Source organism: Nesoenas mayeri (assembly GCF_963082525.1).
Source record: "Nesoenas mayeri genome assembly, chromosome: Z".
In the NCBI taxonomy this organism is placed as follows: Eukaryota; Metazoa; Chordata; class Aves; order Columbiformes; family Columbidae; genus Nesoenas; species Nesoenas mayeri.
The window spans coordinates 55,495,505-55,639,683 of record NC_137542.1 but is presented as its reverse complement, the minus strand read 5'-3'; the positions used below and the strand labels follow the sequence as shown (position 1 = coordinate 55,639,683).

At 39.6% G+C, this 144,179-nt stretch overlaps 3 protein-coding genes across 4 annotated transcripts; 2 read left to right on the top strand and 1 right to left on the bottom strand.

Annotated features, from left to right (window-relative positions):
* Window positions 1-27,131: 27,131 nt before the first annotated feature.
* OXCT1 (3-oxoacid CoA-transferase 1) lies at window positions 27,132-108,242 on the bottom strand. Its single transcript, XM_080361961.1, has 17 exons — window positions 108,158-108,242; window positions 105,151-105,259; window positions 101,480-101,570; window positions 89,658-89,793; window positions 87,367-87,516; window positions 85,553-85,659; window positions 80,517-80,577; window positions 63,772-63,879; window positions 59,956-60,067; window positions 59,372-59,466; window positions 58,673-58,721; window positions 55,373-55,445; window positions 54,522-54,597; window positions 41,759-41,848; window positions 36,661-36,741; window positions 34,486-34,587; window positions 27,132-27,746 (listed from the first exon to the last, which is right to left on the bottom strand). The coding sequence occupies exons 1-17, from the start codon at window positions 108,239-108,241 to the stop codon at window positions 27,711-27,713; spliced, it is 1,560 nt and encodes a 519-aa protein (XP_080218087.1). The 5' UTR covers window position 108,242; the 3' UTR covers window positions 27,132-27,710.
* A 15,402-nt stretch (window positions 108,243-123,644) lies between these two features.
* On the top strand, window positions 123,645-127,297 carry RIMOC1 (RAB7A interacting MON1-CCZ1 complex subunit 1; the record flags this gene model as incomplete). Of its 2 annotated transcripts, XM_080362248.1 has the most annotated exons (6): window positions 123,645-123,768; window positions 124,279-124,379; window positions 124,785-124,931; window positions 125,323-125,454; window positions 125,649-125,763; window positions 127,002-127,297. In XM_080362248.1, the coding sequence occupies 6 exons, from the start codon at window positions 123,645-123,647 to the stop codon at window positions 127,283-127,285; spliced, it is 903 nt and encodes a 300-aa protein (XP_080218374.1). In that variant the 3' UTR covers window positions 127,286-127,297. The 2 variants fall into 2 exon arrangements, with proteins under 2 accessions (XP_080218374.1, XP_080218375.1); XM_080362249.1 differs by lacking the exon at window positions 125,323-125,454.
* Window positions 127,298-127,575: 278 nt separating this feature from the next.
* FBXO4 (F-box protein 4) lies at window positions 127,576-134,911 on the top strand (the record flags this gene model as incomplete). The annotated part of the gene is made up of 7 exons (XM_080362247.1): window positions 127,576-127,761; window positions 127,879-128,114; window positions 129,790-130,010; window positions 130,999-131,074; window positions 131,545-131,723; window positions 132,612-132,787; window positions 133,834-134,911. 7 exons carry the CDS (start codon window positions 127,576-127,578, stop codon window positions 133,921-133,923), a joined length of 1,164 nt encoding a protein of 387 aa, XP_080218373.1. The 3' UTR covers window positions 133,924-134,911.
* Window positions 134,912-144,179: the final 9,268 nt, after the last annotated feature.

The following is a 144,179-nucleotide window of genomic DNA, read 5'->3' as shown; positions in this document are numbered from 1 at the left end:
GTCACCAGTTTAAATCCCGTGACTTTTTCTCACCTGCCACACTGATTCAGCAATACTCTGTGTCCCTGTCGAACCCTGGAAAGACCTTATGGACCCCAAGGGCCAGCTCAGATCTGCATAGCAAGGGTTTCCATGAAGCAACCTCACTGCAAAAGGTTTGAGCCCACAGGACGTGCCCAAGCAACCAGTTATGGACTCTCTCAGAGCAAAACTCTGTAAGGACCACTTTGCAAGGGATAATGAAATACTCCTGAGGATGGAGAAGAAGTAAATGTGACCACAGACAGTAGTGTGGTCAGAGCTACCATCCAGCAGGCTATAAACTTACCTCATCCAATGACTAACATCAAATGATATTACAAAATATAGAAAATGAATTGCTAACATAACCTGATTTTTAGATGTAATGACATAAAATGAAAGCCATTTGTCTGCAGTATGAATGAATGGAGACTAGACCAGGAACACACTGAGATGGGTAAGAGTGGCTGGCCAGTCCCTGCTGGGGCATGAATCACCCTGGAACAGTTAGCCTTGGAAACCATTGGCCAGTAATGGTGGGATTTTCTTCTTGAAATACAGTATGGACATACTAAACACCAGAGAGAAAAATCAATAATGCCAACAGGTATATTTGGCACCACAGCAAAATGTACAAACTGCCACTAACAGTATCAGGCTGAAAGCAAGAAGAAAGTTTTCAGCCACAAAGGCTCCAGAGCAGTGTTGCAGCCTGGACAATGGGCAAGATGACATGCTGAAATTGGGCCTGGTAGACATGTGAATGGAAAAATATGAAGTGAGGAACAATAGTGGGAGATTAGCCTTGATAGCTCAGGAAGGCTTAGCTCCTATTTGCATATCAGCAGTAAGAAAAAGTTGTCTGAAATTAGCAGTTTTTCGTGGAGCTGATGCCAGGTAGCATCAATGAACAGTGCTTTCATCATTGCCATCTCTGTAAGAAGTTCATTCCCATCTTCACACATTACCTGGCCTCAGTGTCATGGCTTTTTATGTAACACTGAAACTCAAAAAGGTTCAAATCTAAAAAAATATTTCAAAAGTAAAATGCTCTTCTGAGACTACATTTTTCCCTCTGAAAACATATTGCAGAATAACCCATGCCTGATTGAAATACCACAGACAACGTTTGGATACTACAATGCTGGGAGTTGTGTAGAAACCTGTATAAAATCTGTACAGTTCTGACTAGATATGTGTACACGGAAGGGAGAAGTAATGTTAACACTGCATTACAGCCTCTGCCATGGCACACTGCGATTGCCTTATGTGGTGCCTTCTGAAGTTTATTCTCTGTTGTAAATCTTAATGTGATGAAGGAAATAACAAGTTCTGCTCAGATCATTTGGGAAAAGGTTGTTAGATGCCATTAATACTGTATAAGAATGAATTACAAGCCCAGCGTTTCTTGTATAAACCAGTCAAACTCTGTAGACTCTAGGGCTTTTTGAAATATTTTTGCAGCCATATCATTACGAGAGCACATTGGCCTCTCAAACCACCTTCCTCGTAACTTGCTTTGGCCCAGAACTGAGTACTATGCAGTTTTTTGTCAAGTGGATGTTTGCAAAGAATCAGGGTGTTCAAAGATACCAACAAAATCCAGGTATTTATAGTGAGTGAGAAAAATACTGTTCAGCCACTGTTTCTAGGACTTCTAAGCATAAGCTGCAGACAGCATGTGCCTTCATGCATGACTTGTGTATAGGAGACTAAACAGCCATGGACAGTAGGTGATTTTGAAAAATGAACTACTGACATTGGGCTTCATGCACTGCCTGGGTAATCTAGCAAAGCCTTCATTTTATGCTAGTGACTCCAAAGTCTTTGAGTGATGGCACTGATCTTGCTCTTCACAGTGTAACTGCTACATGTTCTGAGAGGGAGAGGGAATTACATTTTAAGGGTTACAAGCACGCACGTCTTAGCTCCTGTATAATGAAAGACTATCCCTAAAGGACAAGAAAATTATTCTTCTTGCAAGGTGTGAATGTGCAAGATTCCTGTAGACTGGGAAGACTGACAAAAACATTCCTAACAATTCAGACTCCTTCAATTTTGTTTACGGACAATGACAAAGCTTTCCAGAAAAACCCCACCTGGCAAAGCAAGTTCTACTAGTTTAGGACACAAAAGCCCCCCACACATGTGGAAGCTACTGCATACCCCTACAGAAGATGCTGACATTACAGAACCACATGCTTCTTTTTCAGACAGGTGGTAAATTGTGCAATGGGTGGCTTTCCACAGCCCTTAGTCACAATTTCTGTGCAGGCTCTACTTGCAAAGAGTCCTTAAACAATGTGCCAGGCTCCTGTATCTAGCATTAGAGTTGGTCCCATGCACAATTATAGTTACAGATAATTGTTAGCCATGGTTATGAACAATTTATTGACCTATTAGATTTCTTTATTAAGGTATCCAAGATTAATTCATTAGCTTGACCATGGTAAAGAGCTTACAATTAAAACTGTAATGTGAAGTAAGGTTAATTATTTGCAAACTGTGTTTTCCAAACATAAAATTCTTCCTTACTGAAAGATAAAAACATCAGTAAGAAATAGTGTTCTATAAAAAAAGACAACTACTGACATTGAAACACCACATACACTTGTATGCACATACGTAGACACGTCTGTACAGCTCCAGGCTTTGGAACAGCGTAATTGCCAAAAGACCATTTTCCTCAGACTTATCTCCTTGCTGAGCCAGTCAGTCTCACTTTGTCTCTGACCTTACTGGCATTTCCAAAACGAGTCTCCTCAACAGATGAGCTAGTTTGGCCTTTCATCTTCTGTTAACCAAAACTGATCACTGGAGTTCAATACTCCTGCTCTACCCTGGTCACATAGAAGAGAAAAGAGCTTGGCAGTGAGGAGCTGAAGAGCTATTGACTAACTGGCAGTGTAGATATTGAACCAATGCTTTCACAATCTTTTTGCTACCAGTCAAGTTTTTTTGCTCCATTCTACCATGTCAAAAAAAATAAGGGAGTGTTAAAGGGCTAAGTGGGGTTGCGTGCTGATGATGCCACATGGGGAAGCTTCACAGCTTTTTTGTGCACATAGGAGGAGTCTTCTGAACAGACCTGGCAAAGCATATGCAACAGCAGGACGAGTAGTAAGAAAATTGACTTATTGCCTGAGTTATGTTCTCTCATAGTCCTAGAAGTTGTAGGTGCTTTACCCTAGGCCAGATTTGTCTCTCAGTCTGTGGTGGTTTACGTGTGAAATTTTCAGAAGAGAAACTCAAACAGCACACACAGAAGGATATAAAAAGAAAGAACATGCTTTTTCAGGACAGGCCACACTCTCAGATAATGTCATATCACATTATCACAGAAAATCTCAGTTCTCAAGACTCAATAGAGTCACAGTGTGCACACCATGCTCTCAAAAATACCAGGTTTTTTTTGTCAAAACTGCCAGATTTGCCAGAAGATATCCAAAACTTGTTGTTTGTTTGTTTGTTTGTTTTCTGTCCATGAGAACTGATCAACAGTGCTGCAAACAGCAAGTCCTATGACTTACTGTGGGAGTAGGTTCAACCCCAAAATCATGTCTCAGGCAAAGACAACACACTGCTAATGGTCAGTGAGACACTAAATGGTTAAACAAGCGGTTTTTTGCCAACATTTCCCACTCTATGAATGTTATATTTTGAGCTATCATATGCCCAGTTGATAAAAGCTGTCATTTTTAAAGACAAACTTACTCTTAGCAAAAAACCACCTTAATTTAAATAGAACTTTGTGATTTCATGTATCAACACTGGGAAAAAAAGTGCACAGCAAGGAGATACAGGAGGGTACTTTTAGTCATGGTAATATGCTTTTTGTAAAAACTCACCCAGGACTAAAAACCTTGCGAAGTGGTGTCTCTTACTTTCCAGAGCTATTTGCAAAGTGATGGACAGTAGTACTCGGTACCTAAAGGAATGCCAAGCTGGGGAAACTGTCATATTCACAAGGTGCCACACATTGAGTGTCAAGTGCAGCAGTACCTTGGAAATCCACCCATCTTCCAGGACATGGTGTGGGGCACAGAACATCCTCTCTGCAACAAACTCAAAGTCTATGTTAATAAACCAAGATCCACTCACAGGAAAAGAACATGAGAGATCAAGGACAGCAGGCATACCACTGGTTCTCCAATAACTGCAAATTGATGTGTTATTGTAAAAACCTAAAAAAAGAGTAATAATAATAAATCCTAGATGGACTCATGAAGCAGACCAGGATCATGCTACCAGAGTGAAAATGAGAAGCCTTCAATCGTCCGTTCTGTCTAGCCTCAGTTTTGATGACGGGTTTAAGCAGATCAGGAAAGAGAACATGCACTGACACTCCTTTGAAGTGAACACCCCAGGAGCAATGGTACATGTTGCCACCACCCTGGTTTGCCAGCCACCAGTGCCAGGGAGGCCAAGGACTTGTGTCCTTTCCAGCACCCTAGAGACCTGAAACATGGGGCAATGATAGCACAAGCAAAGTGTTAGCAGAGGAATCCAGCGTCCCTTCAAAATCCCTTTGGATTTATTTTTATGCCCCCAAGGTCTCACAGCACAAACCCTATCCCTTTTCTCCAAGGATTCCTCCCTTCATCTTTTCTGCTCCTCACGTGGGGTCATGAAGCTCCATCTTAAAACAAGACCAAGTCTCCCATTTCCCTGACTGAACAAGCTCTTCAGAACTTGCCACTTCAGATACCCAGAAATCGTCTTATAATTTATGATATAAATTTATTCATGACCAATACGTAGCCATTTGATCCTGAGCTAACACTGTCCTTCACCTCAACGGGTTCTTTCCTCTCCTCAGTGTTTACCACCCGACATATTTATTAAGAGATATTACATCCCCTCTAACCTTTGTTTGACCTGGCTAAATGAGCTAAGCTCATCAGAGGAAATCTTATAATTATTTTCAAATACAATTACCAGTTCTGCTAACAAGAGAGAAGAGAAACTACAAAGTCACGGGAACTTCAGTAGTAACAAACAAAACATAACGATACCAGCTTGAGAGGTTTTAGCTGAAGACAATCATTAATTTCCCAGATATATGTTTCCCCATGAGACACAGCAATGAACAAGTCTTCTACTAAAGATAGGCGTAATTTGCTTTATACTCCACACTACTAAACCCACCCAGCATCCAGCCAGATGGAACAGTTCTTTGCACATCTTCTGTTCTTTGTCAGCGTGGGTCTCAGGAGGTCCCTCCACCTGGGGGACAGGTGGTAAGTGTGTTCACTGGGGTGGGAGGTAGAAGACTGGCTGTGCTGAAGAGCAATCATTTGACAAGGTTATTACTGAATTTGTTTTCTTCTGACATAGACTATCAGACCATTTCCAATCAAGCCTTTTTTCAACCTTTTTTTAAGAAAAAAAAAAAAAATCCTTTCTCTTCTTTAACCAAGTTGTGATTTTAAGATTTTTGTTTTTCCTTTGACATGTCAGAGATTGAATGGCAGTAAATGAACTGGAAAATTTGTCCCCAAGTTGGGGAAGAGCCCTGCCATTAAACCAAGAGCGCTCAGTATGCTAAACACTCAATATCTGACAAGAAACAGAAAGGAAAATGTCTCTATTTTTAATGACAGGTTTCTCCAAGAAGTCAGTGGCTGAATGAACATGAAGCCACAATGAGGACACAGCACTGCTCGCCCATGCCTGGGAAGAGAGGCCCTGGAAAGGCATCCTCAAGGCACTTGTGTCAGAATCAGAAAACCACAGAATGGTCAGGATTGGAAGGGACCTCTGGAGATCATCTACTCTAGGGCTACCAAACTAATTTTCACCGCGGGCCACATCAGCCTCGTGGTTGCCTTCAAAGGGCGGAATGTAATTTTAGAACTGTATAAATGTAACTACTCCTACATTTATACAGTCCTAAAGCTACATTCCGCCCTTTGAAGGCAACCACGAGGCTGATGTGACCCCCAGTGAAAATTATTTTGACACCCATGACCTAGTCCAACTCACCTGCAGGTTCACCCAGAGCAGATCACACAGGCTAAAGCAGGTACACTTAGAGTAGATTGCACAGGAATATGTTCAGGTGGGGTTTGAATGTCTCCAGAGAAGGAGACTCCACAATCTCTCTGGGCAGCCTGTTCCAGTGCTCTCTGGCACTCTCAAAGTAAAGAAGTTTCTCCTTGTCTGAATTAGAGCCCTGCAGGGGTGAGGGACATTTCACTAATACAAACCTACTCCAGTAAGAATGATTAATCAGCTACTGAACACTTTACCCTCTCTGGCTCATTGTGCTTGAATCCTGATGACTCCTACACTCTTCAGGTATCCAGGAACTGTTTTGTATGTAGATAGATATATGCATTTGTATAAAAGATGCTTCAGTAAATGCTAGAGGAAGCTGCTTTCATGTGCACAGAGGAATAAAAAATGGTTTTGCCCTGCAGTCTGATAAAACTTGTGAAAACTGTAGGATATGCTTTCTCTTCCTCCTCTGTGGTATTTTTCCCAAACCATTACATTCTTCTCTAAGAGTAAAAACATGCTTATAGTATGCTGTAGCTGTTTGGTAGCAAACCACATGGTTTACATCCTGAATGTGGCCTTATGGGTATTTGGTCCTGCCCTGGTGCACCCCAGGGGAGTTAGAAGAGCAGACACATTTCGCAGCACCTGGCAGAAGCTGGAGGTGAGCAAAAGGCAACAGGTGACAGCTGGTATGTCTTCAGGAGGTGCTGATGTACCTGAATAACATGAGCACCTAAGGCATCTCCACAGAGCTGTCTCATTTATTACCTGTCCCACTGCCTGCCCAGGCTGCACACCACCCAGACAGGGAGACAGTGACAAGAAAATAAAGCCTTATGCACCCATGGACACCATCTGCACTCATCTGTATTGCAAGTGCTTTTCCCATGGATCAGGATAATTGAAGCCTAGTCATTCCTAGCTTTTCAGAAAGCTAGTTTGCAAAATATTATGTTAACACAGTTCCTTTGTTTTATAGTAGCCAGTAGCTGATCTGCAGAAGAGATGCAGAGGGACTAAGGAAGAGATGCTCTTCCAGTGGGTCTGTTGGATACATCGTTGGTGCCAGCCACAGCTGGGGACACAGTTTTGCTCTGAATACGTGATGGAGAGTTTTACTGCATGGCATTGAGCAGCATTCAAGGCAAGCTATGGGGATGCAGCATCCGTTGTCCTGGCATCAACTGATTCTTTTGTTACAACTTCAAAAGACTCGGAAATTAAAACAACCTCATTGTTACTTTGTTACATGGCTGAAGTAGGTAGGGACAGCCTTAATTAGGGTAGATAATGCCACAAGAATAAAATCCTGACATAACATAATGTCTCTTGGTGGTACATAAATGTCAAGACATTCATGGAAGACAAGTGTTGCAGCCAAACAAATACCTGTATTTTCATTATACCAAGTGATGGATGAAGATGCAAATGTCACCATATGTCTGAAGGGTGCTGTGCAGATGAGTGGAGGTGGCTGGCTTGCAGCACACTGCCCAAGCTGCTGCTCACCCTGCTGCTAGGGAGGGACCACTCAGCTCATTCTGTGCCAGAGCTGCCTAGGAGGCCATGCCCGGACCAGGCTTTGGTCATGGATGTTGTGGGGTATATTCCTGCACCTCTTCCCTTGCTGGATTAATCCTGGCTCCACCTCATGTGGTATCTGCCTTGCCCACAAAGCATGTATGCATAAGCAAGAGAAAAACACAGCCTCTTGGAAGAGGAGATGGGGAGAGAGGGGCAGTGAGGACCCTTTTCCATAAGCCATTCACACAGGGAGGATTTGGGCTCCAAGACACATAGATGGTGCAAGTAATTAATAGTAACAGCATATAATCTGGACACAGGACTTCAGTTTGAAGATAATATGACTTTAAATAAAATTAGCCCTTATGTTCCATTCGAATCATACACTAATTTCAGAGACATTTTCAGAAGTATCCAATATTACAGGCAGCAAAGGTAATACATAAAAATGCAAATGGCGGGTGAACAATGAGCTAAGAAATGAAGAACAGAAATAGTTTTCTAACAGTGGGTATCTCCATACTTTCTTCTGCCCCATTTTTACTGTTGGCTTTGAACTATATTCTGCATTTCAGGATTTTGGAACACGGCCTCTGATTTCACTGGCACATATAGCTCCAACCACTGGACACTGCATGACCCCCACGTCCTCACCATGGTCCCATGCAGTCTCCCAGCACCTTCACACAATGGAAGCAGCCCAGAGTCTGCTGGATACAGCACAAGAACACAAACACGCATGAAAGTGTTCACATGTACCATTTTCTGTTTGGCTGAGGTTGATTGTCCTCCCCTTCCCGCCTGCTAAACAAGACCCCAATAGGAGTACAAAGGGCCAATCAAGATCTTGCAATTTTATACAGCTGCTGAATCACTGAGGAAATATCCTGGAGAAGGAAAAAAGGTATCTACCTTTTCTTCAGCCACAAAGGGATTCACTTGAGAGGTGCTACAATAGAGGAATACCCTCCTGATGATACCAAGACAAATTTTGAGATGTAGCTTAAAGAAAACAGACTACAACCCCATATTATTCAAAGCAAATTCCTGTGAAAAGCAGAATTTTCATGAGCAGCCAGCTTAGGCAATAAATGGATGATTGAAAACATCAGCTGATGGTTTACTTATAAGAAATGACAGATTAGACCAGAAAACACTGCAATTTAGATATGTTAAAACAGACTCTAGAACAAATAAATCAAACCTTTTCTTTCTACAAATTAGTGACATTCATTCCTTCAGCAAAAGATTTTTCCATCATTGCCCCACACTGCAGGGAAACTGCAATATATAAATCTGTCTTCAAAGTAGGTGATTTAAAAGCAGTATTAAAGCAAGACGGAGCCAAATAGTTAAATTTCTTTTCTCTAAAGGACCGGAGGCCAATCTTCCTCACTGCCAACATTTTAGTGTTTAATGCATTTATATTCTAAAGATTTTTCTTCTTTTTAAATTAGATAAACCTTTAGATAGAGTAGTTTGATTTTTGAAGCTAATGCTGCTCCAGTAGTCACGCCATTTTTGTCCCTCTCCCCTGTCTCTGTAGGTGTCCTGCAGCAAACTCACTCCTGCAGCACCTGCACACAAACTTGCCTGTGAGCTGTGGGTGCAAGAGAGAAAAGTGATTAATGAAATGGTCTCAATCCAGCCTGTGTACCAAGGCACCCATCCAGCCAGATGGGAATACAGGTTCAGTTTCGCAGACTTCTGAGATCCCGAGTTTATCTGCAAACAAGTCTGTGCCACCCACAGCAGAAATGGGTTTCTCAAGCTGAACATAGCCCATCAAAGAGAAGGCCAGGTCACATTTTGGGGACACAGCCATCACTCCCTCAGGAGCACAGGAGGTTGTGGGAAACCAGTAAAGTACCTACAGAGTGAGCAGAGCCTGAAAGGAGCACTAGGAAACAAAGGGATTTTGGTGGGGTTTGGGTTGTGGTTCTGTTTGTTTGTTTGTTTGCTTGCTTTTAAAACCCCTCTTATTTCTACTGTGTCTCACTTTGAGGTTTTCATTCAATTTTCAGAGTTTGTTGTGCAAGATCTGGGCTTCAAAGCCTTTTGGTGTCCTTGGCAGTCATGGCAAGGGAAAGGTGCTGTGGTTGTCCTCGGAGCTGCTGCTGGCTGGAGGCCCACCACAGCCAGAGGGAAAGGGAGACCGATCCACAGATCATTTTGTTTTCACTCAAAAGCAATATGAAGGAGCTTAAGAAATAGGAAGAATATCAAAGGTTCTAAAAGAGTATCAGTTGTAACATCACAGACTGGGTGAGGTGGGAGGCACTTCTAGTGATCATCTTGTCCAACTCCCCTCCTCAAGCAGGTCTCCCAGAACAGGTGGCTCAGAGCAGCATCCGGTGAGGTTTTGAACCTCTCTAGGGATGGAGACTGCACACTATCTCTGGGGTGCCAAAGGCATTAGGCATGACCTGATATGCATGATATCACTGTGGCAAGTATTTCAGTTTCAGCTTTTATAACATGTGGCAACATAAAAAACAGCTGCTCTCTATGCTCATGCTTAGCACTGCTATAAAAGTCAGTTTCCACCAACTTTATATGAGTCCAGTAAAATTTATTTCCCACTAAATTAAGGCAAGAATCATAGAATCATTCTGTTGGAAAAGATATTTGGGATCATCAAGTCCAACCATGACAGACATGGATGAAAAAACACAAAGAATATGAAGTGTCTGCTGCTGTGTGCAATCCATAATTCTTTTTGCATCAAAATACTTCCAGCAGCAGCTGACCCATCTCTGCCAGGACCTGGGAGCAGCAGGGCAGGCTGCCCTTTGCATATGCATGCCCAAGCATGTCACTGTGACCAACTGAGATCCGACAAGCAGGTTTATTAGAACAAGCAGACCACACACACCACGTCTTTCCCTCAGGCTTGCCTTTTCCAAATATTAATGCCTCTGTTATTCAGTGAATTAGCTTACAATGAGACTTGAACACCAGCAAACACTCTACATGGTACCAACCAGGGAGGACTAGCTGTCCGCCACCGCACAGTGCCTTTCCACTCTGACGACAAGCAGGGACACTTCAGCCCTGTCCCATCCCATTACACCTGCTGGCAATGTGCTGGCCTGCCCAGTAAATCTGCCCTGCAGTGGACCAAAGCCTTCCCTGCAGCACCAGCCACCCCTGGGGCCATACGGAGCAGCCCCAGGGGGAACTGCTGCTGAGATTTTGTGGTTTATTGTAGAACCATTCCCCCCAACACTGGGAAAAGTCTTTAATGCTATTCCCAGCAGGTGCCTGTTGCTGTGCCACATCCCCACCAGTTCAGCCCAGCCCTTGGGAGCATCTACATGGACAGAGTGGTCTGGGACTTTTGCAGCCTGTACGTCAGTGTAGAGCCTAGGTATGACCCTGGCAAGAAGCTAACACCTGGTAAAGGCAAGACCTTCAGTCCATGAGTTTAGAACAGTCTTTGCTTCCCTTTTCTTTGGCTTTTTCACCTGCAGGGGAAGGGATAGTTGGAGGAAACACAGCAGAGGCCAACTCATCCATCTTCCTACTGCTCTACCCAGGGTCATTCCAGCCACATCAGCACTACTGCACCTGATCAGTATCATCACTACCCTTATATTATCTAATGCAGCTGGTCTGCTTAGAATCCCCTTTGGTGTTAATTTAATTCACTAATAATGCTGTCTAAACCTCTCAAGCTTGCCCATAGGCACTTCTAAGTGAATACCAGGGCAGAGCACAACCCTCTCAGTGTTTCACTGCTCACCCACACATCTTTGCTCACACCTAATAGATGTGCAGGAGTGTGTGACTCCTGATTTAGAGAATTAAACTTGATGAGTTTTAGGTTTAGGTTGAAAGCAGGATCTTTCTTCTGCCTGACATGGAGGACAGCTGCCTCCTGTGAGGCCTGTGTGTTAAACATCAGTTTCCCTGATGCAGCTTCTGCTCTGCTGTTTTCACTTGCAGAACAGCCCCTTCCAGGGACTGAGGTGCAGAAGATGCTGGGGAGCAGTGACATTTGGGCCAGTTTACCTCCCTCTTCACAGGTGCAGGCAGAGCACCTCCACCAGATCCCAGCATGCTTCAAACTCCAGCTTGTGCCTTAACTTTTGCTGTGGTTTTATTTGTCCCCTGGTCTTTCACAGATCTTTTAATTCAGTATTTTTACAAGGTTTGGGAAAAGCAAAGAAACAAAAGGCACAGAAAGGACTAATACCCTTGCCTTCAAATCTGGACAACGCAGTACCTAAGCCTCAAGTAATTCATGGACTTGTCCTGACTCCTGGTTCCCTGAGAAGCTCTATGGCATCCCTTTGGACTTGTTAAAATAACAGGAGCATCTGCCCAGTCCCTCCTGCTCTAACACATCCAGCAATTACAGACTGGCATCCAGACCTGGGTTTGAGTTCCTGCAGGATCCAAAAATCATGGTTTCAGCTTTCACATTTGCAAAAGCAGTGCCACAATATTCTCTCACTGTGTAATAACTGACCTTGTGGATGGGGTAACCCATATTTCTGTGAAGATTTTTTTTTTCTTGCTGCATGCAGAAATTAAACAACAGAGCCTAATCTTGCTTCTCCTAGAAACATTTCTGAATACACGAATGTAGTGAAAGAAAAATAAGTCTTCTGACTACTGACTTTTAAAAGCCAAAAAAACAAGTACCAGGAACTACGAGTTACTGCAGAGGGAAATGAAGAGGCAGGCTTTAAAGAAGAGGAACTGAAAATGCAACACCTGGTCTTGTTCTTAATTGTGTAGTGCAGGGCTGGAGTAAATAAAAGGAAATTTGTCTTGGAACACATGGCAGTGAAGAGAGGCAGGTGAGTTCATCAGGGTCATATGCTGGGCCTGAGTCTCCCTTAGCAAATATTCAGTAGGAAGCAGCCAGTTACCTTCACCAGGTGTCTGAGAGGTTGTACCCATGGGGGCAGGATTAGTGCCCAGCTCATAGAATCCTAGAGTCAGAGAATGTCCTGAGTTGGAAGGGACCCACAAGGATCATCAAATCCAACTCCTGTCCCTGCACAGGACAACCCCACAGTTCACACCATGTGTCTGAGGGTGTTGTCCAGTCTCTTCCTGAACACTGTCAGGCTTGGGGCCGTGACACCTCCCTGGGGAGCCTGTTCCAGTGCTCCACCACCCTCTGGGGGAAGAACCTTTTCCTAATGTCCAACGTAAACCTCCCCTGGCACATCTTCCTGTCATTCTCTCCAGTTCTGTCGTTGGTCACTAAAGAGAAGAGATCAGCACCTGCTCCTCCTCCTCCCCTTGTGAGGAAGCTGTAGACACTATGAGGTCTCCCCTCAGTCTCCTCCTGGCTGAACAAACCCAGTGACTTTAGCCGCTCCTCATACGGCTTCTCCTCCAAACCCTTCACCAATTTTGTAGCCCTCTTCTGGACACTCTCCAGTACCTTACCTGTGGGGTGTTTCCTGGTGTACATCACCAGGATGAGAGCAGATGCCTGGTGTGGTTAGGAAAACCCTGAAAAAGGTGAACAGTGAAGTGATGACATTTGCAATGACCCCCGTTGGTCACAGCTGTGAAGATCACAAGGACCACCAAGGGACTGGCCAAACTCTGCCAGCTGTGGAGACACCTGTGCCTGGAACCCGCAGCTGCCCCTGTGGCAGCCACACAGGAGGGAGATGTTCTGGACTGCCGTGACATGATCAGCTTAAACCTTTGTGGTGTCTGCAAAAGAGATTGCATCTCCTTAAACAACACTTGTGTACAAACTGTCCTGCTTTAGGTGACATACCAGGCACCGTCTATGTTTAGGGAGGCTCTGGGCAGGTTACGGCATGTTTCTAGCCATGGAAATTTTGTGTATGTGGTAAGTGGCACTATTTTAACAAAAATCAGTTTAAAAAAACAACTTAATTTACAGCAAAACCCAAGCAGGGGTGCCCTGATGCAGCTGAATTTATTCAGCTGAAACTGACTCCTTACCAAACCAAGCAAGAGGTGTTACAGATTTGATGCAAAAGTTATGGAAGAAACTGGAGTTCAGGCAATGAGATGTTGTCAACTCCTTTGGGTGTTCAAAAACTACCCATGGTGTTTAAACCTGACTTCAGAGTGCTCACGTGGGACCTCAAACCTTGGGACACATCACTTTAGAAAATTATATCCTGACATGGATGCACATTTGCAGAGGGTGCAGGCAAATCATCGGCATCTCGGGAAGGTGAGGGGCAGAGGGGAACCCAGGCAGTTTGTCTGCCTGACTGCCCCAGCACACCACCCAGCGTAGGCTGTCTGTCTAGAAACACCCCTCGCACAAAACTAAGCTGTGCTTTTCAGTGTCAAAACTTCAACTACTGAACCATTACTCTAAAAAAGCCAAAAGGCTGAAGTTTTGTCAATATGGAAAAGAAAAATTTTAAAAGGATTTCTTCCCCTACCCTTTGGGAGTTGATCAGAATCTCCCCAGCACCGAGCAAGGAAAACTGCGGCATCTTTTTCTCAAGTGCCAGCAACTATTTGCCACCTGCCTTTGCACTCCAGTTTGCCCGTGGAGGAAGCATGCAGGAGGACACCAGGAATTTGGCTGGGGAGAAGCTTTTCAAAGAATACCTAGACATTGCTTATTTTACTTTGCAAATACACAGAAAATAAATGTTTCAGTCACACTGAGAAGGAACTTTTTTGTTATTTTTTTATTCTTAAGTGGCTTTTCATGCTGAAGTGTTTTATTTTGTATTGCATCTTATTAAAAATGGAAAATCTATTACATTGAAACAAAAAGTTCTAAATGGTTGATTTGAAATTACCTGCTTTTTATCTCATTTTGTAAAAGTAACTTTGATGCTTTGGGCTTTCCTTTCAAATTTCTATGAAAACAAACAGCAACATTTTGGAGATTTCCCAGGAAAAGGAATATTGAATTTCAACCAGATCTTGTTAAAAATCTCAATTGTTATATTCACAGGCATATAAATAGCATTTTTGTATGTATCTTTACAAACAATGATTTTTATTCAATTTTTCCCGGAATTAACAAAGATTTGTAAGATAGAGGAAGGGGCTGGGGAAGAGTCTAATTTGTTGCTTCTTAATAGTACAGATGTAAAACGTTATCTACTTCCCTATTTACAGCTAATAGCAAGATAACATTCCCGAGAGAGAAATCATAGGCTCTTTAAAGTGCTTGTTAGCTCAAACACACAGCACCCCACAGCATTCAGCAAATAACAAAGGCTTTCAAAGGCATTGTTAAGTTTATTGTTAGAGACTGAAGATGATGTGAATGGACACAGGACTATAATATAATTTCATGAAAGGCCACTGAGAGAAAAAAATTGAAACTGGCACCTTTGTGGCACGACCACAGAAGCAAACAGGGGTGCAGCCCTGAGGAGGGTGATGGAGGAAGGTCCTGGACCAGCTACTCTGAAGCCGGCGGGAGAGTACTGAACTGCTCCAGTGACCGTCACTAAAAGGGAATAACTGGTCTGAAATGTCATTCGTTTGCCTTCAGTACTTGTTCCCAGGCTTTCACCAGGGCTGTATTTTCCCTGAAGAGCATCTCTTTGTTGCTGAAGCATGTGCTGGAGATGCACAAGACCCAGGGCACAGGACAGACGAGCTCCAGGCACAGCTGAGGGGAGTCAGTGCCTGAAACCAGGCAAAGCAGCTTCGGCGGGGCTGAAAGCTTTTGGCTTTGATATAATGGAAAAAAAGATTTTCTTTTTTTTTTCCATTTCCTGCTGAGAGCCGTCTCAATTTGCCAGGATACAGCACTTCTCTCCTGTGTTATCTTGCTGTAGAGCAGAACCACAGACCCCTTCTCTGCAAGAAACCCTCCTTGCTGATAATTCAGGAGCATGATCCTCTGTTTCATGCAGCACTTCCCTCTGGTACTGCAATACTCTACACAGTATGATATGCCCCAAGAAATAGGCATGAAATGCCCTCATCTTGTACCAGGGTTACTTTGTGAGCAGCCTGCAAAGTTGTCTTAAACAATCCTGCGCTGTAAGTCCCTTTTGCCATGAACAGCAGAGAAATGAGCCTGTTGTATGGACATGGGTGAAGGCTGCACTGTCCCTCGTGACTGCCTTTCTTGGAGTGGGTTTATTGTCATCAAAAGAATGGTTGTGTTGGAGAAAACTGTTATTGTGCTAGACTTACCACCCCTGAGAGAGTCACTGTATAATTTATTACAAAAAGACTGTTTAGTAGGGGAAGTATACAGAGGGTCAAACCTACTTTACACTCATTAAGAGTTGAAGTGGAGGTTAAGTGAGAAGATGAACTTTTAATGATCCTGTTGGTTGGAAAAAAAACCCATCAACTTTTCTGGTAGCAGAAAACTGCGACCAGTGGCCAAAATTTTACTTTAAAGCAAGTTTCACAAGACATGCGCATGGGCAATGAACAAACTTCTCCTGGTCTTGGGATTATGTGAACCACTCCTCCAAAATTTCACCTGAATTTTAAAATGAGCTCATTCGGCTGGATATCCTTTGTTTTCTATTGTAGTGAGATCCTCTAGGCACTATTCCAGAGCCTGATTAAGAGCCGAAGTCCTAACTGAGCATACACAGAGCATCCTTACCCCAAGACCTTTCCCCCCAGCAGGTCCCTGCCTGCAGGCTCAGCTGCCCCAAGGGCTCACATCAGTACCCCCAGCCCTGCGTCACACAGATTCCCCATTTTGTAACAAGAAATAATTACTTTCACCTGCCCCAAAATTATCTGGGAGATGCAATCCATATCTCCACTAATGAAACCAGGTCTTGCCCGGGCAGAACCTCACATCCTCTCTCAGCTCTAGCATTTTACAAAATACTGATTGGCGAACTTTATGCTCTTTGGTTACCTGAGAATGTCTGAGACCCTGGAAGCTAAACATTTGCCTGCAGCCTCACCGTTCCCTCATTTTAATTGTCTGCAAGTGCAAATCACAGGATTCCCAGGCTCTATGGCTGATAATATGATCACAGAATAGAATCATAGACTCATAGAATAGTTTGGGTTGAAAAGGACCTTGTCCTATCACAACAAACCCTGCTAAAATGTCTGCCCCATCTTTCCTATAGGCTCCTTTAAGTACTGAAAGGTGGCAATAAGGTCTATCCAGAGACTTCTCCAGGCTGAACAACCCCAGCTCTCTCAGCCTGTCCTCACAGCAGAGCTGTTCCAGCCCTCTGATCATTTTTGTGGCTCCTCAGGCCCCTCTCCAACAGGTCCGTGTCTTTCCTGTGCTGAGGGCTCCAGAGCTGCACGCAGGGCTCCAGGTGGGGTCTCACCAGAGCAGAGCAGAGGGGCAGAATCACCTCCCTTGGCCTGCTGGCCACACTGCTTTTGATGCAGCCCAAGATACCATTGGCCTTCTGGGCTGCCAGAGCACATTGCCAGCTCGAGTCCAACGTTTCATCCACCAGGACCCCCAAGTCCTTCTCAGCAGGGCTGCTCTCAATCCCTTCATCCCCAGCCTGTACTGATATGAGGGGTTACCCCGACTCAGGTACAGGACCTTGCACTTGGCCTAGTTGAACCTGAGTTTTGCATCAGCTCACTTCTCAAGCTTGTCCAGGTTCCTCTGGATGACATCTCATCCCTCAGGTGTGTCAACTGCACCACTCAGCTTGGTGCCATCTGCAAACTTGCTGAGGGTGCACTCGATCCCAATGTCTATGTCACTGATAAAGATATTAAACACAACTGGTTCCCTTTTCCAGGACTGGTAGCAAGACAGTGACCTGGCCAAAGAGATTTTAGATTTCCCTTAAACAACAGCATTTCTAGCCTCATTCCACTTAGTATCATTCTAACATGTTTGACCACCATCCTCTCCCCCTTTATCTTACACTTATACAGATGCAGCCCTGCTGAGGATGCTGAGACTATCCTGTTAGTACCTGTGGATGGTAACTTTCCCCACACAGGGCAAATGGTGAAAAACAAATATTGTACATGTACATGGCTGAGAGGGAAGAAAAACTGCAGGGGAACAGTGTGGGAGAGCTAACTCTGCTCGTGCTTTCTGGAGATGGCTCTCAGATGCAGAGATTTTTTTGTTTACTGGGATTAGCAAATACCTCTGCAATCTTACTTTGAACCACTTGAACAGAAATAAGAGCCCTCTGCTTTGAATAACATCTCTGCCACAGCTCCATTTCATGGTTAAGACCTCCACTGGTTTGCAATACCTTAAAAAACAGTAATGGCAATAAAACCAGCAAAAAGGTGCTGGAGGGAGTGGGTGGGCTCCCTCCCACCAAGAGCCTCACAGCCGGGGCAGTGACAAAACCTCGTCCCCGTGTCCACCACTGAATCACACTCTGGACAGGAATTAATGCTCATTCTACACTGCCAGTTTAATTCACCTAAGAGGACATAGCAGCTTTCCTTCTCTGCAGTCCTGGGCTCTCATGGCAGAAACCAGCTAAGAACTGACCTTTTCTTCTGTCATTTCATGACGTTTAGATATTACCCCTCTGTGAGCAAGGATGTGCCAAGTGCACCATTTCCAGCAATTTTTGCAGTCCCCCCCAACACTCACCAGGGGAATCGCACAGTGGCACCAACTCCTCTTCCTGCTGTAACACCAGTAACCAGCACATTCACCAGCAGAGAAGATGGTGCTGGTTTATTCAGGAAACCAAGCTATAACTTTTGCATTTTCCTCCTTAATGGTTCAATGTAACTAGTGAGACTCAGATATATTAATTTTCACTATTGAGAGCTTCACCTGCAACTAAGTGTGGTGGAATTAGAATTTGTTTACTCTTATCTGGCCCCCAGTAATTATGCAGATGAATGCCTGCTGCTGCATTTGATTTGCTCAAGCCCTCTGAAACTGTGAAGCACCCTGAAAATGTCTGAAGTTTTGACTGCCAAATGGCAAGAAAGTCATGGGAAAGCCCCCCTCCTCCACCTGCACTCTTTCTTTACTAGATTTTTACCAAAATCTCAAATTAAATATAGCTGTTAGATTATATTATTTTTGGATTATTTATGGATTTTAGTGCAAACCCATTCCAATACTTGAAAGCCACAGGCTTAAAACACTTACTGTGACTCAATAGCGAGAGACCTCGCCTAGGAGCAGTAATACTGGGATTCTCAGGCTATAATCTCACTATATTAATATATCTTTAGTATTTAATGCTTAACTAACTAAAACTGTGCTGGGCAGCCTCCATCTCCTTAATATGTCTGCCCTATCTATGCATAGGAGTGTCTCATACAAAGAACTGGTCTGCCTTTGAGGCAAAACCATCAACTAGTGCCAAAATGTGTCATGTTAGAAAAACAGTTCTGTGTATGAAAGCCTTCAGAAGTGCCCCATCCAAGCCAGGATTCAGCACTCAGCATCTCAGGGAAAAGACACAAAATCTCAGCAAAACAGACTGAAGCGCTGCCCCTTTTCACACAGATCTGCACAGAGTTAATCAGATTTTGTGGTGGGATTAACAGCACAGGCTAAGTGTTGCACAAGCAGTGGCATTGCATAGCACCTCCCAACCTCGCCATCCGCTGTCACTTGCTCTGTCATGAGGAGGGCTGTCACTTCTCTCCTGCACAGGCTGCAGACAAACACAGTGGCCGCAGGCAGGTCCTGCCTGCCCACACTCTGCTGGAGCCAGAAAAGCCCTTTCAGGTCAGGATGTCTGTCATCTGTGTTCCTCCAGCCTTCGCCTCTAAACCCCACGCTCCTGGAGGTCCCCAGGCAAATGCTTAAATTTATTTAGATTTGAAGACATGTTTAAACTAAACATGAGTATCCCATCTGAGTCAGTAGCCAGGCGCAGTGACCTCCGGGGCTGGGCTGGCTGCGCCAGGACCCGTGGTGCCATGATGCGACACGTGGGGCTGCCTGCCCGTCTGCTGCACCCAGATTACATTCACTGTTCCCTGGTCCCTCTACCCGTTTCAGCTCCACCATGGAAATAATCTGCCAGGCAATTAAAATCCACGCAGAAACAAGCTCTCAGGTTGATACATTCCCAGAGTGATTGTTTTGCAAAGGGTCAAACTGCTGGTTACGTAGAGGCATACAACGGTGGTGATTTGGATAATTAATTACTAGCCCTGACCTCTCCCACTTTTGAAGTGAAACTGTCAGTAGTACTCACCATTTCTCAGTTTCTCTATGACAATATAGATTACCTGTAGGGTTTCGTTCTTGTTAACATAGGGAGATTTTTTTTCAGATCAGATGGGTTTTGCAACTCCACAGCCAAACTGGTCTGTCACGTTTTCTTTGTAACTATTGACCCACTGTCATACTTTCCTGCATGACTGAGGGCAAGTACTTTGGAAAATATAAATGGAGTTTTGCAAGGCTGTGGTTTATTTTATATTGATCTGCAGCCTCTTCTCTTCACTGCAGCAGTTAACATGTCCTAAAAATGCTGAATTGCTCTTAATGAGAACACAGATATGCTGTTGCTGACTAATTTCACCATCCTTCAGTTTTATAGCTAGTAGATTTATGCAGCTGGCTTATTTTGTCTGTGGGTTTTTTTGTTGGTGGTTTGTTGTTTGTTTATCCCTGGTTCTGCCGCACGGGAGAGAGAAATCTTTTTGTGTCATTTCAGTCCCAGATCTCAGGCCTGCCTTTTGCTCCAAACAAGTCCTGAGCCATTCTCAGCCAAGGCAGACGGATGTGGTGGTACAGCCCTGTCCCTCGCTGCTGTAAGTACAGCCCATACAATGAGCATTAAGGATCAGAGGAGAGCTGTGTCCAAGCCTGACGTCTTCCTCCTCCCCCTGGCAGGAATTGCAGCCAGGAGTATGGCCAGGGCTCGGGCTAAGCCACCCGCTGGCTGTTCACAGAATCATAGAACTTTTAGGTTGGAAAAGACCTTTTAGATAAAGTCCCACCATAAATCTAACACTGCCAAGTCCCACTAAACCAAGTCCCTAAGCGCCACATCTACATGTCTTTTGAATACGTCCAGGGATGGTGACTCAACCACTTCTCTGGGCAGCCTGTTCCAGTGCTTGACAACCCTCTCAGTGAATAAGTTTTTTTCTAATATTCAATCTAAACCTCCCCTGATGCAACTTGAGGCTATTTCCTCTCATACTTTTGTTTGTTACTTGCAAAAAGAGACTGACACCCACCTTGCTACAACCTCCTTTGCTAAGATGCATCCACTTCACAGGAGAGCATTATTTTCATTTTTCAAACAGAAGCATCCATGTAATCTACAAGTGGAAATGAAATGAAAACCAGGGGGAACATACCATGCATTTTTTTTTTTCACGGCAGGAGGTGCATGAGTAGCAGTGCATTAGAAACAGGCCGGCAACCCAGACATACTGAGGCTCAGTGGTAGCTCTGTAACACCGTTCCCCAGCAGCCTCTCTGCCCACACCATCCATCGCTGCCACGTTTTGGCTGAGAGCAACCAGAGGGACCAGTGCCCCTGCAAACACCCAGCCAAGCACAGCGCACACCAGGTCTGCTCTCTGGTCTCCGCTCCCTGCTGCCATGGCTCAGCGGACACATGGACATGAGCTTCTGCCTTCTTGCCTTCACCCAAGAATGAGCAGACAGACTACTGAAATTTGAGCAGTCTTCCTTGGGCAAGGGGAGCTACTCCTTTAGGATTAGAAGGGTGCCAGCAGGAGGAAAGCACAGGCGATGGGTTTTATTGGAGCAAATACAAGGTGGAACTAGACAGAAATGACTGACAAGCCAAAGTGCCTGATTGTATCTTTGAAGTATGTATTTCTAAGGATATTTATTGGACAACATGTCTGCTCTAGCCGTGCACAGCTCACTTTATTCTTGGACAGTTCTGGCAGAAAGTGTTAATTGCTTATACAGCCAGATTTTCCAGTGGGGAGGAGGAAGCACTATTTTGCAGGATATGGGCATCAAATCCAACTTATAGTCTTTAATCATAGAATCATAGAATGATTTTGGTTGGAAAGGACCTTAAAGATCATCTAGTCTAACCCTGCACTATGGGCAGGGACATCTTCAACTAGATCAGGTAGCTCAATGCCCCATCCAACCTGGCCTTTCTCACTGCCTGAAGAGACGAGACTTAATTTACCCTAGAATTAATATACACTTTCTGTGGGTGGTGCCAATGTTCTGTGCCTTGCCTTTATTGGGGGCGGGGAGGCAGGTAACACATAGGTTTGTTTTCCACATTGTTTTTGCTCAGTTTATGCAAACTAATTCTCTTCTTGGCTGAAGTTTTTGTGGTTCTTCTAAGACGTTTTCCTTTCATTTAAAAAAGTCTTCATGTCCCTTTTCTACTTAGGTATGATGTACTTTTCAGCTGACAGAATAAAAGGTAACATTTAGGAATTTATCTGATAAATAAAATTGAGAGAGGTGCCTACGAGAGGATTTGATTAATTTAGGCAATCTAATCTTTAAAGGTGAAATCTCCCTCTGTACTGTGCTGAGGCAACAGTTCTGTAGGTGCCTCCCTGTTCTCTTCTGAGCTTTACCAGAAACATCTGGCTTAATACATGTGGGTGCCCGCACACAGAGGAGCCAGAAAGGAGGGGACGTGAGTTGCTTACACAATTTTAAGTCTGTGCTAATAAATCAAAACCCGTTCTCCAAAGCATAATTCAGGCCTTGCCATCACTAGGTGAATGACTTGCGTGCTAGATGACCATTCTCCTGCTCCTTTTTGTCTGTTCACAGCCCATTAGCCCTGGCAATCCTTTCTGCAAAGCAAGCCGTTTCCCCTCAAAGCAACAGTACTACCCAGCTCACCCCGCAGTGTGACGGGTCTGGTGCTTTCCTGGGACTGGTGAGATGTGGTTTTGATTTTCTTGAGCAGAGTTAGGAACCGAACCATCACACTATTCTTGCTGAGCTAATACAGGGAAACAAGCATCACAGCCTTTTTTCTTTTTTCAAAGAAGCTGTAGCAATGCCACTCCTGTATTGAAAAAATGCACAACCCTACATACTTGAGGAGACCCTTCAGCAGATGGGCAGAGGGCACCAGCTTGTGAATCTCATATAGGCACAGGTTTGTGAACAAATGTGATTAGCTTTGCACTGAGGGCAGCACTTCTCACCCTGTGCAACAGCAGCAGTGGCAATGCCCAAAAGCTTTGCAGCAGCTGCAGTCTAAGCATCCGTCACTGCTTCACAGAAACTGAACAGTCTTTTCTCTGGATTGAATGCTCAGAGGACAGCTTCAAATAGAAATTCCAGTCATAAGTGCTACTGCTCCCACAAATAAGTAAAGTTCTTGTTTTTGCAGCCATTACAGTAATAAATACAATAGATATAAGTACCATGGGAGGCAGATGGAGAACTCTTTGGCAGGAATTTCTTCCATACTCTCACTTTTTCTAAATATGTACATGTATGTGAACAAGGCACAGCAAGTTCCTGCAACACAAATGCAATAGCTTCTTTTACCTTTGCTCAAGATGTGGCGTTATGTAAATACATTAAGGAAAGTAATTCCTTCCCACCTACAAGATGTCCCCTGAAGATGTTGCATTAAAAACTGCCACAGACACTGTGGTGTAGGTATTGTCAGAGCTAAGACCATGGTTTGTAGTGGCAGATGGATCCAGGTAGAAGGGGGCTCAGAGTAATGCAGCACATCAAAGAAATGATAGTATATAGTAAAATAGGCAAAAGAAGATACACAAGATACTGCTCAAGATACTTCTGTAACCATCTGGTTTCTTTTAACTCTTGTGAGAGGTAAACTTTACCTTCTACATTCATATGAGTGAACTTTAGAGCTGCAAGACTGGCATATTATCTCCATGGTTTTGGCACTTACCTTATACTCCGCCCCTCCACAGGAGTGACAGGCTATTGGATTTTGACCATGCATATGAATTACTGAAAAGTTCCGTTTCAGAGCAAATCATCAAGGTTTTCTTCTAAGCCTAAACATTTTTCTTCACATTTATCAACCTGCTTTCCTATCATACTGATGACAAAATGATACTGTGGCATATTTACTTATGACCTCATGACATGTAGGGAAGGATGACCCAGCTATCCACAGAAAAGTACTTTCATAACTTTGCAATCATCTACATTATCATTCACAAGGTGGTTAATGGAATTTGTCTTCATGTGTCATCTAGTACTATTTTCAGAGTGCAGCCAACACACTAACATAAATGATTAACATCTCAAATGCTATCATTTCTACAGCAGTTTTAAATAAAAGGTAAAAAACCACTTATCTAAGGACTACATATGTAGTCAATTATTTGACTGATTGAAAGAGAATTCATCATGAAAATGAATGTGATAATTATGTTTGAGATTGACCCAACCAAGACATCAGTGAGAAGAGAGAACATGGAGAATCCAGCTGTTAACTGAGTTTTAAGCTTCATTATTTCTGTTTATCAAATCCCTTTGCCTTCACAAAGACCTTGAGATTTCTGCACGTGCTGAAGTGTGACATGTTGGTATGAACATGAACAAATCTTGTACTGCTCCTAATGTCAGAACTCTATGAAAAATGGTAATAGATGAATCTTAGGATTTTTGATCTTGATTTTATTGATTGTTCTGCAAATACACAGAAAGACTTTGAAGTTTAGTTTGCAAAGCTTACAGTACAAATACATTTTCTATAGCATTTCATTATTTTGCTTTTTCAGGGATAAAATTCAATGAAATTTAAAGTGAAATAAGTCCAATGTGATAATACAGTAGAATCACAATCTTCTTCAGGACAAAGATTATCAACTGTCCTTTTCTTGTGAAGTGCTGTCGAGCACTGATCTCAGTGATGTCCCAATAAACCATCAACTATGGAAGAGGAACGAGAAGCTCTCATCCCTGTAACACTGATCACCACAACTATTGCTCAGAGTGTATCTTACCTATGAACCACACTTGCATCCACAAAGAGGGAAATATGTCGGAGTGCTTTAACTTCTAATCCTACTTTACAAATGAATTAAAAAAGTGGAGTCACAGCTTGCTGCAATTAGCTTGTGCGGATACACGACGTTTTCATAACAATACCAACATTCTACCACAATATATTATCCCCAAGATATAAAAAATTCAAGTGTGACACACAGGTATTTACACCGCTGTTGTATGCGGAGAGAGCCTGTTCTCCTTTATCCCCAGTTTTCAGCACCATATTGACTTCTGCTCTCTTACATTAACACTGATACAAATAAGTGAAGACACAGAACTCAAATATCCAGCATGTCTGACAGTCCTCAAGTACGCTTCCACACTCTTGATCACTTGTGATCTTCAAGCTAAAGAGAAAAAATAACCCATTGCAGAGACCTTGGCTGGTTATTCCCCACAACTTTTCCTTTTCCAGGAACAGGAGAAAAGGCAGAGAGCACAGATGACAGTTTTCAAGGCAGTAAATGGAGGACTGGAGATGCTGAAACTCAGGAGTTCTTGGCTCCTAATTCGTCACTTCAGAAACCAAGGTGCTGAATGTTACTTCAGATGTTATCAGGTCATTAGTCTTTTTACAGCCATCTATTAACGACAACAATTGGTTCTGTGCGTATGTCAGCAAAGCATAGTTCTATGGCAGAAGCAACATACACCTGATGCTGCCCTCAGACTACTTTATATATGTCAATAAATGTTCCCCGTAATTAACTAATCAATCCTACTACTAATGTAGCATGGGTAATTGCAACAGATCAACATTTCATTTATAGATTTCTTCAAGATTTCTCCAGCTATTTATTTTTTTTTTCCTCCGGATGATTCAATAGTAACTCTCTACCCCTGTACAATAGCTTTTAGAGTCCTTAAAAACAGAGTACATTCTGGGTACTCTGTATGAGAGCTTTGAGTGATGATGAACAAGATGCCTTCAGGGATCACACCATCCCCTTAGAGAAGTTCTTCACCCATCCTTGGTCCTGAAGGCAAAGACCGGCAACTTTTGCTATGTACAAGCAGAAAAAGGGTCAGAATTGCCACCAAAGTGTCTTTATGGATTGGGAAAGATGCCTCTATCCAAAACCAAACCTGTTTCATACTGAGCTAAAATGGAGTCACTTTTTTATTATACAGAGCCTTTTAATCTGCAAAACCTCTGTGAGCAGAACTTCAGTCCACCTGCACAGCAATAAAAATTGACAAACTTATCTAAAAAAGTTACTTGTTTGGAATGACTGAATAACATAGGGAATACACCTAAACAGAGAAAACAGGTGAAAATTAAGCTAGGTAAAAACTAACTTGTGCTAATCCTGGGTTAAGATCTTTTGGAGCCCTTCAATCAATGCAGTTTCACATCTTGCATGCAAATTACCTGTCAACTAAATCACTTGTATATGTTTAATCACTAAATTAGCATTAGTCTTTGTACTTGGGCTCAGCATCAGGTCTTGCCTACACATATCAGTTGTGCAGTGGTCTACCACCCATTAGCACCCGTACAGTTTAGTATTATGGGAGTACTTTTGTACTAGCCGAAAGGTGCTTACAAAGGCATTTTGTGTATTCCTTTGTGGGAATAAAGGCTAATTTATTCTGGTATTGACAAGAGATTATCAAATAATTATTTAGAGCAAGTGCAGCTAAAATAAAATAATCTCTCTAATTAAAGCAGTTTTACTGCTATAAAACCCAAAACCCATGTGTGGGAATGAGAAGCATTTTTTTTTTTTTAGAAAGGAAAAATGCAATGCAAAGACTAGTACAGGAATGAAATATTTCAGGATTTTCCTGTCTGGTTCCCCAGAAATTTGCTACATTCCTTCCACAACACATACTGACTATGGTGAATACCTCACCCATTTAGTATTGGAACGCCCTTCTATACCATATCCCCACACTGCTTATCATGTGTATGATACGCATATATACATATTTATTTGTGCATCTACAGTTTACATATTTTTGAGTCACTTAATCTACTCTAGTTCTCATGTCAAATATTATGCCAGGAATTATTTTAAGTGTTTTACATGTTCCTATTTATATGAATGACAGAAACCACTACACTTGGAGAGAACACTCTATTTTAATGTGGATTTCCAGTCAATTCATGCTTTGTATAATAAAGATGTGATGATTTGAGATGTGAGATCCAATGCTGCATATTACCTATTTGCAAAAATAACAGTCAATTTGTAATTAATATCTGGGAAAGGAAGATCTTTATCAAATAGAATCAGTATGAGAGAATTACTTTTCATTTTGATTCTTTCATGGTGTTCATTCTGGTTATAATGAGTTTGGGTTCCAAACTCGTTACTTTTTGCCAATGCCTTGATCAGCAAGTGGTGCAAACTTACAGTTTTTACCCTAAATAACTGTATCCCCTTCAGAAGAATCTTCCAAGTGCCCACAACATTCTATTCCCATGCTTCTCTATGTAATGCTGGAAGGACAGACCTTACTCCAGAAACAATCTTTATTTGCCTTTGAATGGGGGCTGGAGAGCAGGATTATATCTGGAGAGTAAGAGTGGTTCATGTGGGCAGCTGTGCAGCTATCAGTTTTCTGCATGGGGAAACAGAGACTTCTTAACATTCCCCCTTCATACTAGCCCCATCCTAGTTTGTATGATTCAAATAGAAGTGGTCAGAGTTGGACTTTGGGACATGTAGGCTTCTCATTACCAACAGACATACATTGTGGAAACAGATACATTCAGGGCTAAGGGCACAGTTATTTTCACTGGTATGAACAGTTTTGTCACAGAGTCATTAAAAGGTTCAGAAAAGGGAAGTCTATATTCCTAATGTCTCTCTAAAGCTGCATACATTTGCTATAGACCACTCATAAAAGAAAGCCCTCACCTTTACAGGAGAATGACATGCTAAGTGCTGTTGTTCCAGAGCAATGGAGTGATTCGTAAGGTTAATGACATCAGGAAAAGCAGAGGCCATCATACATTTTGCATGGTCATCTTCTGAATCTGTGTGAAATATGTAGTATTTGGCAGAGAGACTACAAGGCATTTTTTTGACAACGTTCATTAACATTTTAGTATAACGTTATGCAAAACTTCGGGAATAAATTCAGCTTTCCATTAAAATTGGTAATGTTATGAAAGTAAAATACAATTTAGGCTGATAGTCACAGTCTGAGTTTAACTATCTGGAAACAACTCACAAAGCCCTTAAAAAAAAAATTAAAAAAAGAGAGAGAGAGAGAGAAGTAAAATTGCAAAACAGTCATCAATTTCTCTTCACTGAGCTTCCACTTGGAAAGGAGCCTTCTGGCGTTAAGCTGAGTCTGTATTTCACATTTAAATCTGCCTCATTGGTGTCAGTTTTGGCGAAACCTAGCAAAAAGGAGGGAAAAAACACAACTGTTGGCATACAGATATACCAATACAACCCACCATTCACTTCCAGCTCTATCAACTATGCGCCACTGAAGACTAGAGACACTGTATTTATTTAAACTGATATTTTTATAGTATTTCAGAGATAAACACTCCCACAACTAAATTTTCTGATGCAGGAACACAAGTTACGTGTGGTGCTAGTATTCAGCCTCTAAACTTGATTTATTTTGAGTTGGGTTATTGATTTAAGAATGCAAGCAGATTGAACTTGGACAGCTGAAACTGTGTTTTGCCCCTGATAACTGCATGGTTTTCTCAGATGTCTTCTGATGCCATAAGAAGGGAAAGCCTAACTCAGGTGAAGCAGCTCCTCAATTAAGCAGTGTATAGGATAATGCATAAACAAATCTCAAAAATAGGCCATCCTTAATTAATGCACTGGTCCAGAAATGGTCATATCTGGTGTACAGTGGGTCTGCGCCTGCCATGAACAGAAATAGGAGAGAGAGCTGCAGGCGGGCAGCAGCTTCAGCCATCACCTTCTAATCCACCTGCACTGACACATCAATACATGGAATGATGTAGAGGCAACAAAACAGATTATATTCAATACATGATCAAATCACCACTGCAGTATTAAAACAAGCATGCCAAGGAATCTTAAATTTATGATTTCCCTTCTTCGCTCAATTAGCCAAGTTCATTCTGCTTTTCTTCCCCACCCACCAGGAGATATGATGCTGCCTGTGAATGCTGGGTCTGTTCAGAAGTAGTCAACTGAGTATTGGAACATGCGTATTAGCAGGGGATATACAAATAAATGGATAGGTACATCACACACATACTGCACCTATGGGATATGTAAACATTTGATTTGACAATTTGTTTGATGATGATGATGATGTAATTCAATAATTCTAATTTAACTTTTTTTTTTTTGCCATCTTCCATTCACATTCTTTTCATTTGTTTGATGATTATATAGTTCAATACTTCTAATTTTAACATGCCTTTTTTTAATTGCTTTTTTCCATTCACATTAATTTTTGTGTGAGGACACTTAGGTATTCTATTGTTTTAACTCCATATCCTTGTAAAAATCAATTAGTGATATTTTAAAGTATCCAGAAGACCAAAAATACACAAAAGTAAGCCTGAACAGGAAAGTAGATGAGAAAATAAGGTTTAAATGGGAACAATACGGAGAAGATGTCGAAGAGTAGCAATGGTTAATATTTGGTTGAAGCCTGACTGCAGCAAATATCCTGAGGAAAAGTGCTCCACAGAAGATCCAAGCTTCTTTCAATATCTCCTGTTCCCAGCCCTACTTAAATAATAGCCCCAGGATGAAGATCAAAAATAACTCATGTGATCTTACTTGTTCAGGAGGAAAAACAGTTCTACAAATAATCTGTCTCCTTGTTGATTAACATGTCCCACCACATACTGCATTTCTTCTACCTCCTTATCCCATTTTTTTTCATTTCACAGTACTGAACAAGCTAACTCATGAAAGAACGATACATAGGGCTTTCCAAGCACTAAAGCCTCTTTCTTACAGGGCTGCATTCTCTGTACCAGTTAGATTTCTACATTATCCTTCCTCCAGCCCCTATATACCTGATCATTTATAAACTTATAAGAATAGCCACCGAGGAAAGCTTAGTTCATGAAGAATGTGTTTACTGTATCGAATGTTAATGAAATGTTTTCAGTGGATGGAAACTGTTCATTGATTTTTCAAAGTTTTGTGTGAACTATGATAGTAAATAGATGTAATAGGTACTTGTGTGGAGGAGCTACAGGAAAAACTCCCTGAGTGCACCAGCATTCCTGGACTAGTTCCAGAAATGTTTCAACATTTCTGACTCCAAGTGCCTATGTGCCTCACTTAATTTGGGACTATTTCTGCTTCACTCAGGGGTGGTTCCATTGAAGTAAAGGCAAAAACTGGAGGACAAAGATAGCACCATTAAAATCTATATTCTGTCAAATAACGACAGAAGGCAATTACTGGAGGAGATTATTGTTTTTCTGCTGCCATAGGTTTTGGTGCCATCAAAACCTCAAGCGTTTTACATTTGAATGAGCATATTACGTTAAATGTAATGTCTGCACATTTGATGCTAACAGCTGTCATTTGTGTGCACCACTATCTGTTTCAGAAAGGGTCTGATTCCCATGAGTGCTGAAGTGCCACAACACCTGCTGAAGACAACAGAGGTGGCCAGAGCCCAGCAACACTGAGAACTGGACCCAAATACAACTGTTTGCTCTAAATAAAATGTGATTAACTAAGCAGAAAAATGTCAATGTAACAAAAGTGACAGTTTGTGCTTGGAAAACAAGGAGTAATCAAGTTTGAAATGCAGAAAGCCCCCTGAGTCCACTGCATTAAACCCCAGCAGAGCCAGCAAATTCAGTATCACCCCGTGCTAACAGCACAGCATTTGATAAGGGTCAACTGTGCTTAATGAAGATTATTTTGCAGAACACAGCCACAGACTCACTACTTTCTTACAGTACCTCCTGAGCAACACATTCTCAGTATTATTTCACTCACAGAAAGAACAGCATCTCTTGGAAGCTTCAAAATACTTTGCTAGTGCTGAACAAGCTAGTGTTGAACAACTGCTGCTGGGAGCAGTTTGCCTGGGCAGCCTTGCACACAGCCTCCAAACTTGTAGGACACACAACCTGCGGGACTCCCTGCAATTCAAGCTTGTTCACTCTCTGATTTCCAACTCCAAAATACCCTTTTCACCTACATAAACAGCTCTGTGCTTATTTCATTATGTTTTTTTATAGCAAGCAGTTCTTTCAAGGCCTGATTCTGAAGGATGCTGAGTTCTAATAACTGCCAATGACCTTATCAGGTGTGTAAAAGCAAGTTGCTGTTCAGAAATGTAAAAACGGGCTCTCAAAAATAAATGAACAGTGTGAGCATATTTGTTAAAAATAAAAGTTGCTTATTCATTATTAACTCCTAATTATTTGAAATTGTGGATAAAAACAAGTCACAATTCCAAGATGAGCTTTTGTACAAAACTCTGTTCCTAACGTGAATTTTGTAGTGGGTGTGATTGATCAGGAAAAAATACAAGACTCATTTAAAAACTGACTTAATCCTGCAACAGCCTGTCTCCCCAAAGGAAGAAGTACTTCCAGAAAATAAAGCCATATCCTCTATTATTCTGTACTTGCTGTCTTGAATGTGGACAGTCAATTTATTTTTAAATATACATTAGTCAGTTGCTATTTAACTACCTAATGTTTCTATGGCAGATGCTCTTCCTAAACTCCATGTTATCTTTTAAGATCATTTTGTAAAGCTGAGCTTTTAAATTAAAAACAAACAAACAAAAAACCCAACCAACCAACCAAAGAGGAGTGAGGCAGAATTTTCACCCGGACAGACTTATCCTGATTATTTTTATAATGAAATATATCTCCAAAAGTATGGTTCTCAGTCTGTTCTCTCATGGCCTCATCAATGGCATAAGGCAGTACAAGCCCAAACAGATTACCTGACAAGGTGATCTATATACTAGGCAGCAACAAATTTGATTTAAGCATGCAAGATAAGCCAACATTTTCTCTTCAGAGCATAGTAAAATTGAGGGTGAATTGTTTACTTTTTTATATGACTTTAGTCTATAATGAAGACTGTTGACACTAAATTACATTTTCTTTGACATGTTGTTGTTGCAGATGTTCTTTAGGAGATGTTTTTCCAAATAAGTAAGCAGGCAGTAAAAATGGTACTGTATAGTCAAGCATGTCTCAAAGAAAGCCATAGAGGGCATAAAACTCTTGTTTCCAAAAAGAGTAGCCTGCAGGGGGATAGTTATATTACAAAGGTACAGCCACCCATTAGGATCTCACTTATAATGAATGTAGAGAGACGTTTGTTTTACTTCAGATCCTTCACTGGATCCACTCAAAAAAACCCACTAGATAGAGTCAACTCCTCATTTTCGAACCATTAATTCTGTTTCAAACTAGCAAAACATGTGATCCAAAAAAACCCGCTTTTACTGTAGCAATACAATATCACTAAAGTTTCTGTCACCGATATAAACAAGATGTCTCATTACGTGAACATAAATAATCACAAGCACAACTATTACTCTTGCAAGGAAGCCTCAGGCAGACTCTTGAAATGTGGAAAAAAAGATCAAGGATGCTGCTTTCTGCCTGTTACCATGCTCAAATCTGTATTTTCTGAGCTCCAAAACTCAGTGAAGGAGCTGTAGGTGTTTGCTGTTTAGGAAAATCAGGCCAACAAGGGTCCGATATTACACAACGGTGACTGCATTTTGCTGTCACACATGTTAGCGGAAGTTTTGCTAAGGATTTCAGTGAGAGCAAGACTGGGTCACTGTGGCCTGGAAACTTTCTTTAGAAGGGGAAAAAAATAAAATGAAAGGAAGAGATAGTGCTCTACCATGCCACAGCTTTAATAAATAAGTCATAGTAGTCCATGCTTTCCATCTGCAATGCTATAGAGATTTCAGGCACCTTTGGAAATGCCGATCAATACGTAACACTGACTCACACACACACCTTGGCCAGAGGTGAGTGCAGAACATGCTTTGCAAGCTTCTACACAAGGTTCCTGCTTTCAAGGTAAGCATATGAAAGTGCATAAATCAAGCAGCATCTACATTTTTCATGTTCACAGCTCATGTTTTCATGCCTGACCACAGCCACCATACAAAGCAGGCTGCCCTGGAGTTCGTCTTCAGGAGAACGAGGAGATGGTGGCTATGAAGAGTCCCTTCCTGATCCCAGGGACCTAGACCTCTCATCAATTGCTAACTCCAGGCTTTCCTGAAGATTCAAAATTTATACTCGTCATAGCATTTACAGGAAAGCACTAAAGGGCAGTGGGTGGTGCTAATCTTTTATTTGGTCCTAATGGTTTGGTCCTATCATAGGCACCATGTTGCTGCAAAGTTCAATATCATAGCCCACCATTGTAAGTTTATCACCTCTTTCTCTCAATTCTTTGTTGCACCTGCTTTTGTTGCCTTGAACATAGGCTGCTGGACTTTACTTTGGGTAACACACACTCAATTAAATACACATATATCAGTCAAATGAACCAAAAAGAAGACAACTCCTTCCAAACAAGCAGGATTGGAACATGTAGTCATCGGTGTCTTCTAACAATGAAGTCCTTTCCTGCAGTTTCAGTCTGTTTAAATGCTCGCTAAATATGGCTTCTTCAAATTCATCAAGAAGTTAATCCCCAAATTAGATATAATAGAACAATTTTTTGTGACTGACTACAATAGATACAAAAATACAAGGTCATTTTTATGTTCTAGTTTTGGATGCTAGCTATTTGACAGGCTGATCAGCCAAAGAAAAATAAGTCCTGACATTACTGAAGTTTTAAAAAATTGATCATTTTTTCCTAAATCACAGTGAGAAGCTGAATGAATAATTTCTTTTGCACACTGAATTGCTGAATATGGAAGGTTGCTTCCAATGTAAATTAAAAAATAATAATGACTTCCATAAAATGTTACATGGAAAATTAATAATGGAGCAAAGTCACTTTGTAGCAGTTTCCTGCACTCTGCAGTTGCAGGTCACTCATCTTTAACCAAACAATTTTTCTCAGATAAACAAATGTATTTTCAGAACTGAACAGCTCTTTATTTAAAATATTTAAAACTCCATAACAAAAACATATAGTATCATATTTAGTTACCAGAAATGCTCCCTTTGGACACAGGAAATGAATGAATTTTCACAGGCTCATTGCTAAAGTAAGTTTTACTTACTGTCAATGGTACACTAGAAGCCTTAATAACAAACTCTTTCACATACTAACTGCTCTGCAGTCTTTCACTTACGTTCCCTAGAACTACCACAAAACTCTGTGAAGGGGAAGAGTATTACACTTCATTAACAAATATTCCCTAACTACTTCTACAGCAAAAACTGTATACTGTCATACTTGCTGTCCTTGCCAAAGGAGGGGTGAGTCTGAAAAACCTCACAACATGGAAGAAAAAAATTCATTAGCATGCATGTAGGAGAAGACCGTCAAGAAACTATTGTTTGTTATCAACTACACATATGCAATCAGTTACAATCTAGTGTACTACAGCTTTCCATTAATAAGCCAGTTTTGTGTTAGCATTGAGTGAGATTTAAGGACAAATGTGAAGGTCAAAAGGCAGTGGCTTTCTGGATTAACAGAGAGTACAAGTTCATTTGTACAAGGCAGTGGAAGAGAAAAAACAAATATATCAACAACAGAGCATTTAATTGATTGTCACTAGTAATACATGAGTGGACATGTGTAGTCATCCCTGCTGAAAAGATTCACAACCCCACCTAAAGAGAGCACGAAAACTTGGCAACAGAGAGTTAGGTAAACTAGTTTATACAGTGGAAAAATAAATATTCATCCATCTCTCAGATATGAATCAGCTCCCCTCTTCAAAGCATCATAAAAGTTCCCTTTCCACATTGTCCTTTTAGTGATTTCTCCATCTCTTCTGTTTTTTCTAGCTTTTAATGCTTCCAATATAATCATACTAGATTAGCCCTAAATTGTCTTCTTATTTTCGTTGTAAATCCCACAGGCAATCTACTGAGCCCTCACCTATAAGGAGGAAACTTACTGCATCTGTAAGTCTTCATATGATGAATACTGGTGGAGAATATTTGTTCTGGCACCAGACTAACTATATTCAGTTGTAACATTACTTACTGTGAAGTCACAGCCAGTGCATTTCTTGATATCATCCACTGTCAGTCCTTCCCAGATTTCCACAAGGGTCAACCCTTTCTTCTTGTCCACATCAAACACAGCCTGTCAGGTTCAAATTGCAGACAATTAAGTTTTTATTATCAAAGCAGAAAATTACGATGTAAGCAGCAATATTGTACAAAATGGTGTACTGAAGTAGGTAGTGTTCCTTCAGTAAGAAAAAATACCATTATCAATTGGTTTCACTTTCCACTTTTTGACTGACCAAAACAGATTTCCGCTACATTCATTTGTACCTGAAAGAATCTAAAATACGAGATGTGTTAGTTTCGTGGGGAAAATGTGCAACCGTTCTTCATTGGATGAAACAAGTACCATACCCCAATCTAGTAAAAACTGTGAGGTCCAAAGGAAAGGACTGAGACGTTCCTTGCTGTAAGACAATGCTCAGCAAGAGATCACAAAGAAAAAAAGAAAAAGACAAGATCTACTCCATTCTTCTATTTTGTTTTTAGGCCAGTAGAGAGGTGCAAAGATTATAACCTTCAGATTATAACCTTCTCCAACAGCTACTGCACACCTAGTACAAATTTTAGTGTTTTCAGAAGCTAGCAATGAAAGACAAGATTTCTTGTATTTTTAATAGAAAGCCTGGGAGAAAATGGCTAAAGAAGCAAAGGCTGTTCTTCCTGATGTCTTCATAAAATATGCTTTGTACTTTCAAGGCTCACACACACATCAAATAAAAACACCTGTAAAACAATGCCCACTTGAACGGTGCCTGCCAGAGGGACATACCCAGGTTGCAAACTAGTAGCCAGGGAAACCATAAGGTCTATAGTAATTTTACTTAAAAAAAAGTCAATAGCTAAAGAAATGGTGAAGACTGAACTTGAAATGGAAGTGAAGTATTAAACTCATCACAGAAGTGTACTAAAGTTCAGCAGTCCTCTGGGCACATGACACTGATTCAGGGGACTGAAAAATGATGGCTCCTCTAAGTCTTAAAAGAGAAGCTGGGCATAAGAAACATACATATTAGGAAGCTAGTGTGTAAACAGAATTTGCAACACTAAGTACTGTTGTACATTTGTGACATGTGCTAACAAAGCAACTAGATCTGACAAGAGGTGACTTTTCAAAAAATTTCTGTATCTTGTTTATTTTCTATTATAGTACAGGGAAAGAAGCATAACAGCCATTTTTAAAGAAGCTGTGGCTATGCCACTTTTGTATTGAAAAACGCACAATCCTATAATACATACATGGCACCAACCTAATATCAGTCCTTGTTCAGTCTCATTTTTTTGTACCTTACATTTGTATATGGACAGTTAGTAGCAGACTGGGAAAACTTCCATATTTTCATTTATTTTCCCTTACTTTGTAGAGAAAAAAAAAACAAACACAACTTTAAATTACAGTAGCAACACACCACCTAGAGATAACAGATTCTACATCAGCACCTTTGATGCATTCTACTTAGTATGATAGATGGCTCACAGAGGACTACTCTAAGCCCTTAAAAATGTAAACACTGATAATAAAAGGAGCGTGATTATAGCAAAAAACTTGAGTCACTAGTCCTTTCCTGAAAAGATTAACTAATGTAGTTTGAGCAGCAGCAACATCAGATGCTCACATGTCCTTGCACTGGACAGTACATTGCTTTACAAGTGGAATCAAGTAAGGAAAAAAGAATTAAAGCCCTACTACAGATATGGGTTACGTTTCTCTGAATGAGTCTAGCATACACCAAGAAAGACACTGATTCTCTGCTACACGATTGTTGCTCTACTGGAAAAAAAATGAGCTGTGAATAAAGCTGGTTTTGAGGATCTGCATCTCACATAGCAAATTTTCGGGAATGCTTTGGGAAAAACAAAGAGACACATACATTGCATACCTTTCATGTGTGGCATCTTTGTTCTGAAGGTGTCTAAGAGTATGGTCCAGTATGCTAGATGTCAATGGTAAAAGCTTTAAAAGGAAAAATAGGAATGCCAAGACCTCTGGAACTGAACTTCAAGGGAATCTTTGCCCTTTATTGGTAAGAGATACTAAATATATTCTTCATTTTTACTAAGCTTTACTACTTTTGCTGAGTGTCCATTCTTAGGGATAGAGGAGGAAAGCATTGACAAAAAAAAAAAAAAAAGAAGAAAAGTACTTTACCTTTTCTGTAATTATGCGGTTCACACATTGTTTCCCAGTAAGTGGTAAATTGCACTTTTCCAAGATTTTATGCGCGTTGCCCTGTGTTTAACAATATACAGACAAACATTAATTTTAAAAAACAACACAACTTAATAGGAGTTTAAATATATACATGAAAAAGAAAAATCACAGCTGTAGCCATTCAGTGCTATTGAAATGTTCACTGCACTCAGAACACTCGTTCAATTCACTTCTATGGCGGATTACATCTCTGGCATTTTGGGACAGTTATTACTTAAATCCCATATATAGGGACATAACTAATAAGAATCTCACTGTACCAATGAGTGGGCTCCTGAGTTTAGAAGTTCTGCATACTTCTGCTTAAGAAGTTGCTTTTCCTCTGCAACGTGAGGATAACAAATACATGGGACCTCACTGATGACATATAAAGGACAAAAATTGGGGAAAGACACTGTGGGGATGACATTTCTCTGTTTTATACTTTATTGCAAACACTATATGCAGAATCAACCATATTCACAGGCATTTCAAATCCCTAGGGCTGAAGTGCATAGTCATGCTCTCAAAATGGTAAATTCAGTTTCTTTACCTACAATGGGATTCCCATCCCCTCCATTTCTCCAGGAAAGCCCAAAAGCAGACTAAGATAAGTGCAATATGCTCATTTTCAAGTGCTACATAGAAGTCCCATTATCTCTGTTTTAAATAGAATGAATTACCAAGCAAATAAAGTAGAAAACAATTTTTATATATGAAATAGAATTTACTTTAAGGCACTTCCTTTCCTGGGGCCTCAAAAGGCAGCAACTCTAAATCCTGGCAAAAATATTACCTAATGAGAAGACAGAGCTTCTGACATGAGGTTGGGCAGGTAAGGTTTGGGTGGTGAGGTTTTTTTGGGGTATTTTCCTCCTCCTTTTTTTTTTTTTTTTCCTTCTTCCTTTGTTTTAAAAGGAGTTCACAAATGTCTTTAGATACTCCTAAATGAAATGTAGGCTGCAAGCGCACTGAATGAATATAAAAGAGATGGATCACTACATTTTAATCAGTATTTGTAGGCGTTTTACAGAAGTAGTATTAAATGCACATTTCTCCCATTATCATGCTTTTATTTTTTCATCTAATTATCAATTTTCAGTTACGCATTTCAAAACTCTCAGAGTATTACATCTCTCATTTAACCATATGAACATAATGTTTTTTAAACTTACAATCATCAGTTTGCCTTACTGCTTACTATAAGCTCACGAACCATTTCTCAGCCATTTTGACTCCTGAGTGATAGCAAAATGAGCAATCCAAGTGCTTTTAAATTAATCTTCTTATATGAAGAACTATTTCTTCATTCTCATTCTAATTCTAATTACACTGGCAAAATCCACATCTGGTACCAAGGCAACCATTATGATGACACTAACTCACTCTTAATGAAAATAATTACTTGAATGGTGTTACTTCCAATTGGTCTACTTATCTCGTCCATCTCAAGGACCTTCTTGTGCACTTTGCCTAAAAGCCAAGATTAATCTTTGCTGTTTGTAATATCTTCGGAAACATATTAGGTTTACTTCTCAGCCATATGAAATGAAGTATCTCTTCCTGTTACTCAACTGAGACTGAAATGAATGGCCTTGCAGAGGTGACAGCTTGACCCTGAAAACTGATACATTCCAGCTTCTTAACACTTGAGCTGAAGATCATTGTACTACCAGTTAGCATTAAAGATGACTTTTGGAAGACATCCATCACAACACTACCAGAATGGGAATCCCAATGGAACTGCATGAATTTTTACCATCTGAGTTTATATGAGATTTGTTCAGATAAGGGAAAAGACTGTTGTGTAGATACATAAAACCTTAAGGTGTTTCAAACTGCTTTAAGTCAAAAAAGCTGCTGTTGAAGAACAGAACTGTCTTTAATCTTGTGCAACACATTGAAATAAAAACTATTGGTGGTGAAAGGAGTTTTCAGTTCAGTGCTGCAGGTTCAGTCACATCCAAATCAAGTGCTTAAAATTAGTTTCCATTCTATTTTTCTGAACGGTGCAGACAAGTCATTTCACAACATGGACCAACTACCAGCCATTAACTTACTACGTTTTACAAAACAACTCAATGATGCCATGGGGGTAGGAACTTGACTGTTTTTTCTCTTAGGCAGTATTTAGCAGATTAGGCGCAGATGCACAGTGACTGTATAGAGATTAAATAACAACCTAATATGGTTATAAACAAAAAAAGCAATTTAGCAAAAATACATTAAGAAATACCATAATGAATTAGACTTAGGGTCCATTAACCAAGTGTCTCACAGTGGTTTAAGCATACGGAGCAAAAATTGAGCCACCCTTCCAGAAATATGCCCTCCTGGTTCCTGACATGCTGTGATGTACAGATTTCCTGAGCTAAAGACTCCTTCTGGGCAATGCTATTTAATTATAAGATCATAGAAACATTTTGGTTGGAAAACACCTTTAAGATCATCAAGTCCAACCGTTAACCTAGCAGTTGAATGTATTTGCCTCCCTGAACTGGCAGAATTCACATTAACCCCTAAATCGGTTCACAAACCTACAAAGCTAAAAGTATACCTGATATCTCTTATGTTCTACATACTTTCCAGCAGACATCTTGCTTCTGCCTACATAATCCAATAAAATTGTTGACGGGAACAGTGACTCCTTCCATTTCTTCTAGATGAGACTCACAGAAAATATCTGCTATTAGACTCCAAGCTCTTACACTACTTCAAAAGGCAGGTCTTCTCATGGCTTCTGCCTTGTTCAGTACCATGTACTCCTCATAGCACTATGAGCATGCCTACTAAGTGGCAGAAATTAGCTGCTCAAGAAGTGAAGAGCAGGCTCCTATGCCATTTTTAGCTCCCACTTGTTCCATATCTTCCAGAACTTGTTTCTGGTGTTCTTTCATTCGTTTCAGTACATACCGCATATTCCCTGCCCGGGCAGAAGAAGCACAGTCCTCTGCATATGCATGTGGCACTCCCAGCCAGCTCTGAGCACAACATACACATTCGTTACTCTCCATATGTCTCCTTGTTGTATTTGTTTTCGCACAGGAGGAAGAGTGTCATTAATGAACTTAACCTCACAAAACGGTGTAGTCCATCTCATACAGACTTAATTCTCTGAGCTCCTGCATCATCCTGCTGATCATCTTCAACTTCATTAGCTGCCTATGAAAAATGTTTCTTCCCATCTTAGAAATGCTAGCTGCTAATTTCATGTCACTATCCCTATGTCTTTTATAAGGTAGCGACTAGCCATTCTGCATCCTTTTTCTACATGCCTTTATTGTTTTCTGTCTTTCTATGCTACCTTTCCTCAATAGTGCTTCCTAATCTGAAGAGTCCTCTGCAAAACTCATTTCATGTCCTATCAGCTTTCATCTGTACCTTTTGTCTTTCATTACATGTAAAAATTTATGTAATTACAAAATGTAAAAAATTTGGATCAGAGAGTATGTAGTTTTATTTATAATATACTGCATATTGGAGTTTAAAAAGAGGAAATTTTGAGTATTTATTTGACTGTTGAAAGAGATACTAGCTTCATCCAAATAATTAAGTGTACATTTTATTTTGCCTGTATTGCAAGAACTCAGACTATCACTATGTATAAAAACTGCAACATGTACTGAAAGGAGAATACACTTTTAAACTCCCATAAAACTTATTTCAATGTTTATCGAGCCATTACTATTATACAAAAGACTTGAAAATAATTAAGAGATCCTTCACAAGATCAGAAATCAGATAAAACCGACTGCATTAACTACCTATTGCAGCAACTCTTGAACATGTTCACTGAAGGTACCATGCTTTCCACTGTATTTCCATCCATCAAATCTATTGATATACGGGGAGACTTTGGTGTCTAAGAATAGATTTCTTATTGAACAGTGAACCTGTCCCCAGTAACTAGAAATTTAGCATTAATATTTATTCAGATCACATTAATACCTGAAGTATGTATCTGAGCAAATGGATAACTACATATTCAGTTTTTGGGAGGCTGTAATAGGGATGTGAGTATATTGATGAATTTGCTTTGCACTTTTGTCTACTTATTTACAAATTTGCACACTCAAACTACCGGATGAGACTCAGTCCTGCTGCTGCAAATGTGCCTTTTGAGATCACAGCTTAGGATAAACTGTAAAACTATTATAGTTTTCAACAGTTTTTTTTAAACTGAAAATTCATTCTTCAAATCACATTTTAAAGCCACACGAATGTTAATATATTTAACTTTCATATTTTCATATTTACTATAGCTTACCATGCAAATCCCTTATGCTTCTCTTTATGCATTCTGACTGGGACATGATCTTGAAAAATACATAACTAATTCTTATTGTAGACATACAAGGAATTTGGAATAACAGAAACACAGATATTAAACAAAAGGTTAATTTTTAAATATTCGGTATAGTTCCCTGAAAAGAGGTTTTTATCCTTCAGTCCATTTTTCTCATGGTTTGGACAGTGCCATTTCAGAAGTTTAAAATGACAAGTTTCCTATGACCTTCTGTAGGAGAAGGTTTATGTCTATAAAATTCCCCCCACAAAGAAGTCTCTAGATTAACCTCTATCAAATAATGATGCAAGCCAGCCTGCATCTCATCATACCAGAAAGATCTATTCTATTAAGCTGTCAGTACCAATTTGACTGACAACTTCAAAGGTAAATATCTTTCCATCATAACAAGTATTTAACCACGGGGACCTCATTTTTCATATTATTCTGAGGTGAAGAGTAAAACCTCCGGGGTACCATCTACCATACCTCAGGCAATTGCCGCTTCCATTAAATTTTCATGAAGTAAATAAAATATGTTTGCAGCTTTTAAACATCAAGTTAATATTTCATTTTTTCCACAGTGCATGATTCACTTACAAGAGGAAGGAATGATACTAGCCTTGCCCCCTGTTGCATCTCCATAATAACTAAAAGCAAGCTGTCAAAGTAGTAGAATGAATGTAAAATCTGTTGTTTATTTTTTTCTTCTTCCTTTTTTTTCGGTATGGCACAAAACACCTTTTAGAAAGAAGAAACAAGGGGCCTTACCTTGGCTGAGTGCTCCATGGTGACAACCACTTTGGTCTGCGCACTGGACACCAGGTCCATGGCACCCCCCATTCCTTTCACCATCTTGCCCTAAAATTAAATTTATTAGAAATGTAATATTTTTACTGTTTAAAAAAACCCCATATATATATATATATCTATACCTATCTATCTATATCTATATCTGCAATGATAAGACAAGATATTCACACTTTTCTCAACCTTTGCTGCATAGAGAGCCCACCTATTTAATCACCACTGTATTCAAACACTAATAGAGCTTCCCCAGAGCAAAACCAGCTGTTTTATTCTAGGCCCTATATGATGCCAATAGAAGAAGAATGATGAGTAGAATACGGATCCACTGTCATGGCTGGTGCCCTGGGCTGTAACTTACATCTGAGTGCTACCATGTTGGAAGCCCCAACATCCAGGAGCTATAAATTTAATTCCAATGGTTCTGATATTAGAAAACCAAAGTGTCCATTCTCCTGTTGACAGAAATGCCATTAGTTCCTCAAAAGAAACCTTTGCTTATGAAATTTAGCAACAAGAACATCTGAGCATTCTGCACCTGCCAGTTTAGAAAGCTATGACTTGTATCACTGTATCAACATAAACTGATCTTTTTGTTCTCTTCCAGATGTTTGTGGATGTCATTTTAGAACACGAGCAAGTAAATGAATGTGGATCAGCATTCCCTTCTGTTTGTCCCTCAAACCAAGCAATGCTCTCTGCCTCTGTGGCTTGTTCTTTTAGAGTGTCAGAATTTCACCTGTGACGACAACAGCTACATTACAGCTTGATGTCCTCTACTTTTACTACCATAATGCTACCCCTGTCTGCTTCCCTCACCTTAAACTTAACACATCTGATCTCAGAAGGTAAGAGGTCCAAACTTGGCAAACTTCTGCTAGGAAATGACCATAAGTACAAAGTCCTATAGGTACGAGCAGAGCAGTCATTTTTGGACAACAAGCACTAGACCCCAAAAAACAAATGCATAACAACCTCATATGCCGCTCCAGAGTCGCCGAGGAGGGCAGAAAGGGGAGTGGAACATCAAGGCATCTGCATGATGGGAGAAGTTAGTAAGAAGCACAAGCCAAGGAATTTTACAGATTAAAATAAATTAATTCCTGTCTCAAGTGTTTTGTATTTGTTCTTTTTTGACTGGTTATTATCTGTAATTAGAATAAATTATGGACTGTAATACAATGTACACTATTTTATATATGAAACCTAAAAGTCTATGGTTAAACAACTGGAAAATTTCCTTGTGTGAAGCCTTTCTCTCATGCCTCCTTTTATCAGCTATGTAGTTCAGTACCTTACTAGTATCAGTACCTATTGTCTGTGATTTAAAACATATGGAAAAGACTTATGTCATTAAGCTGCCAGACCAGCAACTTACTGGTACGTTGATCACTATGGTCTCTTGTTCATAATAAAGGGAATATACTCACATACCCCCCAAAAAGTAATCATATTTCCTTACTGTTTGTACAGTGGAGAATAAATCACATCTTCCTATATCTATAAACAACTCCTTTGGAATTGCTCATGTCAGATTAGTATTTAATATGAACCACACTAATTAACATTACTACTAAATATTTCTTTGCAAATACAAAGCTAAAATTATGAGAGGATTTACCTCTGTCCAGAACTTCCTAGTACTGCTCAGACCATTCTCCACTCTACCAGGAAATTCAGAGACTGCAGTGACCTCTCATCCGCCTGCCAGGGTCTCAATGACAAGATAATGTGGAGTAGCGAAAGATGATGGATTATCTCCCCAGTAACTCAGAAGAGGTTTGCACTGAGAATTATGCTATCAATACACCTATTCTGACAATGCCATTAGTACATTTTCAAAGCTTTTTAGTTCTATTAGCTAGTAAATAGCTAGGAAATATCTGAATATATAAGTGCCAATGAAGGACAATGGCAGATCTACTGCTGGAGCAGCTGTCATACAGGACTGAGAGACTTCATCCCTTTGTGTACACAGAAGCAGGAAAATGCAAATTAAGTTGAAGAGAGGGACTTAGGGACCTTTAAATTGCTACATCTGCTCTTCCTTTTAAAGTAAACATACCCCTCACCATAGGGTGTCTGGTAAAGCAAATCAATTAAGCATTAATTCCAAATACCCAAGTAATTCCATGCTTTTATTTTGAGGAATATCCAAAAGCCTTAAGAGCCTTTACATGACTCTCAGTGCATCTACCAAACTCCCACAACTTGCACTTTCCCCCACACCACAGCCTGGGGGATGACTGCATCCCAAATTTGAATAAAAATGCTCAAGACTAAAAGATGGTTCTTAAAAGACATTTTGTTCCTTTTTGCCTAGGATTAGCATGCAGACTGAAACAGTTTTGATATTTAGAAACACTGCACATTTAAAAGCAACAACTAATTTCTGTTTCTTTTAAATTTTAATAGCATAGTTAATCACATCTGACTTAAGTCAGATGGTTTTATTTGAATATTTTGCATATAATATGCAGTCTGTCATAAAAATACTTTCTCCTCTCCTGAAGACTGCTTGCAACAGCCACCTCTGCTGTGAAATCTTTGAGAATAACTAACTTTGATTTCTAATGCTGGATACTAGCTGAAGTGGGAACTATGCACTGAATTTCAAAAAATTCATGGAAATTTTTGTTTATTTTTGATTGAACAGGGCAAATTGCAGGCAGTAAAACTGTTCACTCTTGGTTACTGGATAAGGCATTTAAGTGTAAAGTAATAACCTGTACAAAGCTCAGTTGTTTTAGACAATTAGAAAAGGAGGTATTTCAACTAAGCAACTGCTAAATCACGTTTCAAGGTTTCCTGCTCCTTACCATGTTTGTAAGGCTCAGGATTTGCATGCTTCCCCTACTTATTTAAGATTATTTTTGTTAGTTCCAAGTTACATTGCTGGTACTAGCTTAAGAAACCAGAAGGACTTAGGTCAGTGCAGAGCACTGGTAATATGAAGGACCATTATAAAGCTCTCTTCATCAGCAACACCTTGAAGTGAGAAGAAAAGCTTTTTGAATTAACCATGTGCTTCCTGTGAGGTCCAATGTTGGCAACACTTACACTTAGGTAGAAGAACAGAAACAAGCTGGCAGCTTCCTTGTAGCCCTTTTGTTCAAACAGTTACTATGAAAGGTACATATTGCAGGGAGGAATTCCTTCTCTGTTGTACTTCATCATCAGTTCTTGCTAAGTCTCAATCCAAATATGTAAGAGGTGGAAAGTCACGGACCTGCTGGTTTTTGTTGTTGTTGTTGGTTGCTTGATTTTGGTTTGGTTTTTGTTTGTTTGTTTGTTTTTAATTACAATATTCAGCTCTTCCGCTTTCTCACAGTCATAAAATCCCACTAAATTAGGGGAAATTCTTATAATGCCTACTTACTGCAGAAAAAAATATTTTTTTTTATTGTGGTGATGTGGTATCTTCAAGAAAATATGAGAGAAGGGTATATATTTTCTCATCTGATGTTTTCATATCTGAACACCATTTGAATGGTCAAAATACAACATTAAAGAGCCTGAGAAAGTAATATAGCCTAATAGTGATTCCTAAACAGAAACATTCCTGTTGGTTTGGTCACCTGTGGCATCCCACACAATCTATGTCTTTGCAGCAGAAGATTGCGAGTCATCTGAGGTGGGCGAACAGTCAAGATACTTCCACAATGGTATTGTAAGCTAGAAAGACGCCTAGCAAGCAAGAAATAATTTATAAGAAAATCCAAACAGATTAAAAAGAGGTGGCTGAGAGAAAAAAAGCAAAACTGTGGAGCCCTCAAACACTATTAATATTAAGGTCTTGAATCCATGCTGGTGTTTTACACCCTTCCTCTGTATTTCCAGGGAGAATTTTTCTTCCATAGTTGAATGTTACAGCTACTACCAACATCACAGGATAATATATATCTGAACTGATCTGGTTATGTTAAAAGAACATAATTATTTGAAGCAAACACATATCACATCAACATTACAGCAAAGCATATGCTAATGACATGTTCAAGAAACAGTGAAAACTTTTAAGTGATAAATGCAGTTTTAAGGATTAGAATGCAGATGGAAATAAAAGCATGAATAATTTAATTTAAAACTGAATATCAAAGGACAGCCAAGGTGAAAATGTACACGTGTTTGAAAAGGAACAGTGCTACTTCCCTGTTGAAGAGTCCTTGCCCGTGTTGCCAATTGCACTAATAAGGTATTAAATAAATAGCGTTTAGTCTGAATTTCTCTTTCCCTCCATTAAATAAAAAAAAATAATACATATGCCTCATACTATGCCGAAAGTTAGTAGAACCACTTTTCTAAACACTTTTACAGAACGTAATGAATGCTTTCAGTTTAAACTACAGGCCTCATGCAGGCTTCCCATCCAATCTGAATTTTCAAGCATCCCCCTGGAATACCTTGAAGAAGCTACCTAGGATGAGAGAGTAAAGATTTTAAGAACGTCAGTATGGCCTCTGATGGTCACAGACACAGACTAGGTTTCAGGTACAGCATTCACCACTGGTCTCAGTTTCCTTATGAAAGGAAATAATCAGGTTGTGCCAAGGACAGCTACTAAAATTCAGAGCAACTGGACCAGTATGAACTCCACAGAGAAAAGCAGAAATGAAGGTAATGCAGTGGATACAAGTCACCTCCATCACCACCATCAATGGTGCTAATGCTGCAGTGGAAAGGATGAACTTAGAACCCCTTTGAAGGTTTCTACTCTGCCCCTGCCTGCAGTGGTGTGTCTGTACCAACAGACATTACTCGCACAGGGCTCCCTCTCCATACACGTACTGTCTGTCTTCACAGGTGTGCCAGCTTCAAAGGACACGCACAGCACAGGTAAGGTGGTCATCAGAGCCACTTACAATTAGTTAACTAAAATACCTCACCAGTTGCTGTGGGGTTAGATGTGGTTGCTTTGGGGTTTTTTGTTTGTTTGGAGCGGTGCATATTAGCACAGATCTCAGCTTTGAAAGAAACAAATAACAAACAGGAGGTAATATTAAAAATATATATATACATAAACCTACTCTAACTACAGAAAACTGTAGATGACAATCCTACACCCATTGCTAATAGTCCTGTCCAGTGTTTAAAGGAAAGGTAGGTTTATAGTTGATTCTAAATCAAAAGGCACAACTCTTACAGATTTCACTTTCCATTTCTTCAGTGGAAAAGACTGGATGAAGACTGTATCAAAAAACATGGATAAAGCTGAAGATTACATGTTCTGAAAAATACTTCCTTGTCCTCTTGTCCACTAACTTTAGTCTTCATATGGCACAATTACAGAATTATTGCAATTATACTGTCAACTATAACAGCTAGATTGGATGTTACTCTTAGAGTATGACAATAAAAATTACTAAGAAACACAAGGAAATAATTAATGGGATTTTTAAATCAGTAGAGTTGGTAATGCAACAAAATAACAAAGAGTTGATACTGACTGAATGCAATAGAACCAAGCACACTCTATATGCATAGCGGCATGAAGATATCTTTTAAAGGATGTCCAAAATAAAGACTTAGTTGTATGGCTTAGCCATAACCAGATAAGTCCTAACATACACGCATAGTGAAAAGTAAAATCGAAAAGTAAGTATAATTTTTGAAAGAATGGAACCTAAGTCCTTGAGTCACTGATACTTTTTGGCAAAATTTATTAATAATTCTTCCCTAAAATATAGCATACACAAATATGTCCACTAACTATATTTTTATTTTTACTTTCCACAATCAGAAAATTTAGGTAGCATAAAGTATGTGCAAAGAAAATTTGTCAGATTTTTTTCCTTTATTCTCCCATAAAACTAACTTGAAAAAACTGTTGGCAACAAATTCAAATGACTGAGTGAAATTCAAATGAGTACACTGAGAAACTGCCATCTCAGGAGCCTCTCAAAACAGCCTGTGACATGCTTCACTGAAATGGATTTTCTTTGCAGTGATTAATGTTATTTCAGTGTAATGGGGCAGTTAAGCCTTCCATTTACTTTTGCATACCATTTCCAAAATACACAGCATAGCATGCAATAATTAAACACTACTGCCAATATAATACTAGTCTCACTTGGAAGTGATGGTTCCATATTGTAGTCACAATTGTTGCCACTAACCCACAGATCAGGAGTCTTTTGGCATATGCTTGCATTTTTGAGACAGGCAGAATTTCTTCAGCTGCTCTCATTATACAGTTGCCTAATGCATAGCTGCCACTTACCACATTGAAAATTTAAGAGTATGAATAAAGTATGAACAGTGAGCTCCTACACTCCTTCCATGCAGTCTGAAGAGAAATAAAGACAAACAAAACTGACAGAAGAAACACTCAAGAAAGTGGAAGAAGAGCTAACACAATACACTCCCTTTCTCCTTTGAGACTCCAGAACTCTTCCAATGGTGGTAATTATGCATGGGTTCTGCAGGGCTTCCCAGCACATGTTTGTTGTATCAGCAGTAAGCTGATAAACTACTTCAGATTTCATTTCAAGACACGTGTTTGAAAAAAACTAGTACCCCGTCATATTAAAATAAAATCCCATTGAAATGTAGATTTCCAAGGAGACTCTACGTAACTGCAGGTCCTGCCCTTCCCCTTTGTTCAGCTGCTACTGTATAAACCCTACTAACTCATGTCCTAGACATCAGACTACTTCACAATACTACTAAGAGAAACCTCGTCATTCAGCTAAATTAACCTGCAGATTTCCTATTCATAATTTATCTGACTTGTAGTGCTTAATTCATTTTACAGTTAATAGTTAAAATATAGTTCTTAAAATTTCTTGCAATGCTGTATAACTTGAAACAAAACTCTGACAATTAGATGCACTCAGTGCAACAGAACTATTGGAAGAAAAGAGTTACTAGACAGTGTGTTTGGATTCAAAAAGAAAATACACCTTATGCAAAAGCAATCCTAGTCAAGCAAAGTTGCAAACAGCCTGCAACAGAGCTCCTTGGAGAAGACATATACTATTCTCAGGCATTCAGGGATATATGTCCTTGCATCATTTAACACTATAATTTCAAGTCAGAAAAACTCTTGCTGTGGAGTCTTCTGCTCTCAGGTTTGGTACTACAAATAACAATAAAAACCAAAGCCAGAAACCCCCTCCCCCAGTCACATACTCATCTGGCTTTTGTCAGTTTACTTTAACTTTTAAAATGTCTCTACCAAAGAACACGCAGTTTACCTCATGGTCAAAGTGTCCAAAACTGCGCAAAAATGTACTGTCAAGGACTGTAGAAAAACTACCAATAATGCATAAAATTTTATTCCTAACATCTTAGATTATACTGACCTCTACAGATGGTAAATTAAAAGATTTCTTACCAAATTTTAATTTGGTTTGCTCATGTCTCCTTTTCAGATAATCTTTTTTGATAAATCTTAGCATTTTTGTATCATTATTCTTTCAATTTATTTCATTATTAATGCTTTAATCCTATACCTTTGGCTACTCCAAGTCAGAGCACTAAAAATTGAGACTGCTGCTTCTAAACTTCAGGAATTATTTATTTCTTTATTTATTTCCCTGAACAATCCAGATTTATGTATCCGAACTGCATCACCCTGCACAAATTACATCACCCTCTGGCTCAGCCCCCTAACAACATTACCTTAGCTATCAAAACATGAATTTTATACTCCAGCAGAAGAATATACAAAGCTAGAGTTAATTTTCTTGCTCAAAATTGTATTTGGTTTATACTGTTTGTATGGAATAGAGATGTTAAATACTATCAGTGTCAGTATCATCCCTGAGGCTGTTGCTTGTTAACTGAACTGCTGACCATGAGGCTTTGAGCCCAGCAATTAGGAAATCGCCAGCTTCCTTGGCATGTTTGGATGTATCCCATCTGTCCTCCTGGACTTCCACATGTCCAGGTTATTTAATCAGTCCTTTTCTACTGTGAGTTCTGTCCACCCTCTCCCAAATTCTACCACTAGCTGTACTAACCACACCACTAAAGTCTAAGGCAAAGATCTTGAGTATCTCCCCCTTCAACCAGAAGTATGTTACCCTCCAATTAATTACATGCTTCATAATTATGATTTTTATCTGTAACAAGTTTCTGCCTACTGAACTGTGATGATACAGACATTTCATCCATTTTGCTCATTCAGACTGATCAACTTGCAGCTGCAGGACTCCTCCACCACTGGTTCAATGTTTTTTCTGCTGGTACATTATGTCAGAAGTATTAGTAGTTACATCATTAACACAGTTTAATGGCTAAGGGATGTTCAGAAATGCACACTACAATAACAGTGCACCTGGTGTCACAGGGGAACATTTCAGAAGTTCTTGTGTTCTGTTTTGACCTAAGTCCAACTTCTGATACATTTTACAGAGGCAACCAGAGTCACATACTTTCCTGAGGGTTGTAGAAAATAAACCAGTACTTTGTAGCAAGGTGTAGCCACCAGAAAGGCAGCAGAAACTGTTTCATAAAATGTTTCTATTCTGAGAGTGTCTAAAAGTCACCAGTAGAAACAAACTACAAATAACGCAAGTAAGGGGCAGGGAGATGCGTGGTCAAACACACAACTTTTAAAATCCAAAGTGAGACAATTTAAACTGCTACTGGAGCCAGGACCACTGTGGCAGTGCATCCTCATTCTGCTGCTCTGCAGATGCAGCGAAGCTGCCCTGCCAGCAGCAATTTCTGACAGCAGCTTGAGAGACACTGATAGGTCAGATTCTGTGTTCTTCACCGACACAGTGAAATGTGGCTCCATCCAGTAGCTCCCAGCAGCCACAGGTGCCCATGTGCTCTGACCTGTCTGCCCTACTCCATAGCCATGTCCTCAGCATTTCTCTTCCACCTCTCTTGGCCACCTTCTCCCAGCTTCCCTCTCTTCCCAAAGGCTCCTCAGAAACTTGCCACCACCTGCTTCTTTCCCTCCCCAGACACCCTCTTGTTCATTGGAGAAATATAAAATGGAGGAATACAAAAAGCCATTAAGTAGTAGTGCTTAATGGAACAATACTATCAATAAATGCCAGTGTTTAGGAAGTAACTTCTGCCTTAGCAAACAGCATTGTTTACTGTATGTGCTTAGAATATTCTCACCCTCTTCTTCCTTTACTCAAGGGATATTCCTCTCCATTAGAAATTACCAGATAAGAGCAAAGAGAGGGCTGTAATTATTGCAATGAGCCTTCCTTAGCTCAGTTCTTAATAATAAGTGAAAGTAAATACATGCATGCACACACTAGGTCTCAAGCATTCTCTTATTGGAAGGAAAGGATAGCTTAATGATGGTACTTTTTCAAAACACAAAATTCAGAGTTATTACTTGCCCATGAAATAATGGTGAATACCGTCACTCCAAGAACCCAAAAGCTACAGCATATAAGAAATACTTAAACCAAACCTGAATGCAAAGAGAAGTGAAATATATTACAATAAAATACAGCTTAGAGTGTCCTTACACTATGAGCCTTCAGCAAAGTTGATCTTTGCATCACCCCCCACAAATCTTTTGACTAAGAAAAGATGTGTCTCATTCAAGTTTCAACTCAGCTGCAGATAATATATCATCTTATTTACAGGAAAAGCAGGAAGAACTGAATGCCTACATGCTGGTTAATCCCATTTAAAATCTGTACTGTAGAACAGCAGTAACACATCAGTAAATCAGATTAAGAATCATCTGACCAATAGATCTCAAAACGAAGTAACCAAAGGGAAATGATTGCTGGTTAGAAATGCTCCTGGCTGAATTTATGGAGTGTCATCAGGCATATTTACTCACAAGTAAATACAAAGTCTGCAAAATAAATTTTCCGACAGTAAACCGTTATTAAGAGTAGCAAATGAGGATTGCAAAAAGTCACAGGGAACCATATAGTGTATGCTAGTAAATATGTACATCTCAAAGGTAACAAAAACACAAAAAAAAGCTATCCAAAGTTGTGGTTTATATGTTCTTGTTTTGAAAACGTATGTGTTACTCATAAATTTTGAGCTGAACACAATGGAGAGTTACCTTCATAACAGAAGTAAGAAATTTCAGATATGGAAAATAATGCCCTTGATATGCATTTAGAACTAAAATCAGCATCTTCTAGAGACCCTAAAGCATTGAAGGATGGAATATGTAAGTTTGCACAGTTTTGAGAAAAAACTTAGAATACAAGCTAAGCTTCAATGTTTCAATAAATATGTTTGTAAAGCTGGCATGAGAAAATGGCAATACATCTTGATTTTAACTGCAAGTTTTAATTTAAAAAGTCCTGCAACTCTGTTTACAAATACTATGAAAAGTAACAACCCTAAATACTGGTCACTAAAATGCTTTGGAGCATAGCAGGAAGGTTCTAGGAAAAGCCAATGGGAGTGAAAGTTAAAATTAAAATTAAACTGAAAGTATAGCACAAAGGGATTGAAAAAGAAAACAAGTGGTGAATTTTTCCAGCTTCTTCCTACATAAAATTCAACCCACCCCCTTCTGCTCTTCAATAGGCATTTCAGAAATAGCTGAAGTGAACAGAAGGCTTTACCAGGTGCAGGAACATATAACACTGCTTTTGCAGGACCAATGGATTGTCAAAGTAGAAAATCCCAGGAATTAAGTAATCTTGAATATAAAGGATAGTCTAGTCTATATTTTTGCAAAAGTATAAACAGAATCTCAGTTTAAAGCAACCCAGTTAAACCAAACCTACAATTTATCTGACAACTGAAATAAAGAGATGCACAAATTAAAATCATCTCAAACTGTGCCTATAAGAAAAATCTAAATATTATTTACAAAAAAAAGAGTTTATACTATAACAAACTACCTTTTCTAGTCTATCTTCAAAATTTTGACAGAGAATGTGATAATACAGAATCATTTTTAAAGCCACTATGTAAGCAAGTAACTTCTACCTGTATAACACATCATAGCCACCACAAGTTAATGTGAAGTAAATGCTTTCACAAAACCAGAGCTACTTCCTCTAGTAAGAGAGTAGCTCGCAGAGTGATGTGAAGGAAAATATTTCCCACTCAGCTTCCCCATGACATATACCTGCAGCACCGTACTCACAGTGTCAATTATGCACATTTATTTACATCAACCATCTGAAAAGAATACAACTTACTAAAAGCAAGCTTTTTAAAGTCAGCTATTTGAAATACATAATCTGAGTTTGGGTGATTTGTCATACCTGTGAGATGCAGAGCCATCGCTAAATCAGATTAATTCCAATTTTAGTTACCTAAGGTAACTCCTTGAAAAGTTATACTATCATACTTTTGCCTTGGCTGAAACAGCAAACCTAGAGTTAAAAATGTAATTTGCTTTATCCCTTATATATCAAAGTGCGTGTGGGTTTCTCCATAGAGACCCCTCTCCTTATTTTGGATTCTAGTGACAAGTTCTTGTAGCTCAAGAGAAAAAAATAAATTGGAATTGGACATTGCAAAGCTAACTGTTATTTCCTTAATGCACTTCATACTTGGATTCTTACATTGTATCTCACCATCACATTGTTTAAAACACACAGTTCTAACAAAAGACATAAAACAGCAATAGAAGAGCACACACGGGATCCCAGAGTGATGCACTAACAGCAGCATCAATTTTCAGACCAAATATTTCACAATAATAACTTGACAACATTGCAAGTAGAAAAGTCTTGAAAAAGCCAGCACTTTTATCAGTGGAGTCTGAAAAGATCTAACCAGCACTAGTCCATCTGTTCTTAGCTGTGTGACAACAGCAGGTTGTGCTGTGAGAACATCTAAGGAAGACTGTTTTCTTATTAATTTATGCCCTATGTGTCATATTGGAACCAAGCCACAAGCCCATCACATCCCTTACAATTGCTCACACAGACACCTGGAACAGTCCTTCAGATAACCCTTTTTCCCACATCTGCCTGTACAGACACTGCCTTTGTCGCCTCTTGCTACAGCGGTTTATGTTTGAGCCACTGCCCCATGACTTGAGCATTCGCATGCTTGCTGGAGAAGTCACACAGACTGTGGGCTCAACTAACGCTTCTCCACGAGACAGGACATTAATTGGGTTTTTTTCTCGCTTCCACTCAGCTTTCTAAGACTTTCCTGAGAACAAAAGATACGTATGCTGTTTAATGTTAAAACACATACTGTGTTCAAAGTGGCTTAATGTCATCAGCTGCTTAAATAATACCACAATTAGCTTATATTTCTATGGTTGAAGTCTGTAGGACTATTCAAGTAAACACAATAGTATTGCTTCCCTTTAGATGTGTTCAAAACTACAATGCTGTGATACTTTGTCAGTCACACCGAGAAAAATAATGCAGGCATTTGTTCATAATTTTATTATGAGCTACATGCTATATTACACCTTCCTTCAAGTTCTTGCTCCAGTTACAACTATGCAAGAGTTATCACTCTTGATAAAAAGCATCAATCCTCAGAAAAAAAGAAAAAAAGACATTTGAAAGGCATAGACCCAAGAGGAATGAAAAAGGCTTACATAAATCATGTTTAGCTTTTCACGGTGCTTAGCACAAGCATGATTTTAGAGGGCTGGCTCCAGATAATTGATTGCTTGGTGCCAGCAGTACACAAGAAAACCTGTTAACCTTAAAGCTGCACATATCCTCTATTTTAATGCTTTGAGCTTACAACCTCCATTTTGCTTCAGCCCTTTTCTCCTTTGCCTGACCCTCAGTTACAAACACATTCATATTATGCTAAATATAGTGCACTGACGGTAGCATAAACACCTACTTACAGGAATCATCCAGTTGGCCAGGTCACCGTACTTAGACACCTGCATAGCTCCAAGCATTGTCAAATCAACATGGCCTCTGGCAACAGAAAGTGTGTAATTAGCATACAATGTTCAAGTAACAGTCCACGGATCTTAACAACCTTTTGTTCACGTTCTCATTACATCAATATAAAAACGGTGGCATACTGCAGAGGTAGCAGCCATTTTGTTACACATGTAGCTTGTTTTTTTTTTTTTCCTCTCTAGATGTATCACTGATGTAAATTTTTATGTCTGACTACTGAGCCTCAAAAATATTATTACTTTTGTCTGGTTTTGGTTAATTGCATGCACAGTCAATCAGCTCCGAACTCATACTTTTAAGTGCACTCCTTCACATATTTACATGCACTCATTATCTTTTCAGAGCCATTAGGATTTAGTGTTTATTTGCATCCAACCTCCTTCCTGAAAAACAAACAAAAAACAGGTGCAGATGGTGAATTTCCATTAGGGAGGTGGAATGAGGATCACAGTCGCAAGCTGAGCAAAGAAAATATAGAGAGTGCAAGTACAGATTAGATACCTGGAAATGGCCAAAAAGCAGTTGTTAAAACATAGGTTAGAAATGTGTTTATATATGGCCAGGTGGTAGTAGACACGAACATCAGTACGGTATCTATTAGTTACAGTGTTTTTCTGTTTCCCATAGCTAGACCTAATCCTCTGTAAACCATCACTGATTAAGCCCATGATCATTTTACAGGCTGTTAAATGCTAACCACATTTCAAACAACTACTAATGAGTTCAGTCACTGACTCAGTTTATTCTTTTCATGTTTCAGAAGATCAGGGTTTGTGTTGTTACGTACCCTCTTATCATTGCAAATGATTCATCGCTAGAGAAGAAGGAAGAACCTGGAAGAACAGTGACTGTCTCCTTACCTGTAAAAGAAACAAGCTATAGTACACATGCATTTTCTCTCTTTGGCAAACGAAGTCACAGCTATTATCCAAGAAATAAGGGGGGGGTTATCAAATTCCTTTGGATTCTGTACAATATGGACCTGACTGCACTTACTATGTCACATGTAACCCTAATCAATCATAATGAATTGTGAAGCAGTTTCTGACAGTTTTAAAGGATAGAATTGCTCGCTCTTTGACCACCAGCAGTTCTAGGCAAGACATCACTGACACCAGAGGCTAAGAAGCATCTGTGGACTTCAGCTTTCTGCTCTATTCACAGAAAAAGTGAGAGGTAATTCTCTTTTGAAACAGAGGAAGAGCATCTTCAGGAGACAGGGAGGTTGCAAAGAAGAGTGAGCAGACCAGATTGAACAGCCTAGAGCAATAATGATGCAGAATACAAAAAAATAAATCACACATTTAGTCTAATCTTGCTTTATTAAAGTGCACAAGAAAACGTGCATCTCTATGCTGTACTGTTTTCTGCACCGTGCTTGGGTCAAGCCTGGAGCTCACATGGAAGTGTCTTATTTTGACTCTGTCCAGAGCCCTCTCTTTCCTCTCCTGCCAGCACTCTGAATCAGTCTGAGTGTCAACCATGTATACACAGTGCCTGTGGAAAGGAATAAGAAACACAGCCAAGGATGAAATTATAAACCAAGCATGTGAAACTTGAGGGAAAAAACCCAAGACTTTAGCACCAGATGACATTGTGAAGAAAATGTCAATGTAACAACAAAGAGGACGGAAACATGATTCAAGAGTTTCCAGAAAACAGGGAAAAAGATACAATGAAATTAACTAAGAGGATGGGAAAAGTGAAGGAAACACAGCAGGAAAGTTAAAATAAAAACCTAAGTTACCTGTTTCAATTTACTGAGTTTACTTGCATTATATGCCAAGATATTGTATGGAAATGAAATTTTGACACACAGAATAGTGTAGAATTAAGGTTATACAAACAGTCTTGCAGTCAGATCACAAGAATTCACCATGCTAACATCCAAACCGACTGAGACTGACCAAATCCTCTGTCCCTACCAGGCACCCACCCAGAGGAGTGGGAGAAACACCACAACCTGCAAAGAGTAACATGGAGTGAGAACTCTGGCATCAAGCAACAAGTTAATGCAGTGCTGAGAAGAAAGAGACACAGGCAGAAGACCACAGAATAATGTAGCAAGAGCACTGTCTTACCCACTTCTTGAAAATGCTCTCAGGATGTCAGTATATATTTCTACTGTAGGACAGAAGTCTCCCCTCCAGTTACAGTGAACTTAATGTGAGACATTCAGAAAATGGGACAAAACCCCCTACATTTCACAGCAGTACAATTACATTTGCAGATAAAAATTTGGCAAAAGCCCAAACTGGGAGTGTATTTTGAAAATGTGGACTTTGGGGGCTCACATAGTACCATTCCAGTCTATGAATGCAAACAGAATTAAACCCTATTCCTTTGCCATTTCGCTTCTGTTTTCTTCATATGTTTTGTTTTTTGTTTTTTTTTTATTTGGCTAGAAAGTATTTAGAATGGTTTTAATCCAACTAAGTGTCAGAGGGATTTATCACCTTCTGTGTGTTCCAAATATTATAACAATGTAATTTTGGTGGTATAGCTGAGGTTCACCTATCCTATGTCCATTGCAGCTTCAGAGGAAGATGTGAAGGTGCTTAACAGTCAAGCACCAATACCAGACTAATGAGATTTCCATCTTGTTATTCTAACTTCTTACATTAGCTTCATCCCTGCAAGATTATATCTTCAAAAATATTTATTACCAAAAACAACAATTCAAGATCATCTTGACATTCATATAAAAGCACAACGATCTTTCAGCGTATTTATCAAGTTCTTGGATATTTTTTCCGTCATCACTCTGTTAACATGTTCATTACTAATGCACACATATTAGCACTTAGGTTCTAATAGCCGTGCATATAATTTCACCTTTTATAGTAAATGGTTTTTATTCTAAACAATTTTTTCCTTCCAATGACACCTTCAATAATTTTTTTTTTAAATTACTTCAATTTCACTTCAAGCATTAACACAGCTCTTATACACCTCTGACATTTTCCTTCCTACAGTGTATCACAACAGTTACCTAGCTACTGGTGAAATGCTGGGCTCAATTCCTTAGTAATTTCTTATTTTAAATCGGAAAATGGCCTTAAATAACTCCGTATTTAAAACATTATACTGACACATAGCAGTATGATAATGGTACCAATTAGTCAAGCTAGGTAGCAAATGTTGCAAGTCAATGAACAATTGCTGGACTGCACCTTGATAGTAAATTACAAGCTTGTTTGCTGTCAGTGCTTTATCTTCTTTGACTTTTCACAGTTTCATTGTACTTTCTAAGAGCGGCTGAGAAAGGTACTATCTGTATAGATAAATACGTATGTACCAATACATACGTTTGTGTATGTATATGTATACTTAAATAAAAAATACAAAATGCGTAGGTTTACCACATGAAAAAACAACTCTAAGATGTCAGCTATGTATCTACAACCTATACAACTAGTATCAATGAGAATTCATAATGTGCCAAGACCTACTTCTGTTTGTCACAATACAACATACAGGTTTAATTTCACATGGAAACAGAGAATGGATACATATACAACTTTCCATGAAGAAAACAGAGATCAGACAGATGAACTAAACCATAAAAAGCTTGAGATTTACATTGCATGGCTACTTCTGAGGTGAAATGTCCCAAAAAATCTGAGCAAAAGAGCATGCCAATGAGTTAGAGTTACAGAAGCACAGAATCATTTTGGTTGAAAAAGACCAAGTCACTAGCCAGAAATAAACATAGGACGTTTTAAAACACATCCCAAACACAAATCACTTTAACTCCTTTCCTAGAAGACACAAGGTAAAAAGTGTCAGGAAAACAAATCCAGACTCACATACAGGCTTCACAGAACAATCTCACTTCTGAAAATGAAGATGTGACCCTTTACTGCCTAGCCTGGGAGTTTACATCAGTAGGTACTAAAATGCATAAGCCCTCTAACTAGAAAATGAAACATCTCCATTGATCAAAATCAACCTTTTGCTCAAAAGAAAACAAATATATTAATATTTATAAGTAAATAAAACAGGAGTCTAAGTTCAAACATTTAATCAAAAGGAAGTTTTTAGATTAACAATGAATAATCATTTTCCATAAATTAAAAGATTTTACCTGCGTTAATCAAGTCTGGATCTACTTCACTTTCAAGTGGATAAGGACCCTGACAACAACAGAGACATATGTCAGTTTTATATTAAAATACCTTTGAGATACAACTCATAGCTGGTTTACTATTTCTAAGTCATATTATTGAAAACAGATCATCATAGACATGTATTTTTTTTTTATTTTTAGCAGAAGAACATCCCTGATGATACGAGCCACAATTTACATCAATTAACATACAAATACTGATGGACATATCGTTAGAGGCTTTTAGAGTTACTAAATAACCATGAAGTGGTGGGGTTTTGTTTGGTCTGAACCGCAGACATTTTTCAGAAAAAGGTATGCAGATACAACTTCATAAGGCCATATGACAGTGAACATAAAATTCACTTAAAGCTTTATTTAAGATTATGTTTGATAAGGCTTACAAGGCTTGGTCTTGCAAACTACTGAAGGTTTGGACTCCTTCCAGCAAAACATGTACTTAAGAACATACTTAGCAAAGTAGTGCTAGAATCCTGAAATTAGTATTTCCTTGAAAAGTTCCCTGCACTACAATGAGAATGTTATGATCATTGAACATGGCATATATTTGGATATGATTTTTAGTAAAATTACAATCAGGTCGGGGCAGTCAGGGAATAAAACCCAGCCACTATAAGATAAGTACATTACCGTTAAGTGACCAAGATATATTCTTACCAAACCCAGGACTCCATTTTCACTCTGTAAGTGAACAGTAATGTCTGGACTGATGAAGTTACTGGCCAACAGTGGGATTCCAATACCCAGATTAGCTGAAAATGACTGGTTAAGGCACAAACAGGAACATGCATACTGCAAACTAGTAAATTTTTTTACAGTTAGTATGCTTAGATTAGAACTTTTCTCTTCACACTTTCATTTTAGTTAGATGCCTCACATTTGTGATGAATTATTTCACCATTTGGACCGTTTAATTGCATTCTGTCAAATGCTTTACATGAAAAAAAAAACCAACCCACAGTGGAAGTAACCTTCATTTCCAATGTGTCTAACTTTTTCAAGCAATTCTTGCAAAACATTCAACTGCTACAAAATGCTCCAGATATGCCTGGATAGTAACTCCAGGTGTATCATGGGTTAATATCACATCTATTTCAATATATTCAATAGGATGTTAATAAAATGAGAGCATCCAAGAATCTGGGAAAGACAATGAGCGTGATAATTAACCTGTCTTAAAACAGCTGCAGCTGTTATTCTAGTGAGTCGTCACTTGAACCTACAGCACAGGTGAAGGATACCATACATGCCATCCTCAAACTCTAAAGCAGCCCGTCTGATGATCCTCTCCCTCACATTGTCTGCTTGTTTTTGTTTGGCTTTTGAGTCTTCAGGCTTTCGGACTGATAAGCGCTGCAAATGAAGATGTAATAGTAAGATTAGAGTCCACATTCTTGCTTCTTTCTTAAGATACAAAAGCCTGATTTGTGATTGCACTGAGATACTTGGTCCAAGAATAATGTTATTTTTCCATCTTCTGCAAAAAACAACCTTTTCTTCCATCAGTTCAAGCTTATCTAAGCCAATGGAGTCATCAAATATCCCCAATGACAGCCTCAGAGCAAAATGTTATTTCTTTGTCTATATTGCCAAGGCTGAGAGAGTATGTGATACATAGACCACTGGTTAAGGCACCAAGCATTAGTGTAAATACTAGCAAATCTTAGATTCGTTACCCCAGAGACACCTAAATAGGTTTGTAAAATGTCAGCCTAATATACAAATACTGCTCTCTTTCTGCATTCATTCAATTCAGTGGTGTTATTCTAGATTTATATGCATGAGACAGACAAATGCCAGTCATCTAAAGATACTGGTAGCTAAGCAACTAAGTTTTCAAACATAAATCTGCCTGAAGTTGTTTCCCGAAATTTCCTGGCCTTAAAATGATGCTTTCTAAATCACATGTAGATGAAAATGCCATGACATTCAAGAACTTTTTAAGACCATTTTTCCTAAATTATTGTTTACATACATTATGTTCTTTGTGCATCTCTCCCATGCATATACAACCGCTCTGGGCAACATCATGTCCTGCACCCTCTCCTATTCGAGGCCATAATGAACACATTGGGCAAAATTATCTTCTGTTCATTTTCATCACTATGAAAGAATTTTTGCAGTGTCTTTTTTCCCCATGTTGGGAGTTCCTTTCCTCTTGGGCCACAGGTGGCCAACACACAGCCCGCGGGCCAAATCCAGTCCTCCACCTTGTTAATTTTTTAATAAATTAGCCAGACACATGAACTTTAGCAATTACGTGTTATTTTTTAAAAGTACCTGTAAAAAGATACTTTGTAACAAGCAGCCAGGGTCCCACTCATGAATTCAACATTGTTTTCCATGGATACGGCCAGGTCTATGGTCTAGCAGTGGTGGCCATGCTTGTGCAATGACATACTAATGTCATTTCATAATATGTCATTTAGTAACAGGAGAGCTCTGGACCACTTGCTAAAGTTCATGTATCTGGCTAATTTACCAAATGAAATGTGATTGCCCAGTTGGAAATACTGATTTAAGGGGGGATGGCTTGAGCAGATGGGGTAAGAAGGCAAGTGCCTACTAGGATTTGTAATGGTGGCATAAAGAGAAGGTCTCTAGTGGGAGCAGGGGCAGGCAGGGAGGATGATGGAATAAGGAGAATGCTCATGGGGGGTGATAAAAGGAGAATATCAGTAGGCATATCCACCCACAAAGGAACATGCTCCTTATTCCACCATGGAAGAATGAGGAGAATGTTCATGCTGGAGAACAGCATTAAGAATAATGTTGCTGGTCCTAGGAATTGGCGATGGGGGAGTAAGGAGAATGTTACTGGCATAGATAGAGGGGGAGAATTGGTGGAGAAAGAGTGACTGCTGTTTATGCAGAAGCGGGTTTAAAGGAAAGTTGAGCCCATGTGAGAGTATCTGACTATTATTTAAACAGGTTCTAAAGGATATCTTCGTCTTTTACTTAGGTGGCGCACCATACCATCTTTGGTGGAACAATTTGAATCCCAAAATGTCCAGTAAGAGAAAGGTTGATGTAGAAGGAAGGCAATTTAATGACAGATTGGAAAGTGAATATATGTTGGTGTTTCAAGGAGAAAAAACAGTATGTTTTTTGTGTTACGAGACAGTGCCAGTGATAAAGGAGTACAATGCACATAACTGAGTGGCAAACACAAGGCCTGCAGGCCGAATCCTAAAATTATATTCAGCCTTTTGAAGGCAACCGTGAGACAGATGTGGCCTCTAATGAAACTGAGTTGGACACCCCTGTCTTAGGCAGTCAGAACCAGTATCAGTTCTCTTGAATTTCCCAGCAACTTTCTTTTTATGCCTTGGCTATTCTCCCTAGAATTGCTTCACTTGTAAGTTGTGGAAATAGTAGGAACAATCACAAAGGGTTTCTCCCCAGCAAAGAGAAGGCTAAATAGTATAATATGGCTAGCACTAGAGGCAACATGTCTGAGCCAAATTGGCAGGAAGTGCTACTTAGAGCCAGTAAAGACTTAGGACAAACTAGGTTCTCTTTATTCTCTTTATTCCTCATCTCCCCTCTTACCACTTACCACGCTGAATGCTTGCACATGTATAGTCACTTCCTTCATATATAATATTTTATGGAAGAGTAAATAAATCTGCCATTTCCTTCCTATACTTATGAGATGTACCACTGCCAAAATTACAAAACTACACAAACAAAATTAATCTCTGTTAAATCTTTGCTGTGCAGTTTATTGTGCTTCTCCCCCCCACCTCGCTTCCTTTTTTTCTTAAGCATCTGGGGAAGGGGGCAGATGACTAAGTAGGTGTATTCACGTATGCAAACAAGCCAAAGAAAGCAGGATCTTCATACAAAGTCTTCGCTGGACCGAGAGTCACCTCTTTGGCAGTCACCACTGCCAAATGGCAGTAAGAACAGGAGTTTACTAAATGCAAAATGGATTGCTCTCATAAAAGGTAAAAGCTTTCTGTGAGATATTGCATTCATTCAGAAGGAGGAAACAGGCCATTAATTGCAGTCTAACACAACATGCCCAAAGAAAGAAAAAAAAACAGGGTTTGGCACTTCTGTTTTCAGTCAAATACTTAACAACGTGTAATATCCTTCTGCAGAACCAAGAGATGAAAGGAAAAAACATGTTCATAAGAGAGATTACTCAGAGGAAAGGCCTTGTATGACTTTCTAGGACTTTGTGACTCGATTTTAATAATAAAAGTTTAATTATTACAATTCCTTTCTGCACTTTTTTTTCCCCAGGATGTCCTTTTTCTCCTTGTGTCATAGATCTCCCCCTCCACCAGCTCTTCTGACGACATTTTGAATAACTCCCAACCGTGGAGTATGGAGACACAGAAGGAATACAGAATTTTCAGTTGCACTTTAAGAGTATTGCCACATCACCAAAATGAATATAGCGACATAGTTTGAGTAAAGCAAAGCCACAGAAAAAAAGAAGAACAATCACACAATCATAATTTTCTTGGACGTTTTCAGTCTTCTATTCAGACTGTAACTACCACTGTCTAAAAAAGTTCTTGATTAAATTAAAAAAAAAAAAAAAAACAACAACAAAAAGGAAATGTTCCAGGAGTAATTCAATACACAGCACAAAAGGGGTTTGAGAATGGCCCTACCTGCCCATGTAAAGAGCTCTCCAGTAAAAAAGAAAGTATCTAATGGTCAAAGGCAGCTCTCAGTCTAGGTGTTCTCTTTGTTTTGTCTACAGAAGGTGAACAGAGAGAAGGAAGTAGAATGGAGTAGCATTTTCCATCGAATTTTCAACTGCGTTAAAGCCATCTAGGACTACAGGCGGTTGCTAAAAATTATTCAGGGACTGAATCAGAGAGGCTCAGGTATAAGAAATGATGCTCAGTTCTCAGGCCTCCACCTAACCAGTAACTACCTAAGTACCTACCTAAACTCCAATACTTAGGAAAATTTGACAGCTTTTTCTCACACTGTTTTCTCAGTTCTAAGGCTTGCTGGTTCAAGTAAAAACCCTGTAAATTCAAAAATACACCCCAGACAGAAGTATGTTGTGATCAAGAAGCTCAGCCACTTACTTCAATTCTCTTCTCAAACTTCTCTCCCTTTATCAGACGATCAACATAGATTTTGGGAACATGAATGTCTTCTGGGGCAAATGCTCCTATATCAACAATTTCTTCCACCTGCATACAGAAAAGGGAAAGTGAAAATATTTAGAAAAAATTATTCTGTTAGCAATTTTATTAGCATTTAAAATACTAAATATACAGTGGGCAAATCAAGAAAACTAACAAATGGCATAAAAGAGCCTCTTTGAAAAAGGCTATCTTTCCTCTTCTTTCAAAGGCTATTTCTACATACAAATTGAAAGTAGTTTACGTTTTAACACCCCATTTTGTACAACCACCTTCAAGAAATGTACCATGTGCAATTACATCAGAGTTGCTTGTACCTACAGATAATTTCCATCCAAACAGAAAGAAACAATATATCAGAGTACAAAGCAGAAGTATGAATTTTAAGGATACAAACACAGAAGATGGCTTGATATTTCTCCATAGTGTACTCAAAATTTTAAAAACTCAAACTGTAATTATTCATTGTAAGAAGGATCTGAGGATCTAAGTCTCTACAGTTAGTGAAAGATTCAGCACAAACCAGCACTGATTCACATATAGTACATTTTAAATATCAGCTATCTGGTACATGAATTTATTTCTGTGCCTCAAGCACAGACAACAGGGTTTTCCTTCCGCTATGTCCAAGCTCAGGGTGGTCTAGCTGGAGACCCCGCTATGGGCAGATGCCTGCAGCACAGACCTTCAGTAATGTCTGGTGCTTTCCCTGACAAGTCTCAGGTGCAGAGAGCACACCCTGTGCCACAAACAGACACTACTGTTAGGGCTGTACCTGCATCTGACCACAGAGAAAATGTGTCATGTTAAAGCAACAGGACAAAGATAACATCTGAAACATGCTTCATCACAAGGAACTAGTTAAGCTTTCAGGAAGTCTAAGAACCCCAAAACAAGTCCCAGCATATGACACATCAATGTGAGTACATCCCTTAGTAGCCTTCACCAGTGAAGCAACATTGAAGAGCTTAAAATTCAGTTTGACATCCTACTGTTACTGCACAATGTTATCAATATTAAAATCTATAGTACATCTGATAGACAATTACCTCCTTACTGTGCCTTCCAGTTTGACAATTAAAAAAAAAAACAACAAACAAATCCACCCTAAAAGCAGAAGAGGGAGAGGAAAAATTAAGAATATAAAGACCCCAGGATCAGTTTCAGATGACCCCTAAAAAAAGCCCTGGTTACCCCACAGGAGGTTACGCACAGGAGGAGACACAGTGGGAAATCTGTAAGGCAAAGGTGGTAAGGAAGAGGTAACAACAGCCACAGGGACACCAGCCTCAGTGTTCACAGGGAGCAAAATCAAACATACAGAGTTTTATCCACAAGATAAGGAGAGGCAGTTGAATCAATGTTTAAAAAATTCAGACTACTGTATTCAGGGAAAAATGGTATAATCTATTCATGCCCTACCTCACTTGAAGTTTACTACTTTATAAATGAGTTTTAAACCTAAAATGGAGACCAAGTCTAAACAAGGGTAAAGTGAAAACATGCCAAAGCACTCTCAGTGCAGGGACTGCTACCAGAACATGCTCAGAAGGGAGGAGAAGCAAAAGATAAGGCTTTTCAATGAACCCATACACAAGCAAATGATCCGCTACCAGCAGAATTCTCAAATTCACCTTTTCTAATTACGTTTGTCTTATCATGTGGAAAATTAGGCCTCGGGAATACTAATTACTATGTATTTGAACTTTTTCATGAAAGAACTACATATATTTGTTGCAGTAAATGAGATTATAAAACCAAAGTCTTTGCAGGCACAATCCAACCAACTTCAACAGAATTATCCTGTCAGAAAACTTCACACATTGTTATCTCTCCCTCATAGAATACAGAGCATAAATAATTTATCCAACAGTAAATTATTGGATTTTGTTATTAGTCACCCTATTTCCTTAATTGGATAGTACTTTGTGTCTTTGGAAACAGCAGTCAGCATGATAGCTTTTCCTTATAACACCTATCAACATAATTATGGTATCCTAACATTACACATACAATATGTATTTTTGTCCTAGTGATTTCAAATGGGCCTAAGGATCCCTGCAGACTAGAACACCTTTGTGTTCACAGGCAGCCCCCCACTATTCTTACTGGTGTTTTGCAATTGCTATGTTCTGCCATTATGTACCAAATTAATTGATCTACCATTAAGCATTAAGGGTAATTAAGTATCTTAAATATCAATAGAGCAATGAAATGGAATTTTGAAAAGCAATTAAAAATTTGCATGTAATGTCTGCAAGAATACACATCATCCAGTTCTGCAAGTGAAATTAATCAGCATGTTCATATGAAAAATAAATAATTTGCACAGGGGAAGTATAAATGTCATCTGATTGCTCCAACTCTCTCTCCCAACCCTGCTCTCAGGGAACTAGATGATACTGCATTTGAGACGCTGTAGATGGGCTGCCAGCATCCTCCATCAGAGCTGCCAGCACTGCTGCCACAGATGAAGCTGTGCTAATGGAAGTGACAACATGAAATCTGATGGCTATGGGAATCAGTAACTTAACTTTCTGTGACCACTGCGAGATATAACCCAAGCACCTTTCTAGATAAAAACAATAATGCAAAATTAAATAGTTCCATAGCTGGGAATATGCACTTCCCTTTCACATTCCATATTCCTTTATGAGTCTGTTCTGTGAGACATCCACAGCCTAACCCTCAATCACCTGCCGACATGCAGGAGAGCACTTATATTAATAATTAAAAGGACATATGTGAGTTTTCTTCCTGTTCTCTCCATATTATCTATCCTTCTGTTCTTCTCTCTACTTACCTTGCCTCAGGCTTTTTTTTTTTTTTGTCATGTATAGAAGAATTCCTGTAAACATCAAAATCTTTATATGACATCCCACCCAAGAGACACGAAGTCTGGTGAAGCACAAAGAGGGAACTAATCAAGGTAGACCACCTCCTGCACATTTTTTAATTTGCAAATCAAAATACTTTGATACCATTTGGACTGCCTTGATCACATGTTTATTTTAAATCTTAACTTCACAAATGTGTTAGAAGATAGAAAATGTTTACATCTTTGCTACACAGGTAAAGATAAAGATTAACTTCAGGAGACCATATGGGCCGAGTTCCCTCTTCTGGGAAGGCTCTGATGAGTGATTCAAAAATCATTGCATTGTTTCAAGAGTTTCACAGTATTGGTTTTCTTCCTCGTTATAAATGTGCTTGCAAATCTTGTCTGATTGCTGACAATGGGAGCAAAATGAATAAATTCAATCATTTCTGAATACTGCTCTATCTGCAAGTATACCCAGAACATAAAAGCTGTTCTCCACTATGATTCACAAGAGCCTTCTGCCATTTCGTTTGGTATCAGGACTCATAGAATCAATGGTCACTTGTTTCAAAATGTCACTTCCTTCTGTAATTTACATCTACTTTTCCCCTTTTAAAGTAGTCGGATTTTTGCTTATGGAAATTCAGCTACTCTTCTACAGTTTTATGTCAGAATTTCTGAAGGCTTCCAGAGAGAGAAAGTGAACCTTGAAGGTTAAGGATTTCCATTAAGAAAGATAAAGAACTCTGGTTCTTGACCAAAAACTAGGAAGGAAATTACAATGACACAACTATTCATGCCAAAAGACTTGAAAATTAAAAGGCCTTTCCTTTGCGTATTTACCTCTTAACCTATATCTGTAGCCTAATTAGATGCTTTACGATACATGAAACATTTTCAGCTGTTTTAGCTTTAAATCTCAGTTTTCACAAAACCAAGCTGTAACCAGAAATGACAACATAATTCCTTATTAGGGGAAAAATATCAAAAATGTGCATCTGTAGATGGGTGACAGAGAGAGAAAGAGACTTGATGAGAGGGAGAATTTTTAAATAACTATGCATTTTTAAGCAGCTTGGTTTTAAACTGGCTTTATTAGATATCTCTATCACTACCTTAACTATCCTAGTACACTTCAGTTCTTCAAACTGAATTAACAAAAATACCCAGCAGAACATCAGTAGGATAAAATATTGCAACTGGTCAAATGTCTAAAACAGCGGAAGAATGAAATCAAATTTAGCCCCTAAGATTCTCAAAACAAACTCATTAGAGTACTTCTTCAGTTGACTACTGGAAGAGTCAGGATGTCACTGCAAAATTCATTGCAACATTTATAAAATCATAAGAAGTTAAAAAATATATTAAAAAACACAATAAGGACTATAAGCAAAAGTGGCATGAGTCTGGTTCATTCCAGATCACAGAAACTGTGATCAGCTATTCCCTCTGCTAATGACAAACAAGGAGAAAAAAGGTCAGTCTTATGTTTAGACTAAATTTCACAAAAAGCTTTGATATTATAAAACAGTGGAATACCCTCTGAAACAGGTCACTGGAAATTAAGAACACACTATCCAAATATATTGGGCTACAGGAAAGTGCAAAGGAGGTTAATATTTACTCAGCTCTGCCTGCATGCAGGGAGATGAAAGAGGACCTTGTGAGTTCAGTTCTGTCCTTCTAGAATCATAGAATCATTTTGCTTGGAAGAGACCCTCAGGATCATTGAATCAAACCATAACCTAGCTCTGGCACTAAACCACATCCCTGCCAGACCATGAAATTCCAACTTCTGCCAAACTCACATGGTTAATGAAATGACAGTCAATAGCCATCCTGAAGATGAGACTTTTGCAACAACTTTAAAAAGCAAGCTACTACCAAGTAGTCTGATAAAGGCACATATTTGTCATTAATCACCACGTTATGCTCATGTCAGACTTGGAATAAATGTCTCCATGACACACTGATGGGCAGGAGAACAGTAAAAATCTGTGAAGTTCAGATTTGTCAGAAAGCCTTTAGCCTAATGAGACTGAAGGTTCATTTAGTCCATGAAGCCTTCTTCTTAGTAAAGAACAGAAACTTAAAAGACAGAGTGGTACTCTTGGTTATATACGCTCAGCTTCTAGCAATGTGTAGTTTAAGGAAGCCCTCAGCGAGAGGCTGGACAGACCACTTTGCTTCACAGCTTCTGATGGACCATGAATTTGTCTAATAGTTCCTTGGAATCCAAAAGGCTCTATCATTGCATTTCTACAATTTAAATAGTATTAAAATATTTATAATTATCTCTTGTCATTCCACTGTGTGCTTCCTTCTCTTTGCAATACAGGAACAGCACACACCTGTTCTTTACTTGCTTGTTACATATCAATGAAGATTCTACCTACCTTCGTATTTTTTCCTTGTTTCTAGTAGACTGTTATCCTCTGTGAACACTACAAAGCAAAACAGTGAGGTGTGTTGCCAGTATATCATATCTGATATTTAGGGAAGCAAAGCTGACATAATTCTCCTAAGTTTGTCCCCAGGTCATTCATCATGTGGCTACAGATTCTGGTGAACTAGGAGCCCCTGCTAGATTATACTCATTTTACCTTTGTTTTCTCTGTTCTAAATCTCCTCAATTACCTCCACTTCTAGTTGCCTCAGGCTTAATGTCTTCTCTTACACTTCTCCACACCTGCTGCTTGTTTCCTCCAACTGCCCCTTTCCATTCTATGCATTTAACCTCTTACTCCACATTGTACTGCTGACAGCAAAGAAAACAGACTGCACTGCACTACCTGCTCAATGTACACACACGTAGTTCTAGGATAACAACCACAAAAAAGAGAGGAAGCACACCTGATTACATGCAAAAGCTGTCTATATGGAAAGTTGTGTCCATGTATGAAAGAATATGAAAAATCTAAACACCAGCCTCTGAAAAAGTTCTACTATATACACCGAACTACGCTTCTATGAGGTGCTGGAGAGAGTTCAGAGAAGGGCAACGAAGCTGGTGAGGGGTCTGGAGCACAAGTTTGCTGAGGAATGGCTGAGGGAACTGGGGCTATTTAGCCTGAAGAAAAGGATGCTGAGGGGAGACCTTATCACTGTCTACAGCTACCTGAAAGGAGGTTGTAGCATGGAGGGTGCTGATGAAATGGCCCCAAGTTGCGCCAGGGCAGGTTTAGGGTAGATCTTAGGGAAAATTCCTTCATGGAAAGGGTTGTCAAGCACTGGAACAGGCTGCCCAGGGAAGCAGTTGAGTCACCATCTCTGAAAGTGCTTAAAAGACATACAGATGAGGTTCTTAGGGACATGGTTTAGAGACGGACTTGGCAGTGTTAGGTTAACAGTTGGACTCAATCTTAAAGATCCTTTCCAACCCAAATGATTCTATGATTGTTCAGAAATTGTTAAACTAGTCACATTTTGTCAAGGACAGGTTACATGGTATTCTAAAGTTTCAAGAACATGTTCAAAGTCAGAAGACATGAAATTTCTCAAAGGAATAACCCTACAAAAATAACATTCTCAAAACAATGTGTTTTCACCTTTTTTTTTTCTTATTAACTGGGCATTTTTACCCAAAATAAAAACTCACTTAAGCAGACTCATTTAAATCAAGGTAGAAGTGACTTTATAGAAGAGTAGCTATTTCAACATCAATGTCTGCTGTCACCCATACCTATGAATATGTACTGTAAAAATGTATTCTGCAAGTATAAACTGAACTTGCAGGTTTTTTCTCAAGATGTTTCCAAAGTAGATAACAAAGGAAAAAGAAATGTCTGCTAAGTATTGATTACTGAAATTACTTCATTAAACTGACAGACTTGCTTGTTTGACAATTTGCACAAGTATATCTATATACATCAAAAGTGGAAGTGATAAATGACAGCTGTTTTCTTGCTTTCTTAGGTCGGTTTATTTGGATTTTTCACAGTTTTTCCAATGTAAAATCACCTGAATTAAAAGTACCAGAGATTTCTTTAAGATCCAGTAATCTACTAGTATTACCAAGCAACCCAGCCTCCTACAGCAGGCACACCTAAGGAGTGATTCCTTCCTAAACCCTTGCTAAAATCTGATTGTTTTGATATAGGCCATCAAGAAACCCACGCTGATTGTCACCGTGTTTTGTGACTTGTGCTTTCTTGATGAAAAGTGATTCCATGGTGCTCAGTATGTATTTTTACTATACTCAACTGGATGATATTCATGACACCAAAAACAAGAATACAACTATGTTCCTACTTTTTAATTATAAAATGCCCAATTTGTATTCAGTGTCTAAGTTCTTAACACAAACTGAAACATAACCATCCACATGGAATATACATAAAATAGCCTTCTCAGGTCTGGAAAAGGCAATTTTGGAAAATATTTTTTTATATTACATTATGTAACCATTTTTCAGTCAAATAATTAAAGTAATGGGAGGAGGCCCAGAAGAAAATAAACAAAACCCCCACAATGGGTGAACATGGTCTTGCTTCATTTGTTAAGGGTGAGCTAATGGCAACACAACCTGCTTAACCTGTAGGAAGCACCTCTGTTAAATAAGGTAACTGACCACATCTCAAATCCTTCCATTCCAGAACAGAACAGCTGCTAACAATGTTAACTCTACTGGAATAATATAATTCAGCGTTGTTGTGAACAAAATGTAGGTTTCTTTAAATACGTTATCCCTTTACTTCATTGCTTATTGTCAAAATACATTAGACTAAAAGCCTTTGAACTGATGAGAAGGTAAAAACAACTAACTGACATTTTTTTATTAAAATTATTTGCATATTATTGAGAAGAATTAAAACCTTAAAAAAAAAAAATAGCTTTAATCTCAACAAAAGACAAGTGACAAATGAAAAGAGATTGAAAGAGGTCTCATTTCCTAGGCATTTAAAGAAATGTAGCTTAAAGGTCAGGAGATAAATTTAAGCTTGTCTTTCAAAAAGGAGCTAAGAGAAATTTAAGTACTGAAGGTAGAGGTAGAAATAAAATAAAAAATTAAATTTAAAATAATAATAATTAAAAAAAAAAAAAAAAAAAAGCTAACACATATTTTTAATTGCACGATCAAAGAAGTTCTTTGTATTTTCCAGGCTATTCAAGTCTAATTAAACCACCATCAAATTCAAGGAGTATCTTTAACCAAGGATCAGACCAGAGAATGCTAAACTGGAGACATACAGACATAATAAATTATGTTGTTGGTTCTTTCCGGGAAGGAATATAAACCCTGCAGGTATTTCAATAAATGCAGAAAAGACACAACATCTCAAAATGGCATTTTACATGCACAGAAGTATTAGTTATCCTCCTTATTTCAGATATTAATTATAGTGGTAGTTTACAAGGATTTCTGAAAACCATTTTACATGCTACCGCTTCTCAACAAGGGATCAGTGTGGTCCATTTCATATCATAGCAGATATCCCAAAACCCCACAATCTTCAAGCTCAATAAAACTCTTTTGCAGTGTTAAGTAAAAAGGTAGTCAGAGTAATTTTTAAGGAAAGGATTGGGAGAAAGAAAACAACTGATGGTAGTATGTCATGCAGCTTAGACACTTTCAACAGATTAATCAGTAAAAACAGGGTATCATGAGACTGTAAGTAACAAATTTTAAGAAAAACTAAAATTTCTAACACTTAATCATTATCCTTCCTAAAGCTGCCTGGAAAGGAGAGCACTAGAAATTCACAGAAATAAAAAATAATAATAATAATAATAATAAAATAATAAAGAGCTTCACAGAACTGAAAATATTACATGAGGCTGAAGCTGACAGAAACACATCAAATCAGTCCTTCACACCATAACAATAAAAGTTTTTGCTTATCACAGCCTGATGAGAAAATTCTGATTTATTTTCCTCTAGCAAGAGAGAAAAAATGTCTTTAGCACATCTGATATTCAAAGTCATAACAAGTATGACCTCTAATCTCCCGATCATAACAAGTTTTCTGTTTTGTTTCTGTGTTTATTAATCAGAGGGAATAACCACTGAAGCACATCAAGCCTATATCAATTGGTTTCAAATTCCCACTAGAACTTTTACACAACTTATTTAAAATAGTTTTTTATATAAATTGTTTGGTTGGTTTATTAACCCTTTCCTCTCTAGCCCCCTCAAAATAGAAATACATTAACGACAGGTTTATTTGTTGTCTCTGATTCCTCTGAATTATTGAAAGAAAAATTCAGCACTCTCAGAAACCTTTACATTAATTTAGCAGTTTTTGTTCTTTTTGTGCCTGAAAGTCTAGATAATACCTTGAGGTAGGTGGATGGATGGCCAACTTCATATAACACATCTGTTTCTCTCCTTGCCTATAAGCCTTCTGGCAGAGTCTAAGTTAGATACATTTGCTTAGCATATGTTCATCCTCGACGGAATCTGACGGAATCCATTACAAACAGCAATACATTTCTACTTGTATGATGGCTCAAGTTAGTCTCTTAAACCTAGAGTGTCTTAAAATCCCAAATAAGTTATAATTTTAAAGTAATTAATTAATTAATTAATCAATCAAGCACACCTGCCATCACATTTCTGTAAAATTTAAGACCAAAACCATGTAAAAATAGCTTTTCTCAATACACTAGGAGAAACTGATGGTATACATAGCTTAGGAAAATCAAGGGATAGTCCGGTGTGCACATGTAGACAGAAGTCTTTTCTAACTGCTGCTGACAAAGGCAAACAAGCCCAGAGGACATAACCACTCCTAAATGCCTTGCAGGAGGTGACCACAGATGACAGCATCAAGAACGTGCTGCTGTCCAAGCTAGAAAGCCTATTTCTCAGCTGGCCTCATACTGAGATGTTACAAAAAACTACAAGACTTTTCAAAATACACAATTAAAACATTAGAAAAAAAAGTGTAAAGGAACTGAAACAACAGTATTTAAGCACTTGCCTAATTCACTTAAAAGAACAAGGGAGAACCATGAGACATCAGTATAACTTCCATCAGCCTGGAATTCAAACAGGCAAAAATTTTGGCATAAAAATGCAAGTGTTTGTTTTGAATTACTGTGACAACACAACTGCTCAAAGCATTTGCACAGAAGGGCCTAAATTCTGCATCGTCCCTGCCTTCAAATCCTGATTTGTGGTTTCCCAGAAACACACCCTAATGCAAAGTCTGTCCCCATCCCAAATCCAGAAGTGCTTCCTGTACCAGGGTTCAGTTTTGAGTTCCATGGCTGGGGAACCCAGGTAAGAAAAAAGATTCTTCTAGATTATTTTTCAAATTTAAAATAGTACTTTCAGGCTTTTTACAGTAAACTGTCACTGTGTAAAAACCTTGAAGAATTCCTCAGAACAGAGATATGGATCTTAGTAAAGTTTTGCTATTGTTAAAGCACTTGGAGGAATAGATACCCAAAAAAAAAGGTTCATTTTCCAGTTTCCTCAATAAAATACAATGCCATGATTTAGCACAGATAAAAGGATACAAATAGCTTATTCCAGTCTGCTTCTGTCCCTTAGTGCAGCACAGTTCATTGTACCTGAGATAATGGTGCTCACTGACATGGCTGTGTTGTTACTAGGCAACCAGAGATAAAATGCAGGGTTTAATGATTTTTATTTAATGCATTTTTATGAGAAAGTACACTCTTTTTTCCTCCCTTGATATTATTTGAGGTGGAAATGCTGTTTACACAGGGTGATATATTTAGCCATCCTCAGCAATCCGAACAAGAAAATTATTCAAACTGGATATTCAAACAGCCAGTCAATAAATATTTCTGAACATATTGACTATTACCACTATCAAACACTCACATCGTCACAGTGGCTGAGTTCTCAAACTGCTTTGCCAGGGACAAGTATTCAGTAGGTCTCACAGCAGAGAGTAACAATGGCAAGAAAACAGACATGAGCTTAGGGACATTTGGGGCTGTTATGGATGTTTATGTGCTCCCTCATGGCAGAGAGTAAGAGTCCAAACCTGTGTCACCCTTCACCTCTGCTGTGGTGTCATGACACCCACATCTGACAAGGTCACAACATGTTTTTTTCCTGTGGCTTTGCATTGCCCCAGCTCTCTCCAAAAAAGAGGCGTCATCACCAAAACACATCACTCCCAGTGGGGTTCTGGTCACAAGAGATTCTACAGGGAAATGCACATCTCAGGAAACATCCTAATACCAGAGCCCTTGCCCTGGCAGTCTAGGCACACATCCAGGAGGCCTTCCTGTAACTCTGAGCTTCTATACCTTTCATTTCCCATCACACAATTCAATGGGGGCCTGACAGCAGTGTCACTTGCTGAATTCAGCATATATGTCCTTCTTTCAACACAGACTGTTGGAAAAGTCACCACATATATACGATCACACAAGTCATCAAGTTTCTTCATATGCCAAGCCTTTCCTCTGTACCTTTACAAGGGCTGATGGCTTGTATATAACTTGTGACTGCTGAGCTCCTTTTAGATCAGCCCATTTCCCAGCTCTCCCATCTTTGCAATAGGAGCAGAAAAGTGTTTATAGATCTGAAAATCAACCGAAAGCCTCCAGCTAAGTGTGTGCATGCATGAGGGCACAGCTCCCAACAAGACTACAGCTCTAACTGCATATTAACTCCTGCAAGTTCTGCAAGATGAAGTGAGAATCAGATGAACAGAGAACTTTTTTAAAATGCAATGTTGTAGAAGAAGTAAAAAACGAATAAATTCCTACATCATTTTGCTTTCACGTAGAGATAAAGCCAAACTAATTTATGCTGCCAATACTGGATTATTTAACATTTTTCTCTGCAAAGGTTACCATCCAAAAAACAGGAATCACGCAATTCATTTGAAAACTTCTTGACCCTTACTAGTGGTCATCTTTAATTTAAAGTAGAAATTCCACTGGACATAGCACAGCTGGATCTTTATAGACAGTTATCCATGCCTCACCATACATCCTTACTATCCTTACTATTAAGGAAAGAAGCCAGAGAGTCGTGGTCAATGGGGCAGAGTCCAGTTGGAGGGCTGTAACTAGAGGAGTGCCTCAAGGGTCAGTACTGGGGCCAGTACTATTCAATATATTCATGAACGACTTGGATGAGAGAATAGAGTGCACTGTCAGCAAGTTTGCTGATGACACGAAGCTGGGAGGAGTGGCTGACACGCCAGAAGGCTGTGCTGCCAACCAGAGAGACCTGGACAGGCTGGAGAGTTGGGCGGGGAAAAATTTAATGAACTATAACAAGGGAAAGCATAGAGTCTTGTATCTGGGCAGGAACAACCGCAAGTTGGGGAATGACCTGTTAGAGAGCAGCACAGGGGAAAGGGACCTGGGGGTCCTGGTGGACAGCAGGATGACCATGAGCCAGGACTGTGCCCTTGTGGCCAAGGAGGCCAATGGCATCCTGGGGTGTATTAGGAAGAGAGTGGTTAGTAGGTCAAGAGAGGTTCTCCTTCTCCTCTACTCTGCCCTGGTGAGACCACACCTGGAATATTGTGTCCAGTTCTGGGCCCCTCAGTTCAAGAAGGACAGGGAACTGCTGGAGAGAGTCCAGTGTAAGGCAACAAAGATGATTAAGGGAGTGGAGTATCTCCCTTATGAGGAAAGGCTGAGGGAGCTGGGTCTCTTTAGCTTCGAAAAGAGGAGACCAAGAGGTGACCTCATTAACGTTTATAAATATATAAAGGGTGAGTGTCAGGAGGATGAAGCCAGGCTCTTCTCGGTGACAACCAACAGTAGGACAAGGGGGAATGGGTTCAAACTGGAACACAGGAGGTTCCACTTAAATTTGAGAAGAAACTTCGTCACAGTGAGGGTAACAGAGCATTGGAACAGGCTTCCCAAGGGGGTTGTGGAGTCTCCTTCTCTGGAGACATTCAAAACCCACCTGGATACATACCTGTGTAACCTCATCTAAATGTTCCTGCTCCGGCAGCGGGATTGGACTGGATGATATTTTGAGGTCCCTTCCAATCCCTAACATTCTGTGATTCTGTGAATGTTACGAGGTTCCACCTCCCATCACTTATATAAACAAGAAAAATGCATCTAACAGTCCAAAATATTTCTTCAGGTCAGTAAACAGTTCTTCCATTTCATTAGAAGTTTACAATCACTGTATTTTTGATCCCCAAAACAGTACTGAGCACCTGCATTTGCCTAGTTAAAATAAACAAAGCTGATGGTCAGACTCTAATCTGAAATTTGTTCTAGGGGAATTTTAAAAATCGTTAACTCTCCACCGTGTGCCACAGATATAACTGGTAACAGTACAACCTTGACTTCATCCTCCTTCAGAAGCCTCTCTATGTACAGCCAGCCTGGCTTCTCTCAACACTGCAGAGGTTTTAAGCAAGCAATAGCTATCAGTTTGTGGATTTATGAGGTGTTTTGGGTTTTTTTCTTCACTCTTTTCTTCCACATCCACAAATGTTGGCAAGTTCTCCCACCTCTGAGTTGTTACAAATAGTATCTGTCCTTTCACTAATAGAGGTGTAAAACGCTACGCTGACTTAAATTAGAGAACAGCAGCTTTAATACATTAAAGAAGAAAGTGTCTTTCCCTGTGTATGCATGTCACATTTCACAGTTCCTCAGGTTAACTTAGAAGGACAGGTTGACAAATGTAACTGATTCCCAGTGCACTTCCCACTTTCAACAAGTTCACAGATACCTTGAGATGGGATTTTTGGTAGTTTATACTCCCCTTGGTACAGACCTTAGTATGTCAAGTGCCATTCCATATTTGTATCAATGATCAGAAACAAAAATAAATGTGAAGTAAGACTGTTGAAATAATAAATTCTAAGAAGGAAGTGGCAGTACCAGACACAACAGGTAAAGAGGGTTCATTCAAACATACTTGCGTTTTGTTATGAAAAATGTTATCTGCAATCAAGAAATACCTGCCATGCTTACAAAATGCATGTTGGAAAATACCAATTACACTTTTTCTGAATTACACTAGAAACAGATCAACAAGGTGTTAAGCAACTGAAGCTGTGGGACCCTCTGTATAATGATCAACTGAGTACAGGTATGCAAACAAGGAAGCAGCAGGACCAAAGAGTATCTCTGCCTTACAGGTGACATTAGTGGTGGCAGTGTTACAATGCTGAAGACACTCCAGTTGGTCACATTTGTATAGTTCCAGAAAAAAACAGAGCAAGAAGGAGATGGACATAAAAAACGTAGGAGAGCTGAAGAAAATGTTTTACAGTTAGAATCATTAAGACCTCGATCTGTTCCTCATATCAACAGCACTGAGAAGTCACTCAGTGGCATGGAAACATCAGCTTCAGAAAGGTTTTTAATCTAGCAGAAGAGAGTAAAAGCACTAGTTGGAACCCAATGCCAAACTAATTACAGTAAAAAGACATATTTATACCAGTGAGGGTGGTTAACCACTGGAACAAGCACAAATAAAATGATGGGTTTTCCATTTCTTATTTTGTTCACATCAAAGCAGGATAACTTTCTGATTAAATCTATCTTGCAAAATTCAAGTTATACTCTGATAGAATGTACTTACTGAGCTTAACAGTGACATAAGTGAACAGTCTAGTACCCATCCTTCTAAAGTTTAACAAATGAAGTTCTGTTCCTGAGAAAGAGATTGATTCTAAAGCATTGGATAAAACTAGATATATACAAATACACGGAAAAGGGAAATAAATAACCCATCAGAGTAGCTATGAGGAACAACAGCTCTCCTTTTCTGTGTATTTATAGGCTTCATTTTAATGGAAAAATTTCAGCAGCTCAAAAATCAGAAACACAGAGGGATGTGCCTTTAATTTTTGCTAGTTACCTGTCTCAGCTTGGTGCTTTGTGTTAGACAAGCAGATGCTGGCAGCCTATGTCTGATTGTATAACAGGTGCAAAGCTCCACATTCAGAATCAGGGTGGGAGCACCAAACTGAGAACTACAATCGTGCAAATCTCCATTAATCACTGCATGACTCTGAAAACAAGTCTGATCTGTAGCTAGCTAGATGGAAAGGACAGGGGATGGCTTCATATCTCTACTTCTAAGACTGTCTGCTTAAATTAAGTTAAATGGTCAGTGGGTGAAAACCAGAAATGGAGCTGGGAACAGATACCAGAATTCAGAAATCCCTGCTGCCAAGGGAGCATCTGAATTACTACCCTAAACAAATGTTTTTCTTCTCCCTGTAAGTGGGATTGAGAATTTCACCCTTCAGCCTTGAACAATGTTAACCAAGGAGTCAGGCAAAACTCTTTCCCATTGCCTCAGCTCCCTAATGATTAGCTGCAGGCTGACGATGCTCAGTACTGAGGATGTACTAGATGCCATACTGAGATATCTCCTTCCAATTCCCTGGGTTTGAACTGTTAAATCCAATAATAACATTCTGAATTCCACTTCGGAAGAAAGATACTTTAAAGTTAAGCTAATCAGGCATTGCATTTTGCTCAAAATATCTGTTTGTCCTAGATCTCTGTTTATGCCTCTTCATCCATTAATCTGTCCATAAAAAAAATCAGAATTGTAAAGTATTAGTAATGTGTCATCTTGCAAAAGCTTATAAACTTTTAAATGGTACTGAAAACATAAGACTCAAGGTGGACGCAGTTCACCACAGATCTACTAAAGACTGTTAAGTGGAATTATAGCAAGAAGGATGTCACATATTAATAACTGCTGCTCACTGACAAGAAAATTCTACCCTATCACATGTGGATAGAAGAGCAGAAAGAGAGAATGAGACAGAATGTAGGTGGAAGGCTTTGATCTACTTAAATTCTCTAAATGCCAGACTGAAGGGCAAGTGACTAGAAGGAAGGGGAATGCTGAAAGATTCTCTATTTCATTTTTAAATGGAAAAATATTTTAAACTTTTCGTGAAAACCAACAGTGAAAATTCACATACTGTTGCTGCATTGTCACACTAAGTCACGTGATAAAATCTATGGTATTTTTTCCACAGTTCTGTAAAACACAAAGTAATAACTCAAGTTTCCAAATATATTATCCAAGATGTTTATATAATCCATGAATTTTCCAGATTAGATTTTACACTAAAATACAACCCCAAAACAAACAAAAAACAGAACCCTGAAGAAACACAAGAGTCTTCCATTTAGAATTTACTACAAATAGTCTAGAAGAGTTTCTCTTCATCTTACTGTCAAACGATGTTTAGCTTTTATTAGGCATATAAAAAAACATATCAGACTGTGATGAAAAGCTAATAAAGCAGTCTATCTTTTAGATATTGCTATGCCTTAGCAGCTCTCCAGTCACGAATATCTTTCTAGTGTAGGCTGTTCCATGTTTTTAAACATTAGCATTCTGGACAACAAAGAAGAAAGACAAGAACACAGAAAGAATCTTCTAGATCATCTAGTCCATCCTGTTTCTTTAGGCATAACCAAACATCTGTATCTCATTCTGGACTGAAATTCACGTAATTCATTACATTTTAGAGACCAGAACTGTGAGAGCTCCATGACTTGCTCAATTTATGTTGTTACACAGTTATCACTATGAGGAAGTTTTGCACACAGTATTATGTGAATCTTCTCAAGCACAGCCTAATACTATCATTTCTTCTTTCATCCACATATTATTTTATTTAACAAATTTGAAGGCTGTTGCTGTGTTTCCCTTTCAAAGGCTGATCACAGAAAATACAAAGTCCTGGCCAGGATCAGATACACAGTAATAAGCTGAGGAACCATGGTCACTAAATCACTAAAACAGCATAGTGTTAGGAGCAGGCAATCCAACAAGACAGGTTAGACCCCTGTCCCCCAGGTGAAATGCCCTAAGGAGCCAAGGAAAGGAGAACTCCATCCTCAGAACACCATGCAAAACCAAGGGCTTTGTTGGCTACAGGGCTATAGGGCTTAATACATTTCAGTTCCCTACCTCTACCACAGTTGTCTTGGCAGCTTTGCACATAGGTAAGTTGAAATTTCTTGCAGTTTTCCTGCAAAAGAAAATAAAATGAATACATGTTAAAAGCTGTAATAGTACAAGGAAAGACCATTCACATATAAACTACTGCAAGTATCTCTGTAATACAAACATCACAAATCTTTTTCCCAAATAACTAGAGGACTAATAAAAAAATAGGGGGGAGAAAAAAGTGTTATGGAATTGTGTAAGATGCATATTAAATCAAATCACATTTTGCTACATTTGAAAATATTTATTACAGCTCTTTTGACTTTTAATCAGCACATTGTTTAATTGAAATTGGGTATGCTACTGATACCTTCATTTATTAGATCCAAGAGCAGCAGCAAGCTGGGCTTTGTACAATGTAACTTCCCATTATTTCACTGCACAAAGAATGAAATTAATCTCCACAGGGGGGCCAGCACAGGGCCTAACTACCTCTCAGGTCCCACATATGCCTTCATAATTCAGACTAGGACATGGGACAGCATTTTGCACAGTAGCAAATTTAATCCAATTCTCTTGATTAAAAAAGCTGTGCCAGTTTTGGCACTCACTGCAAGACTCTGGCATTCATCATAGGTATTTCCCCACAGTATTACTGCAACAAGGAAAAAGGACCTCTATGGAACAGAAGTAACTTATAACTATGCTGGGATCTGCATCAAGATCCTAATAGGCACAAGGAAAATCAAGTGATCTGTGTCAGCCCCATTCAGTATTTTTCAGAAAGTGAAAAACCATTTGGCATAATCTTTAAGAAAAAAAACCCATATATTTTAGCGAGATTCCACTGACAGCTTCTCAGCATTTTTCCCTTTTGAAAAGTAGAATTCTTGGAAATTGTTCATCAAAATGCGTGTACTGTATGAGCTGGATCTCCATCAACAATGTGGAAAGCATGTAAAAGGAGGCAAAATTTCAGATCTACAATTCTACAACTCTTATTATCAGATCCAATTCTGAAATCACACTCACAGGTCCCTCAGTTGTCATACTTGATTCTTTTGCATGCTCTGTAAACATCCCTGTCATGATGTCTTGAAATACTGAGGCTAAGTCCTTTTGTGGATTCAATGGCTGTTGACTTTATAAACTGTGTATTTGTTACTATATGCTTTAAAAAAAAAAAAATTAAAAAATACTACTTACTGGCAAACTATGGCATACATAGTATAAACTGATCTGGAAACAGGGAATCAATCTAAATTGACTTGTCTATAAACTGAAAATAAATTTGTTCAAAACAAGTTCAAAACAAGTCAAAACAAGTCAAAAACCTCATTTCCATCCATTCCCTTTCCACAGAAGCATTTGTTTTCTGACCACCCTTATTTTCCAACGCCTTTTCACCCTCTTGTGCAAAGACCAGAAATAGTGCCATACCATAGACACGTTGAACTCTGGGGTGCTGCTGCCACCTCGTGGGTGTGAGACACGCAGGATATTGAATGGTCAAATCCTGAGACTACCATACAGTTTTAACAGGATTTCTAGAGCAGACACCTACACAATCAAACCCAAAGACAAAAAAAAAAAACCAAAAAAAAAAACCAAAAAAACAACACCCACACCAAAAAAACATCCACCTTTAGTTTATATTCTTCTCTTAGCATATGAATACTATACTAGCTAGTAGTGACTTAGGGAAAACTATCCAAAAGTAGGCAGATTAAAAAGTGAGAAGAAATACAGAGTTACAAAAGCTGCATTAAAACAGCAGAGGAATAGTTACAGGGGTAGAAGGCAGATGTGGAAACAAAGAATTCAGTATTTCATACTAAGTGACTACTTTTCTGAGCCAAAGACTTTCTCAAGAGCACAACGTCTGATCTGCCAGTAAAAGAATCTGATATAAAATTATTTTTACATATGGAAAAGAGTTACAAGAAAATATTTCTATGTCAAGCTAAGAAGAGATAAGGGGCTTGACTCTGACCCTATTTATAAAAGCTAATACAATTCAGAATGTTTTTGGGTTAGCAAAATTGTTTCAGAATCAGCAGTCTTTTACAAGTTCTAAAGAACACATCATCCAGAAGAAGAAATACAGAAACACTATACTTCTTTTCCAATATGGAAAAATGGTCAGGTTTGGGGGTTATGAAATCCAGAAACTAGCTAGCCAAGTTTGCCTTTTTATTTTAAGACAGCTTTCTGGACATCAATGTCTACAAAGTCCATTGTTCCCACAATGGATTCCTAAGCCGACCCAAAGGCATGACAACAGCTTTTCTCCCAAAAGGAAAAGATAGCAAACTAGTTCAAAGCACACTACAAACACAACAAACTACATCCACTGCATACCTAATGGTGCAGATATGAAGCGACACCTCCAATATGAGCTAAATTTACGTATTGCAGAACCACTAGAAGCATGAAGACATGATCTGACATGACTGTCTGTGACAGCAGGGGCCCTGACTCAGGTTATCCCTTCAACATCTTTTTTCCTTTGTCAAGAGTGTACTTCCTGCAGCACCAAACCACACCTCCGCTTGTAAAGTGGAAGTATGTCGGGCTTGAACAATTCCAAAGTAGAATGCTATCACATGAAAAGGGAGGAGAACCAAAGAGGGTATTATAGAATATCCACAAAAGCAGTGGTACTCCCTGCTGTTGTCCCTACTGGCAAAGCTCCAAGGGAGCTTAAGACCTGGAGACACTCTGTTCTGCTATATAGAACTAGCACCAGTATCAGACTAATGAAGCGAAATGCCCATATACACATCCTCTCAGCTACCACAGGAATTAGGTGGGATTATTTCATTATGTTTGACAGGGTCTTGGATTATTTGGCTTGGTAGTGGTGCACTATACCTAAGAATTACTATCTACTGTACTAGACACAGATCTTGTTACGCAAAAGCTGTGGTGGAGAACAGTCCATTCAGCATAAAGACAGCTAGAAGGAAAGTGGCCACAGCATTTCGTGTGCAACAAAAGAGACACAGGACACACAGTATCACATAGAAAACCTTGTTTAAAAAATTGCTTTCTAAAGGAGCTGATGCCATTGTGGATCCCCAAGAAAACATTATAGTTTCATGTACGAGCATAAACAAAAAAACTCACTCTGGCTTGTGCTCCAAACATGTCTACTTAAAGTATATCCTTTAGATTTAATAAAGTTTCTAACTTGAGCGTGATCATCAGTTTAGCAGATACTTACTCCATCCCTATGGGCCCCACAGATACCAGAGTCACGGGAAATACTATAATTAGTACCACGCTTCTGTGAAAGCAGTGGCAGATGTGAGCAAACAGAGTCTATGTCCACATAAGCATAACTCAACAAAACCAGAAGTCATATAATAAAAAAAGGTATGAAAGGGTCCAATTGGCAGTGAATACATACTCAGTATGTAGCACGATGTCAAAAATACATTTTCCTTTTCATCCTGTAGATCACAGAAATATTTTTGTTATATTCTAATCTATTGCAATTTCCTCCTCTGTTGTCTCCCACAGTCTATGAGATGAGCCTGTGTTTCTCTCTTCTACACCATCAGGTAATTTTTGTCTCATCCCAAACCAGAATGGGTCACTGCTTATTGTGAGCAAATTCTGTTAAACTAGCAATACCCTATATGGAATCCAGTGTTTTACTGGATGATGATGTTTCCATCTTTGATTAGCTACGCTTGAAAGAAAGAGTCAAGACTTTTAGGTCTCCACTCTAGATGGAAGTAGTATCTGGTATCAACTATATTGTGTGAATGTGTGAGACACATGAAGACTTCTGAAAGGAACAGGAGGGAAAGAGAACGGCATAAAGAGAGACAAGCAGGGCAGAAAGGCAGGGCAGGAAGGGAGAATGCAACCAGTCTGTTTCTATGGAGAGTGAAAATGTTTTCCAGAGGTAAGTAAGCATAGATACACATGGGATAAAAGCACAGACAGTCCGAGACTCAAGGTCAAACAAAGATAAACCCAAGGGGGAAGACTGTTTCCAGTATTCCATGTCCCAAAGACTAAGGAAAGCAGTTTAGCAGCCATCAAACCTATGTGCATACACGCACAAAAGTTCAGTTTTCAATCAGGAAACCATCTTGTCTTGCCAGTGGGCAAGACAGGATGTCAAGATTTAGGTAAACTAAAAAAATATTTCTCAAATTTCAGGTAGTTTAGGATTATTATTATAAGAGATATAGATTAAAATCTATGTTAATACACGTGTATATATACCTATATACACCAAGGAAAACATTATTTTCTTGGTATAATTTTCTCTGCATATTCTTCAGATGCTTTTTCAACTCCTGGTTTTAATACATACAAAGACAGAATGCATCATTCAGCATCTTCTTGTAGTAAACTGAAACCGAATACCATAACACTTACCTTTCCATCTGACAGCCATAAAACAAACAAATAAAAACCAGGCATTAAACATAAGCAAACCTCTCCTGCTTTAGTTCAGGACAAACCAGAGCACAAATAAATGACGTTATCACTAGTGCAATGTCCAAACTTTTCCTACAAAAGATGTTTAAATTCATATGATGCCTCTCCCTACACCACTGAGACCAAATCAACTTTAAACATACTCTTCTGGGGACAGAATCAAGTTTTCCCATCACTAACTGGCCAGGAGACTGACTCAGCTCCCTTTTCTTCTGATGTACATGAACATGATGTACTCTGCACTTCCTGGGTCAGCCTTCAATTGCACAAGGCAAAGCACCCAAACTAACATGAAAATTGAGATGAACAATGTCACTACATTTCTTCACAGTTATAATGACTTTGGTCTGCAATGTCTCATTTTTAACTAGTAATGTTTTATTTCAGAGCTATGTTTGAATTCTCAAAAGTCATTAGAAAAAGCAATTGTATTTTTGTTTTTATAGCAGTTATATTTTGGCAGTAGGGAAAGGCAATATGAAACAAAGTGAAATCAGTAGAACATTATATTGCCATCACACAGGAGACAGGATTCTCTTTCTGTTTTGTTATCTAAACCATTAAAGAATCTTTTTCTACTGATAAACAAGTCACACCTGAAAATAATGTTTCCTGCACGATCAGCCTTCCATGCCTTCACAAGAGCAAAATCTCCTGTAATCGACTGCTCCAGAATAAAGTGACGGCCAGCAAACTCTCGCACCTACAGAGAAAAGTACACCATTGAGGACACCATTTTTTCAAACACATCTCCCATGTAATATTTATTTTATGGGGTTAATTTTACAGACTATTATATTTTGACTTCTTTTTGTACTACATAAAGTTTTATCTGAAAAATTGTAGCTCAACTGTATAATAACAGAGAAGCACAGAAAAACTGTAAACTCCAGTTTTATCATAATGTCTCTTTTGAGTGAAACAGAACAAGAATCAGATGCATATGTCTGCTGCTCCATCTGCTGGCACATCTACGAGCTAACCGAAACTGAAGTGCTAAAGCAGAACTGTTGAAAAAATCATAATCACTGACCACCACCAGAAATGCCAAATCTAAAATGAAGTGGATTTGAGAGAAAGCACTCATACCACATAATCTGAAAGGCTGAATTCCATTTGGTTTTCTCTGCATTTATGGTCAATATTTGTAATTATATTGTGCCTGAAGCCAGAATATGTAACTGACAAACAGCTAGTATTTTAATCCTATATAGAAACATAAAAAGTATTTCTCTTAACAATGTGTAAGGTTAGAATATACATGAATATTACTTCAGAGCTATTTAAAATTTCTGAGAGGGGGAAGAAGCATGACAAAAGTGGATCAGAAGTCAGGTTTTCAGTCCTGTAAAAGGAGGTCTGAACTTTTACAGAATGATACTTGCATTCAAAATGGATTTGGAGAATGCACTTGATCAAATCATGCTAGTCTTATTATTAGCCCTCCGAAATACTGAGGAGAGACTCTTCTGCCAATGTTAAAAGTAGAAGAATAATATCATCAAAACAATAAACTAGTTAATAGTCAAAAGACTCCTTCAAATGGTAAAACATAATGATATATATGGTAAAAAAAATTAAGGGGAAAAAAGGACTAAGTTAATGATTAGATACTTAAAATAGTCATGCACAAAATACACTAAAACCATGGGGGCTGGAAATCACCTTTACTTGAGAGGTACTCTTGAGGTAGAATTTAATGTCGTTTGCAGCCTAATTGGAACAGACAGCATTAGCCCCATCCATTTTTTCAAGTACAGTTATGGCACTGAGAAATCTCTTCACGAATTCTATGTTCAATTGCAATACAGAGCCCTTGTTTCTCACTTGGAAGTCAGACTCTTTATTTCTTTGCAGTTTCAAATACTCAGACTAAATTGCACTTCAACTGTTAGCAAATGCGTTTCCTGGAAGTTTGTGTCAACTGAGCTCTTCCTTACTTAACAGGAAAGTGTCCCATCTCCTCTGATGCTATACCTTCATGAAGAGCTGCAGGGCTGCTCACTTCACACCACTGTACTTATGGAGCACCTGGCCCATTAATAGGAAGTTGTTCTCAACCCTTACCATACACTGCAGTAGCCTGATACAAGATTTTGTTTGAATACACAGCAAGCCAGGTAAGAGAACTCCCAAGTGAACAGTAACTCAGCAAGACAGATTTTCACTTGGACCAGTTCTTGATGCTAAGTTACCCTAAGGCTGCAAAAATTTTTTGAACACATCACAGAAGACAGATGGAAGCAGTAGGAGGGAAACTGATGTGTCTGGTACCAGAGACATCCTGTTAATCCAATATACAAAGGTTAAACTTGTCCAGGAGATGCTTAAACTATTGTTTATCTTGGAAATATGTACTAAATTCAGTTTTCAAAGCAGAAAGCTTCTTAATAACAAATTGATGTCTTACCTCTCTCGGTTGGCTGGCAATGGCAATGGTGCCATCTTTGTTGTACTTAATAGGAGCACCTCCTTCCTGCACCAGTGTCCCATAGCCGGTACTGGTGTAAAATGCTGGGATTCCTGCTCCTCCAGCTCTAATACGTTCAGCGAGTGTACCCTATGGGAAAACATTTAAGAACTAGTCATTTGAGAACAAAAACTTTGATTAAAGCTTGCATGAATTCATTTTTACATCCTGTCATTTGGAGCTTCTCCTTCTGAATTCAGTAGACCATCACATCTATTTCTTCCTCCCATTTTAGCTCTCCTTTGTGGGGTTGGTACTGGATGTGGCAGGAAATGCTTCACACACCTCCATAAATTGCTCAAGAGCTCACCATCACACAACACTTTGCCAACTCCCTAGCTCCAGCATGTCACTGTGCTTCCTTCTCCTTCAGCTTGTTTCCCAATCCATTACTCTGAAAATAGTGCAGAGTTCTTCTACTCTTTCCCACCTAGCTACCTATGCTAGAAGGTTTTTCTTTTGTACAAGTCCTAAGTATTTATGTTTCATATGCCAACATCTTAGGAAAAACCTCATACCTCGCTCCAAGTTGAAACAGCCAGGCATAGCAGATTGAGAAAGGAATGAGTCCAGTGATCTGCGTTAGCTGTGCAGATACCAGGAAGCTGACAGAACAACATTTCTACTCTGTTTGGCCACCCCATCTGCACTCTGCTCTGTGTCCAGCTGTATCATAGATATTAACAGCTCAAGTCCTCATTAGTCTTCATTAAAGACTTATGGCCAAAGACATCTCTGCCTGCTTTTCATGACTGTTCTTTCCCAAATGTTTTTGATATTTTTCTGGGTTCAAAGCAAGACAAGACAGTCAAGGTCAATTATCTAGCTTGACAGCAGGTTGCATTTTCCTCAGTTATCCTGCACAATGACTTCTGGCAGGTTTACAAAATGTTGGCAAGATGCGGATGTGAACCATGCAATGGTACAAAGTCCCATGTTCAAAGCAGCCTTAGCATTTAAAGATCTCACCATCATCTCTCCCAACTGTGTAACAAGGACACAACAGTCTCCCATATTGCCTAAAGTCACACCAAACTCGAAGAGCATTTTCAAAAGGCTCTTTTATCTTGGCACAAATATTTCAAATCCCCGCATCTCCTAGCAAGTCATTAATTCACGTTACTGTTTACCACTGCACACTGTAGACCCAGTATTTTCATGCTGGATCTACACAGCTTGCCTGTGCAGTCCACAAAGCCAATCACATGTTTAAGGAGTTCAAGGTCTCCTAGATGAATGAATTGAACATTAAGTAGGGAGAAAGAGCAAACAATTTTTGAGATTTGCAACTTTCAAAATATAAGAAGTGACAAGTGCCTGGTTATTTCTAGGTCAGCTGACTGGGTATAAAAGGAGCTTTTCTACCTATCTCAGTAATTCTAAGAGACATTCCCAAGAGATGGAACCCAAGACTCTTATCTCCACAAAAACTTAAGACTGTTGCTTTTTCTTAATAGCTGCTCAAAGCCCAAAGGTTATGTGTCACCCTTGGAAATGCCACATACTAACATGCTGTAGGCTTTAAAATTAGAGTACTAATTTCACAAAAATACATCTCAATAGAATGTGACTGATACTCATGATTTTAGAATCTCATTGCATTCAGGCTATTTAGGTAGCTTGACAGTGCTAAACTAATTAAAACTATGGTGCTATAAAGTAAAGTTTTAAATATTGACTCATAATACAATGCAGATACTAATTTAGTTACGATTCAATGAACAAGCCCAAAACAGTTGTTTCACAGTTAAACAAAATCTCCTATTTGACTGCCACCCAGTAGATGGCAGACACCACACACGCAGCATCCCCAAAAGCAAAACATGAGCTGCCACCAGGGAACTTGGCAACTCCCTGACTTCTTTCCCCTTATATGGGCCACAGTAACGAGCACACTTTGTGTGTTTTTCTACAATCTGGGAGGAACTACCAAAAATCAAATATTGTACAATAAAATATACATATGTATGTATGTACACATACATATGCTTGAAATGAACATAACAAGTCATTAAAGGAATTCACACAATACAACCAGACAGCTTTTAGCAGACCAGTGGCAGCCTACAGCCCATGATCCTAAGATGGCAAGTGTCATCTGTCTTTACTGCACGTCTGCACACAGGCAATACATTTGGATCGCAAAATAATTTTACAAGAGCACTTAAGTGTCATTCCACTCAGTATTTTAGATAAAAATAAATGACTAGTCTCCTAGAGACATTCCTTACCTGAGGTATAAGCTCAACTTCAAGCTCACCAGATAAAAACTGGCGTTCAAATTCAGCATTCTCTCCAACATACGATGACACCATGCGTTTTATCTGCTTAGTATGAAGCAGAAGACCAAGTCCAAAATTGTCAACACTGTGTAGAAAGACCCAGACAATATTCATCATTTATAAAAGAGTTTTTGTTGTATTCAAAGCACTTGACAAACATTAATGACCTAAAAAGACAAAACAAAGTTATCTCCCCCCACTTCAGACATAAGGAATTGGAGATAAAAATAAAATTCCAGCTTTTAGGGGGGAAACATTAAAGTTACAATTAACATTTAAGACTCCAGTGCTCCAATCTCATCTCTTCCAAGGTACTGAATACATCCAAAACTTCTTTTTAAATACATTCCACATGTAACAGCTATAAATACCAACTTTGAAAGTGGTGTTGTTTTACACATGTGATCCTTTAAAAAGCATTACTAATTTCTACAAAGCCACACGTCACAACTTGGCTTTGAGTGAACAAAGACTTATTTTTTTGTTTAAACTCTCACTCTCCAGGAAAAAGACAAATGATTGTCTAGCAGCTCAAGGAGAAGGGCACATTCACATTTATAGTGCTAGTTTGTATATAAGGTGAGAAAATAGTTGTATTTAAATCCTATTACAGTAAATAATGCGATTTCTTATTAAGAAATTGCCTACTCCAGCAAAAGACATTACACTGAAGTTGGCATTTTCTTATGTGTGTAATAATATTGGCTTAAACTGAATACCAAAGATAACATACAGCATTTTTCTTGTGTCAGTGCTTCTAAATTCTGATATCGTGAAGATATTACTCTCTATTAGTTTTTAGCATTTTTGCCATGTTTGTCACCCTGTATTGTGCACTGATGGGGCAAGAACCTATTTCAAGGGTCCCTGTGACAAAGAGGCTCTGAAAAAAAAGCTATTTCAATGAACATAATTAATAACATAATAATAATAATAATAATAAATAAACATAACAATAACATAAGTTAAAATATAAAAATTGAAATAAATAGACATGATATAACGAAGACATGTTTCTTTCATATTTCCAACACATTATGCAAGATGTTGGCAGAACGGTACACATGCACAAAGCTCCTCTACATTTATGTTGGCCTCTGCAACGCATTAGTGGAGAACTCAGACCTTCCACTCCCACTATGGGAAAGATGCCATGACCCAGAAGCATTTCACAAAAAGTGATGTATATCTGCACTAGTTGTCTCAATTCAGTATGACTTGATTATCCACACGATGGCTCGAGATTTCGGGATAATATTGAAAAATATTAAAAGAATGCTTTAAGAAACCCAACCTAGTACCCAGTAACTAACAAGTAGATGTGCTTACAATATATGCAACCTATTGAAAACACCACTCCTGACAAAGAGCTCCAAAAATGTTGTCTGTATTTTCTAATTCTATTAGCTGCTTTAATGAAATATATCCCTTTCATAGACAAATCTTACTCTTTTGGTATTCTTGCACCATCATGTCTACAATATTGCTTTCTTCTCTAGGTACTGTTAGAAACTGTCTTTCCACTAATGACCAGATAGAGAAAGTAATGCAATAGACAGCTTTCTTTCTATTCTCACTGCTTATACCTTACCCAAATTATGGGTAACTACATTCCTTAACCCTGGCTTTATAAGCTGTGGTGATGTGGAAAACAAAGAATGTAAAGGAGACACGTGTAAGTACTGCAATACAAATTTATATTCCTTATACAAAAAATAGTATCTTATCAAAAAAGGTGAAAAAAAAATCAAGGTACGTTGCTGAGTAAGCCCAGAGGTCCACTTAATGTATTTTAATACTCCACCACTTCAGGATCCACATCAGACATCCCAGATGCAACCTCCTGACATCCTTTCCAAAGGCCAGATTCAAAAAGTTTACTATTATAGAGTATTCATTTTCAAATATAAAAGTGGTATTGATGAACCCACTTTCAGAGCAGCAGCACTACCCTCTTGCTCACCAGTGCTGAAGTCCCACAGCACGTGCTGCAGTGCTGCATGTGAAGGGAGCAGAACCGACACCAGATCTTCGTCTCTCACCACAATACCCGCAATGGCTGCAAGGACAGACATGCAGTCAGAAAGACTTCTCAACTGCATGCATAATGAGGACCATTTTAAGGCTAGGACTATTTCAAGAAGATAGCCCATTTCTATGCATAATCAGGCATTTTGGAAACTACACGAGGTGAAGTGAAACAAGCTTCACTCTTCTGGTTCTCTGAATTTATTTTATGTTCTCTAGATGTAAAGAACTTGGCTTATTGCAAAAGCTGGCTCCACTCTCCAACTCTGACCTATTAAAAAAAATAAAAATCTAATTCTGATGCAACGTTAAAAGTGTTACAGCGCCAAAGCCTTGCAAATAAAATGTGTGCTGCCAGGAAACAACCCAGATTTCTAACTCCCCACAGGAAAAAATCCAGTAGTTTGAAACTAAAAGAGCTGCGAATAGAGTAGATGAAGGAGTCTCCTGGGCAGTGAAATGGATTTAAAAAAAAAAAAGAATAAAAACAGAAATTTCAGAATTTCCTGTATAGGAAATTCACTCAAAAAAGGACAATCCCTCTCACAAGAACACCATCAAGCCCTGACCTCTCATTATAAAAGGTAGTAAGAAAATGTAACAGACCAACCAATATCTGATGATAATTTAAGGGGTTTGTATAACTAGAGTACTGTGTAGCAAAAGTACAGAAAAACAAAACTGCACAGCACTTCATAGTGCAAGAACAGGCAGGGGCAGCTTGGAACTGCTTACAAACCAGAGTTTGCTATTTGTATGTATCAATCAGGCGGTTAATGCTGCTCCTACCATTGCAAAACTTGCAAGCTATCATCAGAAATATGCAGACATGAGATTTCTGCATGCAGACATCTGAGTGCACTTTCACATGTGACAGTGATGGCAACTGAGAGTCAACAGCAGATTTGAAATGGTCAAAGAAATTTCTGCCTCATCTCACTAAGATCTATAATCCTTCCTCCAACAGTCTCAGAGGGAGCTACTGGAGTCCACTTTCCTTGCAGCATTTTGCATTTCATCCTGCAGGATCCCATACAAATACACTTGGTTACCTCATCTACTACAGGCAGGTATCTTCTCTCAGGCAAAACTTTGTAGTTACAAAGTTCCCTACATAAATTAGAAAGTTGCACAAATGTTGTTCTCTGTCACACTTATCCCAAGTTGTTCTTCTTGAACTTTCTCCTCACCTCAAAGGTATCCAATTTATTCAGAAATAAAATTACAGTAAGGATCAGTCACTGAGTACACACATCATTCAACCTTATTCCCCTAGCACAATGAGAAATTTCACCTTCAGAAAGTCATGTACCAAGAGGCTCTGTCTGATAACACAAAATTACTTCAATTCCCAGCTGCATTTCATCTTCAGAAAAGCGTCACAAAATCCAATTGCTGTTACTCATATGCTTACTTTAGATGTAAATTTCTTAAAAGAAATATAGTGCTATCCATCCTTTTTAAGGATGCAATCTGCATTCAGTTTTCCAGCTAAAATAACCTTTTTGCTTTCCATGTATATCAGTTTTCCTTTCATTTCGCTCCCAAAACTCATCTTGAGCAATTCAGCCTATTTCCTATGTTTTTTTCATATACTTGAATGTCCTACGAAAACAACATTTCACATAGCAGTGAAAATGTTGTACTCATTCCTATTGTCCCTACCCTTTGCTCTTTACTTGATATCACTATCCCAGAATATAAATAAAAAACAATTTCTCATTTAGGGAAATTTCTTTCAATATAACATTTTTTATGGTGATTATTAGTTACTTGTTCTGTCTTTCCATATTTTCCTGCTTTCTTTGTTGTTTTGGTCACAAAAGTTTCTTTGAACTTTTCAGCCTAATTTATGCTGAAAATATTACCCTTAAAATACCTGCCTTGCAGGCAATGCCTTTCCTATCAAATAGTAACCATTCAAAGAAAAAAAGATCCTTTACTATGGAAAAAATACATCATCTATATCTATTTTAAAAGCTATATTCCATCCTTGAAAAGTTCGACTAAGGTGAGTGCAATAAAAATATGTTGACCCAGATAGGAAGGAAAAAGCCCTGGTGGAAGTTGATACAGCTGTTACACATGCTGTTGGAAAACGGAAAATACACATAAGTGCTAGACAGAAAATGTGTTCCTTTGCCCTCAAAATTAAGATCTCTAGACATTTCCCCATTCTTTATTAGGATGAAATATAAATCAACAGAATACATGAAATACATATAGGAAAAGAGATCTAACCTAGTACTCAAGAACATACATTCCTTGGAATCCCACCAAGACCACAAATCACTGGCTACAAAAGATCAACATATTTGAGTTTTGGAGAATTAAACATGCTGGACAAAGAGGAGTAAACATGATACCCTACCTGACCTTTATCTTCTCATAATTTGGGGACTGGAAGGATGGAAGGGTAACTCTATAATCCCCAAAGACCATGGATTGAGAAAAAAAAGGATACAGTAGGAAACATGAGGCAAGGCTCCCCCTCAGGCAGAAACTAGCATTTCCTGCAACTTACCATTGCTGTGAAAAAGCCTATTTATGGTTGGTCCTACTCCTGGAGAACACTTTATATAAAAACAGTATTCTGCTTCTGGAGATGCATGTGCAGTCTCTCTAGGTATTTGGCAGGTCTGAGTGTTGCACAACTATGCATGAAACTTGATAAGAAATGGATCTGTTCCAGAGTTAGAAATGTTTGTGGCAAGAGGCTGCAAGTGGGACGGGGAAACAATTTCCTTCACCATTCTTCACTTAAGAGGCTTCATCCTATCTGTTTTACTTTGTAACACCAGCTTTTCAGTCTTCAAAAGGATCTGCTCCAAGTTACATGCAATTACATCTCCCAACAGGTCCATATTTCCCAGGGAAGTCCAGGTATGCTCCCCAACTTAAGGAAAAGTATCAACCACTACCTGTTTGGCATTTCTTAGTAAGAGAGCATTAAGCTTTCAGGCTTACAGGGGTCCCTGACCATAGCATCAAACTTCACCAATATCAAAAAAGGTATGGAGCTAAAGATACCATCTGAGTTCTTAGTGATGCACATCCATAGGTCATCAAAAATAATCATAAAGTATAATCCTGGCAACACCGTAAAGTGATCATTTGTAGCCATTGTGCAGAAAACGAGTAGATGCCTACTAGATAGTGTTTGCCAGACGACATCGAACAAAAGTGCAAGCACACCAAGGGTAAAATAAGTGTGGACAATCACCCATAAAACAGATCTTGATGACTCATCTTTCCCAATCTTCTATCTGGCTCTTAACAGTGAGACTACATTCCACAATAATCCCCCATGTGTTACACTGGAAGATTACTAAGGAGTCAGCTCAGAGGAAATTGTTTCCCCTCCTTTTCTGTCCTTCACTTTCACTAGGGTACATAGAATGATGGCAAGATGAGGAATGGGAGTCCATTAGCAGAGAGAAGAAAACAGATTTGATTAATAGGAAGGTAAATTAGACAGATGCATAATGTTTATTTGACCTATTGATTCTTGAGACACTGCCTTCAGCCACCTTTTTTCTTTCCTTTTTCCTATGATATTTTCCCACCTGTCCTACTGGAAACTGCTTAATGGAAAGCAGAAAAGAGAGGCAGAAGCTCTCTGAGGGAAGGTGACTGAGAAAAGAGGAGGAAGACAGAAGTATGGGTGCTGTCATACACTCAGGCAGTCCTGGCTGGGAGAAGGAAGAGGCAGGACAAAAAAACAGGGCAGAAACCACAGAAACAGTCTCACCACTTTTTCAGCCCATGGCAAAGGACAAAAGAAACAGTGCACTGAATCTGTCACAGCTCAGCAGCCTGAGACAACTTCCACTTTAGAGGGGAGAAAGAAGAAAGAAAATAATGGAGCCCACAGTTGCTGGGAATCACGGAGCCCTGCCTGCTAGTTAGTGTGACCAAGCCTTAAACTCCCTCTACTCCTTGTCTGCAGTGCTTGCACTGCACTCTTCTTCCTCCACTACAAAAGCCTTCTCAGGGGAACTCTGTCCTCTCTGCTCTGATAACTTCATCTTGGCTCCTTCCCCCAGCAAAATGGCAATTTTCTTCTTCCACCATCCTCCCCCAAAAACAATGCTCCACTCCGGTAAGAATGACAAATGCAGGCATATAGGCTAAGTCCATCAAAAGGGTGCAAAGGAAAATAATTTTGAAGAGGACATGTACTGTACATTGCACAGTTACTTCAGCAGCAAGGTCTCCTCTTTCCACATTCCCTTCTGCTACGAAATGGCATACTGTGTTTTTTTACAACAAATAAAATAGGTTTAACTTTTATTGTCACTTTTCTAAAACCAAGCTGACACAGTTCATCGACCATGCTGAGTTCTATATTTTGTCTTCATTTGTAAACACAACCAGAAAGTCATCTGCACAGCTGACTTCTCAATAGTTTCATGTAGCGCAGAGTTCAGTACAATTCATCCTACTAAAATCGTAAATAACGTCCACAAAGAAATTAGCAAGATCACCTGGTCAGATTATCAGGAATTGCAGTCTCACAGTATGACCAATTCAACAGCTGCAATAAAGCATCTGATTAGATTCTTTATGATGAGTGGAGATGATTAAAAAAATATAAACTGCCTCAAATCTTCAACTTAATAATGAAAATATCTTATAAACCTTGCCTCATCAGCTCTCTGAACCAAGAGATTGTCAAATTCATGCCATTAAAACCACATGACACCTTATACTGTGTGAAAAAGCATATCAACTTTCTGTGAATTTGGAATGCAACTTCTATCTGACAGTATTTTTAAATATCTTTTAATAAACATAAGTAATATAAATAAGTAAATATAACATATATTAAAAAGTAATAATAAGCATGGAAATAAGCCGTAAGAGTCACATACGCAAGAACAAACAAGGAGTCTGTGGCAAAGACGGCAGACACGTTTTGTTTGTAACAGAAGCATACAATTCAAAGCAATGACTGAAAAATGAGATAAACTTAAACTTTAATATACATAACATTTATTAATACTGCCTTGAATTCAAGATATTTAGGAATATAAGAATACCTTTTGTGCTTTAGCAAATGAGGTGCATTAATTTTACCATTGCACCTGTGCCATAGAGCAGTGCTAATCTCAAGGTTTGGCAACTACAAACAGCCCATTAGAAAAACAAAGGTATTACGTTGAACAGAACTAAATAAGTGAGCTCAGGCATCATGACCAACATTTCAAATATTTATTGCAAAGCTATTTTCTCTTTACTAATGCATTACATAAGCACAGAGATCAAAGGTTCAAAAAGCTGATAATGTCTTCTAAGCAGACAGCCTGAACTTGTGATAATCTGACAGCATGCTCCCTATCTCCTTTTAGATGATCAGACAGGTAATTAGTAATTAAGATATTAACTGTGACTGCTCTATTTTTACCATAAGTGAAATCCTACTGTTCAACTCTATTGCTTTCAAAAAGGATGCATACTTAAGTTTCAAAAGCAGACAGCCCAGAGGGAAGTAGTTCATGCAAGTCCGATGATGTGTGCAAGTAGCACAAGTAATAGACTGTATTTTCACCAAATACAAATTCAGCCTATTGAGGTGGTAGAGACAGAACAAAAGTGTTGATCTCAGAATGTGATTAAAGGAAAATTAGTTATTCTTTTCATTGAGAAAAATAATTAAAAATAATAATTTGGTACCAATTTCTTAAACTTTCTTTTTAAATATTTGGCTATGTTGACAAGAACATAGCTTTTCTTGCAACACAGATCCTGAAACAAGAGATCTGACAATCTGCATTAGGGAAGTCTTAGCATAAGCTGACCTGAAACGCCTAAATCCACTGTAACTTGAAATCAATGTCACAAGACAAGACAAAGTCACAAGAAGATGAAAAAACAGTCATGGGCAATAACACATTGTATACTAATCACAACTGTGTTGGGAATTTCATAACCAAAGTTTAAAATAAGGACCTACTGACACACGTGGAGCAAGCCAAGTTTACAAAATAATGAAGAAAAAAAAAAAAAACAAAATGGATTTTAGTAGCTTACTGAGTCAGAATCCTCTAAATTCAAAGGGCTTATAATAATGCGGTGTAAAGGAAATACTTAAAATATGAACAACACAGGCAAAACAAGTTATAAGGGAAGGTGTGACAGGTTGCATTTTAGAAGCACGCCCACCCATCGTGGTATCTTTCACTATCTCCCTGGTTCACAAGCTTCAGTTTCCACTGCAGCAAGTTGTGTAAATACCAGAGATACTGGATATTTGTACTGCTTCCCTTTCAAACACTTTGCCTTGCTTGGTTTGGCAAAAGAGTAACTACTCTTAAAGGTGCTGTTTCGTTAGCCAGCAGACAGTGTACGCGCTAGCAGAACGCACAGCAACAGACACTAAGTTTAGCAGTATGATGTTTCTAACTAGGGTACCTAAAAGCACCCCATAAACTACTGTACCACCGGTCCTTGGCAAGCCTTTCAAAGGCCAAAACAAGAACTTTACCTGCCAACAACTACATGATTCGAACATGGATTTGCAGAAGTAATTTCCTCCTGCAAATACACTGTAGCACAAAACAGCAGTGTGTGAACTTGTGAATATCCTACTCCTTTAAAGTTGTTTCCAGACACTGCCAAGCATTTCTAGGCTTTGCTGAACCTTCTTTCCAGCTAATAGAGAGCTGGTGAGAGCATTTCGGGACTTCCTACTTACTGCTTGCAGCTGGATGTAAGTGAAGCACTGTCTCCATTGCTGCTATTTTAGTTATAAGCAGATAGCTCTGTAACACATTTTGTGGTTCATGCATATTGAAAGACATGTGACTTAATCCACCGTTCTCCAGAATAGGCTGTCTGTCTACATACTTGGCTCCTTCCCTGCTCCAATTACAAGCAGCCAGCTAAACCCACTGCAGGATGAGAAAACCTAACCAAAACCAATTACCGCCTGTTTGCTGGAAGAGCTGGAGGGAGAAGAGAAAGCAGCTGCAGTCAGGAAGATGAAATGCAGCAGGGTATCAACTGCCGCACAACCAAAGGCGCCAAAGCAAAACACACTGAACCAGAGGCATCTTGGAAAGTGGCAAATTAGTCATCCCCTGACATCTCGAGGTAACAGGAACAATTAACCTTTTGAACACTTTGCTGCAGGTTATACAACTGCTGTACTACTTCAGTTCTAAAGTCAATTTATTAATATTGAAATACTTGATAATATCACTATGCTTTTTGGCATGGTATTAGAAGATGCTTAATGGTAGCAATGGCTGTAATGAGGATTCTGACTTTATTAATTATGATCTCTGTGACTTAATCTGGTTCTCAAATCCTAAAGAACTACAGCAGGCTGAGTTCCATATAATAGTAACACAATAAATAAAAACAATAGATGAGACTACATTTTATTACTAATTTAATTTCAAAATAAATTATACTGTTCACCATGAGAGCAAAACCAGGATTTTTACAAACTAGACTTTATGCAAAACCTAGATTCTCTCTGGCATTTTCAAAGCACCACACTGTTCTGTCAGGAGCTTACCAAACTTCCAAGAATGTTCCCAGAAAACTAGTTTCAAGGAAAAAGGAATTAAGTTTTGCTTTCCCACCAGCAACCAAATGTTTTACAGTTTTCACTCCAGCCTCAAAATCCAAAGAATTTCCAGGAAAGTTAGCATTATTTCAAGGAAAATTAATTCTAAGAAAATATCAGCTTCTCCATTCTGTCCTGCAATGCTTCTCTTCATTTTTCATCACTTCCCTCCCAGAAGCATCTGCGCAATGTCTTTATCTACATCATGTGCATCATTCAGAAATAAGACTACAAAAAAAGAGAATGATCTCTAAGTGATCGATCTTTCCACTGAAAATGGTCTTGTTCCTTTCTCTCTCCTTGTTACCATCCAGCAGAAATTGTTTCCCACGTAAGTCTGAGTTTGACTGTGTATGTGTCAAATACAAATATAAATCATATCTGTTTTCCAACGAATGTGCAATTGCAAGCATGAAGCACTGAACAAAATAAAGATCAACACATTGTGATCTTCAGCCTCAGAAGCCTGGACTATATATATAGAGGAAATAAATCTGTGGGTTTTGAACGGTGTTCTGATTCAACTTGAGTTAAATGCGGATAGGTTAAAATCAAAACAGACTGATATACAAATCTATGGACAAAGTATATGGGAGGTGTAATGATACAGCTGAAAATAGCACAAGCATTATAAGATAAATCCCACCTAATTCACTTCTTTGGCAAGGCTGGACGAATTGAGAGAACAGGGTTTTACATCTATTTTCATTTTGTGTGAAGAACAACATTCTTTATACCCAAACAACCTTTCTGGTTCACATAAACTTCTCTCTCTTTTATTCTAATGTAGGTACAAAAGAAAACAGTTTCCTGGTTTGTTCGTTTTTTGGTTTTTTTTTTCCCTAAAGATCTTGTTCTGCAATTGGATAAAGGTTGAGCTTCTACAGAACAGATCGCAGACTTTACAACCCAAGGAAAGGGTTCATAATTGCAAGCATTAATTAAGTTCCATGAAAACAATAAAATATTCTCAGTATTCTTTCATCACAAATGCAGCATTCAAAAGAAAAACAAGTTCACAGAAATACAATAACACTGATATTATGACTTGCTGAAAGTATGCAACATTATAAAAACAAACAAACAAAAAGAGAATGCTCACAAACTATCTACCTTACCAACTGGGGTGTGTAACCTCAGTACATCTAGCCATGAGAAGACTTTTTTCACAAGTGAATAGAGTTTAGGATGAGCTCCCTAATCAAAGAAAATTTGCTAAAGGAAGTACAATGCCACCAGCAGACATCAGTCTTCCAATATTCTTTAAATCTACAATGAACTAAATTACACTGGAATTATTATGTTGCTGAAGGTGACATTTAATAGAATAAGTCACTGAACCAAGGTTAGGGCCACCTGCAGATGCTAGTCATCCAACACTGCAAAGAACAGAACATCATTCTTATTGACCAGTCTGATTTCAAATACAAGTCATTATATTATGCATATCAATATTTTTATTTAATTTCATTTCTGTTTTAACAATGCACTGCAACAGAAGTGGCTGTAGTTATTTCTCTATATGAAGATCATTAGGTATTGTGGAGTCTACTACAATGAACAGCTTGTGTAAAAATTAGCACAAAAATTAGCACAAAATAGAAGATAAGAAATCATATGTAAAATAATTATTCTTATTGTCAACCCCATATGAATTTCTTAATGGGCAAACATTAAAAAAAAAAAAAAAAAAAATTCCAAGACCCACTGAAGAGGCTCTCCATTCTTTCATCATAAATATTTTCTACTGCCGTTGTATTGTTTGGGGTTTTACTTAACAGAATTACAAAAAGAATGTCAAAAAGCACCAAATGTAGGTTAAAAAAATCCCTATACGGAAATTCACACACATACAAAAAATCACTGATATTACATTTAAAGCATCTAAGTCAGAGTTTTCAGTTACAGACAACCAGTTGTACGTATATAAATACACATAACTGCCATGTTCTAAACCAGTGATAACTGCTTCCTGACAAAGCCAGGTATACACACAGTATTGTACTTTCTGAGCTCGTTCAAAAAAATAACACTTTCAAGAAAAGCTGTATGGTTAATATGAAAATTCTTATGATGAAGAGTAAGACTTTTTCATATATATCAGCCTTTTCACATGAACAGAATATTTAATCTGTACTTACTGAATGACAAACATATGAATACATACCCTGCATTGTTACTGACTGCTGTTAATTCCTTTACTCCAGTCTTCAGCAAACCCCCAATGAGGTTTTCAGGAATCCCACACAATCCAAAACCTACACAAAACAGAACAAAATTGAATATGTAACAAGTGTTTGAAAGAACACTGTTTAATCCAAGTCTGAGAATGTGCACTGTTTAATTAAAAATCTTTTCTGCGTAGAACAAGCTCCTTAGTTGACTAAATAACCCAACACTTCTGGAAAGAGTTGCATACTAGTACTGGAATCTCCCAGTCACTAGATGCTTCCCAGTTTGGACGAAAGCCATTTTACCATCAGAGATGCTCACACACAAAAGGCCTTTGCAAAACGACTCCAGGACCCTGGCTCTCCTGATGTGTATCATAATCACTGGACTCATTATTCCTCCTTCTCTGTCTACCAACTAACCTTCACTCCTTTGCTGCAGATAATAAAGTCAAACAGAAGAAGCAAGGAGTTCTGGCACACAGCTCAGCCTATAATTAGGTGATAAAAATCTGGGAATCTCAACACTCTCTGGAAAATGTGTAATTGGAGTACAGTAACCTGGATCTCCACCCAGGCTGAGGTGCTTCACATTCCTACGCAACTCCATTATGCAACAACCCAGTATGCCTAAAATGAAATACCATGCCACATTTGAGACGTCTAAGTCTCAGGCCAGGCTCCAACACTACAACACTCCCGAGGGATGTGGGACAGGCAAATAGTAAAGTCAGGACCCTGGATTTTAAGAAAGCCAACTTCCACCTCTTCAAGGAGTTAGTCACCAGGATCCCCTGGGAAATTGCCCTCAGGAACAATGGAGCAGAACAGAGCTGGCAGATCTTGAAGGACACTTTCCATCAAGCACAAGAGCTTTCAATCACCAGGTATAAGAAATCAGAACAGAAAGGCAGGAGGCCAGCATGGCTGAGTCAAGACTTGCTGGTCAAACTAAAGGGGAAGAAGGAAATGCACAGGCAGTGGAAGCAGGGACAAGTGTCCTAGGAAGAGCATGACACTGACCAGTTGTGCAGAGATGGGCTCAGGAAGGCCAAGGCACAGCTGGAGCTGAACTTGCCAAGGGACACAAAGAGTAACAAGAAGGGCATGTACAGGTGTGCTAACCAGAAAAGGAAGGTCAAAGAAAGCGCACTCCCCCAATGAACATGACTGGCAAACTGGTAACAATGGACAAGGAGGAGGCTGAGGAACTCAACACTTTTTGGTCTCAGTCTTCACTGGCAAGCTTTCTTCCCCCACCTCACTAGTGGATGGACCTCAAGGCAGAGACTGGGTAAGTAAAGTCCTTCCCATTGTAAGAGCAGATGAGGTTCATGACCACTTAAGGAATCTGAACATACATAAGCCTATGGGACCTGATGAAGTGAATTCCAAAGTCCTGAAGGAACTGGTTGATGTTGCTGCCAATCCACCCTCCATGATATTTGAGAAGTCGTGGCAGTCAGGTGAAGTCCCTGGTGACTGGAAAAAGGGAAACATCATACCAATTTTTAAAAAGGGTAGAAAGGAGGGCACCGGAAACTATCGACCTGTCAGCCTCCCCTCTGTGTCTGGGAAGACCGTGGAGCAGATCCTTCCACAAGCTATGCTAGGGCACATGGAGGACAGGGAGGTGATTCGAGACAGTCAGCACGCCTTCACTGAGGGCAAGTCCTGCCTGACCCACATAGTGGCCTTCTCTGACGGAGTGACTACATCAGTGGACAAGGGAAGGACTACAGGAAGGCCATCTATCTGGACTTCTGTAAGGCCTTTGACAAGAGTCCCTCACAATATTATTTTCTCTAAATTGCAGAGGTATGGATTTGATGCGTGGACTGCTTGGTGGATAAGAAATTGGCTGAATGGTCACATCCAGAGGGTTGTGGTCAATGGTTCAATGTCTGGATGGACACTGGTGACAACGGATGTCCACAGGGGTCTATACTAGGACAAGTACTGTTTAATATCTTCATCAATTACATTGGGATTGAGAGTACTCCCAGCAAGTTTGCAGATGACAACAAGCTGAGTGGTGCAGTTGACACACCTGAGGGATGAGATGTCATCCAGAGGGACCTGAACAAGCTCGAGAAGTGGGCCCATGTGAACGTCAGGAAGTTTAACAAGGACAAGTGCAAGGTCCTGGACCTGAGTTGGGGCAACCCCTCATATCAGTACAGGCTGGGGATGAAGAGATTGAGAGCAGCCCTGCTGAGAAGGACTTGGGGGTGCTAGTGAATGAAAGATTGGACATGAGCTGGCAATGTGCGCTTGCAGCCCAGAAGGCCAATGGTATCTTGGGCTGCATCAAAAGAAGCATGGCCAGCAGGTTGAGGGAGGTGATTCTGTCCCTCTGCTCTGCCCTGGTGAGACCCCACCTGGAGTCCTGTGTCCAGCTCTGGAGGCCTCAGCACAGGAAAGACACGGACCTGTTGGAGAGGCCAGAGAAGGCCATGAAAATGATCAGAGGGCTGAAAAATGTCTGCTGTGTGGACAGGCTGAGAGAGTTGAGGTTGTTCAGCCTGGAGAAGTGAAGGCTCCAGGGAGACCTTATTGCCACCTTTCAATACTTAAAAGGGGCCTATAGGAAAGTTGGGGACAGACTTTTTAGCAGGGCCTGTTGTGACAGGACAAGGGGTAATTGTTTTAAACTAAAGGAGGAGAGATTCAACCTAGATATAAGGAAGAAATTTTTAACAGTGAGAGTGGTAGAATACTGGCCCAGGTTGCCCAGAGAAGTGGTAGATGTCCCATCCCTGGAGACATTCAAGGCCAGGCTGGACGGGGCTCTGAACAACCTGATCTGGTTGAAGAAGTCCCTGCTCATTGCAGGGGGGCTGGACGAGATGAGCTTTGAAGGTCCCTTCCAACCCAAACTATTATATGATTCTATGAACTACTAGCATTTCCTTCCTGACCACTTAGCCTCAGGTCTTCCATTGTTCCAACAGAAACAAAAAATACAATAATTCTTCCTAGAAGACATTTTGCCTCATTACATATCTCCAGCGAGGTTTTCCATGTTTTATAACATTACTTTCATTACATCTTCAGTACTGAAAATGGCTTATAACCTACCAAACAGAGAGATGACTCTTCTTTAGATTGAACAGCATGAAACTGTGAAACCATCTAGAATATTCAAAAGCTCAAGCCACAGTGAAAGTGAGTATGACACATCTTCTTGACTCTTCTGGAAATGCTTCACGTGACCACTTAGTGCAACGTAGATTAGTATTACCTTCACTTCCTACAGCCAGGAACAGGTTAGGCAACTTCTTCAAGGTCACAGAGACCCAGCAAGTAGGCAGATAAAGAATATAGAGAATGCTACCATAAAAATAATCAAACCAAATTTTATTTCTTCATCATCTGAAATAACAATGCCCAAGTTGGTACAAGTAAAGTCTAACACTTCACTAATGGGGAAAAAAAAGCTAATGATTTTTCTGAGATTTTTTCCCTCCCCTAAGAAACAAACTCGAATTTTCTCATGGAAAGAGTCTGCCCCTCATTAGCAGAGTATGAAATCACTTGTTTAAAATATGCTCACAAGTATATGGACTCTCAAATTAGTTAATATTAAAGGAAACACCATAAAACAGTAAAAAGTATCTCATTAACAGAACATGTGATTGCATCCGTAAATAATTTAAATATTTACCACCAACAAGTATGGTTGCCCCATTGGGTATATCTTTTACAGCTTCAACAGGATCAGTATAAAATTTGGTGTTGCGATGACAGCTGGTAGAAAAAAAGCATCCAGAAATCTGGAACATTGAAAGAAACAAGTGAATGAACATAGAGCATTATATAGTAACTTTATAACGATGATCATGCCTCTGGCTAGGTAAGGGTGAAAACATATTTTAAAAAAAAAAAATATATTGCTACTGTAAACACTATACTTTGTGGGGGAGGGGAGAGAAAGGTTCAGGTCTCCATAACAAGGACTCTATTGTCTCTCTACCATCCACATCAGCCATATTTTATGACATTCATACGTATTATGAAGGCTTTAGGCTTAATATGAGCTGCATCAATTTGACAATATCCGAACAGATTTTAAATTTCTTAATTCCATTCTAAACTGCAGACATATTGTTACTCATTCTGAACAGATTCACAAATGTGATTCCTCAGCACAAGTTAGACCAACTCAAAGACTGCTCTAACCTATATATTGCTACTTGTAGTTTCAAAGATATCCAGACACTAAACATAACCAGAAATTGCTGAAGCAAAGAGCCAACACCAGCATAAAATTTGAGTAGAGGCCAAGGAACAATATGAAGTATGTTGCTGTGCTGGCAGTATAGTAAACAGGTACTCCCTTCAACAGAGTGAACCTTCCCCCAGCTTCCTAATACAGTCTTGGAGCTCTTTGTGTTGTTGAGCAACAGCTCAGAATCTGGGGGACTCACAAGAACTGATGAAATAGGGAGGAAAAGAGGGAAACCAATACAAACTCCACTCCCAAATCTAGACTTTACAGTACAAAGCCATTATACTGCAAATGTTATAAAGTTTCATTATATTCTTGGGTCACAGCTATCCTAACCTTTCTTGTTCTTCTTCTTCTTCTTCTTCTCTAAATATTTTCCACTAATACTATCGAGCATTAATACTTATCAAGTACTGTCAAGGCACCAGGAGCAATTGACTTTTAAGTCAGTACAATGACACAGTCTCCATAAATTGATATCATTTGGAAGTTAAAATACTGCCTACTGACGTTTCCACTCTAATTTGATAGTAGAAGTGAAAAATATACTGGGAAAGAGGGATAAGAATGAGTGAATAAATAATAAACAAGCTAATCAACACACATTCTAAAGACAACAGCCTAATTCTTTCCTAAAGAGCTGACTTAAGATCCAGTAACAACCAGGGAAATAATTTTTGGCTCAGTTTCAAGATTACACAAGCTGCCTTCTTTATAAAATTAAGTCTGCAAGAGTTTTATACTGAATATTGAGAAAACCTCTCTTAATGGAAGTTTATCTGCTTCTCAGTGGAAATACTGATGTTCCTCTGCTTTGATGGGCTCAAAAAAAATATCAGTACATGGACCATGAGAAACAGTGTCAGCTGGGAAAGACTAAAAGACCCTTCGCCACACTCAATTACACGATGACTATTTATTTCAGTAATATCTTTTCATAATGACAATAAGACTGCAAAGAGCACCTCTTCTGGTTGCATTCAGTAGGCAAGCGACAAAATGAGTATTAAGTGCTGGCAGCCTCAGGAGCCCCAGCAAAACAGGGCTGCAAGCAGGCACGAGGGCCAGGGCTGGAGGGTGGCCAGGCCACTGGCATGTCCCTGCACCCACACAGAGGAAAATATTTTCAAGAGGCCACATGACACCTTTTCCTTAATCTTCCCAACTGCCTGTAACAGTGAGGAAGAACAGAGCAGCACATGTTACATGTGTTTATTCCCAGGCTGAATGTCCCAAATGACGGTATCTGCCTCTCTATACTAAAGATGTTCTTTTCAGTCCCTTCCACTCTGCTATTTGAGAGCAAAGGGCTTTCAGGGAGCTGAGGTGCCAAGGATCACCCACCTGCCCCTGCACACCTGGCCAGCAAGCTAAGACCTCAGGAGGTGGCTGCAACTCCGGCAGCCCAGGTTTAAGAGAGAAGTAACCTGGAGACAGATGTGCTCCTAGAATAATCCACAAAATCCAAGTACATTTTATAGAAGAGCAAAATATAATTTAGCAAAACGACGACTGAAAAAGCTGTAATTATTTGTTCATACAGACACCAGAAAGAGTAAACACAGGAACGAGAAGGAGACTAGATGAGGTGTTTCAATTAAAATAAGAAAAGCCACAGAAGCAACTCCAGCTTCAGAAATAAAAAAATAACTCAGCTATCGTTACACGTGGGCTGGAAACCATTAGATCAGTGAGGTTTGGCAGAAGCTTCCCCCAGGAAGAGCAGAACAAGTAGGCGAGCTAGCTGCACAGCTCAGCTCCACGCGTTTATGAATGGCAACATTCGGCGGGGCTGACAGGGGCTCTGCTGTCCGGCCCGGGCTCTGCTGTCCGGCCCGGGCTCTGCTGTCCGGCCCGGGCTCTGCCCGCCTGCGGCCGGAGCCAACCCCAGCAACGACCAGCCTGGCGGGAGCAGCACTGAAACGCACAGCAGCACACTGTAACTGCGCCGCGATGTCAAACACAGCGAAAATTAAAAAAAAAAAAATCAACCTCCAAGCCCAAGGTTCGAGCCCGGTCACCCAAGGGCACCGCATCCCACGCCGGGGCGGGGGCCAGGCCTGTCCCGGGGCCTGCTCTGCCGCAGCGCCCGCGGGCCCCGCTCGTGGCAAACCTGCCCGAGTAACGTGAGGAAAAAACCAAGCCCGTCGCTTCCACAGGGACGCGGGCAACGCCGCTCTCGGGGCTGCAGGGCGGCCGCGCGCCCCGCGGGTCCGGCCCCGCACGACTCCCCCGCGCGTGAGAGATGTCGACCCGCGACGGCCGGGAGGGCGGCCCCGCCGCGGCGGGCACCCTCGCCAAGGTCACCGCAACCGGGGCGGGCGCGGCGGCGAAGGCCCGACGGGCGAGGGAACGCGGAGGGGGCGCGGGCATCCGGCGGGGCCGGCCGGGGTGGAGGAGCGCGGCCGACACGGGGTCCGGCTGTCTCGCCGCCCCGCCTTACCTCAGCCCCGGCGGCCCGGGTCCGCGCGGCGGGAAGGAGGATGCGGCGGCCGAGCGGCTGCAGGAGGAATTTGAACGCCGCCATCTTCGCGCTGTGCGGCTGTCTGAGCGGGGAGCGGACGGGCGGCGGGCTGGGCCGGGACGGCGGGTGCGGCTGCCGGACGCCGCGCCGGGCGAGCGGGAAGGCGCAGAGCGGCGAATCCCGCGGGCGGAGGGAGGGTGAGGGGCTCGGCCCTGACGTCCACTGACGTCGGTTGCGCCCGAGGCGGGGCCGCAGCCACCGGGGAGCCGGTAACGGGCGGGCAGCGTGGCGGCAGTTCTTCCGCAGGCGGCGGCACCCCGGGCCGTGAGACAGCCGTGCAGCCCCCGGGCCGTGAGACAGCCGTGCAGCCCCCGGGCCGGGCGCTGCCCCGCTGGGGTCCCGCGGCAGGGCCAGGCGGGGGGAGCAGCCCCCACTGCGGGGGCCTCGGGGAGCAGAGGCAGCACCCCCGACCCTGCGTGAACATAGAGCCCGCAGCGGTTTAGTTCTCAAATCCCTCAGACCCACGGAAAACACACGTGGACGACCCCCTTTGTGATAAAAGTCGTTACAGTTTTAAAGGGTGGATTTTGTTCAGTTTTCCTTCCGATCCTCCGTTACTTCCACAGATGGACAACTCAGATGCACCACCACAGATGCCTCTGGGTGAAGCTACGGTGGCTTAAATTTCTGTCCTATCACTTTATGATGGAGGACTAACATCACAAGAATCAAATTAAGGACAGAGGCTTTGAATGATTAAGTTTCTGATGCACAGTCCTCGGGGTGAGCCAGGCTCCAGCAAGCACATGGTCTCCACCGCTCGCTTGGTTGCTATGTTTGGGTGGGAAAATATTACTAAAATAGATGTATACTTCTTTAACACCCACGTGATGTACAGTGCTGGCATTTCTGCTGCTGCTGGAAGGAAAATTCATGCCTCCACCATTATCCTCACATTCTAAAAATACCCCAAGTACTCAGTGTATGCCCCAACAATGCTGGATAGAACACAACAATTCACAGAAAAATGTGAGAAGCTGTTCAGATGCAGGCAAAGATAAATTCCCTTCATGCACATGACAGGAGGTCACACTTCTTGCAGGTCACGGTGCCCCTCATCTAGTTTCCAGTATGTCTCTAATACAGCTGCCAGCCTCGCTGTGCTTAACCATCATGGTATGAAAATGCAACAGGAAAATTTACAAGGAAGCCAAGGGTTTAAAAGCGTGCTGCCAGTCTCTGAAGTGTTTGTACACACCTAGTCCCTTTTATTCAGAGCGCTGGTCCAGCCTTGCAGGTGCTGATCCATGGCCCCTGCCATTGCCTCTCTCTCACGTGTTTTAAACAATGGTGGCACCTGTTCACGTAACAGACAAACCTTGCAGATGCCAGTGAGGTGTGGGGGAGACACCTTTGCTGTCAGGAGGGGTTTGGATTGTTTATTTTCTTTGTTTTTCCGAGATATTCACCATATTTAGTTAGTTAAGTCTAGGGCAGCTCCAGATGTAAAAGGCTACAAATTGCAGGGGCTTAGTGAACTGAAAAACAACAGCACAGCTTGTATTCTTCCAGAGCTAAGAATCAGCTGAAAAATTTTACAGGACTGGATTGCTGAATCTCAGTACTATCTAAATTTCATATAGATATGTGAATTCCTTAAGTCACGTTTCCTTTCATGAAAAAAAAAAAAATCCATAAACATTGAAAAACTTGTCTAAAACAAGTTTAGTCTCTTCAGTTCAATGAGTATCTTCCTTTAAACTAGCAGACTGTATTCGCAAACTGATCAAACTGCTCACTCTTGAGTACTTGTTACATACCCAGCTAGCATTTATTCGGCATAGGGTTTGGACTGTCTGGGGCTCCTATAGGATTCCTCCTTGCAGGCTGGAGGAAGGGGGCTAACTGCATGCAGTAGGTATAGTGCTGGAATATTAATATTTTCTTGAAATATCTATTCTGAAAAGCTGGTAATTCTACTTATATAAATTACAGTTGCTGAACTTGGAAATTAGGGACATATAATTATTTTCTTATCAGGTGCTATGGATTTTTTTAAATCAAAATTATTTTTAAAAATATGTGGAAAGTGCACATGCTTTGGACTGCAAGCCTCTTATTTTGTCTCAGACAACCTCAAAACATAACTGAATGAGTAGATAAAATAATTTGTTCTGGAGCAGTTTATAAAGAATGGTAGATCACCTACCTTTTCTTAGTTTTTAAGAAGTCTTAGAGCTCTTCACACAACAACCACTACAACTAAGAGGCCAACATGAAATAAGTCTCTAAAATTATCAATAATGTGTTTAATATGTTCTTATTTTGTTAATTGAAGTAAATAATGTAAGAGTGGTAGCATGCAAATCAAACACTTTTCAAGTTCAACAGCATTTACAAGTGAGTATTGGTAGAGGTTTGATGCTTTGGTGCCAAAAAAACTCAGCAGGTGGGCATTCTGAAGCTACCACAGGTTAATCATTATATACACCATATAACACCAGCTCACACTGCTACCAAGCATAATAGGATTTCAAGGTCAGTAGTCCAATTCAGTTAAATAATATTTCCCGAAGAAGCCACCAAAGAGTGAGCAGATAGGCAGGCTATTTTCATATGTTTGATTTACCTATACAGGGAAGGAACCAGAACTCTGAGATGAGCAATTTTGTTTCTAGACAAATTTCTTAAAACTCTTTTATACTTGTCCCAGATTTTAGCTAATGAAAAATTAGCGATCTACATTTCTTTCAAACCCATTGGAATTTAGCAAGCAAGTTCAGTTACTGAGGCATGAAAATCACATGTGAAGCCACACAGAAGGGAAAGCACATTGAACTCTGGAGCAACTAGAACACACTCAGAACACCTAAACTCACCTCCAACAAATGTCAGTTCTGGAACAAGAAGTTAGTGTTCAAATATTCCTGAGTATTAGTCAAAATGCTGAACTTTTTATATTAAACACTTAAGAGCACTTGAAACTCATCTTTGGATGAAGTGGAATGAACCTGATTCTCTTGATATGGGATAGAACGTGAAAGAAAATTGAAGTATTATTTCGTAGCATCTACATCTTTCTGCAAGAATGGAGTACTACAGGGGAAACAAATAAAGGAAGGATAGAAAACTTATGATACAGACCTAAAGGGATTGGATAATTACAAATATATTCCAGATGAGAACACAAAAATAATTACAAGCTTATGTGCAATTCATTCAACAATTTGAAGATCAACTCATACCATTTACAGGAAATATATTTATGTGAAGACAAAAGGGCTGCCACCTGCATCACAATGATTGCACTAGTAAGCCATGTCAACTTAAATGTTGAATTTATTAACAAGGTTCAAGGGAAAGGAAGGACATTACAAAGAAAAATGGATATTTACAGGTCTGGTGAAAACTACATGTTAAAAAACAGCAGGGATTTGGCAAATGAAAGTTCACACATAATTAAACATAAATACCAAAGGCAAAATTAAATTGGAAAACAAACAAACAAACAAATATCTTCTAGACAGTTATGGAAATATAAAGCAAATTAGAGCCAAGATTTTTGAAGGAAACAGCCTCCTGCAGAGCTGCTGATGAATCCCTTTGCCAGCTAACCCTGGAGACTTTTTCTCTTCAGTCCTCGGCTTAAGATCAAAGGCAATACCAAACGATGAAAGGGTCTTGAAGCTACATAATAAGGAAGAATCAACAACCCTTTGGCAAGAACAGTTCTTTATCCCTGAAGGACCTCTTCAGCAGACAACGGAAAGTCAATGAATATATTTTTTTTTTACTATTAATATCATAGCAGAATACAGGAGCTCACCTAATTAAGAAAATAATAATTAAAAAAAAAAACCCTAAGTGGATGAGGAGGTCTATATTGTGAAAAACAATCTGGGAGGATTTTGTTTGTGCGTTTCATACTAGTCCAGCTTGATATATTTACTTGCATATTTAGGCACGATGCCCTACTTTCATGTAAGTGATACAGAAGTTTCTATATCATGTCAGACTATCATTATTACAAGCTAAGACAAGCAACTAAGCAGAACTTCTTAGAAGTCACTGAACATTCTATACTTGGTCAAAACTGGAGAATTAATGTTACGACAGCAAGCTATTCACTTATTAACCTTGACAGCGGTGAGAAATAGCCACTGAAATATCAGAAGTTAAGTCAACAGTGAAATAGTTAAATTCTGTAGTCTTAAAAATACAAAACTTCAGACTTCCTGACCACTGCAAATGCTGCACCTCAATTTAAAATCACAGTACTTAACAAGGTGCAATTATGCAATGCTTAAAATTAAGGTGTCATTTTTGTTTAAATAGAACCACAAAGTCTGTTACTCAGCGTGATTCTTGGCACTTCTGTCCATGTTCATATATTGCATGCTTAGGAACTGTCATCAACACTATCCAAATTAGTTAAGTGTAATAACCTTCAACTGTGACAGTCAGTATGTCTACTGGTTCTGGAGAAAGGATAAGTGACTTATCATTCCTTTACAGCAGGACTGACAAAAACCCAAAATGCCTATTCACATATTTGCAGACATCAGCTGCACAAGTTCATATGTTTGTGTATTGATACGTGTGGAGGCTGGCTTAAATTCTTCAGAAAACCCTACTAATGTCTTACTTTTCAACTGTGCCAGGAATTTTTTTTTGCTGCCAGAATCCAACAGACCAGAAAAATATTTTTTTCCCTTTCTGTACAAGCTGAAAGAATGAAATTTTTTTACACTCCATACCGACAGAGTTATAAAAGAGCAAATGTAAATGTAACAAAAGGGGCTACAGAAACAATAAACAGGAATCCTGAGCTGCATGTCAGTTCAGGTTTGGTTGCACTCCTGTAGCAGGCTTTTCCAGATTCACCAATGCAACATTGCATTAATAAGCTGCTTGGAGTACTTTCAAACAAACCTCATCAGCAACAGAATGTACTTTAAATTCAGAACCTATGAGGATTTCGTAAAGCTACTGGTGAAGAAATCTTCATGCTTGTATTTGATACATAAATTAGAAAAACAAATATAGAACCTTAAGATGATAATGCAGAGTTGTGTTTGCAGATGTTGCACACAGTAAACAGGTCATCCCCCCCTCCATACCTCACTGCAAAACTTCAGGACAGCTGCCAGAAATGGAAATGAAGAAAAGCAACACCTGCAAGTTTCACCTGAAACTCTGGTTTCCCCTCTGAAACTTGGTCTTTACCATCCATTTCATGGGTGTGGAGCTCATTTGGCGAGCAACATTTCTTGGCTACAGGAGTTTAGCATGCAAACACATGCAATCCAACCTCTTGCAATTATTTTATCATCCATTCACTAGGGAGGCAGTTCCCTGCATGCACTGACAAAACCGAGTGCCAATCTATTATTATCTAAATTCTTCTATTCCATCCAGCTGCTGGAGGAACAGAGGAGCTGTCTGGAGCACAGAATGGCTTCCCACTACGGTAGGCAGCCTGTCAGTGGCTTGGTTAATATTCTCAATGGTCCAAAACTTACATGTCTCATAGGCAAAGCAGACAGTCATTTCCTGTCACAATTTAGTTCTCAGCTGCAATCAAATGAAAAGAAGAATTAGTAAGGAAGGTAACTTTCACACAGGATATATGGCAAAACCTGAAACTTTTGTGAAGTTTTTTATGAAGTGATTCAAAACAAACTTCTACCATTCATTTGTCCATCTTTTAAAAAGGCCTCTTAGAATAAGTTAGTCTTGGAATAACAGGTTTTCCTTCAGCTCTTTGCCAGTTTTGGTAAATGTATTTGTCTGATTTTAAATCTGATTCTACAAATACACACTGAAAAGGAGCTTGGAAGCCTGCTTAGCCTAAGTAGCAGGTTCCCTGTATTTACAAGCACACAGCTGCTTGTTGCAAAGCTCTTGCTCTCAATTTCACCAGCTGCAAACATTTCGTCTAAGATCTGGGTGGTTTGTTTCAGGGGCCAGTTCACTGAAGACTTCCGTACTCTGCTTTTGGGGTTTTGCAGGGTTTCAGGAAAAACAATCATTTCAGATTGACATCACTACCACGAAACATCCTCGTCAAAAGCCGGACTGCACTGATAGCACTGGTGACACCCTGTGGCATCCTGCTGAACTCTCCAGCAGAAGGGGCTTCCCCCAGTGTGATACCGTTCTGCAGCACTGACGCCTGTGCTCACTTTGGACAGCAGGCCTCAATGAGCTGCTACTTCTGCAGCAAGTTGAGCATTGAAATCTTTAAGTGCCAATGGTAACCAGAAATACTGGTTGAAACTAATTACTATGGGAATGGCAAAAATGGCCTTGGACTCCGGTATAATTTTAAAGCACCCTTAGAATGTATAGCACATGTGACTCGAGATTATTCATCCAAGCGATAAATATTATGCTTTTTGGTTGTGGTGCACTTAAAATATTAATAAATGCAATAAAAAACTTCCAGATTTTCACTCAGCTTTCAAGTTATTGACAACAGAAATCAGAAAATCTGTCAAAAATTTTGGATTTCCCATTTACCTCACAGGGTAAAACCCTAATAACCATCACCGTGGTTTGCCACTCCAGCAGCTGTGCACCATAACAGAGGGTTACCTGTGACAAGAATAGGTCTTCAAAATCAGTATGCTTATATTTATTTTCTTACACCTTTGAAAGACAGGGTGTATGGTTGAACGTAGGTTCAAGAAAGTACCCTGGGCAGCCACACTCCCAGGCAGCGGATTTCCAGCAAGCCGACCAGAACACTGCAGACATTTGACATCCTACACCATGTTTAAGGTACAAGAAACACAGACTTCTTGCCCGAGCAAGGACAGTACATGCATTTGCATGGTTGACCATTCAGTTGCAGCACAGCAACTGGGGGTTGGGGAGACACAGATGGGGAGACACAGATGAGCTTCCCAGTTATGTACATCTTAAAGACACAACTACACAACACAATTTGCAAGAGTGGGAAGAAGGAGAAAGAGCACAGGGCAGCTGTTTAAACTCGTACTCTTCCAACATAAATGCTTGCCAAACTATGGTATGGCACCTCTGTCTCATATAAAACAATCTCAAGTACACATTCCTTCTTATCCATCCCATAATCCTTTCAGGAATGTTTTGGGGTTGGGGGTGGGGACGGGGCAGGCTGTTGCCTTTTTCTGGTTTTGTTTTGGTTTGTTTTGGTGTGTTGCATTTTTGTTTGGGGGGGTTGTGGGGTTTTGTTTTGTTTTCATTGTTGTTTGTTTGTTTTTTGTTTTGTTTCGTTTTTCCTCAAGGGAAGCCTAGAAGAACCAGAAAAGCTTTAATGCTAAGTACTACACAGATTAATACAATACTGCAATTAGTCAATTTAATTTGCTATGATCCAAGGGATTTAACACTGTAAAACCTCTTATGGTGGCAAAAAAACCTCATTAAAAGCCAGATGAAGGTTCTCGGAGGTAAGTTACACATTACAGTTTCAGAAGGAAGTTATGGTCTTAGTCACTCTGATCAGCTTGGTGATCAAACTGCAGACTAGGTCTGTGGAAAAAATTGGCATCATTCAGTCAGGTAAGTGAGCCGACCTTACACACAAAACCACCACATGACTTTAGGATTAATACAGCTGAAGATATGAAGGTACAGTTAGCAGCATGAGTCTGGTCACTTGCTGATCAAATGGCATTACTTCTGCATTAGCTAGAAGTCGATTCTGAAGTAATAGCCTAAATTACATACACAGTGAAGATTGCTGTAAGCAAGAGACCATCATGTACAGAAGCCCATAAATGAGACGTGGCAGGCACAAGCACTCTTCTGTATGAAAGAAGTCCACAGTACACACCATTCCATCATTAACTATATAATACAAAACCACAGATTTCTTGCCTGTTGCAAGTAAACTGTTTCATTCCATTGCACAAGATTTTACACTTTGTTTTTTATAAAGCAACTACTTCAGATCTCCCTCAGGCAGCAAGAAGCAGTCCTTATTTGTCAGTTTCTAATGTTCCCTTCTGCTAGGGAGGTGACATTAAAAGAGCAGTTCAAACATCAAACTTCAGTGCCTGAGACTTCTATATAACCAAAAATCAAATTTCTAAATCATCATGCATGTTCAGAATCTATTTCAACGCAAATCAGGTACCATGTTGTCCCATTCGCAGGTGACCACATGCTAAGAAAGCAGCTGGCTTATATTTTGTTAGGACACCACCTGAACTATATACGGAGGAGAAAGCAGGTGGAACAAGGAACAGTCGTGCAAGGTTAAGCAAACAAAAATATGACACACCTACAATGTCTACTGATAGTTGGCACTCACATGCTTCTCCAGAATAAATGTATTTCACAATATATGACATAAAGGTAAAATTCCATTACAGATCATCTTTATGCCCTGATTTCACATTTAGCATCAAAAAGTATAAATATCAAATGCTTTGTATGTATTTCAGACTGAATATATAGCCTTATTTTAAGAAGACTGACTGAATTTATACTTCCTTATCCAATATCATGACATTATCCACTATGACACTGAATCCCAGAAATAATTTCAAAGAGCTTAACCCCACGAACATGGAGGAAATTTTTGGTAACTATCTTCCAATTTCTTAGCATTATTCTGAGAAAATTCCAGTTTTACACCCCATCCCTAGTAACTGCAAAGCAACACAGTAAAAGACAGAGAACATGCACTGTGTCAGTATGCTGACATTGGGCCTGTGAGAAACTACAAGAGTTGACAGCATGAGGACAAGCGTTGGTGGAGAAATACAAGAAGCAAGGACTGTATGGTACATGATACATCAAGAACAGAGGGACTGATACAGGATTGATACATCAAGGACAGAGGTATTAATACAGGATAGATACACCAAGGACAGGAGGGTCACTTGTGATGAACCAAAAAATGCTGTTATGGCAGCAACTTTGGTAGGAACACAAAATATATCACTTATGTAATGACTAACTTATCACATCAGCAAATGCTTGAGCAAGCATCATAGCAAGTATAAATGCAAGCCTGAGTTTCTAATAAATGTCTCTCTTTGCACCTTAAAAAGAGTTTGTACCTCATTCACTACAGTGCATCTCCCAAGGGATATTTGAAAGGTGATACCAAAATATTGCCCAACTTTCTTACAGATATTATTAGATATAAAGAACTCACGAAGTTCACATACAATAAAGATCCTTGTTTAATAGTTTGCATGCATAAATACAGATATTTTTTGCTTATTTTTGAGAACAGAAATATTTCTTTCAAAGAATAGTGATGAAAGACATGCAAAGGACCAAATATTCTATAACACATTCTAATAAACTCAGTTTCTCTCAACTGTTTATATATAGAGCATTTCTCCTAATTCTCAACTAATACAGTTTATGATTCAAGTCTAACACCTAAGTACAACACTGAGGCAGCTCTGACCAGGTGAGCAACAAAACAGACTGTGAAGCTGGCACGTGCCTTCAGTTCTGTTTACTCACTCAAGCTCATCAGCTGATGCAAAATGAAACAGGATGGAGGTATTTTGGGCTCACTTTTACTACTTAAATCCAGGGGAGACAAGTATGACTAAATGTCATTAATACATATAAATAAGTAAAGAGTGCAAGTATCTTGGACTGATTTTTATAAATTTTTCCTTAGTTACTAGAGGTACACTTCAACAGCAATGCCTCATCTCTAAAACAGCATAATGCTCACCACATGCACACAAATTTTGATCAAATCCTAAATTCACACTAACACCCCAAAAAAATTTAATTTGCCCCTAATTTAGACAGTTATGCTTTCGTAAATTACCAAAGTTTGTCATTTTCTTAAAAAAAACCAAACCAAAACAGAAAACAACCCACACAGACACACAAAAAAAACAACAGCAGAGAAGTCACTTCTCAATTTTTCTAACAAGAATGTACTATTACTACCTAACATTTTACAAATATATCCCTAATTTAACTAATTTACCAGAGACTAAATACTTTTGTGCAATCTACCGTACAGCAGCAAAAGCCTCTCTTATCCTTCCTAAGTCAACTCACATCTGTCTCAGTTATAATTATTGTATTAAATTCAGAGACAGTAGTTTTAACATTTAAATTACCTATAAATATTACGAGGAACACACATTATTCATGATTGCAAGTAAAGGCATATATTTATTCTTGAAATCATAGTAATTTGGTGTTATTCTAAAATGCTGTACCAAACACAGTATTATAAGTTCTCCCAGCTTCTACAGGAGTTGAAGAATGCTGCTACAATCTCAAATTAGCAAAGTACTTCTGTATTAATACCCATTACGTCTTCCCTGTTTATTTTGAAGACAAATTTTGGCCTCAGACTTTCAAACTGTTAGGAATCTGCTAGATAAGGGCTGATGTGTGATATCTTTTGAGTCTTGTTTGATCACGTCTAATATAGATTTTCCACCTCTGTCTTTCCATTCAATTTTTCCATCACTAACCACTCTCAACTTCACACATCCCTTTTTTCCTTTTTTTTCCATTAAGAGTCAGTTCATAAGCAAAGCAACCAGTAAGTAATCCTGTGCTATCTTCATCACGAGGCTTAGTAACCTCTGGTCATAGAACTAATTTGCAGAACGGAAAGCCTATTTGTTCCAGATTTCTTTCTAGAGAACAAAACATCCCGCAATCAGCAGGCTGAGGGGTGTCCCCATGGTCGTCTACAGCTCCCTCACGGGGGGCAGAGCAGGGGGAGGTGCTGATCTACTCTCTCTGGTGACCACCAACAGGACATGAGAAAAAGGGATGAAGCTGCATCAGGAGAAGTTCATGTTGGGTATTTGGAAAAGGTTCTTCACTGAGGGGGTGGTCGGTCCCGGCAGTGGGCTCCCAGAGCACCAAGCTTGTCAGAGCTCAAGGAGCATCTGGACAATGCTCTTAGCCATATGGTTTAGTTTCAGGTGTTCTGTGGGGAGCAGGGAGGTGGACTCAATGATCCTCATGGGTCTCTTCCCACCCGAGATACTCCGTGCTTCATGAACATATACAGTTCACCTGAACTGTGCCTAATTATTTTCTTGGCTACTTTCTCCAAGAGTTAACATGATTTAATTATCACCCCGCTTAGGTGCCACAGTTCAAGAAACTTTGCACAATCTGCACAACTTAAAAGTTCTTGAAGCTGCTAATAATGACAAAAGTATATAAATTATTGCTGTTCAAAGCTGCTTTCTCTAGACAATTCTGTATTTTTAATTAAAGCTAACAACATTTTCCAGTTTGGATAATAATAAACATACAGAGGAACAACACACTTGTATCTAAGTGTCGTTTGTTTAACTTTCAGAAATGAAAAAGGTCACAGAACTTCTAAAGAGAGGTAGACTGTGTATATCCAAGACATTAGTTGTTCTACCATGTTCAAAGTTTTCAGGTATTCAGAGACATCAGGCTAGCCCAGTTTCACAGTCACATGTATCAGGAGAGTTAGTAAGTGCTGACGGAATACCACAAGACAAAAATAATTCTGAAGTATATAGTTACAACCAGTCTGTTCTCTGGCAGCAAACACACACACAGACCTCAGGAGGACAGAAAGAATATGTGGTTTGAAAGGAAAGAAACAGCAGAATCTACTGTAGCAATCTACAGAATCTACTTTATGTTCACACAATATATACCTACATGCACATACACACAGATATATTTATATAGAAATCCAAAATAACAGGAGAATAGCTGTGTCAATGTCATATTCTAGGCTCCACAGGACAAAATCATCATAGCTTTCCCTCTTCCATCAACCACAACTGTTTACACACCACGGCACTTTTCCTGTTGTGCTTCCACCAATTTAGGAAGAGATCCTGTCTCTAAACAGCCAATACTTTACACCTTCCCCTATTAGTAACAGTAGCATTACAAACAGGAAGTGCTAGGCACTGAAAAATCACAAATCCCAACCGAATCCCTTCACCTGAGATCATTTTACCATACTGTAACTATTCCCTATAGTAACTCTCTCCAGTGAAATAGTTTTTTACGTCAACATAATTTATGCTAGGTGTTTATTCTTAAACATTTTCAGAAAAACACTGGAGGCAACTTTATTTTTGTGTGAAGCTCTGACAATATGAATTTCAAGATTTGCAACAGTGAGAACAGTGAGAGGTAGCAAATGTGAGAGGAAGCCAATGCCAAACCAGGCCATTCTCTTCCAAATATCTGGAGGGATTTTATCTAAACAGGTTCTAAGCAAAAATAAAACATAAGGTAAATTGAGGTCACTGTTCTCTCAAATAATCAGACACCCAGTCTTCTACCAGTCTTCAGACCAAAGCACTTTGCAAGCTGTGGAGAGAAGACCAGCCCCATACTGGCACAAACTACAAAATGCAACTTGGAGGTTCAGTGGTGGAAGGAATGCAGCTTGTGGAAGGGATGGGCACTAGCTGCTCAGAGGACACTCCAGCCAGGAGAGAGGAAGAGTGCTGGGGGACACGAGGACTTGCCCACTGGGGTGGAGGCACCACCCCACCAGGGATCAGCCATTCTTCTGGGCTCCACAGACTCTCAGGTGTTTGCCCAGAACTCCTGCCACCCCCCTTCCCTGCAAACGGTCTCCCAGCAGGGAGTATGTAGGGCACAAGACAATAAACTCACAATAGGTGTCTTACACTCCCTCACAGATAACAGGCTATCCCACATTTCATGGCAAAACCAGATGGGGGTGGGGAATAAATAAAAAAAAAAAAACAAACTAAAAACCTTCCAGGTTCTCTCTTCCTCAGAGAAGTGGACATCACCCTATTTTTCAATATCTGTATGAGTTTCTACTTTATCAGTTTTTTATTAACAGAAACACATCTCAGCCAGTCATGAGAAAGAACAAAATCAGATTTCACTGTATATTTAAAGAAACAGTGGATAACAATTTCTGGAAAGGAAAAAAAAAAAAAAAGCAAATGTCTATACGTCTAGCTGTCAAAACAGATACAGCTAAAATAAGTGGCAGTGCCTGAAGCACAGGGAGCTAAAAAAAAGATACCACTTCCTTTATCAAATAAGTCAGCACACAACTATTTTGGGGATTTGTTTTGGTTTGTTTTTTTTGACATGGGACATCTTGAAAGCTGGATGACATCCTTCACTATTGAGGGCTAACCCACTTCCCCACTTGACTAGTTATGAAGAATGCAACTAAGCAAGCAACAAAAAATCATAGCTGGATATTGAAACAGAGAAGGGCAGGACCCAGCAAGGAAAGGACCTGACAAAGAGAACTTATCAATGCACAACCATTCTTCAGTGCCCAAATTGAAAACGCAGGTGTTATATTTTCCTTGAAACATGAAGCACCATGCCCTCTACTCTCAGTTATGAGGTGGTTAACTAACATAATACTTTTGGTATTGTTAAGGAAGTTTCTTTGCCTAGAGTCTCGAGACGTGAATTCCAGAAACTCCTCTGAAATAAATAATTTATTTGTAAGGTACAACACAGAGAACAGGTTGAGATGGGTGCCTCCAGAAAATGGTCCCCAGGCAAAGAAAACCCTGGGCAATTACACCCTTATAATCTAAGATACCCATTCCTCACACATCAGTTTGGCCCAGCTATAAAACTAGAGTCTGGGGTCTCACCATTCCTCATTGGATCCCTTCATTTCCATCAGGCAGACCACTTCTTATCTCTGCAGGCACCAATCTAGGTGCTGTCTATTAGCTTCTACTTTGCACCTGCTGCCGGGAAGAAACAGAAGCCCATGGCAATAGCCAAAAGATCAGTAAGTTCTCACATTCTGCTTTTTCTCATCTTCTTTAAATATGTCATTCCATTCCTTTACTTATGACCAGGGATGCAGCTCCTGCTGGTGATCAAAAGGCCTTTATCTTCTAGCTTGAACCAACTATGAGGTCCTTCTCTGCCTCAATAGGCAGAAAGTTCACAGCTTGTGGCCTAAGACTTGCAGCAAACTTACTTATGCTAAGCAAGTTCTATATAAGCAGTTTCTAAGCAAGTTCTATAAGAAGCAGTATACCCCAAAATTCAATAAGCTGAGGCAGTCCGTATTTCCTAACAGGTATTGTTAACACAGCTGTTCCTGAGATGAATAATTGTATCTGTCTATGGACTATGCAGGAATAAATGACAACATATATCCAACCAAAACATTACAAGTTTCCTCTAGAAAACAAACCATTTCTGGAAGCAAACACAATTTTGCCTTGTAGGTATTACTTTTTCATTGTATTTGATGTGTTTGGCAACTTTTCATAAGATATAACTCAGGTAACAGCACAAAACCTCTCTAAGTAGACAGTTTTCACTTCCTGAAGTACTCCAGCAAGTTGTACATTATGGTTTTAAGTACTTTGGTAGGACATAGGCACTAACAAAATGAAGACTATATGACCTGGACAGAGAAAAATGTCTTTAGTCAATTCTTTCTAAATATTCAAGCTAAGAGAATGCAAAATGTTGTGTGAGCTCATGACACATTACTCCAGTGGTCACTAAGCTTTTTCCAAGCAAGAAAAGAGCCAGAGAAGCAATATAGTGAAATACAGCATTTTCATAACTACGCAACATCAAATATTTGATTATTAACTGTGGAGTAGTAGCAGAATTTTGTTAAAAAGGAAAACTTAATGCTTTCCTCTCATAACATGGAAGCTGCTTAGCACTTCTGAAATTCATGAAATGTGCCATTTAGACAAATGATTGGAGCAAAAATCTCATTCCTCTAACCAAATACATGTGGTTCCAGACCACTGAACTGTATTTCTACAGTTGTATATCTGTGAGTTAAGTAATCCAATACTAAAACACAAATTCAAAAACACCAATAAAGATATATTTATTGATACAGAAATATGGGTTTGGTGTTAAAAAACCTCGCTGCCTTTCACCATTTGCTTCGACGTGCTTGTGTGCAACAGTGATTTCACAGCGCTGAGAGGTTTTCACAGGCTGGAGACCATCACTTGAAGGGGTCAATACTAGGACAGGACAAGGACTCTCCCCGGGGGGCCCAGCACAGATCTGCAGAAACCACAAACGCCTGTTACAAACCAGCTCTGCAGCCCACACAAAATTAACTCTGTAGTCCCCGCCTTCAGGCCTCGCCCAGCAGGCTCGGCGGCCGCTCGTGTCGCCGCCGGGCCGCTCAGCCCGAGGCGGTGCTGGGGAGGCCTGAGGAGAACCGGGCGGGGCCACCAAGCTCCGCCACCTCTGCAAGCCGAGCTAGCAGCCGAGGGCACGGAGCCGCGGCGCCGCACAACACCGCCTCCGCTCCGCCACAGCCCGCCCCGCCGACAGCCGCCCGCCCCATGACCCGCCCCGGCGGGTCGCGCGGCCCCTCAGCGGCCCCGGAGCGGCTGCGCCTGCGCACCCCGCCCTGGCCCAGCGCTCCCCGCCCCTACGGCAGGCGCCGTGGGCGAGGCGGCCCTCACGGCCGCCCGGAGCCTCCGCCTGGTCGCGGGGCGCGGTGACGGGCGGCGCGGGGATGGCGGCGGCGGGCGGTGCCGAGGCCGGGGGTGCCGAGGCGCGGCGGGCGGTGTCAGCGCTGCGGCCGCGGCTGGCGGCGCTGGGCCGGCGGCTGGCGGTGCCCCGGGGAGCGGGAGGCGACGGTGAGGGGCCGCGGGAGCGAGGGGACGGGGCTGGGCCTCGCCTGCGGGCCGCTCCACCCCCTGCTGACGCCGTGCCGGGTCCCGCAGCGCCGCGGCCGCCCGGCTCCGGGGCAGCTGCGGGGGAGTCCGCTTCTCCGTCCTCCGCAAAGGGCCCGCTCCGCGCAGCGCCGTGCGGCCTCGGCTGGAGGCTCCGGCGGGAGATCTGGGGCACGGGGTAGCTGGAGCCCGGAGCGCGTCCCTGCGCGTTTGCACGTTGTGGGCTTGGTGTTCGACGTGATGGAAATGGAGTGCGTGTAACTGCTTTTGAAATGTCAAGACTGTAACTGTAGATGCCCGTAATATAGTCATGGAAGGTGTATTCTGACAGGCCCAGCTTAAATGCTGTGTTATTCAGCTGCTGTTGTAGGTAGTGCCAGGGTGGATAAAACGGCATGAAGTGAAAAGGGGGAGCCAGCAAGGCTCTTGCCAAGAGCTTCTGAGTGCTAAGGAAGGGTTGTGTTCTTCCTTCAGATACCTTCTTAGCGAAGGGCTCTGCTACTCTGGACAAACTGAAGGACCTTTGTAACGAAGGGAAAGAACATCCTTCCACGCTTTGGCAGTTTTATGCACAGGTAGTATATTTAAAGTATTAAGAACTCCCTATATTTAAAGTATTAAGAACTCTCTTTCAAAAAAATATGCTGTGTAGGGTCTGGGTGTAGGAAAGAGGGTATAGCAGAAAGGGATCTCTGTTTTGTGGTGTGTGCGGTAAACACCCATGAAGTGCAGGGCCACTTCTGTCTGGATTTGAACATTATCTAGAGTTGATAATAATTGTGCTGGTACTGTAAGGACAGAAAGGGTTTTGAGTTTACATTCACTGCTACCCACTTTACAGTACTTTTAACTTGCAGCTTTTGCACCTTAAAATTATAATTTTTTTTTATAAACTATAACAAGTTTGTTTGTTACTGCACACCACCATTTTATTTTTTGCTCATAGCATTTTTACATTGTGTATCTTCTTGTTTTCATAGGCTGTCCTAGACATTACATATTTTGAGGAAAACCAGCTTGTGAATGAAGATTTTCCAGAAGAATCTTCCTTGCAAAAAGTTAAAGAACTTATTTGTATACTTTCAGAACCAGAAGATCTAGTGAGGGAATGCAACATAAATGAAAACGTGAGTACTGACATTATTCAGCCAGATAATTCATTATTTCGTTATTTAAAAATAGAAAATCTGAAACAGATTAGTAGTATTTGTATTTTTGATGGGCAGAATTTAAGATATTTTGAAAAATTTTCAAGTCTCATTTGTACTTAAATAGTGATTTCTGAAAATATTTTTTCAAGTAACTTGTGGCGTGCTCAGAATTTTTCTGGCTAACATTTGGTGATTCCACATGCTTTTAGCAGCCTAAGTCCAAAGTATTAGGCTTGTGTCTGTGACCATTGCTGTAAATGCAGCTTCTGAACTCAGAGACTTCATGTCGTGTTGTTTGGCTCTGCATATGTGAGTAGTTCAGATTATTTACTTTTGGGTTAGCCCAGTTTGTTGGATTTCATTTCAGCCCATCAACATCCTTGGTGCAGAGTTGCTAGAATGTCTTTACTGGAGAAAAGGAGCCCTGCTTTACATGTATTGTCATACAGCAAAAGAAAGGACTAGATGGCTACGAGAAAACATTGCCATATTTAAACAGGTAAAGGAGATTTAAGAAGTAATATGAACATGTGAATACAGTCTTAAAGTTTGACTCCTCTCTTTTAAAATATAGCTGCCTTTCTTTTATCTTTTAAATAGGGGTTTGGGAAGTGGTTTGTCATATTTCTGTCTGCCAATTAATCAGAACTTATCTAAAAGGTTTTCTTTTCCTCATTTTTTAACTGTATTCAGTATCTTAATGACGGAGTTCATTACTTGATGAAGATGCTAAGCTTTAGATGCCCTCTTCAGCTAAATGAAGATGTCTCACTCCAAGATAAAGATACAGCTAGATTACTCAGTGAAGGTAAAAAACCCCAAAACAAACAAACCCCCCCAAGTTCCCCAAACCCCACAACCTCCTCTTCTTAACTGCTCCACTTTATGAAATATTTTATTGTGTATATTTGTTATTTGACTTCATCTGTATTCAAGATCTGTCGCTTTGTAGAAAAAAGAAAAAGACACATAAGCAGGCAGCATTGCTCTCTCCCCCGCCCCTTCTTTTTGACTGATGGAATTTAGGAGGTGGCAGCGCTCATTTTCTCTGTGTTTTTGAGTGCACTACAGGGACATGAGACAAGTAGTGTTGTATGTATAGCATGTGTCTATTACAATCATCCAGTTATCAGATGACAAATGTTGAAAGCACAAATGTGACTGCAGAGAGTGCTAGGTGTTCCCATTTTGGTCTTTCTGTTTAGATCTAGGAGAACATGGGTACGAGCACAGTTACTGACTTCACATAGGTAGAAAGTACATACAGCATTGGTTGGAGTTGGGAAACTTTTCTCTCCATCTCCAGTTTGTGTAGCTTTATTTAAGTTGCAGTACTCTAGTGTATTTATGGGGATCTGAGACCGCATCAGCGTGATGCAGCAGGAGGGGATCTGTAAGGTAAAACAGCTGGTACTGAGTTGTACACACTCAAAACCAGTTCTGCTCTGGCAACAGAGGGATGGAACACATTCTTGCTTGGTTTCATCCGAAAGCAGGATTGATCCAGTTCAGCTTCCTAATGCAAAGCCAAGTTCAGCAACTGGTTTGTAGATTTATTTAGGAGGATTTTGGTTTTTTCAGTGACTATAGACACTTACGTGGCTTTTTATTCAAATACGAAACTTACTGCTGGTTAACCTGAGTTAAGATGATGCTCAAATAGCAAACTTAAACTGTGGGAGGCACAGAAGTATTCTAAAATAAATATGCATAATAGTGCCTGCACTTAATGGGTTGTAAAGAAATACTGAAATTCTCTTAAGATATATAGGTGAACACAATTATCAGAATGATGTTATGTGGCAATCATAAAGATTTTAGCATTATGAAGGGGCCAAGTGAATAAAGGAATTATCAAGGCCTTGATCCAGCTTCTCATCTTGGCACTGTCGGTCATCTCATGGTTATATTTTTTTGTGTGTGCCTCTTTAATAGGCTTATATTGCCTTTCTGAATTTTTCCCAGAGTTACTTAAAAAAAAAAAAAGTTAACAAGCTGTGTAGTTGCTTAGAACAATAAAGTTCTTGATCTGAATTATTTTTATAGGTATATTTAGTGATACTCACTTACTGGCGATGATGTACAGTGGAGAAATGTGCTACTGGGGACTGCGACACTGTGGGAATGGGAAACAGGAAAGCCTTGAGACGACAGATCCTGTCTCTAACCTGGCCTGCAGATCACAGAGCGTGCCGCTGGATTTCCGAGAAACTGGCAAAAACACGTTAACAAAATATGTGGCTGTATGTGATGGACCTTTAAAAGACCAAGGGTGGAACACAGCAACTGCAAAACACATGTTGTGTTACTTCATGAAATCTCAGAACTGAAATGTGCTGCTTTGACTGTGCTGAAAGAAACCTGTCTGAAGAGCACACTAAGGGAGGTGATTTCTGCTTCTGTGTTTGACCGTTCTTTCTATCAAAATCTATACATTTGTTGCATTAAAAAACTGCAGTACAGGTCCAAAGTCTGAACAAGTATTTCTAGGAAAAAAAAAATTGAGTAATAAACCGGGACATAAGGATGACTGCCTGCCTTCCACGGTGGCAGAGCTGCCTGTGCCTCAGCCCCGCTCCTGCGCACTAGTTCTGAGGGGGCGGTGGCGGAGCTCGGTGACATGGCGACCAGCGGAGCAGAGGAGCGGGGCGGTTTGGAAGCTGCTGTGCGGGGTGGTCTGCGTGTCCTCCGGGAGCGCTGGACGCGGGGGACCCGCGAACGCGGCGGTACCGCCGCGTTCGCGGGTCCCCCGCGTCCAGCGCTCCCGGGTGCCGCCGAGGAGGTGGACCCCCTGCAGGCGCTGCCGGTGAGTGTGGACTTGGTCCGGGCTGGAAGGAGGGGGGTTAGACACACCATCCCCACCTCTTACATCTTCACTGCTCAGTTCCTGTGTCGTTAAACCTCAGCTTTCAACGCTTTTCAGATCAATGTGCAGCTGAATATCATGTCCTTCCTCTCGCCCCAAGATGTGTGCCGTTTGGGAAGCACGAGTTGTTACTGGAGGGCAGCTGTGCAAGATCCGTTGTTGTGGAGGTATTTTCTCCTGAGGGATCTCCCTTTTTGGACATCTGTTGATTGGAAATCACTCCCAGATGTGGAGATTTTTAATAAAGCCTTTTCAGAGGTCAGCGATAATGCACTGCACAATTACATGGCAGTGTAAGTATTTTCATATTCTCTTACATGACTTCCAATGTCTCTGCAACAGTGATATTCATCCCACAGGCGTGTTTCATATTTACAGCAGTAAAGCTGTGCTGTGAGATGCTGCTTAAATTTTATGTGTCTCAAAATCATTGTTCATTTCAGAAATAGTTTCCTGTTGTTGGACAGTTTGGTCAGCTCTTTCTGTTTGGAATTTAACAAGAATATAAAATGTAAAAAAATCAAAGCTAACATTGTAAAAAAACTTAAAGCTTTTTGTAAACTATGTGTCCTGTGCAACAGAAATGCAGTTGTCTCAGAAGCTGTGCACACTGTGTTTGTCACTCTCAGTACAATGACAAATTATTTCTTATTTTAATAAAAGTAATAAGTCTTCAAACTACAGAAAATTGGATGAATCTTTGTGTTTTTTTAATGTTACCTGGAAGATGTGGAAAAAAAAATACTATTTTTCGAATGTGCACAGGGTAACAAGTGGTATTGCTTTGGCTCTGATTGTCGAAGGCCAGGACACAAAAACTGGTTTTAGCGGGGATAGTTGAAAAGCATAGCAACACATATAATGTGTTTGGATGACTAAGAAGAGCTCTTCAGATGGGAAGATTATTCTGTGTGTCTTTTTTTAGACTTCCTTCCCTGAATTAATTTCCAGGTTTTTTTTGTTGTTGTTGTTTGGGTTTTTTTGTGGGTTGTTTTTTGTTTTGTTTTTTTTAAATTGCAGGTAAATTTTCCTAAGGTGATTTCATGGAACTTGCTTCATGATAAGGGCACTAACCTACAGTCTCTGTGCGCTTCATCCCCACTTTATAGATGGGAAAGACACACAGAATTTGAAGTGCAAATTATCTACTGATTTTGAACATGGGATATAAATTTCTTTACGTCTGAGTACTTCAGCACATCACCTATCTTAGCCACCTGTCACTGATTTCTGTCGTGTCTGTGAGCACTCAATGGTTTTGTTGATTTCAACTGAAGCATCTCAATGTGTGTGTAGAGAACACATTTTAATGTTTCCTTGAAGTGATTTGTCCAGCAGCGGGCTGTCGTGGCCACAGAAGCAGAGACTAAAGCTGCTTCCCTAAGATGTCTGTCACTTCCGTGACTCTTACTTCTTTCCCTTGATTACCAAAGTCTTTTCATGCTTCTTAGCCTTTGCATCACATGAGTACCTAAGCTTACAGACAACACCTATCTCCTTTTGCAACATGCATTCTCTATGCCTACAGGAGAAATGGTCATTTTCAGGGGGAGTCACCTGTTTCCTAGTTAATAAACACATAAGTGGTCTAATTAAGGTTTGAAATGCACTCAGAAGTCTCAGTTTTATACGGCATTTTATAAGACCCCTGAGCTTTGATGTTATTTTACATGCATTGTGTGTTGGGGAATTTGTAACTTTATTTTATTTTTAAAAGTGGACTAGAAGATCCATAGGGGGAAACATACGAAGGTCCAAAATGTCAGTATTTGGACTTCAAAAGGACCAAGTCTTCACCTGCTTTGTACTGGTCCTTGAAACCATCAGTTTGGAACTTCATTGGTTTTGATCTGTGCTTGACTTGTACCAGTGACAAAGCATGAGAAGTGTGGGACTTGATTTATGTTGTTTGATTAATACCTCTTTTGTATTTTGTGTTTAATTTCTAGTTGCATCTATTTTACACAGATATAAGAAAAGCTGTCCTCAGGGTAGAAGAAGCTTGAAATCAAGCCATCCCCGGTATGGGGCTGTGACTTCATTTTTGCAATCGCTGGTCACTCAGGCAGAACCTCGCTTTGCCATGTTTGGACCGGGTTTGGAAGAGCTGGACGACTCTCTAGTGCAAAAGATGATGACATGCCCAGAGATTCTACTAGTAACTGGCCTTCCCCAGAGACAAATTCACGGTAATTCTGGTTTTGAGTTTTGGGTTTGTTTTGTTTTATAAAGAGATAAAACACAAAAATAGATTGGGTGAGAAATGGAGGAAAGGGGTGCTTCTTTCTCCCCTTGAAACAGGATAACATGATGGTAAAAAAACACCAAACTTTTTTCTCTTTATGTGTATTCGGAGGATAAATGCAGTGAACAACTGGGATAAAACTTATGATTAAATTTTGCAGAGAGTCAAAGGGATCATTTTGCTCCTCATACTTCTGTTTTCATCATAAATTCCATGTTGCACATGCTGGTTTAATGCATAAAGGCAGACAGAACTTGCTTCAGATACTGCTTGCAGTAAGTGGCTAAAAAACACACTTGTGTTTTTATACAGAAGGTCAAGACTGGTCCTTCATGTGATTCAGTCTTTTGATGAGAAATGGTGTAAACTCCATTGTAGGAGCAGGTGAAGGATTTTTTTCCAATGTTTGAAAACATAATTTTGAGCATCTGTAGTTTTACTTCAGTCCAAACCAGAGACAAATATTTATTACTTTTAAACTGTTGTTTATCTGAGCGCTACAGAACTGGAATAATTTGATTGTATTTATAGAAAGCGTGAATATGAATTCTTACTGCTATCTTTTTTTCTCTCTTAGTTCCTTTTCAATGCAACTTGTTAGAAGCAGCTTAAAGACTTTGCTATGTCAGTTTCAGCTAATATATGCAAATCTAGCTCCTCTCTGACTTAGGTTTCTAGATTCAAATCTGAGTATCAAAAACATGGAAATGCCTCCTTGTTTTCTTTAATACTCTTAAATTGATTTTAATTAAATTAATGGTCTGATCAATTAAAGCATGTATAAAATTTATTTGTAAAATAGTAAATATGCTATCTCTAGCAGCAACTCCTAGGCTTGGATAAATCCATGTCAAAGCATTTTCAGCCTAAAAGTTAGTTGTATTCAGTAAACAAATAGTCATAATCTCATGTGTTCATTTTTTTCCCTGTAGGAATTGGATCAGGAATCAGTTTTCAGTTTAATAACAATCAAAAATTTAATATTCTGACGTTGTATTCAACCACCAGGTAAGATTTGTTCTTCACAAAAAAAACCCCACAAAACAGTTTCTCAGTTATTTCACACTTTTCCTCGTGTTTTTGTCTTGTGACTTCTTATATGTGCATTCGCTTTCATGGATACCCCTTATAAACTGAAGCTTTTTCTTTCTTTCTCCAGCTGCTAAATTTTCACATGGAAATAAACTTCCTTTTCCAAACCTTATACATAACAAATGTGTGTGACAAATGCGTAACAGTTGCTTCTGTCTCTCTTGCTACCTTGATTGATTCCCTCCTGGGATGTGTTTTAAAATGCATCATGCAGATTGCTAACCATCTGTGTATGTACACTAGAAAAAATGGGAGGGTAAGGGGAGAAATTAAACACTTTTGTTGGCTTAGGCCAATTTTCTGTCGCTTTCCTGTGATGCTTAGACTGTGGGTTTGCATTCTCTACACAATTAATGTGACTGCTGAAATATTTCAATATCTTTCAGTGTGGAAAGGAGAAGAGCAAGGGCAGAGCAAGCTGTTGCCGTGAATAGAATGTTCTACGCGGAGAACAACACAGTAGGGAATCAGCAAGCTGTGCATTACAATGTAATACCCCAAGTTAAAAAGGTGTGCGAAGTAGTTGATGGATTCATTTATGTTGCTAATGCAGAAGCTCATAAAAGTAAGGGGTTTCTCTTTATTTATTTATGTATTTGGATTATCAGAATGTCGTAAAAGATTGCAAAGAGTATGGAATAAGTCAAAATCCATGTTCTGATTCTTTCAAAATCTGGTTCTTTAGTGCAATTTCTGAAGAGGTTCGCTGTCATAGACACTCTCCCTCATTTCCCTGTGAGGGGTTATGGCCCCTTCTTTCAGTTATGGCTGATACTGACGTAGCTGCTCTCTTAAGCTAGATGTGTTAAATGATCTGGGACTAAGAAAAACTATTAAACAAAACAAACTCGGTGGGTGGGTTGAAGAAAAAGCCTGAAATACGTCAATGGTGGTGTAATAACCTGAAAACAGCTTTCTTCAGGAAAACTGCAGTAAAAGATGCAATTAGCCCAAATCAGGAGAGTTCTGTAACGAGGATAATGTAAACCCTTGTTATGGTAACTGTCTTTACACTCATTAACTTAGGATGAAGGGAAAAGGCTACCTCAGGAAAGAGTGAAAAAAAATGTGAGGAGGTTATCCTAAGGAGTTAAGTATGGTCAGAAGGGAAGGGCTGCTGACTACAATGTGTCAGTACTTCGTGATGGCTTGTTGCAATTTTGGTCTCTGTAAGGTACCTGGAAAACACGCTGAGGTGAAGGACTGGAATTGCCTGTCTGTAGAACCTGTGGAGATCTTTAAATAACATTTAAGTGTGACATGTGACGTGACATATGACATGATCCAGCCTTGAGATAAGCAGACCTAGATAATTTGTCCATGCCCTTCCCAGCCCTGTGTTTTTTCATGTCTGAAATATTAAATATTTGAAAAGTTGAAACAAACATGTTAAAAAAGTTATTTTGGGAATTTGCTTATATTTAATACTCATATATTAAAAATTGTTTCCTAGAGCATGACCGTCAAGAGGACTTGGCTCGCATTTTGGCAATGACTGATCCAAGCCTTGGGCCCCCAAATAGACCTCTGCTAGTTTTGTCTTGTGTCTCTCATGTTGGTGTGAAAAGAATTCCCTGTGTATACATGGCACATCAGTTGCAACTAAATCTGCTACATCAGCCCTGGATGGTACTTGCTTTTAAACCTTTATTTTCTTTTTCTCTGTGGCTTAAATATAGTTTAATGTTATGGTAGTTCCTGAACTGTACCCACCTAAGCAAATTTGCAGCTTTCAGTGATAGAATGTGAGCTTTCCACTTAAGTGAAGAATTTAGTTTCTCTAAGTTCCTCTAAGATGAAGCATTAGCCTGTCTGAACATAGAGGAGCCAAGTGACTTTCCCAGGAACACACAAGAAACTTCATCTGAAGCCTGAATGTGAGGAGTGGAGCAAGGAAGCTTCAGTTAATTTAAATCTAACTGTCCTGAGTTGTGACCTGAGACCTTGGCCTCAAGGTAGATTTTTGTGCTTTTTTCAGGACACTGTTGATTGTCAATGGCTTGACATGATGTACTGAATTTTTGACAAGTCAGCTTTTTACGTAACACATGAAGTCATGAACCTGTTCTTTTGTGTTTGTTGAACACAGTATATATCAGTATGGCCCAGTAACACTTTTTTTTTTTTTTTTTTTATGACATTGTGTAGCCGAAAGATAATACTTAATCAGAAAAAAACAAATCCTGATTTAAGGTAGTACCTTTGTTTTCATAAGGAAAATGTTTACAAGCTTTTTAAAAAACATACGATTTATAATAGGCACTTTATAATACATTACAAAATCTGAGAAGTAATAATATGCATAGAATTCTAATGCTGGCAGTGTTTTTGCTCTAAGAGTTACAACAAGATTTTTCAAGTAGATTTTCATCTGTCAAGTAAGTATAATGTTCCAGAATAGCTGATGGAGCAATTGAGAGAAAATTGACCTTGATATCAAGAATGCAAGGCTTTCCTAATGGGTCTTGTAATTAATTCCATAAAGAACAGCATTTTCTTTTAGAACCTTACTCTTAAGAAACCTTTTCTGTCTAAGAGACCTTTAAACCAGTGATAAAATTTTAGATTTGATATGAGTATTTCTGACTTTAAGGATAGACATGGGGTGGTGGTAAAATACTGTTAGATCCATAACCTATTATCTGTAATACTTTAGCTTTTTTCTGTTTTTACAGATGCAGGACACTGTAGCTGCAACATTAGCTGGATTGCCAAGTGGAATTGAATGGCTCTTGGAAGAAGCAGACTGTAAAAATGCACAGTAATGGAACTGTGCATTGTTTTGCTGTATAGAAACTTCGATGTTTTGCAGTTCAGATGAAGTGAGAATCTTGTTCTGACTCAGTACTGTCAAAAGAGAGATTTAAAAGACAAACCTGCATATATTTCACTGCACATACTCTAATAAATAACATTCTTCCAACTGTAGTCCTGCATTAGAAGTACAAAGCCTGGATTCCTGCAGCTGAACAATAAGTGGTTTTGGGTGGCAATTTGGGTGGTTTCGTGTTTTGTTTTGTTTTTCTCTTTCTTTCAAGCTGGGGCCATTAGATTGTAAACTTTTCTAAATATATCTGATAATCTAATATCTTCTGTAAATATACCTAACACTGGGTTATTTTGTCAGCACAGCCCTGTGGCATGCAATACACATTTAGTAAACATATTCAGTGGAGATCTTGACAGTGGTGGTTTCCAACCAAAGAAAATATACTGTACATTGTGCAGTGGTAGGCAGACAGAAAGACAGTGTCTCTTTCGAGAGCGCAAATTCCCCTGTATTTTTCCAGAAACAATGCCTGGAGAAGAACTAACACTTGCAAGAGAATTGTCGACCTAGACCAGAACTCTTAGAAGCAATCAAACTACCATGAATTAATTGGTTGTTTCTTGTATGTGATCTTATTTTTTAACCAACCACGAAAGACTTCTGTTTTGCTTTCTGTTGCAGTGAAGGTGTTAGCTTGAACTGGACATAGCCTTGATGTCATGAACACAATAAGTAGAACTTCATGACATTTATCAGATACTGAATACCTGCCAGTTACTCAAATAGTTCTGGCCGTTTACAGATGTGAAGTGTACTTCGCTTGGAATTTTCTACAGAGTTTCAAATATTTTTATGAAAAAGGAAACAGTGTTTTATAACTGGAATTGCATTTTCTGGATTGTTGTCTTTTGGGATAGTCCTAGTCTTCCACCTTTTAAGTGTTTTTTAATTAATGGATGAATGTTCAGAAATTTACCTTGTTTTTCTTGCTTATTCATGTATTTTTTTTGTTCTGGGTTGTTGTTGTTGTGTTTGGGTTTTTTTTTGGGGGGGGGGCTGGAGGGATTTTTGGTGGGTATTTGGGATTCTTGTTTGCTTATTTGGGTGTTGGGGTTTTTTTGGTGTTTCTTCGTGTGTTTATGGGGACTTTTTGGCTGGTTTGCTTGTTTGTTTTTTGTGTTGGTGGTTGTGTCTTTTTCCTCTCTCCAGGGAAATGCAATAGTGTTACAAGTTTTTCTACATGATGCACGTTGAGCTGTAACTCCTCTCAACCTGGTTTATGTGTGATGCTCAACAAAGCTATGTCAGAAACATTCCATTTGAGAAAGGGAAAATCCAACAAAAGCTATACTAGGATAATTCTGTGGTTTATCCTAGTTTTAATACGGAATGTGTACTTTGCCCTTTAAAATAGAGAAGGCACAAAAGGTTTATGAGTGCTTGGAGGAAAATTTCACGTTTCATGACTGTGTGTAACTTAATAATTCTGTAATGATCTAGAGGGCTAAATGCAGAAACCTGTTGCTATGTTAGCTACTAAAAATATATTTGTTTATGGAAGATCTTCATTCTGCTTTCTTCATAAGGAATAAATTATTTTAAAAAAAATTATATTTACAGTCTTTATGTGTTAAGACCTCCTGCATGTGTGCAAATACACACACAGATTCATGCTGCCATAATGTATCAGTCATCATTAGTCATTATGAACAATGTTACTGTATGTTACCTGTTTGATTAACAGATATCGATTCACTGTCATTTTAAAGGGTCAAGATAATGCAAAGTATGTAATTTTTCTTAACCTAGAGAACGTGAGTTGTATTAACTTAGAGACAGGATAACTTAAAGAATTCAGAATTAGGAGTTATAAGGATGCAGCCTAGGAAACAGTGTGACTTAGAAGTGGTGGGGTAGCTTGAATGACTGAGTTCTGCGGTTGATCAGTTCACACAAGGAAATGAGCACCCACGCTGTGCAGAGGAACAGCTTAGAAGCACAGAGGTATGCTATGGAAGCGTCAACCAGCCTGCTGAGAGTTTACATGCCAAATAGCTGCAGAGATGCACTGCAGGTTTCATTTAGCACTGCCTTCAGATTTCACCTAAAACACACAGTTTCCTGAGTCTGGTGAGTTTAGAAGCACAGTAAGTCAATGAAACTTGAGACTTAAATTGTTACAAATTCAAAAATCAGTTGGAACATCACTATTTGGTTTTGTATTTATTGCAGTAAATGCAACTGTGATGGGTTTATGAGAAATTAAACCATCAGGATCTGGTTCCCAGAAGTCTTGTTCTCCTTGGGATGAAGAATTCTAACAGTGCTAGAAAGAAAATCACTTTCCTGCCCACTGTGGCAGGATGTTTAAATAAAAAGTGGTCACAGAAGAAAAGCAGAAGGTTACAACAACAATACATGTAATATATTCCGAAACTCAATTACTGAGGCTTCCCCTGAGCAGTTTTCTCAAAAAGAAAGTGGCTGTGGGGTTGGTAGTTTTCAAGTGTTTGAAGCCTGGAGCGCCAGCAGTGCGTGCGGGAGCCAGCCCAGCCGCAGGGCACGGCGGCCGCGCCTCGGAAACACGCCAGGTGTCTCGCAGCTTCTTCTGACGGAGCGGCCCTGCGAGGTCACAGAGGCTCCAAGCAGGGAGCAGCAGCGGCGACTTTCTCTTCCCCGCCGCTGCAGAGGCGGGTTGCGGCTGCCCGGGTCCCACTGGATGGCACTGCTGAGCCGCAACAGCCGCTGCTGCTGTCCCTGCGCGTCTCGGCGCCCGGTGCCAAAACGGCTTCCAGTAAGGGGCTTTACTCCCTTCTCGGACATGGCAGCAAGAGGATGCAGTTACGGAAAAGTCTGCGAGAAAATCGACATGTTTTTCAAACGCTTATAGACAGGAGATATGCTGTGTCTTCTTTTAATCTGGTGGGTATCAATATCAATTTGTATGGTAGGATGAGCATTGCAGCTAAAGAGAGTATTTGGAGTCACCATCAGCAGGATGTATAGAAAACATTACTGGTGTCATTGCGAGGTGATTGACACTTTAGTCTGTGATTTAGTTTATCTTTTGTGCCATTTTAGCACTAGTGGTTCTGGGTAAATTATTTTCCATATGCACGAAATAAAAAATATTATTGGACAGTTACAGAAGGTGGTGTTACAGCTTAAACCTCAGGCCAGAGGACATTTATACACAGGCTGCTCTCAGTTCCCTCAGGAGGAGGAAACTACAAATCAAGAATGTAGGTACTGTGTAGCAGAGACGTTCAATGGGTAAGACAGAGAAAACAACAAAACACGGTGGATCTGGATAGAGGGGTGTATTTAAGAGCCAGTGAGATTAGATTATCTCCCACACTAGCTCACTCCCCCGCCAACCCAGCATGTTTGCCATGTCTGCCCTTCCCAGCAGAAGGTCACACTGCTCCAGGGCCAGGCAGAAAGTCTTGTCCATTTTGCTGTGCAACTGCTTGCAGCTGCTGGTCTGGGCATTACTGGACAAGGTCCATGAGCATGTGCTCCAGTCTCTTAAACACCTGGATTCTCTCTAGTTTGTATCTCACATGCTGCAGGCTGAAAACCAGACACCCTGCTCCAGATTCAGACCCACAAGTCCTGGGCAGAGGGGAATGAGCACTTGTCCTCGATGTATGTGGTTAACCTTTGTCACTGCATGGGCATGATACGGAATCCAGGTTCAGTGGTCCACCAGGTCCACCAGGTCCCTTTTGCAGAGCTGTTCCCAAGCCAGTAAGTCCCTGACCTGCATGGACACACAGTGTATTTCCTCCCAGCTACAGGACTTTGCATTTGTTGTTGCTTGATGCCTGGAGGTTCCTGAAGCACCTGTTAGCCCATTGAATGCACATTTGCAATACTTCCAGCTGTCCTTGCACAAGGATCCCAGTATCCCTGGGAACAGTGACCCTGCACATGACAACATGTAGAATCAGTCACTTCACGGGAGAGAAAAAAAGGTATTCAGTCTTGTTTTGATGGCTGAAAGCAATCAAGCCGTCTGCCCCATCAAAAAAGTTGAACACTACTAGTCTTAGAGCCCTAAAAGAAATTCCTCCATGGTTTGGCAAACTGATGGGAGAGGAAAGCAGTGAGTGTAAAAGTCTGATACTGTCCCAGAAGTACATTTCACCAAGCTCTTAAGAGTCTTGGGTTGTGAAATGATCCTGGCATCAATCCAGAAGTACCTGCCATATTCATTATATTATTTAATGCTTCTCTGTACAAAGTGATAACAATAAAATAAACTCTTCTGTTTGTTCTCAGAAATGAAAATTGGGAACTGAGGTAAATTAGGAGTGCCTGAGAGACTGAGGGCTGTATTTCTTGGCTGTATTTCTTGATCAGTGGTGTTCTGTTCATTAAGAGATATCATTTTAGTGTGGGATCTTTTGTATCTTCTCCATAGACTTGAAATATGACAGCAATTCCACAGCATGAGGTCAGGGGAGACATGTTATACAAATGTGAACATGTAAGAGCTACTCTCCAAGAACAAAAACAAGCCTTTTTTTCTGCTTTGAACCAAATCCAGATTCTCTTCTGCAAAAGGATTTAATACAAATTTCCTAGCCAAATTAACCTGGAAAAAGCAGTTGCTTAGAACTTTCTCCTGTAAGACTGATAGTACTTACAGCCAATTGCCTTTGAAATTCAGCTGCATTAATCTTAAATTTTGTGGAAACATTTCATTTATATGAAAGTAATAGCTTAAAATTGACCTGCATATGTGTTGTACCTTAAATTCTGGGGCATAAATAATTTTAAATTGTGTTATGAATCTGAATCACAAGGATTTAAGTACGATAGTTATTGGGAATCCTCTTTTTAGAACACAACCTTCATTTGTGGCATCTGCAAACCTTGCACAGTGTAACATAAGGATGCACTGATACAACTGCACATTATGCTTCTTTTTAAAAAGCACAAGCTATTGGCAAGACAATAAATGCAAAATATAAGTTTAACTAAAAAAGGGCTACAAGAACCTTATCTTCTTCTGTAATTAGAAACTTAGTTTTCATAAAAATAGAAGTTTTTGGAAACAAAGAACCTATTTACCTGGTTATGGTTACATTCATATAAAGTAAGAGGAGCAACTCTGAGTCTAATTAACATGTGGATGAATTATACACTTGAATTCAAGCATCTTTCAGTCTTTTATTGAAAATAATTGCTGCGGAGCCAACATCAATATCCTTCTTTTCAGCTGATAGGCTTGATTGCTTTGGACGCACTAAAGCAAACAAAAAAAATCTAGCAAGTATTTATAGTTTCAACTTGCATTTCCCCACAGGAAGTGAGCTGATGTATATCAACTGCTGTACAGATACACAATGAGACATTTTTCCCCTCACAGTTCCCTGATGATATTTTCCAGTCACAAATAGCCAACAATTTATAAATAAATTAAAAATTAAACAAGTTAAAAGAAGTATTGATGTAAAGACTTTTAGGACTGGCTTCATGTGCCTGAGTGTTCTTGAGGGTGAAAGTCTGAAGGACCCAAACTTAGAAGAAGTCGTCGGAAACTGCTGCCACAGTAACCAATAAGATCCATGTTGGACACCCAAAATCATCACTCATGGAAAACTCTGGCTAACATCCAAACCCTGATATCGATATTTCCATGGTGGATATTGTCTGTGGGGTCCGTATTGATGACTGAGGAGAGAGAGACCCCCTCAAGTGTCACACGCTGAGCACAAGACTCACAGCAATCTCCTGCCTCGCTTTCCCCCAGGGGTAAGTTCCACACGTCTCTGGTCTCTAAGCACAGCAGTTTCTTTCCTGCTCTGTTATTCTGTGTCCCAAGTTCAATTCCTTGCCGTAACTTGTGCTTTGTTAGGCAGATGAATCTGAAGTCCAGGGCAGCAGAAGCTGCAGAACTGTGCTTCATCCAGAGCCTGCGGCCCATGTGAGATTCTGCACTCAGAGGTGCAGCCATATGCCGGGAACCCTCTCCTGATTCTAATCACACCCCAGGTGTATAAATTTACTCCATATTCAAACACGTGGAATTGCATACACCAGGACAATGGAAGCGGTTAGGATATTTGAGATGCATCCACAGAATTTCAGTAGTTAGGGCACAATATGTAGTGCAAATCCTGAAGTCTGACCCTGTGTTTCTGGTGACAATGCTGCTTGGGTATTTCTGTGCGTTTACATGCTGCCAGTTTGATTTATTTTTGTACATTTCAAATTGGAATATAGATACTTGGATGCTGGAATATCTGTGTTGTCACAGCACTCCTTACAATGACAGAAAGGTCAGGTTGCTCCAGAGACGTGCTTGCAACATACCCAGAGACTGTCAGGGTGCATATTTATCTGAGCAGAGGTAGAAGCTGGCATGACAGCTAGGCCACCACTCCTCAGAATGGGTATCATCTTCTTCCTGACACCTCTGTGGAATATGTAAACAGATTGTCTACATTTGAAAGTTGTCTCCAATTAGAGAGTGAATTCAGAAAAAAACAGCTATTCTTGAACAACTGCAAGTAGGGCCACTCTTATTACAGAATAGGAGCACTTTGTTCTTTCATAGTGGGTTAAACTGCACCAGAATCACATACCCCTCTCCTGGGAAAACAGCATCAGAACATTGATTTTGTGCCTGGGGATAAAGTGTTGTAAAACAGTTCCAGAGCAACTTCACAGAAGCTAATCCTTAAATGATCATACTTAGTCATACGGATAGTGAGCTGGAACCAGTTCCTAAAGTGAGCACAGGTGTGGCTTGAATTCACTAAAATCACTCAGTCACTGGCTCAAGTTAAGAGAGGACTGGGATCCTCAAACTCACTGCTCCGGATCAAGGAGTAGCTAAATAGCTGTCTCACTGTATTTATCACCAAGGTTTCTAAAGATAGGTTTTCATTCAAATGCATTTAAGTATGGTGGTTTTGAGAGAATCTAAAATTAGGGACCCATACACCCATATATATAGAGAGAGGTTCACTCTCAGAGAGTATTTCAGAGATCCTGTGTTACTTTAGTGCATTGCGATGTCACTGTTCCTTAAGAATTTGGTTTATGATATTTAATTCCTTTTGTTTCATCTCTTTGAGACAGCCTGAAAGTCTTGGATAAAAAACTGCTGGAGTCTCCCCTAGCTAATACTCTGCTTTTGTCTAGACACCGGCAATATCGTATCTTGCTCCTTGCTATCAGTTGCACACAGAGGTCACAGTGCTGTTCCCTCTGGGAAATTACTCCATTGTTTGCAGAATAATAAGAGTTTCCTGTACAGACTATGTTTACTTTAAAGTTTAGGACATCAGAGTGTGTTTCTGCTATAAGTGTAATAGGGTCAGCACTATTACTCCTTTATTATGCTTAATATGCTCTAGAATCTGACTACAGATTCAGATCCTTCAAGTATTACACATGTAGCAAGGGTCATCAAAGTCAAACCACTCATATGCCTCAAGTGTAGCATGTGAGACTTCACAACATTAGTGTCTTGCTTCTCCTTTATAAATGATAAAGGATATATACATATATACATAATTCTCTCTTTTTTTTTTTTAATATTCAGTTGAAGTATTCTAGTCAGACTGATTTTGAAGCTCTAGGTTTATTTGATCTAATGGATGTTTTGGCTGATTTCATTGTCAGAAACTGAGGACTGTGATTTATCTAGTCCTGCGCTTGCCAGCTCCCCCACCTACAGAGCAAGAATCACTCTATGCTTATTTTGGGGTTGCTGCAGTGATTTCCCCTCATTTATCAACATGCTACAGGTCTGTGGTTTAGTTGGTTACTAGCATAGCTCATTCTACCGGATAATGAAGAACCTCTAATCGGGGGAGGTCAGAAGAACTTGGTTTTGTAACTGAACAAAAGTGAATGAGTAGTATAATTTTCTGTCAAACAACTGGACACCGCTCAGTACCAGTGAGGGGAAAAAATCTACTCATACCACTAGTGATTCTTTACTTTGATTCAAGTAAAGTTTGATCCATCAAAGTAAACTTTGATCCATTCTTATTGATCTGTGTGTGGGTCCCTCTTCTAGTGACCATCACTGTCCTCTTTCTTCCTTCCAGCTGTGCTTGCAAAGGGTTTGACCAGGTTTGACACAGTTACATCTCCTCATACTCTCCATTTCCTCAGCTTACATGCTGTTTACAGCACTCAGTTTCAGCATGTTGCACCTGGCTTCACAAACTGCTCTGACCTCCTCCTTTCTCCCACCATATCTAATCCCTGCCTCCCAGTTCCAGGGAGAATTTTGGTTCTCTGATCTGATTCTCCTTTGTCTCCACACAGACACTAGGTAACTTTTCAATAAGAGGGTCAGTGAAATCAAACAGAGCTTGACTTGCCAGTCCCCACTCTCTCTCCTTCCTTCCTCAAATATCTTGGTTGTTTTTCGTTTCTAACAGGTGCATTTTAGCTTGAGCTCTCACTTTCTACCATTACCTGCACCTTTCAAAATCGCACCTTTCCTGAGTTTTCCAGGCTTTACAATCTTCTTTTCCTTCTCTGACTGCTCACCACATCTCTGCCCCCATTTTCGGTATTTCTTAGTAATTTACATAAGGTTGGCAGAATGTCCATAGTGGGTCGGTCCACATTTCTAGCAGATAAGTATATAATGTACAGTGACTGGACATGAACCATACTTTCTTGGCCCCTAGCAATTTTTTAATTTTTTTTTTTTTTCAGATATTCTGAAGCAGTCATATCTTTGCATTTATCAACACTAATAATTTATCTTTCTTGCCCTTTATTATGGTGCTGTTTCCTTCCTTTTTATATGTTTTTGAAGCCAAGCTCATCTATAATCTGTTTTTATAGGTTACTCATAGTATCTCTTTATCAAGGTCTCTGGGTCCAGAATTTATTTTTATTTCTGCAGCACTTAACTGATCTCAGTCAAAGACATGGAAGCAATTTGTGCAAGGCACTGTTCAAACACAAAGCAGGAAGATAGATCTTACTCCAGTGCACTCACCATTTAATTATAAGATGAGAAATGTAGGTGGATAAAAGTAAGTGAGAGTGTTTGGATAGGATGAGAGTGTATGGCTCTGCACAGTGATACAGGCAGCACAGTAAAACAGTTTTAAAGACATTTTTCTTTATTTACTTACTTCCTTTCTGATATTGCTTTAGGTCAACAGTCATCTTCCCTGTGTTTCAGAATTCTTCATCTGCTTGTTATCCTCATGGTGGCCTTTTTATCTTGCCCGCAAAACCAAATTGTGTAAACTTTCACTGCTGCTTCTTTCATTAGATTATGAAGAATCAAAGATTTTTCTTTTTCCTGTTCACATCACTACATTGGGGGAGGGAAAAGAAGCTGGAAAAACTATCACTGAAAAAAAATATCTTGCCTATGTTCAACAACTGAAGAACATCTTTAGAAAAGTTTCATCTGAATAACCCTTTCACAAATTCTGAGTCCCATTCTTTTGATGATCATCAGTGTTATATACTACATAAGGAGAACTTTTTCATGTGCTGCCTTTGAAAAGAACTCATGCATTTCTGGCCCATGCAACAGTCTGCTCTATAATGGGAAATAATAAAAACTGAAGCTGAAAACTAAATGGAAAACATGAGCTGGAGGCTGGGAGAGGAACTGGATGGTCTCGACCTGTTTTTCTGTGTTGCTGCTCTCAGGTCAAGTGAATTATTAGAATTTAAAAGGCAAATAAAATTGGACGTATTTCAATGCATGTCTTAGCAGATTCTTTCCTTTTAGCTCAGAATCAACTTTCATAAAAATATCAGGCTTATAGTATCTGTCTATTTGGTACACAGGTAAAAAGTCAAGAAATAAATTCTAATTTCCAGAAAAATCTATGAGCTATTTATAAGCATTGTACAAAATGTACTATTTTTGTATCAAAATACGCAAGTTTGATTCTTTCTTGAATGTAAGACAAATACTTTGTACTGTTAAAAATGGCTGTGATTGATACTTTTCAGGAAAACTACTCCGTAAAGAAAGTTACAAATTCCTCCTTATAACCAAGCACACAAGAATTTCTCCTTTTGATTTATTTTTCCATTTATTTTGTTAAATCCAGAAACAGACTGAATAAGTGGTTTTAGTTGTGGTTGTTTTCCCCAAAACTAATCAAATACTAAAAACATGCAGGGAATCTTGGAAAATGAATTTTAGACATGTGTTAACAATTTCTCCATTGTCTGCAGGCACTGTGATGGAAAGAATATATATTTTCAAAACAATCTATGGAAAATGGAATATGGAAA

What these genes read in the sequence shown, in the direction of transcription:
- OXCT1 (XM_080361961.1), bottom strand. Translation starts at nt 108,241, where the DNA reads ATGGCGGCGTTCAAATTCCTCCTGCAGCCGCTCGGCCGCCGCATCCTC. An exon ending in GCAGTCAGTAACAATGCAGG is followed by an intron (nt 89,794 to 101,479) that starts GTATGTATTCAT and finishes CTTTCTACACAG; the next exon opens with TGTTGACAATTTTGGACTTG. An exon ending in ACCGCATAATTACAGAAAAG is followed by an intron (nt 34,588 to 36,660) that starts GTAAAGTACTTT and finishes TGAACCTGACAG; the next exon opens with GCTGTGTTTGATGTGGACAA.